Source organism: Manis javanica, chromosome 4 (genome assembly GCF_040802235.1).
Source record: "Manis javanica isolate MJ-LG chromosome 4, MJ_LKY, whole genome shotgun sequence".
In the NCBI taxonomy this organism is placed as follows: Eukaryota; Metazoa; Chordata; class Mammalia; order Pholidota; family Manidae; genus Manis; species Manis javanica.
Genome location: NC_133159.1, coordinates 123,690,011 through 123,817,135, shown reverse-complemented (window position 1 = coordinate 123,817,135; position 127,125 = coordinate 123,690,011). Strand labels below are relative to the sequence as shown.

General features: G+C 39.5%; 3 protein-coding genes and 1 long non-coding RNA gene across 6 annotated transcripts; 1 reads left to right on the top strand and 3 right to left on the bottom strand.

The window, feature by feature from the left end:
- Positions 1-27,105: 27,105 nt before the first annotated feature.
- MYH4 (myosin heavy chain 4) lies at positions 27,106-52,726 on the bottom strand. The gene is made up of 40 exons (XM_037026968.2): positions 52,632-52,726; positions 52,353-52,401; positions 49,715-49,958; positions 49,491-49,634; positions 48,970-49,126; positions 48,179-48,206; positions 47,969-48,083; positions 47,156-47,248; positions 46,941-47,004; positions 46,695-46,793; positions 46,473-46,576; positions 44,584-44,722; positions 43,864-43,982; positions 43,571-43,720; positions 42,852-43,022; positions 40,406-40,715; positions 39,476-39,546; positions 38,471-38,558; positions 38,270-38,387; positions 37,826-37,949; positions 37,601-37,737; positions 37,218-37,473; positions 36,331-36,573; positions 35,847-36,023; positions 35,618-35,763; positions 35,443-35,533; positions 34,962-35,351; positions 34,337-34,463; positions 33,876-33,994; positions 33,552-33,748; positions 32,151-32,334; positions 31,905-32,070; positions 31,679-31,803; positions 31,118-31,426; positions 30,305-30,508; positions 28,812-28,937; positions 28,555-28,725; positions 28,365-28,469; positions 28,167-28,262; positions 27,106-27,376 (listed from the first exon to the last, which is right to left on the bottom strand). The coding sequence occupies exons 3-40, from the start codon at positions 49,916-49,918 to the stop codon at positions 27,224-27,226; spliced, it is 5,820 nt and encodes a 1,939-aa protein (XP_036882863.2). The 5' UTR covers positions 49,919-49,958; positions 52,353-52,401; positions 52,632-52,726; the 3' UTR covers positions 27,106-27,223.
- Positions 52,727-52,853: 127 nt separating this feature from the next.
- On the top strand, positions 52,854-85,179 carry LOC118974017 (uncharacterized). The gene is made up of 2 exons (XR_005063609.2): positions 52,854-53,448; positions 84,974-85,179. It is a non-coding gene; the product is annotated as an uncharacterized lncRNA (long non-coding RNA).
- MYH1 (myosin heavy chain 1) lies at positions 66,942-93,778 on the bottom strand. Its single transcript, XM_037026967.2, has 40 exons — positions 93,684-93,778; positions 93,403-93,433; positions 91,674-91,921; positions 91,428-91,571; positions 91,151-91,307; positions 90,094-90,121; positions 89,205-89,313; positions 89,025-89,117; positions 88,825-88,888; positions 88,056-88,154; positions 87,861-87,964; positions 87,570-87,708; positions 87,240-87,358; positions 87,000-87,149; positions 85,009-85,179; positions 83,916-84,228; positions 83,758-83,834; positions 82,563-82,650; positions 82,363-82,480; positions 81,943-82,066; positions 81,718-81,854; positions 81,374-81,629; positions 79,053-79,295; positions 78,786-78,962; positions 77,811-77,956; positions 77,643-77,733; positions 77,168-77,557; positions 76,457-76,583; positions 74,823-74,941; positions 74,474-74,670; positions 71,820-72,003; positions 71,370-71,535; positions 71,150-71,274; positions 70,489-70,797; positions 70,198-70,401; positions 69,757-69,882; positions 69,500-69,670; positions 69,131-69,235; positions 68,913-69,008; positions 66,942-67,197 (listed from the first exon to the last, which is right to left on the bottom strand). Exons 3-40 carry the CDS (start codon positions 91,875-91,877, stop codon positions 67,045-67,047), a joined length of 5,823 nt encoding a protein of 1,940 aa, XP_036882862.2. The 5' UTR covers positions 91,878-91,921; positions 93,403-93,433; positions 93,684-93,778; the 3' UTR covers positions 66,942-67,044.
- Positions 93,779-96,362: 2,584 nt separating this feature from the next.
- Positions 96,363-121,185, bottom strand: LOC108401436 (myosin-2). 3 transcript variants are annotated; one of them, XM_073234783.1, is made up of 40 exons: positions 121,165-121,185; positions 120,879-120,921; positions 119,214-119,441; positions 118,980-119,123; positions 117,378-117,534; positions 116,224-116,251; positions 116,032-116,140; positions 115,852-115,944; positions 115,390-115,453; positions 115,173-115,271; positions 114,422-114,525; positions 113,753-113,891; positions 113,285-113,403; positions 113,046-113,195; positions 111,800-111,970; positions 111,326-111,635; positions 110,615-110,682; positions 109,709-109,796; positions 109,502-109,619; positions 108,319-108,442; positions 108,096-108,232; positions 106,449-106,704; positions 104,619-104,861; positions 104,331-104,507; positions 104,103-104,248; positions 103,929-104,019; positions 103,452-103,841; positions 102,705-102,831; positions 101,897-102,015; positions 101,561-101,757; positions 100,688-100,871; positions 100,445-100,610; positions 100,218-100,342; positions 99,736-100,044; positions 99,445-99,648; positions 99,002-99,127; positions 98,746-98,916; positions 98,559-98,663; positions 98,344-98,439; positions 96,363-96,648 (listed from the first exon to the last, which is right to left on the bottom strand). In XM_073234783.1, exons 3-40 carry the CDS (start codon positions 119,415-119,417, stop codon positions 96,496-96,498), a joined length of 5,811 nt encoding a protein of 1,936 aa, XP_073090884.1. In that variant the 5' UTR covers positions 119,418-119,441; positions 120,879-120,921; positions 121,165-121,185; the 3' UTR covers positions 96,363-96,495. The 3 variants fall into 3 exon arrangements, with proteins under 3 accessions (XP_073090884.1, XP_073090883.1, XP_073090882.1); XM_073234782.1 differs by lacking the exon at positions 121,165-121,185 and adding an exon at positions 121,087-121,156; XM_073234781.1 differs by lacking the exon at positions 121,165-121,185 and adding an exon at positions 121,019-121,141.
- Between the last annotated feature and the right edge of the window lie 5,940 nt (positions 121,186-127,125).

Here is a 127,125-nt window from a genome sequence, read left to right as displayed (position 1 = left end):
TATCATTTTGAGTATGTGAACCAATCTCCTATAAATAATTTGACAGGGACCGGTCTGCTGACAGAGAATACTTTCTAGTACGCTGGGAAGGTAATCTTTGACAGTGCCTTGTGGGGCCTCAGAGTAAGTTTCTAGGAGCTACTATATTCAACTTGGCAAACTCTTTCATGCATAACTGTGGTAACCCAATGATCAGATAGTTAGCCACACATTGCCGTCAGGGTCCTAAACACTTTCTTCGTTTGTTGCCACAGGAACCCCCCACTTCATTCCCTTGGCCACGGCCAAGGCTCGCCCTTGGAGTCTGGGCTTGGGCAACAGCCAAGGCGAGAGGAGAATCTACACTGAGTCTCCGCTGTTGGGCCAGTGGCCACTCACCCAACACTGAAAAATACTATTTCATTAGAAAATAATGTGTATTCATTGTAGGAAAAAATACAGAGAAGTAAAGAGAAAAAAATCTCTATAATCCCAGTATGCAGAGATAAAATAAGATATAGACATAAAAGTGGGATTATACTCTATATATGTAACTAGTACATCTGTATCTTAAAATCTTTAACAATTATAGTACATTTAACAAATGTAGTACATCTATATCTTATAAACTTTAACAATTGTAACATAAGTAATTTTCATACCATTGATATAAGTTACACCCTTATTCTTTAAACAAATTATATTATGATCATTCTTCTTAAATCTTTCCTTTTTTAAAGGTCAGATATACTGAAGGATTGTTTGTATTCAATCTTTTTAGGTGACAGTTGTATGAGCTTTATTTTTTGCTGCTGCTATTTAAAAACTTTTTAAATTTGCAATAAATTCATTTCTTTTGTTGTGTAGTTCCATGAATTTTTACATGTGCCTTGGTTATTGTAACCGTCACCAAAGATGGGATACAGAATAATTCCATTTCTTTGAGTTTTGATAAATATGTACAGTTGTGTAACCTCTTACATTCTAATTACTTGAGAACTTAAAGTCTTGTAGATGAGGCTAAAATTCCCCTTTGGTGAGCACTCACAATGGACTAGGTAGTTTACTTCTCTTTAGAGGTAACCGTCAGGTGTGTAATAGTCCAGATCTCTTCTGTGTGTACTTACTAACTTATAGTTAGAAAAATATTTGTTTAAAATATAGATATGATCATAGTTTATGTATTTACCAACTTACTTTTTTTCTATATACCTGCACCATCTTGCATGTTAGTACATAAATTAAAATATGGAAAAATTTTCAAGCACATACAAAGTAGAGAAAATGGGTATAATGAACCAATTATATTCATCAACCATTAGTAGTTATCAGTTGATGATCAATCTCATTTCATATATACCTCTACCCAGTCCCTTCGTCCCTGGATTTTTTTGATACTACTCACTTAAGCATTTTTTGTGTTGCATTCTCTGTCTTCTAGATTATGAGCATTTTATTTTTACACAAGTTGTAAAAGGTTTCTCCTGTTCTAATAATGATCTTTATTATGGTATCTTAGTCAGTTTTATAGAAATTTTAAATTTTTATGTACTCAAAGTCACAAAAACTTTTCATTTATATACCTTTCATTTATAGTTTTGCTTTTTTTGTGTATGCCATAAAAGAAGGCCTTTTCTAACTCAGGGACACAGGGCTGTTAATATGTTCTGTATGTCAACATAATGCTTTAAAAAATACTGAGATTTGTAATCTAGCTGTATTAGTGTGGATGTGGGTGAGAGAAGGAGAATGTAATTGGTTTCTGGATTCCATATTTTGTACCATATTGCTGTGCCAATAGCACAAATGTTTTGATGTCTAGTAGGGCAAATTTTCCAATTATTCATTTATTTCAAAGCTGTCTTGACAATTCTTGTGTATGTATAAATTTTAGAATCAGTTTTTCAGATTATATGGAAAATCATGTTGGGATTTTTATTTGAATTAAACTGAATTAATAGGTTAGTTTGATGAGATTTGATATCTTTGCAATAGCGAGCTTTTCAATCCATGCATTGATGCACTTTTCTGTTTATTCCAAGTGTATTTAAAAAATATTCTTCAGTCATTTTTTTCTGAGTTTATTTTTCCTCATAAAGGTCTTAACATATTTCTTATTAGGTTTATCCCTAGGAATTCTATAGGTTTTTGTTGCTCTGGAGAATGGGATTATTTTTCCTATTATACTTTCTGCTTGGTTATTACTTTGCATGTGGCAGGTGAGTTTGCCTACTCAGTACTTCAGTTTTGTTAGTGGTAGCATTGTGCCAACTCAGCTTCATTTCCCAGACTCCTCTGCAGCATAGGGTAACCATGATACACTGCTTTGGCTAATGAAATTCAAGCAGGAGTTACTGGGTAGTGCTTGCAGAAAAGCTCTTTTACAAGAGAGAGCCAACTCCACTGGTACTACCTTTCCCTATCCCTTCCTACCCTTTTTCCTGTGTAGAACACAGAGGTAATGGCTGGAGCTATAGCCTTGAAAGAAAGAGCAAGAGAATTTCAGAGACAGCTGTGACATCTGGGAGCTGAATTTTATTATCTGAAGAAAAGCATAGACCACTAGTATTAATAAGACACTGTTTACTCAGGTTTTCTGTTACATACAAACACAATCCCTAATAGATACACAGTGGCTCAGAAAGTTATTGATTTTTCTGTTATTTTTTATCTGGCCTCTTGTTGAACTTCCTGTCACTTGTGATAATTTATTTGATTCTCTTAGATTTTTGATATAATGTGCACAGATAATCACAATTTTGTTTCTTCTTTCTTTTGTAATTGATATGCTTTCCCCCCTTCTCTTACTGCATTTTGTAAGACATTTAGGACAGTGTGGAATAATAATACAAGGATACTTGTATACTTATACAAGATAAGTTATCTTTATTTTGTTCCTGGCTTTAATTGTATTGCATCTAATGTTTTATCAAGTATAATATTTTTTGTATATTTTATATCTAGTTTGCCAATAATTTTAATCATAACAATGAATTAAATTGTTCCATTCCTAAGTATATGACCAAGAGAATTAAAAACATGCTTATACAAACACTTGTACATAAATGGTCATAACAACTTTGCTCATAATAGCCAGAAAGTGGAAACAACCCAGTGTTGATCAACAGACAAATGGATAAAGAGTGGTATATCCATACAATGGGATATTATTGAGCCCTAAAAAGGAATGAAGTTCTGATACATGATACAATAGATGAACCTTGAAAACACTACACTGAGTGAAAGAAGCCAGACATAATGCACTCATACTTGATGATTCCATTTATCTAATGTCAAGAATAGGCAAATCCACAGAGACAGAAAATAGATTAGTGGTTGTCAGAGAATATTCTGGAGAAGGGAAATTAGGGAATGACTGCTAATGGGGTTCCTTTTTAAGGTGATGAAAATGTTCTGGAATTAGATAGCAGTTATGGTTGCATAACTGTGAATCTACTAAAACCACTGAATTGTACATTTAAATGGTGCATTTTGTGGTGTTTGAATTACATCTAAAGAATGCAATGGATTTTATCAGTGTTTTTTCTGCATCTATTGAGATTTTTATTTATCTCCTTGAGTTTGTTAATATAGTGAATTATGTGGTAGCTTTTCTTACTTTAAGCATTCTAGAATGCATGATATAAAATCTATTGTATAATATTGTTTAATTCCCTACTACTTTAAGCTTATTAATATTTTTTATGTTGGATTTCTGCATCTGAGTTCATTATGGGAGTAGGTCATAGTTTTCTTTTCTTTCATGCTCTCCTTTTCTTTATTTTGGTATCAGGATCATGCTAGCCTTGTAAAATAAGTAGCTATCCGTTTGTTTCTATTTTCTGCAACAGTTTGTTTAGGTTATGAATAATCTGTTCCATGAACATTTAGTAGTGTTCTTTCATGGAACTCTTTTGGCCAGTAGCCCCTTTGGAGGAGAAATCTCTTACTCTTATTTAAGTCTTTTAATGGCTATTGATTAGCCTTCTCAGAGTTTCTTTTTATTTTTTTTTGCCTATTGGAAATTTTATATTTTCCTAGAAAATTGCCCATTTCATGTGAGTTTTTAGACTTTTTTTTGACATTTCTGAGCATATCCTTTTATAATTAAAAATTCCTGTGTAGTCCATTTATTCTTAATTTTGTTCTTATTTTAAATAATATTTGCCGAAGATTTTTATTCTGTATTGGCCTTTTAAATTTAGCTTTACCAAATAATTTTTTTCTATGTTATTATATTCTTTTCTTATTCATTCTTTTCTTTTATTTCTTAAGGTTTATTTCATTGGTCTGCATCTAACGTATTGAATTGAAAGTTTACTTCATTTATTTTCATTTTTTCCTATGATCTTACAAATTCCTTGTAGTTATACATTTTTCTTTGGCTGCTACTTTGGCTGAACTGCATAGGTTGGTATGTAGTACTGTGATTGTTCTTCAATTAGAATTATTTAAAGATTTCTATTTGCATTTCAACCCCCTTATCTAAAGCATGTTTGTTCTTAAAATTTCCAGAATTTGAGCATTTGGGGAGCGTTCTCTTTTAGCTGTTAATTCTTTTTATCTTGTTTATGTGTGTGTGTGTGTGTGCAGTTCATTTCCTAGTAGGCCCAAAAGGAATGAGGGATGTGGTTCATGTGTCTGCGTTTGTGCCTGTAAGTAATAAAACAATTCAGATACCATCCAGTTAAGAATATTACCAGCACCCCATAAGTCTCTCATCATTCTTGTTATTACAACTCTTATTTCCCTACCATAAATGTAACTATGATTTTTACTTTTATGATAATTATTTCTCTGTTTTTCTTTATAGTTTGTTATTATACAACTTTATTTAATCTTTAGTATCTTACTTCTTTTGCCCCACATTACTGTTGTGAGATTTTTTCCATGAAGTTACATGTGATTGTATTTTATTTTCATTACAGTATTACATTTTATATTAATATGACAATTTTATTTATTTTACTGTAGACAAAATTTGGGGCTGTTTCCAGTCTTTTTGCTGTAGGTTTTAAATTTTATTTATTTTTTTCCAAGATGAATAGTGGCTGTCACCTCTGCAATATCTTGTTCTAGAAATAGTTGATAATTCTGTGGCTTTGTACATGGGTCAGTTGTTCCTCTTTCTCCTCCTCCCTCTCCTCTCTTTTCTCCTTGTCCTTTTCTTCTCTTAGTGGCTTTTATGAATTCATGTAGAATTTTATATGCCCTTAAGTCATCCATTTTAAGTATACAGTTCAGTGGGCTTTAGTAAATGTATGCAATTTTGCAACTATCACCACAATCCAGTTGCACACATTTGTTAACTCAAAAATTTCCCTTATTGTCCATTTGTAATCAATTCCTATTCCAACTCCAAACCCAGACAACCATTGATCTGCTTTCTGTCTATAGTTTTGCCTTTTCTAGAAATTTTATATAAATGGACTATAATGTGTAGTCTTTTGTGTATGGCTTCTTTACACAAATGTGTGTCTTTTGCCTCTTTTAGGGTGAGCTCATCCATGTTGATGCATATGTCAGTAGTTCATTCTTTTTTTTTTTTTACCCGCTGGCTGCTGCTTTAGTTGAGTGGCTGGGAGCTGACCAGTAGTATATTCGTTTTTATTGCTGAGTAGTGGTAGTATATCTTTGTATAGATGTGCCACATTTTGTTTATCCATTCACCAGTTGATGGACATTTGTATTGTTTCTAGTATTTGGCTCTTGTGAATAATGCCATTAATAATACTCATTCGAGTCATTATGTGGACATTTGTTTTCATTTCTTTTGGGTAGATAACAAGGAGTTGAACTGCTAAGGTTGTACATGTTTAACTTTTTAAGAAATTGCTAAATTATTTTCCTTACTGACTATACCATTTTACATTTCCACCAATAATATAAGGGTTCCAGCTTCTTTGCATTCTCACTTACACTTGTCCTTATTTTATTGTAGTGTGATAATGAGTGTAAAGTGGTATCTCATTGTGATTTTTTTTTTGAGAGGGCATCTCTCATATTTATTGATCAAATGGTTGTTAACAACAATAAAATTCTGTATAGGGGAGTCAATGCTCAATGCACAATCATTAATCTACCCCCAGCTTAATTCTCGTTAGTCTCCAATCTTCTGAAGCATAACGAACAAGTTCTTACATGGTGAACAAATTCTTACATAGTGAATAAGTTCTTACATGGTGAACAGTACAAGGGCAGTCATCACAAAAACTTTCGGTTTTGATCACTCATTCTGAACTATAAACAATCAGGTCAAATATGAATATTCGTTTGATTTTTATACTTGATTTATATGTGAATCCCACATTTCTCCCTTTATTATTATGATTATTATTATTATTTTTAAATAAAATTCTGAAGTGGTAGGTAGATGCAAGATAAAGGTAGAAAACATAGTTTAGTGTTGTAAGAGAGCAAATGTAGATAATCAGGTGTGTGCCTGTAGACTATGTGTTAATCCAAGCTAGACAAGGGCAATAAAACATCCACAGATGCAGAAGATTTCTCTCAAAACAGGGGGGGTGAGGTTCTAAGCCTCACCTCTGTTGATCCCCAATTTCTCACCTGATGGCCCCCCTGCGACTGTGCCTGTCTTAGATTGTTCCTCCCTTGAGGAATCTTACCCATCTCTGGCTAACCAGTCATCTTCCGGGGCCATACAGGGAAATGTAAAGTTGGTAAGTGAGAGAGAAGCCATATTGTTTGAGAAGGTTAGCTTTTTACTTCTTTGCAGATTTATGCCCTGTGGCTTCTATGCCCAGCATTTGTCTTGAGGTATCTTTACCACTTGGAGGAATTATGATACTCGGTGAATTAGATATGAGGCACGAATTCTATTTAAGTGTTGTAATTAGGAAGGAAGAAGAAAAGCTATAGAGGTAGCAGATGGAAGAAAACATTGGAAGATTGATTATTTCCTTGACATATCTTCTTGTAGAGTAACTTAAGCATGTATAGGTTTTAAACTACTAATTAAATTGCCCACACACATTAACATAATAGGAATACAGTTACATAACCAAAGCAGATCTATAATTACCAGACATCTCCAGTGAAGCCAAGAAAACCAGTTAGGCACCCTAGGCATTTGTGAAAATTTGTCTATGATATAATGGATATTGTCCAACTGTACTTAAACAGTCTGAGAGAAATCAGACAAATTAAAACAACCCATTTCTGGGAACTGTTCACATCCCATATGTTCTTTTAACAGTAGATAGTCTGTAGTTGTAAGATTTTGGAGCACTACAACTTGCATTTCCCCTAATTCTTGGTTGAGTTCCAACAGTATAGATCCAGTCAAATTTGTTGTTTTACTGTATGCACAGGCCAGCTTAGATATCTCCTTCTTCATTCCAATGGCAAGTCCAGGAAATGGTGGAATGAATGCAGCTACATCTGCAGCATCGCCTGGATCTTTGTTGAGGTTTTTTGATGATCATCTTCTGGTATGACTCTTCCAGAGAGTGCTGATGTTGGAAGTTCTTCATATCATATCTTAGTTCATTTTCTGGGTAGCCAAATTAGGCTTTGATCCTCTGTATAAACACAAACAGACCCTTTGCCCACACTTTGATATGCCCTTTATACCATTGTGTAGAACTCATTGGAGGTCACCAAACAGGAATTGCTTTATTTTTTATTTTTTTTTAAGAGAAAGGAATATTATCAGAAAAGTGTACCTCCATAGCCAATCATCTGACACCCTTTAAGTGATCAAAATTAAGGATATTTAAAGCATGCATTAATCGTTGATTTATAGTTAGTTTTATCCTATCAGGGAGTAATCCCCCCTCTCTTTCATTCTTTCTTTTTTGTTATATTTAATCTACACTTACATGAAGAATATTATGTTTACTAGGCTCTCCCCTATACTAGGTCCCCCCTATAAACCCCTTTACAGTCACTGTCCATCAGCATAGCAAAATGTGGTAGAAACACTACTTGTCTTCTCTGTCTTGTACAGCCCTCCCCTTTCTCCCAACCCCTCCATGCATACTAATCTTAATACCCCTCTTCTTCTACCCCCCCTTATCCCTCCCTCCCCACCCATCCTCCCCAGTCCCTTTTCCTTTGGTACTTGTTAGTCCATTCTTGGGTTCTGTGATTCCGCTGCTGTTTTGTTCCTTCAGTTTTTCCTTTGTTCTTATACTCCACAGATGAGTGAAATCATTTGGTACTTGTCTTTCTCTGCTTGGCTTATTTCACTGAGCATAATACCCTCCAGGTCCATCCATGTTGCTGCAAATGGTAGGATTTGCCCTCTTCTTATGGCTGAGTAGTATTCCATTGTGTATATGTACCACATCTTGTTTATTCATTCATCTACTGATGGACATTTAGGTTGCTTCCAATTCTTGGCTATTGTAAATAGTGCTGCAATAAACATAGGGGTGCATCTGTCTTTCTCAAACTTGATTGCTGCATTCTTAGGGTAAATTCCTAGGAGTGGAATTCCTGGGTCAAATGGTAAGTCTGTTTTGAGCATTTTGATGAACCTCCATACTGCTTTCCACAATGGTTGAACTAATTTACATTCCCACCAGCAGTGTAGGAGGGTTCCCCTTTCTCCACACCCTCACCAACATTTGTTGTTGTTTGTCTTTTGGATGGCAGCCATCCTTACTGGTGTGAGGTGATACCTCATTGTAGTTTTAATTTGCATTTCTCTGATAATTAGTGATGTGGAGCATCTTTTCATGTGTTTATTGGCCATCTGTATTTCTTTTTTTGGAGAACTGTCTGTTCAGTTCCTCTGCCCATTTTTTAATTGGATTATTTGATTTTTGTTTGTTGAGGCGTGTGAGCTCTTTATATATTTTGGACGTCAAGCCTTTATCGGATCTGTCATTTTCAAATATATTCTCCCATACTGTAGGGTTCCTCTTTGTTCTATTGATGGTGTCTTCTGCTGTACAGAAGCTTTTCAGCTTAATATAGTCCCACTTGTTCATTTTTTCTGTTGCTTTCCTTGCCTGGGGAGATATGTTCAAGAAGAGGTCACTCAGGTTTATGTCCATGAGATTTTTGCCTATGTTTTTTTCTACGAGTTTAATGGTTTCATGACTTACATTCAGGTCTTTGATCCATTTTGAATTTACTTTTGTATATGGGGTTAGACAATGGTCCAGTTTCATTCTCCTACATGTAGCTGTCCAGTTTTGCCAGCACCATCTGTTGAAGAGACTGTCATTTCGCCCATTGTATGTGCATGGCTCCTTTATCAAATATTAATTGACCATATATGTTTGGGTTAATTTCTGGGGTCTCTAATCTGTTCCACTGGTCTGTGGCTCTGTTCTTGTACCAGTACCAAATTGACTTGATTACTATGGCTTTGTAGTAGAGCTTGAAGTTGGGGAGTGTGATCCCCCCTACTTTATTCTTCTTTCTCAGGATTGCTTTGGCTATTCGGGGTCTTTGGTGTTTCCATATGAATTTTTGAATTATTTGTTCCAGTTCATTGAAGAATGTTGCCGGTAATTTGATAAGGATTGCATCAAATGTGTATATTGCTTTGGGCAGGATGGCCATTTTGACGATATTGATTCTTCCTAGCCATGAGCATGGGATGAGTTTCCATTTGTTAGTGTCCCCTTTAATTTCTCTTAAGAGTGACTTGTAGTTTTCAGAGTATAGGTCATTCACTTCTTTGGTTAGATTTATTCCTAGGTATTTTATTCTTTTTGATGCAATTGTGAATGGAATTGTTTTCTTGATTTCTCTTTCTATTGGTTCATTGTTAGTATATAGGAAAGCTACAGATTTCTGTGTGTTAATTTTGTATCCTGCAACTTTGCTGTATTCCGATATCAGTTCTAGTAGTTTTGGGGTGGAGTCTTTAGGGTTTTTTATGTACAATATCATATCATCTGCATATAGTTACAGTTTAACTTCTTCTTTACCAATCTGGATTCCTTGTATTTCTTTGTTTTGTCTGATTGCCATGGCTAGGACCTCCAGTACTATGTTAAATAGCAGTGGGGAGAGTGGGCATCCCTGTCTAGTTCCTGATCTCAGAGGAAAAGCTTTCAGCTTCTCACTGTGCAGTATAATGTTGGCTGTGGGTTTATCATATATGGCCTTTATTATGTTGAGGTACTTGCCCTCTATTCCCATTTTGCTGAGAGTTTTTATCATGAATGGATGTTGAATTTTGTCAAATGCTTTTTCAGCATCTATGGAGATGATCATGTGGTTTTTGTCCTTCTTTTTGTTGATGTGGTGGATGATGTTGATGGATTTTCGAATGTCGTACCATCCTTGCATCCCTGGGATGAATCCCACTTGGTCATGGTGTATGATCCTTTCGATATACTTTTGAATTTGGTTTGCTAATATTTTAATAAGTATTTTTGCATCTACATTCATCAGGGATATTGGTTTGTAATTTTCTTTTTTGGTGGGGTCTTTGCCTGGTTTTGGTATTAGGGTGATGTTGGCTTCAGAGAATGAGTTTGGGAGTATTCCCTCCTCTTTTATTTTTTGGAAAACTTTAAGGAGAATGGGTATTATGTCTTCTCTGTGTGTCTGATAAAATTCCGAGGTAAATCCATCCGGCCTGGGTGCTTTGTTCTTGGGTAGTTTTTTGATTACCAATTCAATTTCTTTGCTGGTAATTGGTTTGTTTAACTTTTGTGTTTCTTCCTTGGTCAGTCTTGGAAGGTTGTATTTTTCTAGGAAGTTGTCCATTTCTTCTAGGTTTTCCAGCTTGTTGGCATATAGGTTTTCATAGTAGTCTTTAATAATTCTTTGTATTTCTGTGGAGTCTGTCGTGATTTTTCCATTCTCATTTCTGATTCTGTTGATTTGTGTTGATTCTCTTTTTCTCTTAATAAGTTTGGCTAGAGGCTTATCTATTTTGTTTATTTTCTCAAAGAACCAGCTCTTGGTTTCATTGATTTTTGCTATTGTTTTATTCTTCTCAATTTTGTTTATTTCTTCTCTGATCTTTATTATGTCCCTCCTTCTGCTGACTTTAGGCCTCATTTGTTGTTCTTTTTCCAATTTAGATAATTGTGATGTTAGACTATTCGTTTGGAATTGTTCTTCCTTCTTCAAGTATGCCTGGATTGCTATATACTTGCCTCTTAAGACTGCTTTCGCTGCATCCCAGAGAAGTTGGGGCTTTGTGTTGTAGTTGTCGTTTGTTTCTATATATTCCTTGATCTCTATTTTAATTTGTTCGTTGATCCATTAATTATTTAGGAGCATGCTGTTAAGCCTCCATGTGTTTGTGAGCCTTTTTGTTTTCTTTGTAGAATTTATTTCTACTTTTATACCTTTGTGGTCTGAAAAATTGGTTGGTAGAATTTCAATATTTTGGATTTTGCTGAGGCTCTTTTTGTGGGCTAGTATGTGGTCTATTCTGGAGAATGTTCGATGTGCACTTGAGAAGAATGTATATCCTGTTGCTTTTGGATGTAGAGTTCTCCAGATGTCTATTAGGTCCATCTGCTCTACTGTGTTGTTCAGTGCCTCCGTGTCCTTACTTATTTTCTGCCTGGTGGATCTATCCTTTGTGGTGAGTGGTGTGTTGAAGTCTCCTAAAATGAATGCATTGCAGTCTATTTCCCCCTTTAGTTCTGTTAGTATTTGTTTCACATATGCTGGTGCTCCTGTGTCGGGTGCCAATGTTTTAGAATGGTTATATCCTCTTGTTGTATGAGCCCTTTATCATTATGTAGTGTCCTTCTTTATCTCTTGTTACTTTCTTTGTTTTGAAGTCTATTTTGTCTGATATTAGTACTGCAACCCCTGCTTTCTTCTCACTGTTGTTTGCCTGAAATATGTTTTTCCATCCCTTGACTTTTAGTCTGTACATGTCTTTGGGTTTGAGGTGAGTTTCTTGTAAACAGCATATAGATGGGTCTTACTTTTTTATCCGTTCTATTACTCTGTGTCTTTTGATTGGTGCACTATGTCCATTTACATTTAGGGTGACTATTGAAAGATATGTACTTATTGCCATTGCAGGCTTTAAATTCGTGGTTACCAAAGGTTCAAGGTTAGCCTCTTTAGTATCTTACTGCCTAACTTAGCTCGCTTATTGAGCTGTTATATACACTGTCTGGAGATTCTTTTCTTCTCTCCCTTCTTATTCCTCCTCCTCCATTGTTCATATGTTGGGTGTTTTGTTCTGTGCTCTTTCTAGGAGTGCTCCCATCTAGAGCAGTCCCTGTAAGATGCCCTGTAGAGGTGGTTTGTGGGAGGCAAATTCCCTCAGCTTTTGCTTGTCTGGGAATTGTTTAATCCCACCATCATATTTAAATGATAGTCGTGCTGGATACAGTATCCTTGGTTCGAGGCCCTTCTGTTTCATTGCATTAAATATATCATGCCATTCTCTTCTGGCCTGTAGGGTTTCTGTCGAGAAGTCTGATGTTAGCCTGATGGGTTTTCCTTTATAGGTAACCTTTTTCTCTCTAGCTGCCTTTAAAACTCTTTCCTTGTCCTTGATCTTTGCCATTTTAATTATTATGTGTCTTGGTGTTGTCCTCCTTGGATCCTTTCTGTTGGGGGTTCTGTGTATTTCTGTGGTCTGTTCGATTATTTCCTCCCCCAGTTTGGGGAAGTTTTCAGCAATTATTTCTTCCAAGATACTTTCCATCCCTTTTCCTCTCTCTTCTTCTTCTGGTACCCCTATAATACGGATATTGTTCCTTTTGGATTGGTCACACCATTCTCTTAATATTGTTTCATTCCTGGAGATCCTTTTATCTCTCTCTATGTCAGCTTCTATGCGTTTCTGTTCTCTGGTTTCAATTCCATCAATGGCCTCTTGTATCTTATCCATTCTGCTTATAAATCCTTCCAGAGTTTGTTTCACTTCTGTGATCTCCTTTCTGGCATCTGTGATCTCCCTCCGGACTTCATCCCATTTTTCTTGCATATTTCTCTACATCTCTGTCAGCATGTTTATGATTTTTATTTTGAATTCTTTGTCAGGAAGATTGGTTAGGTCTGTCTCCTTCTCTGGTGTCTCTGTGGTCTTGGTTTGCCTGTAATTTTGTCTTTTCATGGTGATAGGAATAGTTTGCAGAGCTGGGACTAGTGACAGCTGGAAGAACTTTCCTTCTTGTTGGTTTGTGGCCTTCCTCTCCTCAGAGAATAGCGACCTCTAGTGGCTTGTGCTGGGTAGCTGCGCACAGACAGGGCTTTTGCTTCCTGCCTGGCTGCTATGGAGTTTATCTCTGCTGTTGTGTGGGCGTGACCTGGCTCGGGTTGCTACTCCAAAGTGGTGGAGTTGCATTGGAGGGGGAGTGGCCAGGAGGCTGTTTATCTCCATAAGGGGCCTCCGTGCTCCCTGCAGCCGAGGGGATTAGAGTGCCCAGAGATCCCGGATTCCCTACCTCTGGACTAAGTGTCCCGCCCTGCTTCCAAAAAGCACCCGCCAAAACAAAACAACAACCACACACACACACACACACACACACACAAAAAAAAAAAAAAAAAAATGGCCGCTCTTTTTTCTTTATTCTCCGGTGCCAGCCTCAGGCAGCTGCTCATTGGTATTGCTGCCCTGTTTCCCTTGTATTGGGGTCCCTATCCCTTTAAGACTTCCAAAAAGCGCTCGCCAAAACAAAACAACAACAAGAACAATAACAACAAAAAAATTGGCCACTCGCTTTTCTTTTGTTCTCTGGCACCAGCCTCCGATACCTGCTCACCAGTCTTGCTGCCCTGTTTCCCTAGTATTGGGGTCCCTGTCCATTTAAGACTTCCAAAAAGCACTCACCACAACAAAACAACAACAACAACAAAATAAAGGGTGGCCACTTGCTTTTCTTTTGTTCTCTGGCGCCAGTCTCCAATACCCACTCGCCGGTCTTGTTGCCCTGTGTCCCTAGTACTGGGGGTCCCTGTCCCTTGAAGACTTCCAAAAAGCACTCACCACAACAAAACAACAACAACAATAACAACAACAAAAAAGATGGCCACTCGCTTTTCTTTTGTCCTCTGGCGCCGGCCTCCGTTACCTGCTCACTATTATTGCTGCCCTGTTTCCCTAGTATCCAGGGCCCTGCGCATGCACTGTGTCTGCGCTCTGGTCCAGATGGCTGGGGCTGGGTGTTCAGCAGTCCTGGGCTCCTTCTCCCTCCCGCTCAGACCTCTCTCCTCCCACCTGGAGCTGGGGGGAGGGGTGCTCGGGACCCCCTGGGCCGGGGTTTGTATCTTACCCCCTTTGCGAGGCACTGGGTTCTCGCAGGTGTGGATGTGGTCTGGATGTTGTCCTGTGTCCTCTGGTCTTTATTCTAGGAAGAGTTGTCTTTGTTATATTTTCATAGATATATGTGGTTTTGGGAGGAGATTTCCGCTGCTCTACTCACGCTGCCATCTTGGCTCCACCCTCATTGTGATTTTAATTTGTTTCTTTAGTGAATAATGATTTTGATTACTTTTTGTGTTTATTTGCCATTCATATATTTTCTTTAGATGAAGTATTTATCCAAATCAAATCTTCAGCTCATTGTAAAAAATTGGATCATTTTCTTATTAATTTATTATGTCTTTATGTGTATATGTTTTTGATACAAGTTCTTTATCAGATATGATTACCAAATATCTTCTTCCATTCTGTAGCTTGTCTTGTCATTTTCTTAATGTCTTTTTAAGGGAAAAGTTATAAATTTTGATGAAGCCCAATTTATCAATATTTTCTTCTATGGATTGTATTTTTGCTGTGATATCTTACAAATATTTCCTAATGTAAAGTGGTAAATACTTTTCTTCTATATATTCGATATTTATAGCTCTTTAAGTCTATATACCATTTCAAGTTAATTTTGTGTATTGTGTGAAGGGTCTAGGTTCATTTGTTTTTAAATGTAGATATCCAGTTGTTTCAGTGCCATTTGTTTAAAAGATTTCCCTAATTAATTACCTTGGTACCTTTGCTGAAGATCTTCAGTGATTTTTTCTTATTTTAAAATAGAAATGATATCCTTTTATGTGTTTTGTTCATTTACATGCTTCAAAATTTCAGAAGCACCAAAGACTATACAATGAAAATTATTTAGTTTTCCTCCCCAGAGTCAACAACAGTTATCACATTCATGTATGCCTCTGTATACTAAGAGGTATTTTATACATGTGTTAGCCAATATACATATATTCTTTTTGACCCACTACATGGCTCAATTTTTGTGAATGTTTTTGATCAGTGGTCTTTTTAAACCTTTTTTCCATTACTGTCCACTGAAGAAAAAAATTAATTAAATGAAATTAAATTCATTAATAAGGTTTAATTTCTTTGTAAGAAATGAAATATTAAGCAATGAGATTTTAATTATGTAAATTTAAATTTAAATTTAAATTTCTTTCTAACAAGAGAAATTAAGCAATAAGATTTTCAGGTAGTGTTGAGTTTAAGGTAGAGGGAAGCACAAACTGTTATAATATCTAAGATAATGTTTGCTCCCCTGAGAACTAATTTTCATCCCCTAAGGAATGATACCACCTCCATTGAAATTGCATATATTAGGTGTTTGAAAAGCATTTATATTCCCTCTCTGTTGGCCACAAAATTTTATATTTATCTTTACTGTTGAACTTGTTATTTGTGTTATTGAGTTCATCCGTGTTTTTAGTTGTATCTACTTGATGTATAATTTTTCTAGTAGATGCAAGTTAAAATCCTCCTCTGTAATTGTTCTCAGATCTTTCAGGGTTATGTTTGTATAAGTCGAAGACAGTTGCTAACTCCATAGAAATTTGTGATCATTTCATCTTTCTGGTAGATGTAACTTTTAAAAATAAAATATGAGCTATCCCTACTACTTTCAGTATTATTTTCCTTGAATTCTGTTTTTGCTAATATTGTGCTATATTTGCTTTTACTTTTTGGTGGCATATATCTTTTCCCATACCTTTAATTTCAACGTTTCTGAGTTATTTTATTTTACATTTAACTTTTTAAAAACAAGTAGCTATTTTTAAAATCATTAGGAGAGCCTTTTTTAATAGGTAAGTTTAAGAAGCAACAAAATGGTTGGCATGCTTTTATGGTGAGCACCATATTTTAGATATCAGTGCGACTAGCCAGATGTTACTTCATGTGATTTTAAGCAAGTCACCTAACTTCTGTCTCAATTTTTTCATCTGTTAAAGGAAAATAATGTAATTTTCCACCACTTCACAGGACAAATAAGAATATTCAGTGAGAAATATATGTAAAGCTTCTAGCATAGCATCTGGCAACACAGAAAGTATTTAATAAGTGCTGGCAATATCATCCTATTTAAAATAATATAAAAGATCAGCCCTATCTCTGAGCCACAGGATTTCACTGGAGTCTTTTAAACAAGGAGCTAACTTCATAAGATTTGTGATTTAAACACAATTATGGTAGCAACATGGAAGATGGATTACAGGAGTGAAACAGAGATAAAAAATCCACTTAATGAAGTTGTACTATTTTAGAAGAGTTGAGAACCTGAACTAAGCCAATAGCTCTCAGAAAAGAAAAGAAGGGTATGAAATCAAGAGTAGTGAGATTGTAGACTTGACTGGTGAAGTAGAAATAATCTTAGATGTTCAGGAATCATTTAAATTTATTCTACCCTAGGAGAACTAAAAATAAACTAAATTTTCCTGAGATTGAGGGCAATATTTCTCATGGAAAGGGAACAGACTTGGAAGTAATAGATAAAGGGTAGAGATTATAACTTGATGGAGAATTGAAATATTAAAAGTTTGTAGTAAAAGAACACAAGTTTCCAGGACTAATAAGTTTTTACCAGATAACAGAGTAACAAGCCACCTCATCTGATATCAAACATATTTTAGCAATATGGTGATTAAAACAGTTTAAAATTAGTGTAGACAAAGACAAGTAGATCAAAAGAACATAATATAGTCCCAAAATGGACTTTGCATGTATGGAAATTTAATATATAATAAAGATGGCCTTTCTAATTACTGAAGGGAAAAAAGAGAATTCAATGCAGGGAGTTGAGTCTTAGTATTTAAAATAAAATAACATTAGGTCCTTTCCTGACACCACTTATAAAAAAGTTCTAGGTGAATTGAAGTCTTAAGCATTAAAACAAAGCAAAACTATAAAAGTAATAGAAGATTTCTTTATGTATTTCAAATAAAGAAGGAAGTAAATTGAAAAAATGGCCATAAGATATATATAGATGTTTTAAGGAAGAGGCAATAGAAATATCCATTAAACTTGAAAACATACTCAACCTTAGGGGGTATGAGATAACAGCTAGTGTAATTCACAGCTAGTATAGTTGACAAAAGTATAAAAAACTGATAGTAGCATATGGTGGTGTGGGGGACTGGATGCTATCATTTGCCATGGATAAGGATGCACAATTCCTAGGCAGCTTGTTACATCATTCGAAATTTAAAATTGCAGTAATTTCTCCTCATATTCTTTCCTATAGAAGCACAGGGGAAAAGGGAGATAAATAAAGGCTGTGCATTTAGCATTTCTTCTAATAGCAAAACTTTGGAAACAACTTAGATATCTATTCAGTTACTTTGTTTGTAGTTTAACTAGGTGGCCATCTGTTAAGTGGTAGTGCTCTGATCATATGGCCAGTGGCTGAAACCTGACACTTTAATCTGAGATTTGGATCAACATAAGGCATTTTCCACTTGCTTTCTTTGAGATTCAACCTTATAAATGAAAAACCTTATTTAAAATAATAATAAATAATTAAGGAAACTCATTTCTTTTAACTTAGAGTAAAAGCTCTTCCAAGGTCTGGCTTATATCCCTTGTCCTTGCTCTTCTTGAGAGTATCTGCTTACAATTAAGTCCAGGGCTAGCATTAAGTTACAGTACCTAATGATCTTTTTGCTCCAAGAGTACTTGCCAGAAATTAGCTTACAATTCCTAAGATTCCCTTTGCCCTAAGAATTTCTCTTTCCTTTTCTCCAGCAAGAAAAAGCAGAATTACATCCACTTAAGACATCTGTACCTTTTCTAATGTGAAACTCAGCAATTTTTCATCTTCAAAAGAAGCCGCTTATTTTTCATAAGACATGCCAAATGTGGATGCTACTTAGATTCATCTATATTCTGGATATCGTTCATTTCTTTTTATTGGTGAGTAGTATTTCATTGTGAGGATAAAGCATATTTTGTTCATATAGTCTTTTGTTGATGGATATTCTTCTTATCTTTTTGTGGGCACATCTTTCATTTATTTTGGTTAAAACCCAAGGAATGGAATAGCTAGATCAAAAAGTGTATAGGTGTGTATATAACTTACAAGAAATGGCCAATTTTTGAAAAACAGTTGAACCATTTTACATCCCCACTAGAAAAATATGAGTGATGTATTTGCCCAACATCCTTGTCAACATTTGTCATTGTCAGTCTTTATAATTTTAGCCATTTTATGGATATAGATATGTGTGGAATCTTCTTCTGGTTTTAATCTGTATCCTCTAGACCAGTGATACTGAGAATCTTTTAATGTGGTTATTGGGTCTTCACATATCTTCTCTTTGAAAGTGTCTGTCAAAGTCTTTGCTTATTTTTATTTTCTTTTTATTATTGTTTTGTTTGTGCTCTTTATATACAATAAGGTTATTTGTTGCATATGTATATTGCAAATATTTTCTCCAATCCTGTGGTTTGCCTTTTTATGTTTTAAACAGTATCTTGGTGTACAGAAGTTTTAATTTTGAAGAGGGTAAGTTTATAGTTTCTTTTGTATATAGCATTTCTTACGTTCTACTTAAAATTTTTGTACAAGATCACAAAGGTATTCTACATTTTCTTTTAGACTTATTATTTTAGGATTTACATTTAGGTTTGTTATCCATATTGAGTTAATTATTGTGTGTATCATGAGTTTTTGTTTTTTTCCATACAGATATCTAATTGATCCAGTATCATTTGTTACAAAAGACTTCTCTTTCCACATTGAATTGCATTGACAGCCTAGTAAAAAGTAATTTGACTATATATATAGTGGGTTTATTTCCAAGTTCTCTATTCTGTTTCATTGATTGATATTTTTTCTACCCTTATGTTAATACCACACTGTTTTAATTACTATAGCTTTATAATAGGTTAAAAAATCCATTAAGTCCTCTGGCTTCATTCTTTTTCTTTTTCAGGATTGTTTTGGCTATTCTAGGTCTTTTGTATTTCCTTATACATTTAATATTAGTTTGCCAATTTCTTAAAAACAAATACCTGGTAGAATATTGATGTGGATTACATTAAATATTTAGATCAATTTGGTGAGAAGTGACAGATTTATAATATTGAGTCCTCCAATACAAGAAAATCATCTCTGTCTTCCTCTCTCTCTCTCTCTTCATGTATATATATTATATTATATATATATCTGTATATATATAATATAATATATATGTGCGTGTGTATGTTATATAGAAACATTTATATGCATAGATAGTATGTATATATGTGTGTAAAACTTATTTAGATATTCTTTACTTTTAGCAATGATTTATAGTTTTCAATATAGAGGTTATTTTTTACATTTTTTTGTTAAGTTTATTCCTAGAATATTTTGTGGTTTCTTTTATTTTGTTTGCTCTCAATATAATTTATTTTTAAAATGCAGTTTACTTTTATGTACTGACCTTCTAATTCTATACATGCTCAATTAACTTCTTAGATTTAGTAGTTTTTTATGGACTTATTTAAATATTCTATATGTACAGTTTTGTCATCTGGAAATAAAGACAATTTCATTTATTTATTTATCTATTTATCAGCCTTTACACCTTTTATTTTTTTTCTTTCCTTATTGCATTAGCTAGGATTGCCAGTGTAGTTAGACAGAAATGATAAAAGTGGATATCCTTTCCTTAGTCCCAATATTAAGCAGAAAGAGTTCACTATTTCATCATTAACTTTGGTTATGCTTTCTTTATAGTTACCTCTTATTAAATTGAGAGAATCTTTTTTTATTGCCAGTTTGTTGAGAAACTTTTTATAAAAATGAATGGGTACAGGATATTGTTTGATACTTTTACTACATCTGTTGAGATGATCATATAATTTTCACTTTTATTCTGTGAATGTGATGAATTGCATTGAGTTTTGAATGTTAAACCAGCATTGCATTCCTGTGATAAACCACAGTCATGATTTATTATTATTGTTGTTATTATTGTCATCATCACTGTCATCATCATCACCAAATGTTGTTAGCTATTGTTAAATTTGATTTATCAATATTTTGTTAAGGATTTTTGCATCCCTCAGGGATATTGGACTATAATTTTCTATATTATTTTTCTATTCTCCATTTCATTAATTTCCATTCTATCCTTTCTTCTGCTTGCTTTAGATTTAGTTTGCTATTCTTTTTCCAGTGACTTAGGGTGGAAGGTTAGGTTGTTTTTTGAAATATTTCTTTCTTAATATAGGCATTTACAGCTATAAAATTCTAAGCACTGCTTTGGCTGCATCCCTTAAGTTCTAGTGTGTTGTGTCTTCATTTTCATTTGTCTCAAAAGCTTCTGGTGTCTCTTTATCTTTCTTTGACCCATTGCTTGCTTAGGAGTGTGTTATTTACTTTCCACATATTTGTGAGCTTCCCAATTTTTTTCCTATTGCTCATTTCTAATTTCATTCCACTGTGACCAGAGAACATACTTTGGATCATTTCTGTGCTTCTAAATTTACTAAGATTTGTTTTATAGCTTACCGTTTAGCCTGTATCTTGAATCTCTCCCAATTTCCTTTCACAACTTCTACTCTACTGTCTCTGAGAGTGAACTTAGGCTTTAATTTCTTTGCCCTCTGCTGCAAATGAAATCAGTTCCTTTGGGCAAAGTTTAGGATCTGTCTGTTTTATGGACTGTTTTTACCCACAAGCAAGATGTCTGAGCCAGTGCTCAGAGCTGAAGTTTACGATTGTAAACTTATCTCTGAATGACACCATTGGTTATTCTAGAAACCAAACACTTGGTGGTAGGGGAGAGATGTGTAAGGTCCTCTTGGCTTGTTCCTCCTGGTGTGGAAACTACCACCTCACAATCCAAGTGAAGGTTTGATCAGGGCTCCAATATTCTAAGCACACTATACCAGGATGGAGCCTCTATTCCATGAGTGGTGACTTGACCCTGTCTTGACCACACTTGCTGAGGACTTAGCCTCAGAAACAGGTAGCTGGGAGCAGAATTAGAAATACTTATTTGTTGTTCTTCTCTTGGCTTGAAGTAGGGGGAAGAGGAAGCCCTGTGTTCTTTGCTATAGTAATCTGGAGTAGAGTCCCTGGTTTTCTGAGTGGTGAGGGTATGAGAGAGGCAGTTATGTTGATTCAAATACCACAGAATTTTTTCTTATAGAATTTTCATAGATTTTCATTTATAGAGGCTTTAAATGTTTTTAAAATAATTTTTACTAGTTTCACTGGACAGAAGGGCAATGTAGTTCCTCAGGCTGTCTTGCTAGAAGTCAGTCCTTCCTATAGTATTTGTGTGTGTGTGTGTGTATATGTATTTATTTGTGTGTTGTTTTTTGTAACTGCTCTAGGTATGTATATAAAACTTACTGTTGTCTTCTTTTGTTATCATGTTACCAGTTTAAGTGAAGCATAGAAACTTTACCTCTTTTTAATTATCTTTACTCTCCCGTGCTTATACTTGTCTAAAATATTTTCTCTATATACATTTAGAACCACATCAGACAGTGATATAATTTTTGCTTCAATCATCAGACATGATTTAGAAAATCCAAGAAGAGAAAGCCTGTTGAATCTATTCATATTTTAGATTATTGTACTTTTACCTTATTGATATTCTAAGATTCTTTCTTTTATTATTTCAGGTCTGTTTATAGAACTTCCTTTAGCCATTCTTTTAGGACAGGTCTGCTGATTATAATTTTCTTACTTTTCATTCATCTGAGAATGTTGTGATTTCCCTTTCATTCCTGAAGCATATCTTTCCTGGGTGTGAGATTCCAGGCTGAAAGTTTCTTTCAGCACCTGAAAAACATCCCACCTCTTTTTGGCCTCCATGGTTTTTGGTGGGAAATTCTCTGTCATTAGAATAATTTTTCTCCTATATGTAAGTTGTCATTTTTCTCTGGCTGTTTCAAGATATTTTTCTTTGCCTTTAATATTCAGAAATTTAAGTTATGTCTTATGGTGGTTTTTTTTGGGTTTATCCTTTTAGAATGAACTCCTCGAATCTCTGGGTTATGTCTCACCAAATTTAGAACTTTTCAGTCATTATATCTATGAGTACTTTTTAAGCCCCACTCTCTTCTCCCAGGATTCTGATAACATGAATGTTAGATTTTTTTTGTTAGTAGAGCCACAGAGCCCTCAGCTCTCTACATTTCCCTCCATCCATTTTCTTTCAGTTGTTCAGATTGGGTTATTTCTGTTGTTACCTTCCAGTTCACTGATTCTTTTCTGTCTCCTCCATTTTTCCACTGAGGTCATCCACTGAGGTTTTCATTTCAGTTATTGTATTTTTCATTTCTAAGATATCCATTTGTTATTTTTTTATATCTTCTGTTTCTTCACTGAGATTTCATATTTTTTCTTATCTGTTTCAAGCATGTTCATGTTTATTATGGGTGTTTTAAAATCTTTGTCAGATAATTCTAATATCTCTATTCATCTTGGCTTTGCTTTTTCACATTCATTTATCTCTTTTCATTCAATATGAGATCTTCTTGATATGACTATTGTCATTTGAAGGATGTACATTTTTGTATTATGTTCAAAGACTCTGGGTCTAATTTGAACCTTTAAGCTGACTTTCTGTGGCACTGCTCTGTCAAGGGGAGGGGTGGTAGTGCCACTTCATTACTGCCAGGTAGAAGTACAAGTCCAGGGTTCCTTCTTTTGGCACCTGAGAGGGAGGTCTCCTCATTCCTTCTGGTGGGGGGATGGAAGTTCTGGCTCCTCTGGGGTCTCCTCTGACACCACAGTTGGAGAAGGGTGGCCTTATTGCCACTGGACAATGATGGAAGTGTTGACTTTCCATTAGGCTTCTTTTGACAGTGGGAAGGACAAGAAGTGCCTTCTTCCTGCTAGGTGGTTGAGCATCCAAGGTCACTGTGTCATCTGCACTGACATGGTCGTTGGGTCCTCTTATGGTTCAACAGGCATGGAAGGCTCATCCTTCTGCTTGGTCTCTCCTGATACCATGCCAGTGGAGGCATTGAGGCACCTCATTACAACTTCACAAGGGTAGAAGTATAGACTTCCCACTAGTCTTTTGGTGGTGATAGGGTGGGGCCATAGTTTTTTCTTTGTTATTTGAGTAGAGGAGAGCAGTTTTTATCTACAAGTTTCCTGTTTTCCTAGGCTTCTCTTTGGCTAGAGAGAACAGACTTTTTGTTTACATGCATTGGTGTTTCTGGGTTGTCAGCTTCTTTAGCTCCAAGTCTGGGGCATATGAGGCAAAAAGATAATGCAGGGAACTTACCTAGCTCATCCATATTCCTCTCTTCACCTTTCAGAGTCTCTTATGTTAGTTGTTTATGTAATGCCCAGGGGTTTTCATTGTACTTAGTGGGAGGAATAGGGAAAAGTGGGTCAGTACTGCCTTCTGGAAACAGAGGTCTCCTTATTGATTTTTTTTTTAGTTCTATCAATTATTGAGAAAAGGATATTAAAATGTCCTACACTTTTGAATAATATGTGTAAAGTATCTAGCACAATTCATGGCACGTTAGACTCTTATTTAATTATTATTCATCCCACAAATATTTCTCCAGCACTTGTTACATGCCAGGTAATGTTCAACTCATTGGGCATTCAACAGTGAATAAAACAAAGTCCTGCCCTTGTGGGGCTTGCATTTTAGCAGAGGGAGCCAGATATTAAACAATTGAATTAGTAGTAAGGTGATGATTAGTTGCATAGTCAAATTTAAAGCAAGTCAAGGGGATAAGTATAATTGGCAGGATAAGGAGGAAGGGTTGCTTTTTGATACTGAGTAGCAAGGGAAGTCCATTCTATTAAGAGGTAATATGATATGACCAGAATCCTGCAGCTATGAAGGAGCAAACCATGTGAATATCCTGATGAAGAGCAGAGACCCTTTGTCTCCTCCAGTGAGATTATAAATTACTGACCATATTTCAAGCCTCAGAACGTTTCACTGGTCAGGCTAGGTTGAAAGTCTAGGACAGTGCATTACTTCCAGCATGAAAAGTTAGAAGATCTTGGTCTGCTTATAGCTCTGGCTCTATCATTTATTAGTTACACAACTGTAAACATTTAAACTACTATCCTCTTTGTACCTCAGTTTCCCAAAGGATTCTATTGCACATTGTTGTGAGTATCCGTAACTGACAAATTGTATGTGGAAGTATTTTACAAATAAAACAAAGTGTTCTATAGATGGATGATATTACAACCTTTCCATTATTACTGGCAGTGCTGTCCAGCATTTAGATCAGATTTTAGTGATTGTTTAGCTCAACTTCCTCATTTCATAGATGAAGAAACTGAGGCCCAGAGAGGTCTAGCAGAATTTGTAGGTGTCAGTGTGGGGCTGTTAGAATGTTGTATGCAATTCCTTTGTGAAAGAGTTGGTGATAATGTAGGGCTGTGGTTTTGTAGTGTGGCCCTGGACTAGAAGCATCAGCATCAACTGGAAACTTGTTAGAAATTCAAATTCTCAGGTCCCAACCTAGAGTTACTGAATCAGCAACTCTGAAAGTGGGCCCCACAATCTGTGTTTTAACAAGCCTTCCAGATGATCCTGATGCATGCCAAATTTGAGAGCTGCTGATGTGGAGGTTCACATAATCCCTAGAGTCATGAGGAAAGATACTAGAGGTCTTAATAACCAGAGTCAGCCTTCAACAAAATTGCGAGTAAAGGACCTTTGTAGAGGCATTTTCTTTTCTCCTTTTCTTTCCTCAGGGTTGCCTTTCCTTCAGTGCACCTTAAGAGACCTTTCTTTAGATGCTTTCTTAGTTGGTTAGTCAATAATACTCTCAAGGTGTTAGTTGAAATCAGTATATTTTCAATTTAATAAGAGATTAAATAAAGTGAAATCTTCCAGAATGTTTCGATGATTCAGTCTCTAATAGGAGGAAATTCAGATGTAAGATAGATAGGAGATAGATAAGAGCGGGAGTAATGTTTTATAATAGAGGGATCTTGAGATTTCTTCTGTTCTTGATATCTGTTTAGTTATTTGAAGACTTATGAATTGAGGGGAAAAGATACAGGATATTTCCAAGTATCAATGTGCCAGTGCTCCCAGAATTTGTTTTCGGTAAGTATTGTCGTTAAGCCCTTAGATCATAAGGAAGTACAGAAACTTATTACAGATTCTTAGGAGCTTTTATTGGTGTAATGCTGCCTGGTTGGATACCAGAAACACTAGGACATGGTCATCTCTGTTTAGTTCCTTACATATTTAATAAGTTTATTCTATAGGTTAGAGAAAAAGTCCTTTGTTCTTTGTAACAGTTCACAATCTTCCAGTCTCAGTTTCCCTCCATCACAGTAAGTCTTAATGCTAATATCAGGGTGAAATCAGACTTAAACTACCTCCATGATTCCTAATTCAAAGTTGTACTTGGATACAGCCTCCCGCCTTCTCTTTGCACACATCCTGTTTGGGTTCTTATATCCAGCATCAATAGGTCAAACACTGTTCCCAAATCTCAATGATCCCTCCCATCAATTAAAGAAAAGAGAGTATTATAAACATTTCTAGATTATTGTGCATGGTTTTGTTGTAAGAGATAAGGAAATAAGTCTATAAATCACCTAAGCTGTAAGGAGAATGAGGAAGGATAGTAACTGGAATAGCTGCAACTCTGAATCTTTGCTGCTTTGATCAGGGACCCCAGAATAATTGACCCATATGTAATGAAACCCACTCTCAACTCTCTACATAAGCAATTATTTAAATAGTTAGGAGACAGAATAATAAAGCAATTGCCCTGTGCTTTTGAGGTCCATAGGTTAACTCTACAGAGTTTAATTAAAATTTGATAATAAGTGTCTACTCTAGGCAGGGAATTTCATTAATCTTCATTCTGGCCTATGCTAAATATGCCTTATAATTATCTTCTCCCCTTTTAAATCCTCTTCACATGAAGCAGCCTTTTCATTACCAATTAGGATTCCCACGTTGAGGAAGGAGATTCCCTATGCAGCCTCCTAAGTAGAAGGAGCTGTCCACACTGTACAAGAATACATTTGTATTCTACCAATTATCTTATTTTCTAAATAACTACATAATGAAGCCAAATTGTAAGCATGAAAAAAGATTCAAAGGAAAACTACTCTGGCAATGGGAACGATATGATTTCAGTCCCATTCTATTTGATATGAAGAAATAAATTCCCTTTCTGTTTCCTCCTTAAAATATGTACGGTATTGAGAAAATGCAGGTTCCTTGGGAGGCAGAATTGTATGTAGAAATTAGGTCAACAGGAAGCTTTATCAAAAAGTTCTGTCCTTTTCCTTGGAAATGGCACTTTAATACCCTTAACAGGCTTTCCAGGCTCCGGTCTTCCTATTCAATCCCATCCTCCATAGTACTGCGAAATTGTGTCATCTCTCCTTGTGAAGTGTTCTAACTCCTCAGCACTGCCTATGAGGCTGTTCCCTTCACCGTCGGAGCTTAACTTCCCTCTCTGGCTTCATCTGAGGCTCCTTGCTCATGGAGCCTATGCTTAAACTACTCTGAAGTCTCCTGCTTGTTTTCTCTTCTTAGAATGATCATCTCCTATTCTCTTTCCCCAGTAACTATCTGCTCATTTGTAAGCAGCTAGATCACAATCACCTTTGAGAAGCCTTTCTGGATTCCCCAGGTTAGCAGTTTACTCAGTGATCTTGCTGCACTGTTTGCATTCTTCCATCAGTGTGTGCACGTTGTAGCATAATCTGAATCACTGTGTCTCCCGCAGGCCCATGCTCCTCAAAGGCAGCGATGGTTGTCATACCTTTGGTGCTATTTCTGTATAGACTCATACTTGGTGGTCAGTAAAATTGGTCGAATGGAATTAAGCGTATAGTCACCACCCTCACAGAGCGCGGAATTTCGTTTGCCTTTTATTAAAGTTGATGGTTCATGGACCACATTGGTTTTTGTCATAGTCTCCAGTTGCATACAGCTTAACAAATGTCAAATAAATGAATTAGTTTTAATAATACTATAGAGCTTGTAATTAAGAGACACATGTTTTCAGACTGCAAAATTGTCTGCAGATTTTATTGCCTTGATGTTATAGAGATGTGTGAAGTGACAAAGAACTTCACATTTTGTGCATTTCTTTGGTCACCTTTTACATTAGAATGAATCACTCTTCACTTATGACTTTCGTGTGAACCTCACGGCTCTTCACCCTCAGCTTGTTGACCTGGGACTCGGCAATGTCGGCCCGCTCCTCGGCCTCCTCCAGCTCATGCTGGAGCTTGCGGAACTTAGCAAGGTTGACGTTGGATTGTTCCTCCTGAGGAAAGAGATGCATTTGAGAGAACAAGCAAACTTGACATTGACATTTGCTGATTCTTTCTGCCTTTGTTAATAGAAACAGGACAAGATGTGCTTCATAAATGAGATTCAAAAGTTTCTGTTGGTGACATACTTATGTGGGGGCAGGACATCCCACATACTTGCCTCTATGAATGAATGTGCTTACAACCCTCCTGCTCAGTCTCTCTCACTTGACTTTTCCTGGCAAACTAAAGACACTACAGTGACAACAGGGAGATCAAAGTAGCAGGAATCTGAATCAATCTTGTTTCTGTGAAATAAACTTTAAAAAAATAGGCACAGTGGGAATATTGGATGCAGAGAACCTTAAAGAAGCTTTTAGAGTTAACAGGATGAGAAAGATAACTGCAGCCACATGAAAAAGAAATGTTCTGAGATGGATTTATCATGAAGTTAAATAAGGCTTGGACTTCAGAGCCCTCATTTGCACATCCCCAGTGAGTGCTGGGAATAGCTGGGAGCTGTGGAATGTTTTGGATAGGGAAGGAAGTAGGTTGAAACTAGAAGCATATCTACACTAACATGTCTGGAAATTGCTTAATGAGGTCTCAGAAGAAATGAACCTGAATGGCTCCAGTAATTAGTGGTAAAAATGTTTATTCTAAATAAATACTCATTTTCCTACCTACTTATATATTCCCAGTTTTATATTCTTCACCTTAAACAAAGCCTCTTAAGTTCTGTGAACTTCAGGCTCCACCAAAGCTGGCTCCTGAACCTTTCTGTCTCAGCGTGAAAATACTCACAGCCTCTTCAGCTTGTCTCTTGTAAGCTTTAACTTTGGTTTGTAATTTGTCCACCAAATCCTGCAGCCTCAGAACATTCTTGCGGTCCTCCTCAGTCTGAAATGAAAGGGGTAGCAAATGATGTCATTACTTGAAAACAACTCATTGTTTCATTTTCTTGAAAGCTATTGGCCTGGAAAATATGGAAAGCCTTGTCACCTGGTAAGTGAGTTCCTTCACTCTTCTCTCATGTTTGCGAAGACCCTTCACAGTCTCAACATTGCGCTTCTGTTCATTTTCAACCTCATTTTCAAGCTCCCTCACCTGGAAGACAACAGAGGTGTTCGGTAATTTGGCTGTAACTAGCTCATGAACAGGCTGGGAATCAAATGAAGTGACCGGGACCCACCCTGGCCTCCAATTTCTGGATCTGCTTCTTCCCGCCCTTCAGGGCCAGCTGCTCAGCCTCATCCAGGCGGTGCTGCAGGTCCTTCACCGTCTGCTCCAGGTTCTTCTTCATCCGCTCCAGGTGGGCGCTGGTGTCCTGCTCCTTCTTCAGCTCCTCGGCCATCATGGCCGCCTAAGCAGCAGTAAAACAAAGCCAGTTGAGGGAGCTGCGAAAGCACGCCGAGATCCACGTTGACCATGGCGTCGCCCTCTGCTCACATCAGTGATGGCCTTCTTGGCCTTCTCTTCTGCATTGCGGGCTTCCTGGATGATGTCCTCCATCTCTCCCTGGATTTGAGAAATGTCTGTCTCCAGCTTCTTCTTGGTGTTGATCAGGCTGGTGTTCTGTTTCAAACGAATAAAAAAGAAGGGCAGCATATTTAATTATAACTATATACACTGTCATTTTTACTGCTGTACACAGGTATTAGTTATTTATCTAAGAAATATTCATAATAAAGACAAAAACAAAAGTTGATTCTAAGCTTATGCTTTTTCTTCTTTATACTCATATTTCTATTAATAAAAGTTCTCTTAAATTCTTCCAAGTAAAATTTAATTTTTGATGTCAAAGATAATTGACAATAGTCATTGGCTACTGTAACCATAAAGCACAACTCTAAGCCCAAGAAAAAATTTAAGGGATATTCTTAATATGTACACATAGCACTATACAGCTTATAATAAGTGGGTTATTAATTTTTAGCTGTTCATTCATGTTTGTTGGCTCCATATTTTAAAGCACATAAATGGCATCATTATTCATACACAAATGAACCAAGAATCCCTTATGTATTGGAAAGTTGACGGTGTTTAAAATATTTAGTCAAGTCAAGGATACTGAGTAAGAAAAATTTGCATTTAATTTGAATTTAAAATTATTTGTAGTAGATGGTAACATTTCCATGATGACTATTGCCTTATATTGCAACTTTTAAAAGGTATATAATAACATATGTATATTGTACAAATTAGTAGAACATACAAATTAACAAAAAAGACACAAAGAATAATTATTGGGTTCTCACTACCTGAGATAACTACTGATAACACTTTTGTTTATCCTTGTAGATGTTTCCTGTATATTTTCAACAGAAAGATCATGCTTTATATATTCTTTTTAAGTTGCTTTCTTCACTAACTACATTGAGAACATCTTTCCATGGCAGTAAATGCATACATACTGCAAGGCTGTGTATTAGCTGTTGTGAGGAGGTACCACCAGTTCTTTGACAAGTCCATTATAGACAACAGTGCTGACCAGCTGTAAGGATGGCCTCCATGAATTTGAACTTAAGGGCTTCTTTTTATATCCCATGAAGTTAACTTTATGTGCATACATGCTATGTAAGTATTACTTGGTGGCTTATTCTTTCTCCTCTGTTTTATTTGCTTATCTATTTGCAGTTTAGAGTTGCAAAAGACAAGGTGACCACTAATGTACATATGGTTATTAGTAGGTGATCTTCTGTGCTTTTGTACAAAAGTTTCTAGAACACTAAATTGTTTCAAACCAACATGATTATGCCAATCCATAAATGTACCTGTGGACCAGCTAGGACTCAATACATACTGACTGATGTACATTTTCCAGAACTTGAAAAAGGGACAAGATTGCCAAGATTACCTCTTCCTTTATAAATGAGCTTATCCTCTCAAATTATCTTTACCTTCAGGGAATGCATCTGGTCAGCCATAGTCCTGAACCTCACCTGGGTGTGCAAGAGTTGCACACGCTCACTAGCATCCAGAAGCTCTTGCTCTGCCACCTTCCTGCTCCTCTCAGTCTGTTCCAGGCATGCCCTTAGCTCTTCAGTCTCAGCCTGCATCAGGTTCGCTCTGCGCTCCACCATGGCCAGCTGTTCTTTAAGGTCATCTTGGCCTCTGATGGCATCATCCAAGTGTAGCTGAGTGTCCTGCACAGGAGACAAAGACTCTTACTCATGTTTCAATTAAAAAAATATAAATTTAGGGTCAAAATATACATACTTTGATCTTAGTACTTAGAGTATGATTAGATAGGAAAAATCTGCATGCCCCTTTAGTGACAAATTCTTTGTAACCTAGGGTAGTGGTTCTACTCAAAAGAATATGATGTTATATTATCTTAGATCCTGAATCATAAAAAAAAAAATCTATGGCTAAAGCTACAAAATTTTGGCTCGGGAGAGGATCCTTAAAGATGAGCCAGTCTAATGGTGCTATTTTATGTGTATTAAATATATATATAAACAAATATATGTATATCTATGTACATTAAACAAATGAAGTCTACATAAATGAAGTGATTTGTGTGGTGACATGTGGTAAAACGCTCATCCCTTCCTCTTTCTCCCCACCCCTCACCACTTATCTTTCTCATCAGGTCAGCTCTGTCCTGGGCTTTCCTGATTTAAACTGTTTTCAGCTGTGAACATAAACTTGGCAGCTAGTTACCATATAATTTAGATTTATGCATATAGTACTAAAATGTTAAACTTTGAATTCCACAACTATGCCCAGACTGTGTGTTTATCCCAATATACCTTCAGGATGCCTTGTGTATTTCTAAGGTTCCTTATCGCCTCGGCAGCCTGGCGGTTAGCGTGGTTCAGCTGGATTTCCATTTCATTGAGGTCTCCCTCCATCTTCTTCTTGATCCTCAGGGCATCATTTCTGCTCCTGATCTCAGCATCTAGGGTGCTTTGCATCGAATCCACAACTCTGAGATGGTTCCTTTTTAGCTGATCGATTTCTTCATCTTTTTCAGCAATTTTCCGGTCAATCTCAGATTTAACCTGATTTAACTCAAGTTGGACGCGAAGGATTTTGCCTTCTTCATGCTCAAGAGATGCCTTTTCAAAATACAACGTTTAGGTTATCTAAAGAGTTATTTTTTTTTTCTTTGTACAGAAGGCATTAAAAAAACTCACAAACTTTCATACATCTTAATTTAGCCTGTTAGTTCTGTATTCCCAAGGTACAATTCAATATTTCTCACTGAATTACATGAGTTATCCCCTAAAGGTTTGCTACATGATAGATCTCAGTTGCTATTAATTTTTCAATTTATCTATAATGCATAGGTGAGCAAATGAAACATGTACCTCTGCTTCCTCTAGGGCAGCCTGTAGTTCACTCTTCTCTTGATCTATTTGTTTCTTTATTTTCTCCAATTCATGAATATGCTTTCCTCCTTCTGCAATTTGCTCAGTGAGGTCAGAAATCTCCTCTGTAGTTTAATAACAAAATACCAAATTCAGTTGAGAAAAATAAAAAATTGAAAAGATATCTCCCTACCATTTTTGAACCAAAATGATTACAGAGACGCACGCTGTAAGTTCTTATTTTCTCTCTTGAGCGTTTCAAGCTGATCCAGGGATTCCTCGTACGCATTCTTGACCTTGAACAGCTCAGTGCTGAGAGAACGGGACTCCTTCTGGGAGGCCTCAAGTTCAGCCTGAGTTTCCTCACACTTCTGTTTCCATTCTGATAGGACCTGGAAGTACATCAGAAGTAAGCCTCTGTAACCAAGAATCATGAGCATTTCTCCCTAGGAAGCCGGTTACTGTGGGCTACCTTGTCAAAGTTCCTTTGCTTCTTGTCCAGGGCTGCACAGGCTGCGTTTGTTCTCTCCACATCCAGCATGAGGTCCTCCACCTCATTCTGGAGCCGCTGCTTTGTCTTTTCTAGAGAAGCACATTTGGCGTTCACAGCTTCCACGTGTTCCTCTGCATCCTGCAGACGCTGGGCCAGCTTCTTCCTGGAAAGTTGGTCATTTGATTACATGGGATCAGAAAGTTACCACAGTAAACTTTATAAAGCTGCTGACTAGGAAAGCATATTTTCCTGAAGATTTTTTGCTCCTCTGTCCACAGTTGTTAAGGTTTTCTAAAGTATCTTCTCAGTACCCATTTTATCCCTGAAGAATTCTGTTTTCCCTAGTGAATTCTTGTATATTTATCTCAGGTGTTGTCAAACATAGTTATGAGGCCATTTTTTTTTTTGTATGTGTGTGTGAGAGAGAGAGAGATTATTAGTAAGCGCTTCAGTTGAGTGAGCCATGGCACGGGAGGGTGTGAGGGTGAGGAGGAAGGAATAGCCATGAACAGGAGGCAGACCTTCAAAGAATGTTAGCACTGAATAGAATCTTGAAACACTTTCTAATACGGTCTTCCTTACACATGAGGCAACTGGCCCAGAGTGACATGTCTAAGGTCTCACAATTATATTTTCTGGATTTGCAAGTTACAAAGTTATAAACTTGCTGACTGGATTTGTCCATCCCAGACAGTAAATCTTATTCCATTATTCCATTTCCCAAATAAACTCTAAAGTCTTATTCACCAGCCCACACTCTTACCTAGAATTCTCCTTCTGTAAATGCTTGCCAAACCCTCTCATTCTGTTTAATTCTAACTACTGCTGAGATCAATCAAAGTCAGGGGCACTTCCTTCACTGGGAATATAATGGTTATTTTCCTTCCATGTGTAGCTCCCATGAGTTTTATTTTACAAAAAATGTGTGTCGCTAGTGAATAAGTTCATTGATACTTGTTAGTTAAATGATGGCAGGGTATGATAGCCTTATTCTGAATTTAAATACTGCAGGCAGGGATAAACTGATTACTGTTAATTATAATATAATAATATGCCAGATAATTTCATTGTCTCCTTACATTAAAAGACATTAATTCTACTTGATTCATAAAGGTATGCTGTTAATAATAAATTCATTTTGGGTGGAAGAAATTTAAGATCCATTTGTAATAGACCAGAATGGGAAGAGGGCTCCCATCTTGGTCCATTCACCAGGGGACATACACTAGGTTGTAAGAAGAATATGGTGGAATCCACCACTCAGCAAATAGGCTGAAAGCCTTCACCTATCTCCATGCCTGGAATATTTTTTCTTTTATTTTACTTCTGCTGTTTTTTAACTTTTATTTCTACCCCCCACTCTGCACTAATTGTCTGTACTTGGCCTCCTCCAGCTCCTCTGTGCGCTGGATGGCGTCCGTCTCGTATTTGGTCCTCCACTGGGCCACCTCGCTGTTGGCCTTGGACAGCGCCCTCTGCAGCTCGGCCTTGGCTTCCTGCTCCTCCTCGTACTGTTCCCGCAGCAGGTCACAGTCGTGGCGGGCTGACTGCAGGGCGTGTGCCAGGGCGTTCTTGGCCTGGACCAACCAAAGCGTGTGCACTGTCAGCTTACGTTCTGATCATTGATATGCTCTATCTGAAGTTCCATAGCATGTCATGCTGCAAAGTTCACGTGACTGAAAGTATCAGCTGGGGAACTCTCACCTTAGACTCCTCTTCTAGCTGCCTCCTTAATTCCTCAATCTGTTGTGTAAAGGCTTGTTTGCCTCGGGATAGCTGAGACACCAGAGCTTCTTTCTCATCTAGCTGTCGTGAGAATTCACCTGCAAAGGACAAAACATGAGCAATTTAGTTCTGTTGTGTAGTGGAGAATAATTTAAAGAATGAAGTAACATTAGAACTTTCTTACTCCCTGATGAATAACTCAAGAGCTTTGATACTGTTGAAAAGGTTTTCATGCTTTTTCAAAAAGGGAGTTTAATTTTTTCTCAGTTACAACTTATAATCATTCTTTGTACCTTCTCACACTAAGAAGATGCAGGAATAACCAATCAATGATAAATGGGTACACATGACCTGAGAAATGGGTTGTGTTCCATTTCTTAGGTGGAGGTTTGCCTTTCATTCTTCATCTCTCCACAGGCTGGTCCTGTTCACATACTGACCTGATTCTGTGTGTAAACGTGCCTTTTGGGCTGACAATTCATTTATTAAGCGTTGTTGCTGCTCTTCCTTTGTTTTTACTTCACTAAGCTGGTCCTCTAGTGTGCGGCACATTTTCTCGAGGCTTCCCTGTGGTGGTTAAGCAGAAAACAGGAAAAGATTTCTATTTGTAAGTCAGGGATATGGGAATCTGTAACTAGTTGTTCAAAGGGCTGAGTTTTATTTACTTTCATATCTGTTTCAAAGCCCCGTGTGGTGCATTGGATAAAGAGGCATATTATTTTGGCTAAATGAATAAATAAATTTTTGTGAATAATAATTAGATTATTCTCTTTTGGAAAGCATCAACATCATTTAAATTTTGCATCATCTAGAGTATGGTTTTAGGTAAGCATTTTTTTTCTGTAATTGTGTTCTTTCACTGTAATAGAGACAAAGTTAAAGTGATTTCTACAAATAAGTCATGAAGACTGAAATAATTCAATATAGTGATGCCTCTTAGGAATAATTTTAAAATTTGACGTAGCATCTAAAGTTTGTACAGTTAGATTAGATAAAGTCATATATAAACTCTATCATTTTGAATCACTGCAAATAAAGATGAAAAGGAGACAAGTTAATAAAGACCTTGGCTTTAGCGACAGTCTCCATGTTGCTGGCCAGATCGTCGATCTCCATCTTCATCTCACTCTTCTCCTTCTCCAGCTTCTGCTTGACCCTCTGCAGGTTGTCAATCTGCTCCCCAAGCTCGGCCACGCTGTCTGCGTGCTTCTTCCTCAGCGTGGCCGCCGTGGCTTCATGCTGCAGGGTGGCCTCCTCCAGGTCCCTGCGCATTTTCTGGAACTCAGCCTCCCGCTTCTTGTTCATCTCAATCTGGGCCGTGGTCGCCCCTCCGGCTTCTTCCAGCCGCTCGCTGATCTCCTCCAGTTCCCGGGAGAGGTCAGAGCGCTGCTTCTCTGCTTTGGCCCGGGAGGCCCGCTCCGCCTCGATCTCCTCCTCCAGCTCCTCGGCGCGGGCCTGGGAGAAACCCAAGCACATTAGCAGAAACTCATCTCAATTTCAAGTATTTTGGGTGTGCAGAGAAAAAAATGGAGGTGAGATGACTCACCTGCAACTCTTTGATCTTCTTCTGTAGTTGAATTTCTACTGCCTGCTCATCTTCAATTTTGCTTAGCAGATTGCTGATTTCAAATTCTTTCCTTTCGACAGAAGAAAGAACAAGACACATTAATACTCATGAATTGAAAGGTGATACCATACAGAATTTTTTTTGAAGTCCCTACTTTTTGAGTTTCTCATCAAGTTGCTGTTTGTCATTCTCTGTATCCATCATGGATTCTTGAGCCAATTTTAGGTCACCCTCCAGTTTCCTCTTTGCTCTCTCTAGATCCATTCGAAGTTTCTTTTCTTGCTCCAGAGACCCTTCAAGCTAAGGAGAAAGTCACTGTGTTACACATGAAAGTTTACTTAAAACAGAAAAACCTTTCAAGTGGATATTAAAGACACACTTACATCATCCACTTGCTGCTCTAGCTTGATTTTAGCTTTGGTCAGGGTGTTGACCTTGTCCTCTTCCTCCTGCAGGTCATCCAGGGTCTGCTGGTGGGCCTCTTGGAGGGCCTTCTTCTCCTTGGTCAGCTTAGCTATGGTTTCGTCCAGGCCTGCCATCTCTTCTGTGAGGTTTTTCACCTTTTGATTTGAACAAATTATGGGAATGTTAATGACATCCTCTTGTCTTGATGAAAAATATGATTATATCTTAGGACAATGTCAGCCTGAGATGGAAAACTAGAAGCTAACCCAGGCTTATGTAGCTGAAAAATATAGGAGACGAAGGTCAAGGCAAATAGAAATGGTAAAGACTGAAGGTATGACATAATTTTGACAGTATTTTCCTTTCATGTTCAATAATTTTAAGATTACATAATTTTCAGTTAAAATACTTTAGTAACGAGCTAGCACTTAAAAGTACTTTAAAATGGATCATGATTTGTACCTTGTTCTCTGTGGCATGTTTCTCCTTCTCAACCTTGGCCAGTGTCAGCTCAAGGTCATCTATGTCCTTCTTCAGCTCTGAACATTCGTCCTCCAGCTTCCGCTTCTTGGCCGTCAGCTCGGCATTGATCTCCTCCTCATCCTCAGCCCTCTCAGTCAGCTCTTTGATTTTTGCCTCAAGTTGAATTTTGGTTTTAATCAGCTGGTCACATCTTTCCTCTGCATCAGCCAAGCCGTCTGCTTCCTAAAAGGGGAAATGAGACATTTTCATGTGTCTAAGCTTAATCTACAAACACATAATTTACTAAAGGGTGGAAACTTCCATGACTCACCCAGTTTGGTCAACACATGCCAGCTAACTTGCCAACTTTAAAATATGATAACAGATTTCTTCCAGATATCTATGCCCAGAAGGTCAAATAAGGAAAAATGGCCTTTTGGCAGAATCTGTACATTGGTTACTTTGGAAAATTCATTTATTCATTCGAGGACTAAGTTCTCTCACATTTGAGGGGTGATTAATCTAGCCCTTTTTTTTTTGTGCCTTGGTAAAAACAACATAACTTCTATTTCATGCACAAAATATTCACCAAGAATAATTTAAGAGAAGATCCTATAAAGGAAGGAAAATGTCTATGGATATTTTTGTGACTTTGCTCACTGATGACCAAACTATGTATGAATGCACATATGAATATATGTAGCATAATTTATGACTGCATCTATTGCTTCTTTAGGTCTGGGTCTTAGTGGTTTTGAAGGGCAAACAGCTACAACAAATGTTTCGGTAGAAATCATTTGTTTATAACCTTAAAAAGATTCTCATAGCCAGTCATATAGTGATTGGATGATAAGGTGAGGTTGAACTGTGCAATGTATAATACTCACAGATTGAACTTGGAGCTGTAAGTCATTTTTCTCTTGCATCAGAACTACCATTTTCTCTTCAAGTTCTTTCCTTTTTGCCTCTGACTTAGCCAGCTCTTCTTTGGTCTTCTCAAATTCTTCCTTCATGTTGGCCATCTCCTTCTCTGTCTCTGCACTCTTGAGGAGGGGCTTGATCTTGAAATACAGCTTCATCCAAGGCCAGTGCTTCACATTCATGAAGGCACGGACATTGTACTGGATGCAGAAGACAGACTCTCTGTAGGAAAGAAAAAAGATGCAAATGAAGAAGAATGTAGAAAGTGACCATCCCTCAACAAAGTACAGACCACACTGCATTCTGTTATGACCATGTGAAGGAGGAGGACCTGTACTTGGTCCCTCACCTCCTCTCCATCATCTTCTTGAACTCCACTCTCATCAGGTACCCTCTGCACACGGCTTGAGTGCGTGTGATAAGTTGAGCCAGCTTTTCATCTCGCATCTCTTCTAGAGTTCCCAGTAGGCCAGCTTTAAAGAAAACCTTGCCAAAGAACAAGTTAAATGTTATTTCTACTAATGAGAAAGTCCAGTGGTGATGAAATTATGGCAGAAATTTCAGTTGTTTGTACCTTGGTGTGACCAAATTTGTACTGGGTGTGGTCAATGTCAATGGACCCTAGAAGTTTCTCAGAAGCCTTCTTGCTGTCAATGAACTGACCCTCTGGGATAGCACTTGCATTTAGAACCTTGTATCTGTCAGAATAAAAAGTATAACAATGTGGGTTTTCTTCATTGAAAAAAAAAAGGTAGAACTCTTGATAGCTATCATTTGGGAAAAAAATAATAGATTGACTTTTGCAGAAAAAATTTCATCACAACAATCAAACCTGCTTTATGTAAAACTTGGGGAGATATGATGAAAAACTTACGGTAACATAAACCGAGTTGCCTTTCTTTCACGATCACTTTTCAAATCACTGCATTTCAGTTTTCAAGGAAAAGTTTAAAATGAACTATGTCACAATTTTGATACAGACTAACACATTGAAAGGGAGAAATGATGAAACAAAAACCTCTGTTTGAAGTCTGCATAGAGGATCCTGCTGGGGAAGCCCTTCCTGCAGATGCGGATGCCCTCCAGCACGCCGTTACACCGCAGCTGGTGCAGCACGAGCTCGTGCTCCATGGCCCCTAAAACACAGCAGAGTGCGCCTTCCTGAGAACTGACTTTTCACCCTGTGCCTGTTGGAGTATCTCATGCTCTTGTTTCTTACCAGGAGTTTTGGTCTCATTGGGGATGATGCACCGCACAAAGTGGGGGTGGGTGCTCCTCAGGTTCGTCATCAGCTTATTTAAATTCTCCTATAAAACATATAAAAAGCTTTAAAATAATTCCTAGTAACAAAACAGCAGCAGAATCACAGAACTCAAGAATGGACTAACAGTTACCAAAGGGAAAGGGACTGGGGAGGATGGGTGGGAAGGGAGGGATAAGGGCGGGGAAAAAGAAAGAGGACATTACGATTAGCATGTATAGTGCGTGGGGGGCACGGGGAGGGCTGTGCAACACAGAGAAGACAAGTAGTGATTTTACAGCATCTTACTACACAGATGGACAGTGACTGTGAAGGGGTATGTGGGGGGGACTTAGTAAAGGGGGGAGCCTAGTAAACATAATGTTCTTCATGTAATTGTAGATTAATGATACCAAAAAATAAATAATAACAATGAACAGTAAAAAAAAAAAAAATTCCTAGTTGCATCTACATGAAAGTCCCTATCTATAATCTGTAGTTAATGTGCCCCATTTCATGAGTTTTAATCAGCTGTCTCAGTGAAGAAAAAATCACAGTGGTCAAGAGAAATCATCCATATGGAGTATAGATAGGAAATTACAGATTACACAAAACCAGGCCATTTCAACTTATTTTTCTCAAGCTCTGCCAATCAGAGAAAATTTGCACTGAGACTTTGATCATGTGAAGTAGATGTAACTGAATACAGTGAAGGTTTGATTTCATGTGAAATTTGTTTGTGTATCTTTTAAATTGGGGGCCTAAAGGGGAAATGTTCCCATTTATTATAGGGTTTGGTGTGAAGAGACAGACTGTGGGTCTTCTTTTTTAAATTTTTTCCTAAGGCATTTTCCTGATTTTTTTTTAGTACATCACTACTTTTTTTAGTTTCATCATGGATCTTCAAAAACATTTTTTTTAAAGCTATGATAATTTGATTTTTCTTACAAAAATAAGCTTTTAGAATTTAAGAAAATACTGCACCCTGAAAAGAGCTGACACCGTCTGGAAAGAGGAACCCTTTTTCTTGCCACCTTTCTTTCCACCACCACTTTCTGAAAAATAAAATAGAAAAATTAAAATTATTTGCAAAAGCCTTCTAAGTACTCTCCATAGACATCAGGACTGCTGAAATTCCCTTTGGAATTTAAATTTGTGGTCATTCACTTGTATCATATCTATTCTTCTTTCTGTATCTTTCCTCCTTCAATTGTAGATTAAGAAAAAATAAACATTGACTCACGTTATAGGCATTGGGAAAACAATAAAATCAATAGCAAAAAGCAAGGACTGTGGATGAAAAGGGTGGTCGTGGGGAAGGGATGGGACTCCTCTACTCCAAATCAGCAAAGCCTGTCCCCTGAAGGAAGGGCCTGGGAGATGGAGCAGTCTTGCCTCCGTAACACACATCCCCCGGAGAACAGGCAAGGGTGCGTTCTTGGTCCCAGGTCTCAGGGAGTCTCTGGTAGCCTGCAGAGAAGTCCTCTTTCCTACTTGCTGGTGCCTCCATACCATTCCTTTTGCATCTGGTTCTTGGGAGACTTAAGGGAACAGAGCTCCAATTCCTCAAACATGAGTGCCCTGACAAAGGATTTCCTCCTCTCTAAATTAGCTGGGTCCTTGAAGGCTCCAGTACTGCTAAAATAGTAGAATTGAGCTGTCTGATCTGGAGCAAGTCTTCATCTCTCTGGGTCTCACTGGTGAAATGAGGCCGGTGACTAAATGATCTACAGTCAGCTTTAGCTCTGAAGGGCTGTCAGTATGAGACTGTGCCACACTTACTAAGCATCACTTGCTTTTCTGAGACCCAGATTGGCTAGTGTTTATGTTAGGCTTGGCTAAACTCTTGTGTTTGATAAACAGTATATTCCTGTCTTGTGCTTCTAGAAGTATAGTAATGATATTTAAAATGACCTGCTTCAGCAGTTTGAGCCCCAGAGAAGAGGTAAGCCAGAGTCTTCATTGCAGACTTCTGATACAGCCCGACCACTGTCTCGTTCAGTGGGTCCTTGTTCTTGTCCAGCCAGCCGGCGATGTTGTAGTCCACGGTGCCTGCATAGTGGACCAGCGAGAAGTGGGCCTCGGCCTTGCCTTTGACCACCTTGGGCTTCTGGAAGTTGTTGGACTTTCCAAGGTGCTGCTCATACAGCTTGTTCTTGAAGGAGGTGTCCGTGGCCTTGGGGAACATGCACTCCTCTTCCAGGATGGAGAAGATGCCCATCGGCTGAAAGTAGGAAAAAAGGGATGATAATGATGAGTCCCTCAGAAAAATATGCTACAGTAGTTTATGTACTTGGTAGAAGCCTGAAAATATAATGTTCTAAAGGAAACTTGGGATGATCAGAAATAAAATAAGTATGATCCTATGTTACTGCCTCTCTCTTTTGCTGAAATGTGAAATAATTGTGTATCCAGGACATATGGGAAATATGTTTCTTAGAAAGACTGAATTTAAAAAAGAAGCCCATCTGTGACATTTGGCAAACTTTATATGTTCACAATATAAAATAAAAATCCAAAGCTGAATTATTCATCCCCAAAATGTATATGTCTAAGTCTTTCTTCCCTGCCAACACTGTAATTTTACCTTAAGCTAGATGCTACCAAAGTATGAAGAGAAGAAAGATGTTGTATAATAACTAAAAATGATCCAGTCCCAGCAGAAAAGGGTTGTATTGTCAAAACTCTTTGTACGCTAAGCCGGGTTCTCCATCACTGTGGAGGCAAGTGATGATAATTTGGTTTAGCTTTGTAAGTAGACTGACTTCTCTCAGTGGTAAATTTGATCTGAAAGAGTGATAGAAGATTCAATACTGATAATTTTGCCTCAGTCACAAATTGTTTTCCCAAAGCTATTTTGATGTTCCAGAAACTGAAATATTAGGAAAAAAACTATATAGTTTTTATGAATAGTAGAGATACTATATTACCAGATGAAAATACCTTTTGCCCAAATTGGGAAGGCCTAGTCTGCTTTTACACTCTCATCTTTCATACTTGTATGAATTTTGACATGAGTATTTGAAATTTTCCTCCATGGCTGTTGCATTTGCTTTTCCCTTCCCACTGCTTAGGGTAGAGTTCACACATAACCATATACTTTATTGGTGTCAATAGGTCTGTGATGAATTCCCAATATGCTTTTTTTAAACTGAAGTATAGTTGACATATTAGTTTCCAGTGTACAGCATAGTGCTTTGGCATTTATATATATTATGAAATGCTCACCATGATAAGTATAGTTACCATCTGTCACCATACAAAGTTATTTCAAAATCCATGACTATATTCCCTATGCTGTACTTTTCATCCCCATGACTTATTTATTTCATAACTGAAAGGTTTTACCTCTTTATCCTCTTCACCTATTTCACCCATTTCCGCACTCCCTTTCCTATGGCAACCAATAGTTTATTCTCTGTTTTTATGAGTCTGTTCCTCATAAAACAGACTCATAAGTCTCACTTGCTTTCCTGAGACCCAGATTGGCTGGTGTTTATGTTAGGCTTGTTAAACTCTTGTCTTTGATAAACAGTATATTCCTGTCTCGTGCTTCTAGGAGTATAGTAACGATATTAAAAATGACCTGCTTCAGATCATTTTTATTTTTTTCTTCATTTACATTTTTAGACTCCACATGTGAGTGAAAACATATGGCATTTGTCTTTCTTGTTCTGACTTACTTAATTTAGCATAAGGCCTGCTAGGTCCAACCATATACTTTGTTGGTATCAGTAGTATATGATGAGTTCCCCAAACACTTTTGAAAGTGTTTAATGATTGCTTGATGAGTTTTAACATACTCAGAACTGATGTATCACCCCACTGATAATGAGGAATTCAGGACTTGTTTTCCAGGTAAACCGCAGAGAGGTTTGGTGTTTGTTCAGTAGTCATCATAGTTGCATGACTGCGACAGTGGACGAGCTAACCTTCCAACCTTGAACACATCTTGACACGTCCTGCCGTGATGCACATGAAGGATGGATGATGTATGCACAATACACCATCATGGGTTCACGGCAGTTAATTACTACTCTGCATCACAATACTAGCTATAATTTCATTCCTTTCTCCCATGCACATGAAATCATATGGGGATAAAAGTGAGGGAGAATGAGGCTATAAGAGGAAAAAATGGAATCCCTGTGTCTATGTTTGTGTGTGTGTGTGTTGCCACTATTTTTGTACAAAATACTTTATGCATTAACAACAGATCACTTGTGACACACCTCACAACTGATCAGAGTACAGAGGATGTGATAAAACACTGCTTGTTCTTGGAGAATTGTGATTGCAATTAAGCATAAGGAGGTGGATTTGTTTTTCAAGTTTGGAAGGCTTGAAAAGTCATACACACCTTCTCGATGAGCTCGATGCAGGCAGCCAGGTCCATCCCGAAGTCGATGAACTCCCACTCGATGCCCTCCTTCTTGTACTCCTCCTGCTCCAGCACGAACATGTGGTGGTTGAAAAACTGTTGCAGTTTCTCGTTGGTGAAGTTGATGCACAGCTGCTCCAGGCTGTTGAACTATGGGAAAAGATAAATATAGAAAGTTACTCCTGACTTAAGTATTTGGATCTACAGAGTAGCAACTGATATTTTCTTCTGAATTTAAGGCATTTTGGTTTATTACATTATAAACATCCAGAGTGTTTTCTTAATATATGACAGAATACTAAACAAAGGAGAACTGACTCTAAAATACTTTGCTTTCCAAGTAACTGCATGAACTCATGCATATTAGGCAAAATGCTGTTAAATGAGGTTGTCTTTTAAATATTCCCTTAGAATAACTTAAGGAAGTATTTCTGTGTTTATCTGCTTTGATCCCAGATAAATGTTGAATATTATAATCTTTCATGGACCATTCTTTCAGACTTCTAGACTGGAAAGAATAAAACTCCCTTTTCTTATTTATTCCTGTTTACTCGTTTCTGTAGACCCCTGTCAAAGACCTTTCTGTACCACAAATTCCATTTTGTACTTTTTGTAGAGATACCTTTACATGCTCTAACAAGATGGATCACCTGATTGGGGATTTCAGTTTGCTAATTTTCTGTCAGATCACTACTCACATCAAAGATCTCGAAACCAGCGATGTCCAAGACCCCGATGAAGTACTGCCTGGGCTGCTTGGTGTCCAGCTGCTGGTTGATGCGGGTGACCATCCACAGGAACATCTTCTCATAGATGGCTTTGGCCAGAGCGCCCACTGCATTGTACACCTTCAAGAACAGTGGTAGTATAGTTTTTATAATTGAAATGATGACCCTTGACTCTGCTTGTGGTAGTATAGTTTTTATAATTGAAATGATGACCCTTGAGTCTGCTTGTTGTTCAAAGAGCAGGGGGTTTAAGTCATGCTTACCTGCTGCACAGTCTGGCCTTTGGTGACGTACTCATTGCCGACTTTGACCCTGGGATAGCAGAGGGCTTTGAGCAGGTCAGCAGAGTTCAAGCTTGTCAGATAGGCTGCCTTGTCAGCAACTACATGAACAGGTGAGAGTGGTGAAGCTGGCCGTGGCTTACACAGTTTAAGGTTTCAATGACAATGACATAGGAAAAAAGTTCTACTCAAAGAATAATGTGCAAATGTGGTAAAACCTATTTCCTTGTTCATATTGCTTCAAATGCAGTGCCACCTTTCAAGCCAGTTTCAGTCTTTTATATTTTGTGATGATCATTTGGAACTTGGAGAATTGATGCTTTCTCTGTGTGATATTTAAAACACAGCAAAAGTAGACCACAGATAAAAAAAAGTATGGGAGACTTTCTACAGGAGTAGCAACAGGAAAATTCCGATTTTTTTTCCTTCCAGTGCTGCACGTGTGCACACAAAGTAGTCACTGGAATAAAATGTTTAAATCAAATGGCAAATACTAGCTAACCATCAGTCAGTGAAGAACGGAATGGGCAGAAATCACATCACCACAAATGTGCTCAGTCATGAAAGACCTCAGGCAGTGTGTCATGTATTTCCCCTAATACTTTCCCCTCGGTCAAACAGGTTAAAGGAAGGAAAACCATGGTCCCTGCATCAGAGGAGCTGATGGCATCTGTTCTGGCAATTGGTAACAGGGAGTGGTACCTTCCGTGCCATCTGGCTCTGCCTGCTCTTCCCTTTGCTTTTGCTTGAATTTCATGTTCCCATAATGCATCACAGCCCCCGTGAGCTTGTAGATGGCCACTTTTTCATCACTGCTGAAACCCAGGATATCCACGGCACTCTGTAGAAACAGTTGAATTTAACTCACCTCACAGTTATCACCATGGCAGACTCCCTGGGACATGGGGGCCTGCTTCCCCACTTTTCCCTCCTCGTGCCTTGCCTATATTTGGCTAGCACTTTGCCATCTTCCAAAAGCACTCATACATATCCTTTACCACTTTGGTCCACATAGCAACACCAAGAGGTATGCATTAGTCTTCCCATTGCATCGAGCGGACAGTAAAGATGTTGTGTGACTTGTTCACGCTCACTCAGCTAGGACTCAGAGCCACATCTTTGGATACCAAGACTGGAGGTTTTCCTATTTCTCCACATTAGCCTGGTCTTGTTCCACATGCTTCTCACTGTCTCACGGCTTTCCTTGCTGCTTTTCCCCAGTCTCACAAAACTCTGTTTTCTCCTTTTTCTCTTATGTCGTGGGAGCCTAATACATAATCAGAATCTACCTTCCTACTATTGGGCATGAAGGATGCAGCTGGGGAGAGGATGTGAAAACAGCGATGGCCCCGAGTTTTTCTCCACATGCCTCTCTGATATCAAGTCATAGCTCAGCTGGCCATGAGATGGCTGGCAGTGAACTCTACCTGGTCATTATTCATGTATCAAAGAGACATTCTTGAAAAGAACTTTTTTCTTTAATTGAAATATCTTTGTGTCTTTTTTCTCTATCAGAACCTTCTCAGTTGCCCATGCTAAGCTTTGAAACAGCTTACACGATGGGGGCAGGCATCCGGAAGGTAGAGGAAAGTATGTTTACTTACTACTCTAGTCTCCTAAGACCCATTTCCCAGATTAGTGCCTTCCAGGTTTAGCTCATTGACTCAACCTGTTTACAGAACTTAGACATTTTTTACAGAAGTCCTGGAACAAGGCTGCTCATTTTCCTTTTAACCTCTGACACCAGAGGGTCTTTCTCAGCTCCATATGACTTTTGAAATCTGAATTACAGAATGAGTTACAGAGAGTAAAAGCTAACTATTTGTAAGATAAAGGCACACAGTTTACAGACTTCTTGAAAATAATATTTTAAAAGAAATAATATTTTTGCAAGCAACTTTCAATCCTATTTTGGGAATGTTGAGATATTTCTGCTGGTATAAAGTGAAGAATAATCAAAGAAGGTTGCCTATTCAGAAATGCAAAAGAAAATATGAGATATATGAAGTATATGTATAAAGAAAATAAGCCAAAGAGCAATAATCCTTAAAAAAAAAAGAGGGAGACAATCAATAGTTTCAAAATGTAAAGTCTTGTATGGAGTGTTTTTGATGTAGACTATCTATTTCTTCTGATGCTGCATAGGGAGGAGCCGGCTGTGCTGTGAGCCCAGAGAGGTGCATTGCAAACAAAGTTTGTGTGTACATCTGACTATAGAGGAACTGTGGGAATTCCACATTCTGTCATAAAAAGTGTAAAAATATTGTAGCTCTTCTCTGGATTCTTGGAGGTAGGGGCTGACATAAAACAGAAGAGAAACATTCACTACTGGAGTATAAAAATTGACCTAGAATGACCAAAAAAAAAAAAAAAAGCCAACTAGCCAAGGAATATGAGACCTTTAAGGCATTCTAATACATGGGGATAGAGAACATTGAAATATCCCTTAACTCTATTCCAGGGAGTAAGAAAGCCTGAAAGTTAGTATGGCCTATTTATGGTCTTTCTGCTAATGCTGCCCACTCTCATGGGGGAGAGTACTGTATACTGGAAGAAGAATGTGTTTTTCCTGCCTTGCACCTGCTACTTACATCTGTGGCCATCAGCTCTTCTTGATCATCAATGCTGGGCACTGTGATTTCACCTTGACTTACAAAGGCAAAGTCATACGGGTTGGTGGTGATCAGAAGCATTTCTGTACACATGGGAAAGAACAAATACAGCCAGAAATACTTGGGTCATCAAAAATATTTCAGAGGGACTTCTTAGAAAGGCTGTTATTCTGCCTTGGTAGATATAAAGATACTTCTTACCAATAAGTTCTGGTTTTTTATTGGACATGATTTGATAGAATATGTGGTAGCTCCTTTCAGCCTTTAGCTGGAAAGTAACCCGGGACTTCTCCAGCAGATCTGGAAAGTCAGATTAAGCACATTTGAGAGGAAAGGCCACAGTAGAAAATTAAGCATTTGAAAAGTTCACACAACACAGGAAACAAGAATGTTCAATATATATCCCCAAAGACAACGATTCTCAATCACTAATATCTGTTAACTCACATGTTTCAATATCTGCCGAAGCCAGTTTGCCTGTGCCTCCAAAATGGATCCTGATGAATTTTCCCTTAAAAAGGCAAAGGATGACTTATTGTGCATATTAAATGGCAGGCATTATTTCTTTAGCTATGGACCAAATTGGTGGAAAAGATACTGATACCCCACGTACAGAGGGCCTGTGCCGACCCCCACATGAGAAGGAAGAGCAGGTGACTCACAAAGCGGGAGGAGTTGTCGTTCCTCACGGTCTTGGCGTTGCCGAAGGCCTCCAGCAGGGGGTTGGCGCTGATGATCTGATCTTCCAGGGTCCCCTTAAGATAAGTGAATAAGATAGGTAAAGAAACCCTGGAAAAGATGAATGGCAGTCTGCTAAAATAACTTCCAGTTGGCCCCCTCCCCTCCCCAGGATTCTGTGACTTCTGGGTGAGTCTTTCTGACACGAGGGAGAAGGAAGACAAATTGGTGAGTGAGGGGGAAGGATTTAGTCCCACTTAGTCACCTGGTTCATAGTTCAAAATCCTGTCATGTTATTGATGTCCAATCCAAAGTTTTATATAGTAATAATAACTTGTCATGAGATTTCCAGTTTTTTAGGAGAAATGACATAAAATATAAATACATAAAATCCTTGGTATTGTAAGACTTAACTGAGAAATGTTCATGAATTCATGTTTCAGGCAGCAATGCTTGTGATGCCTCAAGTGTGTTCAGAATCTTATTTTTCTGCTTCCTTTCCCTTTTCTACTCTCCCCCCTTTTAGACATTGCAATGACACAAAGTAATGGAAAGTGGGGCACTCCAGTGACATGACCTTGATTTCTATATCACCCTTTTTCCTTCTGATAAAACTGTTGTGATAACTTTTGCCTATTGAACCTAGCAGTACATCTCATCCTCAGAAGCCCTTCCAAGGGCTTATTTCCCAGACTCTGGCATAGCATGCAACTGGTAGCTATGATTCTGAAGTACCTTGGTCACATTTTTAAAGGTCTATTTAATCTCTTTCGTACTTGAATGAATTTCCTCCCCACCTGTATTTTGCCTGGAGTAGGTTCCTCTTTTTTCTTCTCTCCAGTAACTGCAATTGTTGCAAAATACTGGATGACACGCTTGGTGTTCACAGTCTTCCCTGCACCAGATTCTCCACTGTCAAGTCCACATGAAAGAAAAAGTAAGAATCTTAGGTCATAGTAACCACCACAATGATCAACACTCAACAGAAAGGTGTGAAATCTACATACGTGATAAGGATGGACTGGTTCTCACGATCTGTGAAAGAGAAACCAAAGAAATATTTTTAAAAAATAGCACATAGATTAACACAGTACCTGTGAACTCAAAGTTGTCTTTTAAACCTCCCTGCTCATAAAATAAAGAGCTGTATCAACTGGTGCTTTATTTGTTTCACAAGATTCTTTTTGAAATAAATGGGAAAAGATAATGCTGATTAATCAGTGTGTTAAACTCCTGTTACCTTTAATGTGATAGATATGTAGCACATTATTTCACCATCCCATCTATGAGAATGATCTTTCAATACCTGATGAGTAGTAATACTTGCATGTCTCATTTAGTCATCTGGTTCAGTTCAGAATCCTGTCATGTTACTAATGTACAATCCAAAGTATTACATGGTAATTGTGATAGCTTGTCACTATAAGATTTTTAAAGCTGCCTTTTTTAGGATGGGTGACATATTAGCTATAATTAAAGTGCAGAGTTGATGCCTAAATTTGGTTAGTTTTGAGTTGGATTTGGATTAATTAATTTGGAATTTAGCATGAAAACCTTATCTAAATTCCCTAGATTTTTGGAACTGGTCTATTCTAAATGTATTCCCCCCATTGTTGTTATTACTATACTATTAATTATTGTACTAACTATGTTAGCATCCTATTTTTTGCTATTATTATTACTGTTATTATATTTGTGCTGAACATTTTATTCTCAGTACTGTTACTGTCTCTTCCTGTTACTAGTATATAAGTATTTCACAAATGGCTATAGAAAGTGTAGTTATGGAGTCACTCACCAGTCAGCATGAACTGATAGGCGTTGTCGGAGATGGAGAAGATGTGGGGCGGGGCCTCCTGGCGCTTCTTGCCTCGGTAGGCAGCCACTACCTCGGGGTTGTACACTGGAAGCCACTTGTAGGGGTTGACAGTGACGCAGAAGAGGCCCGAGTAGGTCTGTGGGAAATGACAAGGTTGCTAGTTGGCAGTCACCTCATTAATCTGCCTTGGAAATACTGCTCTAAGAGCAAGGTGGGAGGGGTCTGAGAACTGCAGCAGTTCTCACAAGGCTACTTGATTCATTCATTTGCTGCCGCCCTCCAATACCCACAGCTGCGCAAAATGCTTCCGTTTTCCAAAAAAAAATCAGCATTAAGTAGATGGTTTTCACATGCACATTTTCAAATACACCAGAATTTATAACACTAACCAATGATTAGTCTTAAGACAGTATTGTAGCAGCCAATCTGAACATAAAGTCTTTGTTTCAACCAACATAGTACATGGCGTTAGGGAGAAGGAACTTGGAGGGGGCGCTCACGTAGATCATCCAGGCTGCGTAGCGCTCTTTGAGGTTGTACAGCACCGCGGGCTCGTGCAGGTGGGTCATCATGGCCATGTCCTCGATCTTGTCATATTTGGGAGGGTTCATGGGGAAGACTTGGTCGTCCTTCACGGTCAGAGTCTGGCAAGAGAAGACCAGCACGCATCAGCCAAGCAGTAGAAAAGGAGCAAGTACGCGTCCCATCCTTTGATGTTACTTACAGCCCCAGCATCCGTCTTCACTGTCACCTTCCCCCCTTCCCTGCTCTGAATTGTACTTTTCACGTAGGACTCCTTAGCTTCCACCACAAAGGCAGAAGTCTTGGCGTCAAAGGGCTTATTCTGGGCCTCAATGCGCTCCTTTTCAGACTTTCGGAGGTAAGGAGCAGCCTCCCCAAAAGCGGCCATGTCGGCGTCGGAACTCATGGCTGCGGGTTGTTGGCGGCAGTGCGGGCACCAGGCGTACCTAGAGGGAAGAAACGGCACGATGACCCGGGGTGGGCGTGGGTGGTGTCCTGTTGCTTTCTCCCTGATGTGCTTCAACCCCCATGCTGATCTCACTGCTGCTTCAGGGATCTTTCCTACGTGCTGCAGAAAGGTGCCCAGAGGTCAGATCTTTGATTTTTTTAAAAGCCTTATGTTGGTGGTTTAATTTTCATGATATTTTGAGCCTCCATTCCCTCCTCAGTATTGTAAACCTTAGTTGAGAAATGTGGGAAGAATTCACATTCTCAATCAGCAACGTTTGTGGTGCCCCAACTGTGTTCAGAATCTTCTCTTTATATGTCTCCTTTTCTTTCTTTTCCTTTTACCACTTCCCCTCTTCTGACATTGTGATGATACAAAGAAACGGAAAATAACTGTTGCCAGTGGCTTTATAATATAAATGAACCATTCAAAAACTCAAATATTTAGGCAAATTTCCCTCCTGCACCAAATTATTGAAACCGGATGTATAAATTGGATGTAAAAGTTATTAAAGTTGGATGTATGAAAAGGTACGTCTGTTCTTTCAGGACATACTCCGGATTGGAAACCTGTAAGCACAATAAACTCCTAGGTAACTGGCATATAGTAGGTAAGTAAAGGGGCGGTGAGCACAGTGCCACAGATGGTTTTGTCCTAGGTCAAAATTAGGTTCTTAAACTGTGTGAGAGTCAGCAGTATTATCAAAACAGAAGATAACTTTAAAAGGTTCTTGAAGAAAAACAACACCTGAACTAAAAAAGTTTGTAGTGATTGTATATTTTTAGTCTATGTTTTGAGCTGAATTTCAGCATACCAGATGTTTTTATCTGAGTCTTATTATTTTAGGTCTCTCTCTTTTCCCCTCCTCTTTTTTTTAAATACCAATTCTGTAAACATCTCTCATTTCAGAAGAAATTAAGTTTCAAGCCAAAACAAACTTAAAAAATTTTCCCACTGACAAATTAATGACAAGAAAATATGTCCTCTTGCCCTGATGGCAAGTACAGGGTGAGTGAGCAGCTAACAAGGGTGACTTTTGTGGGGCAGAGGAGAGGCTGGTTCCTGGGAAGCCCTGTCTTGGTTGCCAACCAATGACAACAGCCTCAACCTTTCGACAGTTTTCCAGAAGGCATATTGGTTTTTTGTCATCACATTAGACTTCCTCTCGACTTAGAGTGCTATACAGAGCATTTGCCACACACGCTCTCTCTAAAAGCAATCTAGCTCACACCTGTGAAAGTCTCTTGGTGAGACAGTGAAATTTAGACACATTTTCAGGGGATAATGTTGAACGTTTAAAGTCAGGGTATTTTTCTTTGAATGAGCAGTGTTATTCTGTTAGGTTATTTTTTTGTTTCTGTGTCTGTTTTTACACCAGGCAATTTTGAGTTAACAGCACACTACCATGGAGAGATTACTATAGTACAGTGTGTCCACAGACGCAGAATCTGAGCTCAGTGGTTTCCCAGCTTGTGGCTCACAAGTCCCCCAGGGGTCCTCAGAGTTGTTGCAGGGAGTCTTGGATCCCCCTGCACAGTGATAATTGCCTCAAGTTTAAATAACCAACATGACCAAGCAAACAATATGTTTTCTATAGTTTTCTAAGTGAATATGCCTGCTGAATAAACTGTAACTAATTTAAAATAATTATTAAATGCATAGTAGGTATTCATCACGATGCATATTCTTAATGTAATACTGAAAGGAAGGTCCCAACATGTGGGGTTGGAGGATGCTGTTAAAAGTTTGATTCTGTGGAGAACTACTTGGAAACCACTGACTTAGATCATAGACAGCAAGAGCCTGAGAGACGCTAACAGGCAACTAAAACCCAGACTCCTCATTTTATTCCTGAGGAAAGTAAGGCCCAGAAAGATGAAGGGTCATTCAGTGTCACAGAGGTGTAAGTGGTGGTGCTGGGACATGAGCCCTGTTCTCCTTAAGCCCAGGTTCAGCGCTAATTCCACAACACACTGTATTTCAAGATACGTAAAAGCCATCTGGCTTGACTCAGGCAACTAGAGTCAGTGAAAAGCTTCCATTGGCACCTAGAAATTTTGACTTCCAGATCAACACATTGCTGATTTTACCATTCAATTTCTACAATACATTCTTATTGGTTAAGTTGAAATGGTAGTTAACATTAAATATTACATGTGATCATTACATCTTTTATAAACTTTTTGAACAACATGTGAAAGACATGGCATTAAATTTTGTTTGGTTAAGTGGCCCAAAAAGTCAAAATTTCATGAGAAGCCATTGTTGAAGAACAGTTGCTCCTTGTATCCTATTCCCAATACTAAACTAGAAAATAAAATGGTAGGTCTTAAAGGCATAGCAATAAAGACTCATCTGTTCTTAGAGCATAACAATAAAAAATTACACTTACCTCCTGTGCTACCAGATGAAGAAGACGGCAGGCTCAAAGCAGATAACCCCTGTTGAAAGATAAACAGACGAGAATGCAGATTCTCTTTTTTTCTCATTTAATCACAAAGTACAATAAAATCACAGTGTAGTAATTACATTGTGTACAATGCCATCCTTAGGAATGTTGGAAAGAAAAATTAAAATTTGGTAAACAGCAGCCATCTCCTGTAAGTGAATAATTATCATCATTATCATAAGGAATGTAAGACTGGCCAAGTGTTCTATCACATATACATACCTTAAAGAACTTTGAGGAAGGACGGGACAGAGGCATCTCAACTCCACTTTTATAGAGACCATTCTGCAAACACAGCATCCATCTCAGCTGTCCTAGTTGGGAACCTACTTGGCAAGACCTTTTTTGGCAATCTGCACAATATTCGCTGACTGTGGCTGTGAATGGATATAATTAGAAATATTCCTTGTCACCTATAAATAATTTGAGGGAGGATAATCTAGGGTTCTTTATAGGCATTTGATAGGGGATGGGGATCCAAGGCTTCTAAGGCTGTTTCTCCAGCTTTGCTGTTGGATCATTCATCACAGACTTCAAAGCCAGGTTCCTACTCACTCTCCTGCCTATAAAATTGGCCTGACAGAATGAGCCTGACACCAGGAGCTGAGGACTAATTGATTTGTTAGTGCTTAGAGCCGTTACGGAGCTTGGATGAATTTTAGGTCTGACACTATGATTGGAAGCAGTGAGTGGTGGATATTAAGGCAGAAAATTCCTAGCCTGGATCCAGATTTTAGAAACACTGGTGATAGATTCTTTTAAAGTCTGAAAGTCTGCACATGAAGAAGAAAGTGAATTATCAGCTTAGGCAGTGGTGATGGACTAGTGGTGGAGACATGAGGGACTTAGAATAGATATAAACACTTCAGTTCCTTCTTTGGAGGCCTCCAAAGAAGATATCAGCTCATATGTTTGCACCAAGGGGACGACAGGATGCTGTGTGATGTTCCATGCCATGTTTCCACCACATAATGGAAGGAGACTCAAACATGCATTCCCAGTTCACTGGCAAATCCTCATGCCTAGCTGTAGCTCTGAGGTGGGTATTACTGTTTTTATTTAAGGTGGGAGGAAAGACATGGTACCCACAAGACTCTCTGCAGACTGAGAAGATGAGCGGGCCATCCCATGTGCCCCTGATACTTGGAAGTTGGGTTTAGGTGGTTTTGCCACATGCCCAGCTGTTGCTGAATATGACAGGAAATATTTCTACTTTAAGTGTGTCCCTAAGATATGGTGTGATATTTTTGACCATCATCTACTAGCTTAAATTGCTGATTATGTGATCACAGTTTTTATACATCCCATTGACTTAGAATTTCTCTGTAACACATTAACTATTGAATCTTACATATTTTTTACTTCTTCTGATACCATACAATGAAATAGATGGTCAGGCTTTTTTTTTTTTCCATGGAAACGACTCACAGAATTCTAATGACTTACACAGAATGTTAGGCTGTAAGCCAGAAAGAAGAAACATCTTCTGATTTTTCTCTAATATAAGATTTGTTTCTATATCTTTTGAAACTTATTATCTAAATTATAAGCATAGTAAATATTATCAAGCACATGCACTACTTTTGGGACTGAGAGATAAAGGAAGAAACTACGGAAGAAACCAAGGCTCATGGGCTGAGTCATACAATGCTAGTGATGAGGACTCGTCACCTCAAAGTGAGGGCTTTGACCAGCTGCAGATGGACTGATCACTCGGCCCTTGAGAGCTCTAAAACAAGACAGTGATATTTTGGTAGAGATGGGCATGGACCACCAGCAGGGGGTCCGAGAACTCTGCAGATCTTGGGGAAGGAGAGAAGAGCAGCAGTGCTGAATGAGGGAGAGACGTTTCCCCTACACCTGCTTCTCTAAGGACTGAATAGAAAATACGGGGCATTAATACCAACACTTCTTGTATTTGTGTGATTCTTAATGCCTACAGTTGGGTGGGAAGGATGGCTTCAATCCAAATTAGGACAGTGATTTTAGATGCGATATTTAAACAGTCTGGGTAAAAGCTTCTCCCTAACATTTCTCCTGAAGATTCGGAAATAATATAGGCTTTTGTGATCTTGTACTCTTTTATTTACTAAAAACATAAATTTTGTGAATACCGAATAGTTGCTTCCCTTATTGAGTTATATGAATTAAGTTAGATTATATAAGTAATCTATAGTATATAATATTTATATAAATACTACATTATTATAGATTATGATATTATACCATAAAAGGAGATTATACATAATTTCATTTAATTCACTTAGTTAATTAATTCTCATTAATGCATACACACATATACATACATATTTGTCAAATGCTTACAACAGTGTCACCAGGGGCTGCTGAAGCAGATATTTCTTTTTTATTTTATTTTATTTTGGTATTATTAATGTACAATTACATGAGCAACATTATGTTTACTAGACTCCTCCCATTATCAAGTCCCCACCCCATACCCCATTACAGTCACTGTCCATCAGCATCATAAGATGCTATAGAGTCACTACTTGTCTTCTCTGTGTTGTACTGCCTTCCCCGTGCCCTCCCCCCACTACATTATGTGTGCTAATCGTAGTGCCCCTTTTCCCCCCTTATCCCTCCCTTCCCACCCACCCTCCCCAGTCCCTTTCCCTTTGGTGACTGTTAGTCCATTCTTGGATTCTGTGAGTCTGCTGCTGTTTTGTTCCTTCAGTTTTTTCTTTGTTCTTATCCTCCACAGATGCATGAAATCATTTGATACTTGTCTTTCTCCGCCTGGCTTATTTCACTGAGCGTAATACCCTCTAGCTCCATCCATGTTGAAGCAGACATTTCTTAATACGAAGTAAAGGTCCCAATGACATGCTGACACTTCTCCCACATATACCCAGGGAGTCACAATGGTGGTAAAGGGCTAAAGATAGATGGTGGTTAGGAAATGTCAGTGAACATGATTATTTTTGTTGCTGCTGTGTTTTTATTAAATAAATTTTGTTCAAAAAATATGCAGCTGGGAACTAAGTTGGAGATTTTCATGTCTAGCATCTGTGTTGTCCAATCTGGCAACATGACTCAGGAAAACCCTTTAGATTGGCAAGTCAGATTGTGTTCAGTTTTCTTTTAAATTTCTGTGGGGCTCCAGTGGTTCATCACTACAAGCAGGAAGCTGTACATTCTTTTTTTTTTAAATTAAGGTATTATTGATATACACTCTTATGACTGTTTCACATGAAAAATAATGTGGTTACTACATTCACTCATATTATCAAGTCCCCCCACACCCTATTGCTGTCATTGTCCATCAGTGTAGTAAGATGCCACAGATCCACTATTTGCCTTCTCTGTGCTACACTGTCTCCCCCGTGACCTCTCACACCATGTGTACTAAACATAATACCCCTCCATCCCCTTCTCCCTCCCTCCCTCCCAACCCACCCTTCCACACCCCTCCCCTTTGGTAACCACTAGCCCCTTCTTGGAGTCCGTGGGTCTGTTGCTGTTTTGTTCTTCAGTTTTGCTTCATTGTTATATTCCACAAGTGAGAGAAATCATTTGGCACTTGTCTTCCTCTGCCTGACTTATTTCACTGAGCATAATGTCCTCCAGCTCCATCCATGTTATTGCAAATGGTAGGATTTCTTTCTTTCTTATGGCTGAATAGTATTCACTATATATTCATTTTTAAGCCAATTTTTTGTAACGGTCTGCAGAATTCTCCTTCTAACATGTGGATATAGTAATTCACTCACTTGTCTATTCTATATATATTTATTGAATGTCTCCTATGTGTCAGTCACTGGTCTAGCACTGTTACTACCAAAACTGGCCATGCCCATGCCCTCGTGGCAATTTCAGTTAATGGGTGGAAAGCAAACAGATAAACAAGTCAGCATGTAGTAGGCTAGGTGGGATTAGTGCTGAAGAGAACAAAAAGGCAGAGTAAGAAACAAAGGGAGTATCGCACCGAGCTGGGTGATCTGGGGGGGCTCTGCCTACCAAGGTGACAATCTGAGAAGTCTGAGCAAAATGAAGGAGCAAGTAATATGGGTGTCCAGGAGAAGAATATTTCAGACAGAGGGAACAGAAAGTGCAAAGATCTTAAAGTGTTCAAGGAGCAGTAAGGAAGCCTGTAACAGGAGCAACATGGGCATCAGTTAATGTAGGACCTCACAGGACAGTGTAGGGGCTTTAATTTTTAATCTGAATGGAACAGGAGTCAGAGGAGAATTTCAAGAAGAGGAGGAATGAAATCTGATCAAAGATTTTTAAAAAACTACTTTGGTTGCTGTGTTGACTGTAGATCGTAGGCAGCAAAAGGAGGCCATGGGTAGGCAGCAGGCCACTGCAACAGTATAGATGGCAGAGGGTAGTGGCTTGGGCCATGCTCCAGTTACTGTAGCTGCAGAACAAGCTACCCCAAACACAATGGCTTCAGACAACCATTTTGTTATGCCCATGGACTTTGTGGGTCAGGAATTTGGAATCTAGGACACAGCAGTCTCTTCTACAATATCTGGGGCCTCTGAGAATCCAAAGCCTGGGAGTGATTAAACAGCAAGGGGCAAATATTATGTCTCATAAAATAGTCTGGGGGAAGAAAGGACTGCTGGGAAGGGTAGTTAATAAATAAAGTGGTACCTGGAGGCAGACAGGGGGTGAAGGGACGGTTTGTTAAAAGAGGGGAGAGACTAAGCACATTTGTGTTAATGAGAAGAATTCTGTAGAGTCGGTAAATTGGCAATGCAAGAGAGGGAGGGCATTATTGTGGGAGACAAGGTGAGAAGGGCTGAGTCCAGAGGCCAAGCGGGAGGTTTGGACTCTGATGGGAGCAGGGACACCTCATATACTAGGAAAGAAGGCAGAGAGTGAGGGCAAGATGCTGGTTAGTTGGTAGATTTGATGGTGGGGGATGGAGTTCCTATGTGCTTGCTTCTGGTTTCTCATTGAAATATGAGGCAAGGTCATTGACTGAGAATGAGGCACTGGAGGAGGTACAGAGGGTCTGCAGAGAGAAGGGGCCAAATATTCATGTTAAAGAGTGGGAGGTGTCTTAGACATGCCTGGAAGTATTCAGGTACAATCATGAAGTTCAAGTGAGACCAGTTTAGCAGCTCTGTAGGTTTTTCTCCATCAACTTCAAGTGCTTGAATGTGGCCACAAAAAAGCTGAATTTAACCAAGGTGAGACTTTGTCAGGAAAATGAAATTTAGGGAGAGAAGGGCAAAGGAGTTAAGAATCTTTTCAAGTGAGTGATTATAATATTGGACCATGAAATTTAAGTTTGACTAGGAAGGAGGGGAGAATGTGTGGGGACATATCAGGACAGTGAAAAAGTGGTGGGAGCCAGTGGATATGGAGTCTTGACAATGTCAAAGAATTACTGGGATGAAATAGCTGGGGTAGGTGAGATGAGGAAGATGAGGTACTGGATAGAGACTGAGAATAAACCCTTTGTCGCCATGTGTGATAATTTTTATATGCTGTTGGATTTATTTGCTGGTATTTTGCTTGGGGTTTTTGCATCTACGTGCATGAGAGATACTGGTCTGTGGTCTTCCTTTTCTGTAACATCTTTATCTGATTTTGGTATTAAGGTCATGCTGGTCTCATAGAATGAGTTAGAAAACATTCCCTCTGCTTCTATTTTTTTAAAGACACTGTGGAGAATCAGTATCATTTCTCCCTGTGTGTTTGGTAGAACTCACTAGTGAAATCATCTGGACCTGGTACTGTCTTTTTGGAAGCTTATTAAGGATTGATTCTATTTATTTAATAGAGACCTACTCAGATGATCCCTTTTCTTTTTGTCTGCTTTGATAATTTGTGCAGAGATTGAAGGGGAGGCTTGGAAATGAGACCTCTGTGAAGGTACAGATATTGATAATGAGAATGTCAATGATGATTCTATGTTGATCTACTTCAAACTACTCCCCAGGGGTAATTTTCTATACATACAAACATTTTTATGCATATATATATATAAAATGTATCTATACTTGTACAAATGGGAACATTCTGTACTGATTGATGGTCTTGGACTTTTTTTCTCATCATTATGCATTTTGAGCTTCTTTTCATGCCAACATTGGTATTTATTGAACAGACATACAGCAGCTTAAAAACAAAGCCCTTGCTCTCATGGAATTGATGCTGTGGGAGATGGTGGAGGAAATAAATCCATTTTTAAAAGTTCAAAAGTATTTTCTTACTTTAAATGATATGCTATGGAACCCATAAATTAGTGAGTAGAGACTGATGAGGGAGTGATGGACAGGGGGCCATATTTGGTATGGCAACTGGGTAGGCTTCCTTGAGCTGCGACTTGAATAATGTACAAAAATGTGAATGAAGACCATTCTAAATGGGGAAAATTATGGGGAAATGAGAGAGTGAAAAATAGATCCGTATTTAGAATGTCTACTACACATGGCTTGTAGTAGACATTCTAAAAAGGTATATATATATATATATATATATATTCTAAAAATTTGATATACATTGCTTCATTTTATTCTCATGCAAACCTAAAGAGTAAAAAGTGTCATTATTGCCACATACTGAAAGGAATCAAGCAACAGTCTGGTTAAATAAATTTCTAGGACCACAGAGCTGGTGTGGTGTGTGACAGAGTCAAGACTCAGCTCAGGCAGGGTTGCCCTGGAGACCATTGCTTCTAGCTGTGCAGCCTCTAGTGTCTCTTTCATCTTGAAGATTCTGAATTTATCTAATGACTTTACTGAGACAATAAAAACTGTGGCAGAAGTAAAAGGCTAACAGAATAGTAAGTGAGAGACCATCTGCCAAAGTACTTACACTTGGTGAAAACCTATATTTATCTCACGTGGTGTTACAGTGCCCTGTTGTTGAACACGCCATAATGCTGTCCTACCAGAAGCCAGCATAATAAACTACCCCGAGGTGCACAGAACTATGGGAAGTACATGATACTGAAAAGACAGAGATATGAAGGGACTTAACATTTTCTGTGCTACATGATAGAGGTAGAGCCTTGAAAATGTTTTTCAGAAATTCTGTCTTGGTAACATAGCCATCATTTGTTGCTACATGTATGTATATTTTGCTCACTCACCACTTTCCCCTTCTAGCTGTCTGCACCTTTCCTCGTGCTTGAACAGAGTGAATAGAGAAGCATCTGCTAGATGTTATAATTAACTCAGAGGCACATTGATTCCTGTGAAAGTAAGTCTAAGTGGGAAACAAATAGGGAGACAGAATCATTCAAGTCTCCCCAGTTGTTCTATTTCATTATTTGGGGCTTCCCTGATTCCCAGGCATTGGTATTTATTTGTATGCCTTACTCTTATTTTCCCCTCTAGTTGTTATCTGATATTTCTACTTTAAGTGGTAAGAAATCATGTGCCGCCCGCACTGCTCAGGCAATATTAATTAGTTACTATTGAGAATCTAATTTCCTGTGTGCTGATGCACCATAATAAAAAAAATCAGTGGACAAATTTAATTTTAACTTAAGTCTCCTTAAATTCTCACTTCTTACTTCGAGTTGGACAGCAAGACACACTGGGCATCTTGCTCCAGAAGGAGGACTTTTACGTTTAATATCATGTTTACTTTTGGGATTTTTTTTTGTCAGTTCAAGTTTTAGGTATGCTACCAAAATACCTTTATCTTTATTAGAAAAGAAGTACCAGGAAAATCACTGCTGTCCCTGTTGACAGCTGGCGTCTTCTACAGAATTGCAAGTAGAGGTGGGAGGAAAATACACTGCTCCGAAGTGGAGGGATATCAGCGAGAGATAAGGGTCCAGGAGTAGGAGGCAGTTTGTAGGGAAACTGGAGTAAATGTTTCAGTTTGAGGATATTCTGGATTTCTATGAACTTTACCATGTAAAAGGTTACCTATTGATTTTGAATGTGTTGAAACTAAGAGAAAACATTTTAAAAACCAATTTTTTCTTAAGGATACGTTGTAGTTGGGGAAAAGTCAGAAGTAAAATGTGAGTAAGTGTAACTATTTTTCTTCAAATAAGCAAAGGAAATGAATCAATGCACAATCTGGACTTTCTTTGAATAACAGGAGAGATAAGACAGGATGCAATAATTGAAGAAGAGCAATAATATAGGAGGCGTTAACTGAGCAGGAGATTCAAGACGGGATGCAATAACTGAGCGTAAAAGATAAGACAGGATAGAATAGCTGAACAGAAGAATAAGACGAGACATAGTAAGTGAAGGGGAGCTATAAAGGATGCAATAAATGAGAGGAGGAAAGAGAAAGAAGACAGGATGCAGTTACTGAACCAGAAAGTTAAGAGGATGGGATAACTGAATAGGGGGACAGGACAGGTGACAATAACTGAAGGGAAGAGATAAGGAAGCATGTAATAAATGAGAGGGAGAGAAAAGACAGAGTACAACAAATGAGAGACAGGGAGAGGGAGAAAGAGAAGAAGAGATAGAAAGATGAAAAGAAGGAGAGAGAAGACAGGATGCAATAAATGAGCAGGAGAAATAAGACAGGATAGAATAACTGAATGAAAAGATAAGACAGGGTGGAACAACTGGACAGAGGAGGTAAGACTGAATGCAGTAAATGCAACTGAGAAATAAGATAGGATGCGATGAATGTGCAGGAGAAGTGAGAAAGGATGCAATAACTGCAATAATTCTCTTAAAGAGAATTAAGATAAGATACAGAAATTGAGCAGGAGACATAGACAGGTTGCAATAATGGACCGAAAGAGATAAGACAGGTTTGAATAACTCAGTGAGAGAAATAAGACAGGAAGCAATAATTTAACAGTGGAAAGTATTAGGCAATTGCTCTAGAGAGATTCTCCCTTCTATTAGGGAAAGTTTCCTGGAGACAGAGCCCCTGAAGGAGGAAAGCATTAAGGTCAGAGGCAATAGAAGCAAGAAGAATATGACAGTGATATTAAAGTATGGGAAAGGCATCATTAGGTCTACTTGGGTGTCATAGAACATGTAAGAGTGAATGCTTTTGAGTTCTCAAGAAGGCAGTAAAGGGGGTAATGTTCAAGCTGAGACTTAAACAATGGGTAACATTTGTCAAATGGACAAAAGTTGGAGGGCATGCAGGCAACAAATTCAAGGGTACAGAAACATTCATTCATTCATACTTTCAAAATATAATTACTGAGCATGTACTGTTTTCCAGGCACAATGCCAAGTGAAGCGATACAGGAATGAACAAGTAAGACCCCCAAACCTACATTCAGTGTGGCTTACATTTTAATGAGGGAGAAAGGCATGATTTATTTATAGTTTAGTAAGTGATAGGTGAAGAGAGCATATAACGCAGAACATCTGACTTATTCAGGAGGGTCTAGGAAAGTTTTCCTAAAGAAGTAAAATTTCGACTGATATTTAGAGGATAAGTAAGTCTTCGCTAAGCCAAGTACAGTGAGAAGTGAGAAAGAGTCCTTGAAGCTGAAGGAACAACATGTGCTCACAGTACATTCATGGAACGGAAAGGAGGTCAGTGTAGCTGAAACATAAAGGGAGGAAGAGAGTATCACCAGGTGGAGCTTGCAAGGTGGACAAGGACCATCTTCAGGACTTTAGTCTTTATGATAAGGTAAAAGGAGGATTTTAAGCCAGAGAAAAACATGATCGGTCTATGGTTTTTTAAAGAAAGATCTCTCTGGACACAGTTTAGATTCTGCCAGAATGGTTTAGATTTGGGAAGGAAGAATAGATGTGTGAGAGACCAGGCAGTAGGTGATGAGAGTTTGGGTGGGGAATATGGAAGAAAATACAGAGAGAAGTTGATGGTCTTGAAAGATATTTAGGAGTAATAAAGAAAAAACATGATGATTGATTGGGTAGATATCCAATCCATCATTTTGTGGTGCATTAAGGACAGGTAAATTTCAAGGCTGATTCCTAAACTGCGGGAGTCCAGCTCCAGCCTAGGGGTGGGATGCCCGAAGATGCAGGACGGAGTCGGCGCATGGAGAGGCAGGACATGGAGTCAGTTGGAGGAGGTCTCGCGACAAAGTGCTGATGACAGCTTTATTTATACCATTTTGCACAAGGATATGATTATTTTTTATTTGTTCTTTTGATTAACAAGCATAGGCAAGCTTTTTTCTTTCTGTTTCTTTCTAATCTATACATGGTTATCCAAGTGTTAGACAGGTGATCTTTCTTCTGTTCCTTGACCTAAACTTTTTCTAGCAACATGTACTCTATTGTGTCTCTCGTTTCTATGCAAAGTGGTTTCTGAGTAATGCATGTGACCACAGAAACATGCAGCATGTAGCCGCGACTATGGAGTCTATCAGCTCAGGGTGAAATACAGGTCACTCACTACTACAGTTAGCTAGGCAGGTATCGTCATCTATATTTCTAATGCGATGGGTACATTTTATCCCCTCATAATATTTATTCTATCGTAGGTAGATGCAAGGTGAAGATAGAAAGCATGATTTAGTGCTGTTAGAAGGCAAGTATAGATGATCAGGTCTGTGCTTATAGGCCAGGTATTGATCCAAGCTAGACAAGGGCAACAAAATATCCACGGGTGCAGACAATTTCTCTCAACATTGGGGTGGGGGGTGAGGTTCTAAGCCCCACCTCTGTTGGCCCCCATTTTCTCACCTGATGGCACCCCCTGCGACTGTGCCTGTCTTAGGTTGTTCCTCCCATGAGGAATCTTACCTGAGGAGTCTCTGGCTAACCAGCCATCTTCCAGGGCCATACAGGGAGATGTAAAGCTGGTAAGTGAGAGAGAAGCAATATTCTTTGAAAATGTGATCTTTTTACTTCTTTGCAAATTTATGCCCTGTAGCTTCCAGGGCCAGCACTTGTCTTGAAGTATCTTTACCTCTTGGAAAAATTATGGTACTTGGTAATTCCAAATATGAGGCACAGGTTCTAGTAAAAGGCTGTAATTAGGAAGAAAGAAGAAAAGCTATAGAAGTAGCAGATGGAAGGAAACACGAGAAGATGGATTAAGTGTCAGGGATATTCCATTCAGTATTCCCCTATAACTCTATTTCTCTAATTTTCGTATATAACTCTTCATCACTAATTTCACTAGCATTGCAAACAAAGGGGCATTCCCACTTAGGCGGAGATGGGGCAGTCAATGTCTGACTAGCTACCTGCAGGTTTCGGTATTCCATGCCAAGATTGCCATCTGGCCCCTGCGTGTTCTATTCTTCAGGAGCACTGTCCTGAAAAGCTTCTGGGAAGTTTATGTTCTCCTCCTTTCCATGCTGCTTAGCAAAGTTTAGCTTAGTCTTTGGCAAAAACGCAAGCAAAAGCAAAGCCAATAGTATAATGGATAGAAACAAAATCAAAGTGGGTAATAGGGGGAGCCAGCTGTGAAGGCCCCTGCTTTGTGGGGGTCTTCCTCCAGCCTGAGCTTTGCTACACAGCTTGAGTAGCATGGTTCCCAGCACTAAATATTTAGCTTGAGCCACTGAGTGATTACTGTTGCCACCCACTATGATGAGAAACAGCATAGGAACACAGGGGAGGCTGAAGGGAGAGGAGGCCAGGGTAATGGATTCGTCTTGACTGTGTTAAGTTGAAGTGCCTATTAGTAGAGATACCAAGTCTGGAGCTCAGAGTAGAGAACCAGAGTTGGGTTATAAATTTGGGATTCAGAGGTTATGGATGGTAATAGAAATTATAGGAGTGGATGAGATCATCCAGGAAGAAAATACAAAGTGAGACAAGAAGGAGCTAAGGTGGAAACTTGGGCCACATCACATAAAGTACACAAAAACACCTGATGGTTAGACAGAGAAAGATGAGCTATGAAGAAAAGCAGAACAGGGCAGAGTATTGGAACATTTTCAGTAAGAGAGAATGGTCAGATATATAACATGCAGTTAGAAGGTCGAGCTAATTACGAATTGAGAGGTGTCCATCTGATTTAGTAATGAAGATGTCACTGAGGGTCATGGGGAAGTCCATTTAGATCGAGTGGAGGGAGAAAATGCCAGATAAGAATGAGCTGAGTAAGGGGGAGGTGAGGAAAGGGGGGCTGTGGATATGCAACACTTCTGAGAAATTTTATCTTAAAGGAAATTAGAGAAATGAGACAATAACTGGAGAAAAGAAATAGGGTCAAGGGTGAGTTTGAGAAGGGATCCAGCAGAAAGGGAGATATTAGGAGTAAAAATGAAACATAAGGAGAGTCCACGGTATAAATATTCTAAAAAGGGAGGAGATAGGAGTCAGAGCCAAGCAGCAATGGTGGCACTGAACTGGAGGAGATAAGACGACTTGGCAGTAGAAAGGGGAGACCGTTTAATCTGATGGCTCCTATTTTTTCTTTTAAGGAGGATTTGAGATCATTTTCTGGGCCAAATGGGGGAATGGGGATTTGAAGAGAGTGGAGATTTGTAACAGAGAGAACTAGAATGGCTCAGTAAGTTGACTATATAATTCCAGCAGTGAAGGCCTAGTGAGATTAGTGATTGGGAATTTATTGTTGTATTGTTTTCTCCAGAGTGTGGAGTAGTGAATTTTTGGATTCATTCAGGTTTAGTGTTTTCCCACTCAAGTGCGATGACAGGTAAGTGATGACAAGGAGTGTACAGAAATATTATGAGCTGTTGCTTAGTTGGGAGAGAAATAAAGATAAAATAGGGGCTGATGAATATGGGAGAAGTAAAAGGTCAGAATACTGGAGGTGCCAGTGGGGTTGAAGAACTGTTATGTTGGAGAGTCCAACAAGAAGCTAGAAAATTAGAAAGGAGATGCTTGACTTGGTGACAGTGATAGTTGGGCATTTCCTAAGTGAGGCCGTGGAAGAGGTAGAGTGTAAGAGAAGGCAGTGGAGGTGGGGGTCAATGAATTGGGTGAATCATCCATGTGTACACTGAACTCTTCCAGAAATGTGTTATGAATCAGGGGGAGAGAGAAGAGGTGCCCAAAGTTTTCATGAATGAAAGTCAGTAGATGACCATAGTAGGTATGTGGAACAGCGAAATAGCATGAATCTCAAGGAAGAGCTTTCTGCAAGGGGATAAGCAACAGTGGGGATCAAGGCAGGATACTGTTTCTAGCTTAGGACTTAAGTTCTTAAAGCAAGAGAGAATAAGAGCGCTTCCAAGGTTGGGACAGATTTCAGTCTAAGCCAAGAGGTGGGGACTATGTTCAAGGGGCACAAGGTGTCTCATGTTTTCCAGGAGTGTCAGTATTAAGTGAGGGTACAACTAAGATTGGCTAACATGATCCGACCCTACCTTCCTTTCCTGCCTCTTTGCTTAACATTTGTCTGCTTATCTATTCATTTTTATCATTTAGTCAAAGACCAAATGAAATGGCAATGTGGACTTGGAATACTAGCTTGTAATCTTTGGCAGAAAATTGGATAATATATTAAGGATTGTTAAAAACTGCTTTCTAAATTATTTTAAAGTGCAGCTCAGAGTGTAGTGTTAGAATAAACAGTTTTCTCCAAGTATCAACAGGAAACCAGTGGAGGGGCAGAACAACCCAGTGAGAATCTTCTCCAGGAGGTGAGGTGCAGACATGTGCAGCTGGATGATTTAACCTACTAGATAATATAATTTAAAATATTTAATTTTGTATTGTTCCTTTTAAGTAGGTTGTGTGCTCTTCTTGTAAGAACTTTATTATATTCCTAAAAGGCAAGATACTTGCTATTTTAAGTAACTTGCTCCCTGTCTGTTAAGCATGAGATAAGCAGAAGGCACTTGCTACCCTCCACATGTGTAAATTTGTAGTAGTACCGATTCTAATCATGATGACACAGTGCCACGGTAGAAAGGCATGATGTGGCAATCTAAAGATACCATAGAGTGTGGGGAACTGACTTTAAAAGAAATATTAACTGGCCTTCTATTGCTATCAGAAATACAGAGAGAAAGCCTTGTAAAAGATACAAAAAGTTTCCAGAGAGACAGAAGAAAAATACTGAGAATACAGCCATTCTTAACTCCTGTTTATCATTCTAATGTGGTAACAAGGCAGGAGGCTCAGTAAAACAAAGAAGTAAGCATATTGCAGATACCAAAAAACTAAAAATCTCTTACATTTAAAAAGCACCAGAAAAATCTATGGAATGTATTTCCTTCTCTAAGGATCCTAATCTCAATTTAATAGTTCATGGAGTTATAGTGGAGAGTTTGCAGTTTGAATATCTTTGGGTGTCTAATCCAATTTTTTTTTACATTTTCTTTTATTCTCTGCAGGTAATTAGTGTCTTTATTTTTACTTAGTCTTGGGACCAAGGATTTCTTACTCTTTTATGAAGAAAATCAGTGCCTCAATTAACAGAAATCTGCTTTTCTGATAACTAACTGATGCTTTGCCAAGTTTGGTTTACCGAATAGTCTTATGTTCTGTATGCCTGGGATCTGCCCCAGGCCGTCACCTGCTTCCCACAGAGACAGGCATGGTTTAGGGCGTTCACTACCTGCGACGGGCCTGGCTGCTCCTGTCAGGTTTTATTCTTGGTGGCTAAACCCTTCTCCATAAGATATAAGCAAAATGTTTGTTTGTTTCTTTTCTTGGTGCATAAAAACATAATGGACCATGGGGGAAAAAAAGAGACTCACACGTTCCCTGCAGATAAATTTTTTATCTGCAAAAATCATTAAGTACAAAACAGAGTGACAAAGATATTCACATTTTGTGCATTTCTTTGGTCACTTAGCAACTGGCTGGAATCATTCTTCACTTATGATTTTCGTGTGAACCTCCCGGCTCTTCACCCGCAGCTTGTTGACCTGGGACTCGGCAATGTCGGCCCGCTCCTCGGCCTCCTCCAGCTCATGCTGGAGCTTGCGGAACCTGGAGAGGTTGACGTTGGATTGTTCCTCCTGATAATGAAGGAGAATGCATTTAGAAGGGAGAAAAGTTCAGAATTTCTAGCTTCTTAAGTCAATGGGTCTTGAATTTCTTTTTACTTAAAAATGATTCACTCTAGTAAACCTTTTTTAAGAACCTGGAGAAATACTCTTGAATAATTTTTTTTGGTATTAACTCCTCTCTTGCTTCTTGAACTCATGGATAACAAGGAGGGACCCATGACATTTGTCTCCAAGACGTTCTAAAAGGAGAACTTCTAAAAGTTCTAAAAAGTCCAAACATCTTGGAACTACTATTATGTAAGCCAGTGTCCAACTTGTTTTTTCAGAATCCTGAGAACGGAACCAGATCTCTTAAGAATGCAGGTATGCGGTCTATATTATACCAAATTAATAGACTTGGATATGAGTTATTGCCACTTGAGTATAAATTATGGCCACTTAATGCTGTTTAGAAATTAACTGACAAGTTGATTGTTTCCTAGAATAGTCTTAGTGGTCTCTGATTATGTTTGAATATATAACAGTGAATTGAGGAGACCAATTCTGGTTTAGTGTCTGGTTATCGTTCTTTTTTAAAGGCTCATTAAGAACTGTCCAAAATATGGCATTCAATTTAGAACACTGATAAAATTTAGAATCACTATACAATAGAGTTTGAAAAAAACCTCAGGACTTCCTGGTACAAATGAGGTAAGTAGGATCTAGAGAGAGGTTAATTCCCTCTCTCCCTCAGACTTTAGAGGTCAGGAGAAATGTAAAAGCTGTAAATGAACAAAGGAACTAATTGGTGATATGTAAGTATGTCTATCCATATTTTCATATTTAGGAAATCCATATTATTTGATAATTATTTCAGATTAATCACAGATTCGGGAAATGAGGTGGAGGCTGAAAAATCCAGTGATACGAATTAATATTTAACTGCTTACTTCACATGCTCACTTATGTATACAATGGCATTTCACACAACTTTTCCAAAACAGAATTCCTGTTTCCTTCTTGCCCTGTGCATCTGGTCTTTCCTTAATTCTCCTTAGTAGTTGTTACACCATCCACGAACTTGATGAGCTACCCTTGATTTCCTTTCTCTCACCTCTCAAGTGCGACCTGTTGGCACATCTTGTGGTTTCTGCCTCCAGAATACATCTTGACTCTCTCCACATCTTTCCATCTGCTCCACTACTGCCCTGATCCAAGCCACAGGATCACCCTAAAAGCCCCCAAATGTCTCCCTGAGCCTGCCTGTGTTACCTAACCATCCATTATCCACATAGTAGCCAAAATACTCTTTTTTAAGAAGTAGAAATCAGGGCATGACTGAACCAACTGAAAGCTCTCCTGTGGCTCCCCAGTGTCCTAGGAGGCCCCAGTGCCAGTGAACGTAGAAGACAATCCAGATTTCTTATCCTGGCCTGAATGATCCTGTGATCTGCCTCCTGCCTCACTCTCCAGCCCCATCCGTACTGCTCTCTCTCTCTTGTTCTTTCAGCATCTTGAACCAGACTCTCTTCCACTCAAAAGTTTGCAAGGCTGTTCCCCTTCCCTAGAACACTTTCCTCTGGCTCATCAAATGGTTGCTTTTTTCATTCTTCTGGACATCACTGGCTATTTTCCTTTGATCCTTCCTCACTTTACCCTTGTTTTCTTTCACGCTTTAACAAAATTGGCCTGGATATGTCTGAGACTGGAGGCTGTCCAGTCACCCCAAGGGGTTCTGAACTTACCGCTTCCTCGGCTTGTCTCTTGTAAGATTTCACCTTTGCTTGCAGTTTATCCACCAGATCCTGGAGCCTGAGCACATTCTTACGGTCTTCCTCAGTCTGAAATAATAATATAAAGAGTGACTTTCTTAAAAGAACAAATACCGTCACATATTGTTGTACATTTGGCTTTTGATCCCTTGCAGACTAGGGTGCAAACCGAGCCAGACCATTTTTCTTACCTGGTAAGTGAGTTCCTTTACTCTTCTCTCATGTTTGCGTAGACTCTTGACAGTTTCAACATTGCGCTTCTGTTCACTTTCAACTTCTCCTTCAAGTTCACGTACCTGCAAGAAGATGGGCATTTTAAAGACATTTGCTATGATTCATTCAGTCAGTGGATTTCTGTTTCGTCAAATGACCCATAATACTTCTTTTACTCTGTTTTATCTATAGTTTTGATCCCCAATTGTCCCTGTAAAAGCTATTGGGTAGCAAGGAATCATCTCTCATTCATCTCTGTATTCCCCACATCATCTAGCAGTGCTAGGTGTTCAAAACCATGCATTGGATTGGAGTAAAATGGGACATGTGTTGATCAGAGGACCCACCCTGGCCTCCAGTTTCTGGATCTGCTTCTTTCCGCCCTTCAGGGCCAGCTGCTCAGCCTCATCCAGACGGAGCTGCAGGTCCTTCACTGTCTGCTCCAGGTTCTTCTTCATTCGCTCCAGGTGGGCGCTGGTGTCCTGCTCCTTCTTCAGCTCCTCGGCCATCATGGCCGCCTAAGCAGCAGTAAAACAAAGCCAGTTGATGGAGCTGCGATAGCACGCCGAGATCCACATTGACCATGGCGTTGCCCTCTGCTCACATCAGTGATGGCCTTCTTGGCCTTCTCTTCTGCGTTGCGGGCTTCCTGGATGATGTCCTCCATCTCTCCCTGGATTTGAGAAATGTCTGTCTCCAGCTTCTTCTTGGTGTTGATCAGGCTGGTGTTCTGGTTAAAGTATTGAATTTAGAAATATTAAGTACATGGATGCCCAATGTTCTAATGAACTCACAAACTTGTTAATTAAGTTAACCTAGTATCCCTCCTTGTTTCATAGGTTATCTGAATTGACAATATTTTTAAAAGATAATCAACTGTGGATGTCACAACTCAAATACACAAAAATATTGTTAATCTAAAAATTGTTAAATGTAGACTTTATTCTCCATGGAACATTATGAATACCTTTTTAGATAGTGCTGAGATATGAGCAAGAATTTCACTTTCATTCCTTTGTGCTTTTCACTATTCTGTTTGACTCACCTGGGTGTGGAGGAGCTGGACGCGCTCACTGGCGTCCAGGAGCTCCTGTTCTGCGATTTTCCTGCTCCTCTCCGTCTGCTCCAGAGTGGCCCGCAGCTCCTCAATCTCGGCCTGCAGCAGGTTGGCTCTGCGCTCCACCATGGCCAGCTGCTCCTTGAGGTCCTCCTGGCCCCGGAGGGCATCATCCAGGTGCAGCTGGGTGTCCTGTAGAATGAATGATCATTGAGACACCTTGTCCTCGAGGCTGCAGTCACTCCAGCCATCCTGGGACCATCTCTTGCTCCCATTTACCTTGAGGATGCCTTGCGTGTTCCTGTAGTTCCTCAGGGCCTCAGCAGCCATGCGGTTGGCGTGGTTCAGCTGGATTTCCATTTCATTGAGGTCTCCCTCCATCTTCTTCTTGATCCTGATGGCATCATTCCTGCTCCTGATCTCAGCATCCAGGGTGCTCTGCATCGTCTCCACGACTCTAATGTGGTTTCTCTTCAGCTGGTCAATCTCCTCATCCTTTTCAGCAATTTTCCTATCAATTTCAGACTTGACTTGGTTCAGCTCCAGCTGGATGCGCAGGATCTTTCCCTCTTCGTGTTCAAGAGATGCCTTAATGGACAGCAAGGGGTGATGTTAGCAGGGAATGGAAGTGTATAATATCCTAGAAATGAGAATTATCTTCCTACCTTTGTGATGCCATAACATATTTTTATGCCATTGGTATAGAAATTTCTACAAGGTGTTGTTTGCTTTATATACTTTATATCCTTAATTTCTCATCTTTGTTTTCTCAGTGTCTTGCACAGTTCCTGACATACAGTTGTGTCAGTTGTATACATGGTCAATTCATACTTAGTACACAGAGTCAAAATTACTTTTTTCTCTTGATTCATCAGTTCTTGCATGCAGTACACCGTAACTGTTCTTGGAATTGTTTTAGAGTGTACAATAAAATGTCTACCTCTGCCTCCTCTAAGGCAGCCTGGAGTTCACACTTTTCTTGCTCAACTTGCTTCTTTATTTTTTCTAGTTCATGAATACGTTTCCCTCCTTCCGCAATCTGCTCAGTGAGATCAGAAATCTCCTCTGTTGGTCAACAAAAATATGAAAATAAAAATTTGATCAGTGAGGGAAAACATTCTTCCAAATCTTTTGTTAATGAAAAGGTAAAATGTACTCACGTTGCAAATTCTTATTTTCCCGCTTCAGGGTCTCAAGTTGGTCTAAGGATTCCTCATAAGCATTCTTAATCTTGAACAGCTCTGTGCTAAGGGAGCGAGATTCCTTCTGGGAGGCCTCAAGTTCAGCATGAGTTTCTTCATACTTCTGTTTCCATTCTGATAGGACCTGAGGGGCAAGGAATAGTCAAGACATTTAGTGGAGAAAGTTTGATGGAATGGACCATTTATTCTGGCAACTCTCAAACAGAGTTGAGATGATCTGGGACTGAAAAATAATTATGAGTGACCAGAGTAGGAACCACAACAGTCTCCCCTGCTTCTTTTTCCACCCACCATGGAGCAGGAGCTACTGAGAACAGCCCTCAGATGGTTGGAGTAAGGCACACTGATGGTGGCAGGCTATCTTTAATCACATGTTGAATGCTGAGCCACAAACTGGTGCAGAATTACCTTGTCAAAGTTCCTTTGCTTCTTGTCCAGGGCTGCACAGGCCGCGTTTGTTCTCTCCACATCAATCATGAGGTCCTCCACCTCATTCTGGAGCCGCTGCTTCGTCTTCTCGAGGGAAGCACATTTGGCATTCACGGCTTCCACATGTTCCTCGGCATCCTGCAGACGCTGGGCCAGCTTCTTTCTAGAAAGTGAAATAAGGACGAAAGAAGTGAATGACCACCAGCAGAACTGAGTGTTTCAAAGCGGGTACCAGAGAGGGATTTCTATAGTCAGATTCCTGATACTTTGCTTTTCAAGTTTATTTTGTAGATACAGTTATGTATTAACTCATTCCTGCTCTCCTACCAAGCAAATACTGAAAACAACCCAAATTTCAGTATCACCATACTTTAAAGGCTGGTTTTAAGGCCATCATGATCAGCCCAAGCTAATGTTTTACCCTTCAAGGTAACTGATATATTCATCTTTTATAGACTTTTAATATATACCTTTATACTGCTATTTACATCTTGTCTCCCCTGGAGTTTTAAAAAATGTATTTACATTTTTATTGAAATGTATTTCACATACCATATAATTCACCCTTTCAAAGTAGACAGATCACTGTTTTTTAGAATAGTCAGAGTTATTGAGCCATCAGCACAATCTGAATTTAGAACATTTGCAGCCTCCAAGAAGAAACTTTTTACACAATAACATTCACTTCCCATTCCTGCTACACATGCCTCGGCCCCAGCCCCTCTCCACCACTCATCTACTTTGTTTCTAATTACTTGCTATTCTGGAAATTTGACATAAATGAAATCATACATGTGGTCTTTTGTGACTGGATTTTTTTACTCAGCATGATGTTTTCTTTTTTTCCCCTCCTTTTTATATTGAATTATAGTTGATATACAATATTACATTGGTTTCAAGTATACAACACAGTGATTCATCAGTTGCTCCCATTATTAAATCCTCATCCCCAACTAGTGCAGTTACTATCTGTCAACATAGATGGAACCACTGACTGTATCCCCCATGCTGCACTTCCATCCCCATGACCAACTTACATTATGATTGAAATTTTGTGCCTTTTTATTCCCTTCACTCTCCCACCCACCCCAACCCCTACTGCATGGTAACCACCAGTCACTTCTCAGTGTCTGTGAATCTACTGCTGTTTGTTTAATTTGTTCTGTTTTGCTTTTAGATTCCAAATATAAGTGAAATCATATGGTATTTGTCTTTCTCTGGCTTATTTCACTTAGCATAATACCCTCTAGGTCCATCCACATTGTAACACATGGCAGGATTTCTTTTTTTTTTATGGCTGAATAACATTCCACTGTGTATATGTACCACATCTTCTTTATCCATTCATCTATTGATGGACACTTTGGTTGTTTCCATATCTCGGCTATTGTAAATAACACAGTGATAAACATATGGGTGCATGTATCTTTTGAATCAGAGATTTTGTTCTCTTTGGGTAAATTCCTAGAAGTGGAGTTATTGGGTGGTATAGTATTTCTATTTTTAGTGTTTTGAGGAACCTCCATACTGCTTTCTACCGTGGCTACATCAATTTACATTCTCACCAACAGTGTAGCAGGGTTCTCTTTTCTCTACATTCTCCCAACACTTGTTATTTCTTGTCTTGTAGATAGTGGCCATTCTGACTGATGTGAGGTGATAGCTCATTGTAATTTCGATTTTCATTTCCCTGATGATTTGTGATTCCACTGGATTTTGATCTTCAGATGGAAAAGTCTGTATCTTGCTAATCTTTGTATTCTTGTAGGCTGTCACATGTTAAATATTCAAATGTTGGATGAGTTGAATCCCAATGAAATGCACTTGGTTTTGGCCAATTGTGTCTCTTAATTTTTTCTTCTTTCTATCAGTCATTTAATAAAAAGTAGGTTTCCCAAACCAATATAATTTTCTTTGAGAGCTCCACTCTGAATCTCTTCTAAGGCATCCACCAAAATGTTATAATTCCAACTATATGGCTGTACACTCTTCACAGAATAAATGACTAAATCTTTCCTTAAACTTTCTGTAAGTAAGTAGGTCCCTTCTTGCCCACTTTGTCTTACAGTTCAGTCTTGGACTTTTGATTGCATTGAATATTTAATCCTTTATAAAAGAGTGTTTTTTATTTCTTATTAGAGAATTTTATGTTTGCTTTTTAGTCTTTAAGAATATATTTCTTTTTTCCCCCTACGTATAGCTATGTTTCCCCTCCACATAGCCACATCTCAAGAGGAAGAGCTATGCTCTACAGCCTGATTATTTTTCTCTTACATAACTATCATGCCTCAATTTTGCCATTAGTGAATAAGGGGGAGGAGAGACACAAAAGAGTATGAGTAACATATTATTCTCTCTACACCTGTATACACAGAGTGATGTCAAAAGCTCCCGTTTTCAAAACTAATCATTCAACTTCCTCTTGCCTTTCTCTTTATACTCTCTAGCATGATTTATTTCCCTAGACAACCTAGAATAGTAGTTTTCCTTGCTTAGACTTATGTCCACACATGTTTTCTCCCTAGGGTTTTGTTTATTTTGGGAACAATGGACATTTGCCTATATAGGCTTACAGCACATGCACTTTGATTGGCAACAGAGATATTTCCATTTTAACTAAGTCTAGAACATACTTGGCCTCCTCCAGCTCCTCAGTGCGCTGGATGGCATCCGTCTCGTACTTGGTCCTCCACTGGGCCACCTCGCTGTTGGCCTTGGACATTGCCCTCTGCAGCTCGGCTTTGCCTTCCTGCTCCTCCTCGTACTGTTCCCGCAGCAGGTCACAGTCGTGGCGGGCTGACTGCAGGGCGTGCGCCAGAGCACTCTTGGCCTGAGAACATAGAGATTGGAGACTTAATTTTATATTTTGAAGGTGATATTTAATCCTTAAGCTCCTGTACACTACCAAATGAAAATCTATAGAAATAGGCAAAAACAACCTCAAAAACAAAATGACAGCAGCAATATATATATAGGGCTTACCTTGATCTCCTCTTCAAGCTGCCTTTTCAGTTCCTCAATCTGCTGTGTGAATGCTTGTTTGCCCCTGGAGAGCTGAGACACCAGTGCATCCTTTTCATCTAGCTGTCGTGAATATTCACCTACAAAGACCAAGATCCTGAAAACTCCACCTTACTTTGGAAATTAAAGCTCTAAATTAAACACTGGATCAGGGAAAGGAAGCTGAGTCTGAAATATGATGGGGAGCACAGATCATAACAAACCACAACATCCACTGCAACCTATGTGATGAGCAAATCTGCATAACAATTAGAGGTGTGGAGAACTTTCAGGCAGATTATGTGCTTAAGAGCAATACAGAATATTTCAGGAGATATTTATGATTATTTGATCACAATAGAAATTGATGAAGTACGTGAGAAGAAACATAGATCAAACCAGCAAAACATTCCAGGGCTTTTTGTCTAGGGCAGTAGTGTTGTACTAGTGTCCCTGCCATTCAAAATTGATTGAAATGAGTTATTCTGTTGGAAAGAGAAGACTCTGAGCAATTCCCTCTGTAAGTGGAAATGATGCCCAAAAGAAAACCCTGGAAGCATTTTTATATTAATGAATGGTCATGTATCCTTCCATCCTCAGAATGAGTTGGTTTATGGACAGCTAATCAGTTCCTAAACTAAATGGCATTTAAATTTGTCTCCAAATCTTTAAGTACCATAATTCAGAAAATACACTATGTTATATTTAAAGGAGGAAACCTTTCAGCATCATTTCTGAACTGGTTAACTGGAAATCTCATCTATTTAGTCTTTAATAAGAAGCACAACTTTCTTTTCCCCACACAACTAGGAGCAACAGCACTGATGAAGAGAGACTCAAGGAGCATATTGATTCTTTGAGAATACAGCCTAATGAAGTGAACTGAACCACTGTATATCAATAATAAAAATCTTAGAGCTTTGTTCTAGAAAGAACTATTTGAATGAATATGAAACACTAAAGTGGTTCTCCAACACTTTGAACTGCTTATTCCTTTAATAGTCCAAATGACCCATAAAACAATTTCTATCTTGTTATCTCTCACTTAGGGAGGTAGAACTTTGGTAGAAAGTTGGATGAGTTAATAGGGGAGGAGCAAATGCATACTATGGACCTCACCTGGATGCTCCTATCCTGGACTGTCCTACTGAATATTTCCCTGCTTAACTGGTGAGCTGCTAGCAACTGGCAAGACTTCAGGAAGAAGACTGGAGTCAGCACTCGTGGGGTAGTCATTTCAGCACTACCATAATCTCACCTTTAAAATGTGGATAATAATACAGGCTATATGAGGATGAAAACTTAATGAATAACTTGTGCAAGCATTTTGAAAAGTGAAAGTAAATACTGGGAAAGGGACAGTTTTAACTTGGTAACTTTTTGATTTAAGTCAAATCTGCTTTAAGATGTTAAAAAACAAAAGGTCCTGAATCTCTTTATTAAAAACAACAAAAAGAAATGTCCATGCCAGTCAGCGGCCAGTAATGTGCTTATATGAGTGGGTGCCTCCCAGGGAGGTAATATGTGATCTCCAGTAAGTCAATGCAGAGCTTTTTGGCAAATTGAGCATCTAAGACAAACTTATCATTCAAGGTCAGGGCTAGCCCGTGGCCCACCTGCTTCTGTCTGCAGCCGCGCCCTCTGGGCCGACAGGTCATTGATCAGCCGCTGCTGCTCTTCTTCCTTGGTCTTCAGTTCACTTAATTGATCTTCTAGAGTGCGGCACATCTTTTCAAGGTTTCCCTGTATTCAAAAAAAGTGGTAGAAGGCATATGAAGAAATATTTAAATCATAGACATTTTCAGTAGTCCAAGCATTCATGCACAGTAGCTGGGGTACTCATTTATTTTGAGACTAAACTATCTTTATAAACAAACTAAAACGACAGAAGCCTTAGATTGTGATGGAGAGAGTAATGGGATACATAGTCTGAACACGCTGCCACTAAATTATTTTTTGAATTTATGTCTTCACTCAAATGGCTTAACTGTGATATGAGTATAATGATGCTTGATTTAGCCCATGAGCATTTTTTGAAAAGTGATTAATTTGTGCCTGAGGGAAAAACAAAAAGTCTAATCAAGGTAAGGTATTTTTAAAAATCTCAAAATGTACAGTTGAGTTATGTTTATTTGAAGGAGCCTAATTTTCACTATGCATATTCTTTGGGTGTGGCTATGTGGCTGTTTTCACCTAAAGAATGAGCACCCAAGCTGCCCCCAACCCCACCCCACTGCCTAGTCTCCTGCCAGTTACTAATTATTCTGGGAAAACTCACTCACGCCTGTCTTGCAGAAACCTCTTTAAGACTTAAACCGTGGTTGTACCTTGGCTTTGGCGACAGTCTCCATGTTGCTGGCCAGGTCGTCGATCTCCATCTTCATCTCACTCTTCTCCTTCTCCAGCTTCTGCTTGACCCTCTGCAGGTTGTCAATCTGCTCCCCCAGTTCGGCCATGCTGTCCGCGTGCTTCTTCCTCAGCGTGGCCGCCGTGGCTTCATGTTGCAGGGTGGCCTCCTCCAGGTCCCTGCGCATTTTCTGGAACTCAGCCTCCCGCTTCTTGTTCATCTCAATCTGGGCCGTGGTCGCCCCTCCGGCTTCTTCCAGCCGCTCGCTGATCTCCTCCAGTTCCCGGGAGAGGTCAGAGCGCTGCTTCTCTGCTTTGGCCCGGGAGGCCCGCTCCGCCTCGATCTCCTCCTCCAGCTCTTCGATGCGGGCCTGGGAGAGACATATCAATGTTAGTGTGAATTCATGGCAGTTTGGATATCTGGAAAGCCCAGAAAAGGTAGAGGTTATGACTTGCCTGTAACTCTTTGATCTTCTTCTGTAGCTGCATTGCAAGGGCCTGTTCATCTTCAATCTTGCTTTGCAGATTGTTCATTTCAAACTCTTTCCTTTTAGAAAAGCACTTTATGTCAGTCGCAGAAATATTAATGCAGTTTCCCCAAGAAACTTTGGTCTTATGTCTTACTTTTTAAGTTTCTCATCAAGTTGCTGTTTGTCATTTTCTATATCCATTGTGGATTCTTGAGCCAATTTTAGGTCTCCCTCCAGTTTCCTCTTTGCTCTCTCTAGATCCATTCGTATTTTCTTTTCTTGTTCCAAAGATCCTTCAAGCTAAAATTAATTATCCATGAATACAGTTCCTGGAATGTTACCACCTTTTGTCCCAGCTTGAATTTGTAAACGTTTAACTCATATAAGGAAATTATGCTGATTCTTCTATGAATTAGGCAAGTTTGCCCTATCTGTTCTGTTCTCATTACTATTTACCTAGTCTAAGCATTCATCATCATTGCAAAGGTGAAGTGTACCTCATCACCATATTATTAAAGTAAACTAGTAGGGAGATATGCCACCTATATGTCCCCACTGGAATCCACTGTGACTACCTCACCACCCTGGATGGACACCATAGCAAGATTTCCCAACCATGACCTTTCTCAATTTCTCCCTTACTTAGACATTTACAGTGAGTTCTCTGTTCAGTATCAGATCATGTTTAAAGCCAAATTTATCCTCCACATTCCGTATTCAGAATCCCATGTGTTCCTGTAGGAGAAACCTTTATGGATGATGAGTACCTCTTGGCTCTTGCCACACTCCCCGCTTAGAGCACCTCCCCTCTGCTATAGCTTCCCACAGCCCCTGGTGTTTCAGGCCCAGCCCAGACTCATTTTGGTCATACAGCTTTTTGTGGTGAACACACTAAACTACTCTTCCCCTAATTCTTTTTACCTGTATTGTTGGTTACTCATAGCTGACTTTATGGATGTTTTTGACTTCTTGGGTGTCCACCTCAGTCCTTATAGCAGGGATGAGGCCCTATACTACTTGTTCATTGGGAGCACGTGAAAGGTGCTCATTACATCCTAAGACTGCAAACCTATGCTTGCTTGGTTGGCTACAAAATCAAAAATTATTTTTGACAAGATGTTCAGCTTACATCATCCACTTGCTGCTCTAGCTTGATTTTAGCTTTGGTCAGGGTGTTGACTTTGTCCTCTTCCGCCTGCAGGTCATCCAGGGTCTGCTGGTGGGCCTCTTGGAGGGCCTTCTTCTCCTTGGTCAGCTTAGCTATGGTTTCGTCCAGGCCCGCCATCTCTTCGGTGAGGTTTTTCACCTAGAAGGTTAAGGAAGAGAGTATCTCTGCCACCAAGTAGCTTATTGGATGGCAGAACCTCCCCGTGGTAGTGCAGGATGTGTTTCGTACCTTATTTTCTGTAGCATGTTTCTCCTTCTCCACCTTGGCCAGTGTCAGCTCAAGGTCATCTATGTCCTTCTTGAGCTCCGAACATTCGTCCTCCAGCTTCCGCTTCTTGGCCGTCAGCTCGGCGTTGATCTCCTCCTCATCCTCAGCCCTCTCAACTGCCTCTTTGATTTTGGCCTCCAGCTGGATTTTGGTTTTGATCAGCTGGTCACATCTTTCCTCTGCATCAGCCAAGCTATCTGCTTCCTGAGAAGGGACAATAGATAGTTTTAGATTTTAATCCTCTGGACACTTTCAGATTTTATTAATATCTTGAAATCAAACAAATAAATTGTGTTTTAAAGCTTTTTCTTAAATTTTCTTAGCTTTCCATCATTTAGGAGATATTTATTGGGCTCCTATTGTGGCAATGAAGGATTTTAAAAGAAGGAATTTATGTCATGGTTCTTGGTGAAATGATGATACAATTATACTTGGGGTTCAGGACACACTATCCCAGAGCATGGCACCCTAGCAAAATGAGTATCTCAAGCTGAGAAGTTTGAAAAATGGCAGAAGTGGGAAGCCCATCCTGACCTTCTCCCCTTCCCGTTTTTCTCTGAAACAGGACATAAAACTCCTGAGTGAATGGCACCCTCTGTGTACTAGGAGGATAGAAGACTTTCATATCACCAGAGATGGGGAATTTAGGGCAAAGAAGACTGTATAAACAAACTTGTTAAACTCACCTTTATCTTCCTGGTTACTTCTTTACCATTTACTACCCTTATTCCAACCCCTTTGTCCTGTTAATTAATCACAAATGTATTGTTTCTTTGTCTAACAGATATAAGTCACTTCTTTGGTTCTTTATTCTCTTGTCAAGGCTCCAGTGTCCACGAAAAAATTGAATAAAATGTGTGTGCTTTTCTTCTGTTAATCTGTCTTTGTCAGTTTAATTTTCAGACCCAGGCCAGGGGACTCTAAGAGGGCTGAGGAAAACTTCTTCTGTTCCTACACAATAACCTATATTTAATGGGTTGGTATATAACTTCAGATCAGTTTTTTAATTTAATATTATTTCTGGAAAACTTTAGTGTATGAAAAACAAACGCAGTGGTTGGGTGTCTTGCAGGTTGCTAGGAGAGCAGAGTAATATCAGAAAGGTGACTTACAGGGAAGATAAGTCCTGCAGTGACAGAGTAGCTGGGAATTAAGGGGAGCACGTGGAAAAACTATGGGGAGCTGAAGTGTTGAAAGGTAGTGTGTAGACAAGCAGCTGGTATGTTTCTCAGGAGATGAAATGGGAGTTGGAATATAAACTGTGATGGCAGGGACTGTGTCTCTTGGTCTGAGTCATATTCTTAGTGCTTGAACCTTCATTAAGTATTTGTTAAATGGACAGTTGACAGACAAACACTAAAAAGGAGTCATAGCATATTCAAAGGAGAGGAGCATGAGTGGATCAAACTCTGATACCCTCTATGATTATCCCTTCATTTTTGAAGGTGTGATGAACATCTCTTCAGTTTGGAAAATGATGTTCTACATCAACTACAAGGAAAGTCACAATGCATCTGTCTTTAAATTTTCTAGTTGCGTGACCAAGACCTATGTGCTCAAGGGGACCAATGAAGATTCCCTTCTGAATTCAGAGAAGTAGAGGGTAATCTCCTATGTTTCTGTTGATTTTAGTAGCAGCAGCTGAAATTCTCTCCTCATTTGGGTCACAAAAGTGGGTTAGACAGTGTCATTTGATCAAATATTTCTCCCCAAGCCTCTGATATTTACTGGGACATCAGAACAAGAACATCAACCCTATTTCTCATGCCCTGTGTAAAAATCAACACTACCTTTAAAAAACATTGCCATTATCCTCGCAATGGTCCTGTCCTTTCAGATATTAGAGATTCTAAAGATAGAGTTAGAAGTTACCAGAGGGTCACAGAAGTAAAACTTCAGAATATTGATTCCAAGCTGATATATTTTTATCATAAAGTCTCTTTCCTTCCCTGTCAATATTGTTCTTTCTTCACTGCTCTTATTTGCATTTACAGTAGGGAGACTCTTAGAGAGCAAAGATCACCTTATTTCTTGCCAACATTCTGCTAGGAAAAACAATAGGGGGAAAATAAAAATGCCTTTGTTTTTCCCTCCAACAGCAAGGAGTCCTACCAAGTACTATTTAGTAATATTGTATGTGAAGTTTTATAGAACTTCTAAGGAGCTGTGAATGAGGAAAGGTTTATAATCACTCCCTCAGTAAGGTGGACTCTAGACCTTTCCCTAGCAAGTACTGAACTGCGGTTTTAGCATCAGGTGCAGGAAATGGGCCTGATACTCACTGACTGGACCTGGAGCTGCAGGTCATTTTTCTCTTGCATCAGAGCCACCATTTTTTCTTCCAGCTCTTTTCTTTTGGCCTCAGACTTTGCGAGGCTTTCTTTGGTCTTCTCAAATTCTTCCTTCATGTTGGCCATCTCCTTCTCTGTCTCAGCACTCTTGAGGAGGGGCTTGATCTTGAAATACAGCTTCATCCAGGGCCAGTGCTTCACATTCATGAAGGCACGGACATTGTACTGGATGCAGAAGATGGACTCCCTGTGATAGAAACAGAAGTGTTCAAAGCCAGGAGGCGGAATTAAAAGGCCTAGGCTCATGGGATTCAGTAAAGTATCTATAATAATACCTTCTCTCCACCATCTTCTGGTACTCCACTCTTGCCAGGAATCCTCTGCACCTGGCCTGGGTTCGTGTGATCAGCTGGGCCAGCTTGTCATCTCGCATCTCTTCTAGGAGCCCCAGAAGACCAGCTTTGAAAAAGACCTGTGTGGGGGCAGAACTGCAGCTCAGAAACTCTGCAAAAACTTTGAGAGGACAGGAATAGCATCTGGCAGGCTTTAGAGACTATTACCTTGGTGTGACCAAATTTATACTGGGTGTGGTCAATATCGATGGACCCAAGGAGCTTCTCAGAAGCCTTCTTGCTGTCAATGAATTGTCCTTCGGGGATAGCACTCGCGTTTAATACCTTGTATCTGTTTAAGTCAAGCAAATAAATAATAGAGGCGTGTTGCCAACAAGAAACCTTCCCCCTACCATGGAAGCCACAAAGCTCTCAGGTAGTCTAACAAACATACACAAGCAATCACATCTACCTCAATATCTATTCCCTTTATATTCAAAGAGTGTCAAACTTTTGGTATGTCAGTGCAGAGTCTGTTGCATTTCTCTTCTGCTTAGTTTTAATAAAAGGGATAAAGGATTCTTTAAGTGAAAAATTAAAGTAAATAACAAGAACCTCTTGAAATAATTCACAGTGAGAAAGCCTGACCTCTGTTTGAAGTCTGCATAGAGGATCCTGCTGGGGAAGCCCTTCCTGCAGATGCGGATGCCCTCCAGCACGCCGTTACACCGCAGCTGGTGCAGGACGAGCTCGTGCTCCATGGCCCCTAACAGGAAGAACACACGTGCCTTCTTTCACGGCCTTTAGCAAACACACTGGAGCCCGTCTGGGTATCAGAAGTGTCTTACCAGGAGTTTTGGTCTCATTGGGGATGATGCACCGCACAAAGTGGGGGTGGGTGCTCCTCAAGTTGGTCATCAGCTTATTCAAATTCTCCTGTGGAATATATTGAATATTTGGTTTACAAATGTGCTGTTGTCATCCATTCATATTTATGGACATTCTTCTGTTCCTCATGATCTATGACATTGGTTCGATTCTAATGAATAGTATCCAGATTTGAATTTGGACAGTTATCTCTGGAATTTCCACTTCCCAACATGTCCTTCTATTTCCTATTTTATGCATTAAAAACGTATTTTTGTCTAGCTGTGGAAGAGGTTATTCACTGCCATTGGATTTCCTAGCATGTGTTGTGAATTTAGCATGACATTCCGAACACACTCCTACTCTTTTGCCTAGTTATGTGGTCTGGTTTTACAAATAATTCAGTGTCTTCTTCCAAATCTCCCATTTCTTTCTTTATCTGGCTTTCATTTGTATCTGCTTCTCTATCACATGCTTATTCCTTATCATAGTTACAAAACTGTGTGTTCCATAGAAGTGGTCTTTTAATGCCTCCTTCTGGAAACTGGCAGAAAACTGACAGCCATGTTACCAAGTGTAAGAGGTTTTCCAACTTATGGAAGTCCTAGTTTTTCAGAATAACTAGAACATCAGATGTTACAGATGAAATTGTCAAAAGAAAAGTAAATTTCTTTAAAGAAAATTTTGTATCACTTCTGGTTTCTTATTTCCTCCTTAGAACTCAGGCTCCAGTTCCCACCACTGTTCTTCATCCTCCACTTTCAAAATCTACTCATTTCAGTTCTATGGCAATATACACCTGAGCACCTACATCATTTGGAGGCTTCCTCGGTTCAAGCAGATCTCATGTTTTACTCGGTCCTATCCCAACAGAACCTCTTAAGTATCAAATGACCTCATTTTCCAGCCGCAGAGTAGAATTTTACCATCTGATACCGACATCTGCAATTCACTCTCATTTCTCCTGGTGTCTGCATCTCCTATACACTGAGACATCCCTTCCAAACTACCCAAACTACTACCCTTTAAGACTCAGTTATACCACTACCAGCTGACCTGTCTCCTTGAGTCACACCCAGTTCTAATCCTTGCAAGCTTACTTACTCCCTCTTCCTCATAAATAAAGTCCAGCTTAATTTTCTGAATCTAATTAGACAGAGAAAATGAATTTTGTACCCTGAAGAGTGCAGACACTGTCTGGAAAGAAGAGCCCTTCTTCTTACCGCCTTTCTTTCCACCACCACCACCGGCTTCTACAGGGGGCAGAGAAAGCATAAACAATCAGAGTTTATGTTTTATACATTAAATAAAAGATTAATTCTGTTGAAAATTACCTGCTTCAGCAGCTGCTGCCGCCCCAGAGAAGAGGTAAGCCAGAGTCTTCATTGCAGACTTCTGGTACAGCCCGACGACTGTCTCGTTCAGGGGGTCCTTGTTCTTGTCCAGCCAGCCGGCAATGTTGTAGTCCACGGTGCCTGCATAGTGGATCAGCGAGAAGTGGGCCTCGGCCTTGCCTTTGACCACCTTGGGCTTCTGGAAGTTGTTGGACTTTCCAAGGTGCTGCTCATACAGCTTGTTCTTGAAGGAGGTGTCCGTGGCCTTGGGGAACATGCACTCCTCTTCCAGGATGGAGAAGATGCCCATCGGCTGAAAGAATGGAAAGAAAGAAATGCTATTTGAATTTTGTCTGCTTGTAGAAATATATGTAACATTATGATCCTATTTGAGTCGATTCATCCTTCAATTCCCATAGTTAATGAAAACTTACTTCTTTGGTCAGAGTTGATAATTTAGTAAATATTTATCAGGTGCCTATCAAGATCCAGGTGTTGTGTCAGGCTTTGGGATATGATGGACAGTGTGATAAATGAAAGGTGTGCTCTTGTGGGGTTTGTGTCTTTGCCCTAAATGCTTTTGGGCAATATTTTGCCAAATGTGATTTGCAAACTAGTCAGAATCACTTGGGGGAAAAAATGCAGATACCAAGGCTCTATCTAAGGTGAGATTAGGGAAATCTGCAATTTTATGAAATACTTGTGGTGAGTCTTTGGCACAACTGAAGTTTGACAGCTTATGCTGTAAAGTACCTGAAATCCATATTTTAATTGCCAGTAATAGTGAATGTAAGGATGACAAAGAAATAATACATAAAAAATAATTCTCATCAGTGCTTTCTCTTAAGGAATGATGACTTTAAGTATAAGACTTTGCATTGCAAATTATGGGGAAATGTATACTTCTGCAATCTACAGAGAATATCCAGTGCCCTTTTAACAGAACACCTGCCTCAAACTTGGCAAAAGAAGGACTTTTCCTGATTTTGTTTAAAATTAGAAACCTTGTACCATAGTATATATCAAGATTTTATGATTTTCTTTTAAATACTATTCAGCATTATAATCTGCGGTATGAACTACGCAAGCGAACCTTCTCGATGAGCTCGATGCAGGCAGCCAGGTCCATCCCGAAGTCGATGAACTCCCACTCGATGCCCTCCTTCTTGTACTCCTCCTGCTCCAGCACGAACATGTGGTGGTTGAAAAACTGTTGCAGTTTCTCGTTGGTGAAGTTGATGCACAGCTGCTCCAGGCTGTTGAACTAAGTGAGTAGAAAATACAAATTAACATTCATCTGATAATAAAAGCTTCTCTTTGAAAGGGCCCCTTCTTGGTTGGTTAGCCTAACTGCCCTATTAGGATGGTGTGGCTTTATCCTGCCTCTAGCAGGCCCTTTCTCTTTCTTTTCTGCGGCCGCCAGCCAGGAAGTGTCAGCAAGCTGTTGGAAGTCTCTCTTCAACAGGGGTAAACAGTTTCTGAGTGATGCTTTCCTGTGCAATAAAACAGTTGTTTGGTTTTGACAGTATCTATATTTGTTGATCAGAGGTTTCTTAGTAATTTATCTCTTTATGATTATATTATATAACTAGCTAAGTGTATATCTGAGCCATTGGGGTCTGTATGTTCTTATTAATAATGGTAGTAAAAATTCAACAGGTAACATTTGCTGAACATTTACCATATTCTATACACTGTGCTAAGTGCTTTGCATAAGTTACTGCATTTAATCCTCACAGCCACCTTGTATGGTGGTACTATTTGCCCACTTCATGGATGAGAAAACAGCTAGAGAGGTTAAATACCCAGTGCAAGAGGAGCATGCAAGCATGTGAGCAGCGAGGCTTGGCTCTAACAGCAGAGCCGGTGTTTTAGCTGTTCCTGAACTTGAGGAGACCAGCTCTGCTTCACTATTCAGGACACCTAGATGAAAACACACACTGGGAATGCTCTTGTGTCAGAGCAGCTTCACCATACACAGAAGTCAAAGAAGTTCTACAATATGGATGAGCTAAGTGAAGAAGCCAGTCATTCAAAGACCATATATTGTATAGCTACATGTATATGAGATGTCCAGGTATATGCATAGAGACAGAAATCAGACTAGTGGCTGCCAGGGACTGGGAGCGAGAGGGGAGGGGGAATGACTGCTTAATGGGGATGGGGCTTCTTATTGGGGTGATGAAAGTCTAAAATCTATTGCGGTGGTTGCACATGTCTGTAAATATACTAAAAACTATTGCCTTAAGTACTTTAAATAGGTGAATGTATGGTATGTGAATTATGTCTTAATAAAGCTGTTACTAAAAATATGCTAAGAGGTTGTAAATTGACACTGTCTTTGGTTTTCTAATTTGAGAAAAGGTGGATTGCTTTTCTGTTCTTGTGTGGTGCTAGATTATAACTCTCTTCCCATGTGGGCTTGGGAATCCCTGGAAATGCTCTTGTCTCTAAAGCACAGAAAATTTCCTCCAGCATCTATCAGTCACTCAGAAAAAGGTGCAGAAATGCAGCTTGTGGATCAGACACTGATTCTGCTGTCAGGTAGGCGACTTTGGTGACCTTGTTTCCTAAACCACCTGGGAGGTATTCTTGCTTAGGCAAATGAATTTGAGTTTCCTTACAATGCCATTTCCTTTCTTACACCTGGATATTGCAGGGCAGATAGGAATCTTAAAATCTTTCCTTGAATTTGTCACTGTCTTTCCCACTGGCATCTTGGCTACCAATGCTACCCTCACCACCTTCTTTATCATTTACCAAATGCCATCTACACACTTGAGGGTGGTGCTTAGGGCATTCAGAAATCTTGTAACTGGCAGAAAGATCTCAGAAGTGAGTGTGTTATTTGGAGTGCTAGGTGCTTTGCGTACATACAGTCTTAGTTCAGTTTGCCCAGTGACTGGTCGGATACCCTTTTTCCATTATGCAAGGTCACATAGGCAAGAACTGACAGGTGGAGTTTGAGTCCAGATCTGTCTCTTCCCAAGTTCATGCCCTTTCATGAACTTTTGGCTTCTTTATGTGTCAATTTAGCTTGTAATGAAGCTCTTTTTTCATGGACCTTATCTAATATTAACTCACATCGAAGATCTCAAAGCCAGCGATGTCCAAGACCCCGATGAAGTACTGCCTGGGCTGCTTGGTGTCCAGCTGCTGGTTGATGCGGGTGACCATCCACAGGAACATCTTCTCGTAGACGGCTTTGGCCAGAGCACCCACCGCGTTGTATACCTTCAGGGTCAGAGTAATGATTGTTGGTGTTATTAAAGACAGGCTGCAAAGGCCTGGGATGTGTGTGATTCATTGAGGTCACGCACTCACCTGCTGCACAGTCTGGCCTTTGGTGACATACTCATTGCCGACCTTGACCCTGGGGTAGCAGAGGGCTTTGAGCAGGTCAGCAGAGTTCAGATTCTGGAGATAGGCCGCCTTGTCAGCAACTGCAGAGACACAATTCAGGTACCCAACATGACCTACTGAGAGCTCCACAATTCACAGGGGCAGAGTAATGAATCACTTTTTAGAAAGACTGTGTGGGAGGTAAACTTGCACATTTTCATCAGAAGCTCAGCTGTAAAGGAGACATGAGTGTGGAATGGGATTTTTGGCCTATATTCTCTTATTAAAACTAGATGGAAGTTCATATGGTACCTTCCGTGCCATCTGGCTCAGCCTGCTCCTCACGCTGCTTTTGTTTGAATTTCATGTTCCCGTAATGCATCACGGCTCCTGTGAGCTTGTAGATAGAAACTCTCTCCTCAGGAGTGAAGCCCAGGATTTCAATGGCACTCTATCAGGGGGAATGAGAGGGCAAAAGTTAGGTCAGAAGACACTAACTTATTTAGGAGAATTTATGCTATACCTTAACCACACCTGCAGTAAGTTGTTACTGTCATTCCCACATATAGTGGATTTTTTAAAGAAACTACATGTGTAACTTACATCTGTGGCCATCAACTCTTCTTGGTCATCAATGCTGGGGACTGTGATCTCCCCTTGACTGACAAAGGCATAGTCATATGGGTTGGTGGTGATCAGAAGCATTTCTGGGAAATAGAATTCAGGGTATATGTTTTATATTAGAAGATGTTAATATAATGATTAACTTCTGGCTTTTAAATGTAAGCTCTTTCTTACCAATTAGGTCTGGCTTCTTGTTAGACATGATCTGATAAAAAATATGGTAGCTTCTTTCTGCCTTTAGCTGGAAAGTAACTCTAGACTTCTCTAGGAGATCTGCAGTGGAAAGTAGACATCGAATTATGCAGAAACATTATCAAGTTCCTGCAGTGATTTTGGAACTTGGGGTCATTAGCGAAATCTCACTGGCTCCTTGAGGTTTCAGCTGAATGTCCCCATGAGGTACCCCATACTACATCTCCACAAATACCATTCCAGTTACTTTCACCACCTCTAGAAAGAAACTTAAGCATGCCTGCCCCAAGACATATATATTTCTCACACTGAAGATCCTTGACATTTGGAATATAATTGATTTTGAAACCCCTCCCTCCCCAGGGTCTCTTCTCACTGTATAATAGAGGGGCTACTAAGGGCAACATTTATTTAGCAAGTCTCAGACTAGGAAGAAATCACATATACTCAATCTGTAGGTAGCTCATTTACTCCTAGTGTTAGTTTTTTCTTAGAAAAATTGGAAATTCATTCTGAGGCTGGAATACTTCAGACAAGCCCAGCGGCTCCTGGCAGTTCCTACAGAATCACTAATTCATGACTGAAGTGGATAAAGCACACTGTGGGCTATGGATAAGATTGGCATTAACCACGGGCATGTTTGGCAGCCACTAGTGTTTCACAGGCTCTGGGCTCGGCAGGAGCTTCAAAGTGTTCCTCCAAACCATCATTTGTCATTCTTGGACTCTGTTTGGAAGGTCCTGTTACTCACATGTTTCAATATCAGCGGAAGCCAGTTTCCCTGTGGTACCAAAGTGGATCCTGATGAATTTACCCTTGCAAGTGAAAAAAAGATGATGGTATATGCAAAACTTGAAGTACACAGAAATGATGAGATTGAAATAATAATTCAGACATGCTTTTTCTGGCGCTTAAAGGCTAAGAAAACCCTCCTGTGACCAAGAGACTCACAAAGCGGGAGGAGTTGTCGTTCCTCACAGTCTTGGCGTTGCCAAAGGCCTCCAGCAGGGGGTTGGCGCTGATGATTTGATCTTCAAGCGTCCCCTGCAAGAGCAAGAGCAGTCCTCACATGTGGGGCTCAGGAACTTCTTACCCAAGAGCCCAGATTCTGACCTTGGCGATCAGACCCACCTGCATTTTGCCAGATTCCTCCTTCTTCTTCTCTCCAGTAACTGCAATTGTTGCAAAGTACTGGATGACACGCTTGGTGTTCACGGTCTTCCCTGCACCAGATTCTCCGCTGCCAAACAGTGACCAGACATAAGTTAAGGTTTGTGACAAATGAAATTATTTCTACAATCAGCATTTACTGCCTTAGGCATTTATCTTTCTATGTCTTTGTCAGAGTCTCCTAGATCTTTCTCTTGGTATTGCTCATATTCTGTTGCTTTGCACTGGCAAGAAGTAGAGAAATTCATTCATTATTCACATAGCACATAGTTCTTAAGTGTTTAAAATGTGCCAGACTCTCTTCTAGGTGCTGAGGCCTAGGCTTGAGGGGTCCAAAGAGCAGCCCACTCAACAACTTTGTAGTAAATGAAACAAGTAACAAAAAACAAAACAAAATAAAACTTCTACGAAGCAATGCATGTGTTCCTCAGCTTCCTTAGAATAAAGACATGGCCCAAGGTAGGTCTTTGAGGGAATAGACATTCTTCAAGTAGACATTAAAATTAAGCCACTGGTGACATTCCCAAACTGTTCAACGTTCAGAAGGTTGTATGTTTTTCACTGCCCTGTACGGGGCTCTGATCATGTGCAGAAAAGGGATTTTACATCTCCTGTTCTCAAGAAAGTTCTGTGGAAACTCCAAGATTGAAGCAGGAAATGACATAACTTAGGACATTGTTATTTTATATTCTGGTGCATTGAAACCCTATAGTAAAGTGAAAGCAATATCTAGTTCCAGCCTGATCGTGCCATTGCTTTAATATGGGGGAGTTAACTAATTTCTTGGTGTGGTTTGTCATTTTCCCAGGGAGAATATAATACTAGTAAGTCTCAGAATAGTAATACATACGTGATTAAGATAGACTGATTCTCCCGATCTAGAAGAAAAACAGTGGACAATCAGCATGTATGCCAGCTAAACAAACAGAACTTTCTATAGGGAAATACTTAGGGTATTGAGTATAAGTGTCATTTTCAATGGAGTTTTTCAGTAGCTTATTGTAAAGTTATTTATGGTATTATTATTAAGTTGGGGAAGAGAAACATAAAATGTGTTTTTCTGGATTGAAAGCAGTACTTTCCAAAGGGAGATACGTTATTTAGTTGTCATCTGAAGATTTCAGTGACATACTGTCTGCTGGCTAGTGCATATAACAGGAAAATACATAATATGCTAAGGATTTGAAATGTAGTGTAATAGGTTAAAATAATAGTAATCAAACCAAGGTTGAGATTTAGTTTCTCAGTGAATCAACTGACCTCACCTGACCTCACAAAGAAAAAAAATTTTTTGTCTCATGACCACAGACTGGAGCCTTCGCTCTGATCAGCCTTCCCCAAAGGATGCCACTAGCTAAAGAAAGACCAGGTGACGAGGATTCCTCAGTCAGAACAAAATCCTTTTAAGGGAAGCAAACAAACAACTTGTTTATATTCATGTAGCCTCCAAATACCACTTTCATCAAAGAGAGGATATCGTCTCTGAGATGGTTGCTGATGACTGTAAAGGGATAACAATAATTCTAAAGTATCAAATGTATAATCAACAAGAAACTTAGGCACAAAAGGATTGAATACTTATTTTTCATTTCTCTTCAGGCAATACGATTCAGTTGTTAATCTCCTCTCCTTACCTAAATATATACAATAAATGATGTATTTACCAGAAGGAGACTATAAACAAATTAATAGGGATGGAGCGGTAGGATGGTCAGGTAAAATCCCAGAGGTGGAATCAGGAGAACTGGGTTTTAGTTCCAGCTTAGACAGCAGGTACCCCTCTGTGCTTCAATCACTTCTTCTGTCTAACCAGGGGGTTGCATTAGATTATTTCTAAATTTTTAGCTCTAACATTTTGTGATTGTAGGTGGTAAAATGATTTGCATGAAAAACTGTCGAGCCCTCACCAGTCAGCATGAACTGATAGGCATTGTCAGAGATGGAGAAGATGTGGGGTGGGGCCTCCTGGCGCTTCTTGCCTCGGTAGGCCGTCACCACCTCGGGGTTGTACACCGGCAGCCACTTGTAGGGGTTGACGGTGACACAGAACAGGCCTGAGTAGGTCTGCACCAAAAAGAAAAAAAAACAGGAATATGATTACTTTATGAGGACCTTCACAATCCACTACCTTTCAAAAAATATTGACTGCCTGGATGAACAAAAAGGCCATGAGAACGAACTCACATAGATCATCCAGGCTGCGTAGCGCTCTTTGAGGTTGTACAGCACCGCGGGCTCATGCAGGTGGGTCATCATGGCCATGTCCTCGATCTTGTCGTATTTGGGAGGGTTCATGGGGAACACCTGGTCATCCTTCACCGTCAGAGTCTGGTAAACAGGAAAGGTGACTGTTATGTCAACTGAGTGACCAAACCAAAAAAAAAAAAAAAGAATCAATCAAATGTTGCTGGGTCCTGGGACTTCACTCACTGCCCCCGCTTCAGTCTTGACGGTCACTTTCCCTGATTCTCTGCTCTGGACCGTCCCTTTGACGAAGGATTCCTTGGGCTCCACCACAAAGACAGATGTCTTGGCATCAAAGGGCCTGTTCTGGGCCTCAATGCGCTCCTTTTCAGATTTTCGGAGGTACGGAGCAGCCTCCCCAAATACAGCCATTTCCTGGTCTGAACTCATGGCTGCAGGTTATTTACTGATGGCAGCCCAGTTGAAAACCCTGCCTGGCAGAGGAAGAAAAGATATTACTGAAATTCAGAAACTGGATGATTAGATTCACATTTTAAGAAAACAAAACATTCTTTTTCCACTGACCCAGTGAGCACTCAGCATTGAATTGCACATGACCACCTCCGTGACTAGGTTAGAGGTGAAATGTCAAGTCTCTGGTGCTGGGTCGGTGGTGATAGGTATTTGATCTTGCATTTGGAAAGGCACTGTTGTTCCTAGCCCAGCTGATGGATGATTGTAGCCCCTTTCTCTGTCTCCTTTTTTATGTATATTAGTCTTTATATGCTGCCTATCACAGGCTTATACAGAACACAAAGCTATGATGATGGCAGGGTGTTCTACACCTTTCTTGCTTTTAGTTCTTATCTTCCAGTTGGATTTATAAGCACCTTGTAGGCAGGGACTATGTTTCCATTTGGGGCATCCTTCACACCTGTTGCAACACCTGATGGATACCAGGAAGAGCTCAAAGCTGGCTTTGGGAATTGAAAGAACAATAGAAAAATGTTGCTAAAATTCTAGGGACTATTCTGTACATGGTGAAAATCTTTTCATTATAGATTTGGTATTTACAAAGACTGTCTGATCTAGGAAAGCAGAAATGTGAGGAGCTTTGTTTTGGATTGTTTTGTTAAAAAATATTCTATCGTATGTCAATTTCTCTGATTCCTATATCATAATTTTGATGAAGTCAGCTTCTTCACTTCAGTATTTCTCAAACACTTATTATACCATGTTATTATCTTTGTTTTCTTGCCTTATTTATTAAGATTCTCATTAATATTTCATAAAACTTTTTTTAAGATCTGTCTCTTGCCACTTTAACTGACATTCATTAAACCTGTCCATAATGATCATAGGTTACCTATTTTATAACAATAATCTTATCTTTTCCAGGAAAACTCAAAGCACTTGGATAAACTGTTCTACATTTTCCCATTCACACTACAGTGATTCAGAGAACACAAAATGTTTGTCCTGATGAAAACACTCACAATTGCTTTCCATATCATGTTTTTCAAAGTTTCCATTTTACAGATTGTGAAACAACATGCAGATTTAAGCTACTTTTGCCAAGCAAGCATTCAGTCTATTCAGACAGCATCTCAAGGTTTTTCATATTATATGGTTCTGTAGTATAGGACATTTACATTTTCTCTATAAATGAATAATAAGACCCTGAAATGTATTGCATGTTGTAATTCAATTATTTAAAGACAAACTGCAGTGAAAAATGGGAAAAACTGTGTATAAAACACATATAAAGCCTCTGAGAAAATATTTTCATATATTACAAAGGATACAAATGAATGAGAACAAGTTTTTAAAGTCCCCCTCAGCATTCTTCAAGGGAAGGATGATCAGCCATGAAATTGAAATGCTTTCATTTGATAACCCCCTGAGCACTCTCTAAACCACTGCAGAAGATTTTTTGTACCCTGCAAGGAATGAGGAAAAAACGTCAGAATCTTACCTTAGAGATGCAACCTTGAAGTGGGTCTGAACTGTAAGAAAAAAGAGCAGATTTCTTCTGATTAACTTCTAACAATTCCCAATAATAGCTTAATTCTTCATTAAGAACCAGGAAATGCCTGAGAACACTAAAACATCTAATTAAGATTGCTACAGAGTCAGTCGGTGCCTCACTGGCAGGGCTGCCAGGGGCAGTGGGAGCCAGGATGTGTGGCATGTGTGTGGGCAGCCAGATATCCCTTACCACCTTCCAGACAGAGCCCTGTCCTTACACACACTTACCTTGAGACTTTATGAGGAAAGACAAGCCATCCTCATTCCAAGGGTACTTTTATAGGATCAAATATGGAAAACGCATAGTCTCCTCCTCTTTCTTAAAAAACGTTTGGCAAAACATGTTTTTGGCAATGAAGGTCTCCAAGCATAATTCCCTTCATATTAAAGATGTTTGGATATAATTAGAAATATTTTCTCGCACATTGGGTTAAGTATATGAATCAATCTCCTATAAATAATTTGTGATGTTGGCAACTTGAAAGGGATCTGCCTTTGGAATAATGTAAGGTGTTGTTTCAGAGACAGCTATGTTCTGCAATCTCTGGACTTTGTTGCCTGCTGCCCTTCTGTTGCACTGACTCGCCCATGTGAAATCTTTTCAACTGCCCACACAATTGCAGAGACTCTGGTAGGGAGGGAAGTTTCTGCTTTTTACCAGAGTGTTATAAAAAGATTGTTAGTTCCTCCCAAGAAGGCATTACTTTTTTTCTCTTGCCATTTATTGTGCTTTTCCAAGGATGCTTAGAAATTCAACTTTAAAACTTGCCTTGTGAAAAACAACCAAAGGTAGACAGGGTCTTTTGTTTCTCCCAGTGAGTTGTCTGCCTCATCGTCAGATCACACCACTCCCACTTCAGAGCTGCTCCAACATTGTATTGCCTTACTGGGCTGAGCTGTCCTGCTCTCTCTCTCTCTCTCTCTCCCTCTCTCTCTCTTTTTTTGTTAATGCAAGTTGCTTGTGAAATCCTGTTTCCTCTATGAAATTCAACATAGGAAAATAGTAGAAAACAGGCCATTTCTCTGTCTAAATATGCAGTGTCTCTGACTTTTCCTTCATCAGCTACCCATGGCATATATTTCACATTTTGCTTACAAACAATACCTGAACATTTTTTCTATCTATTCTGATTTTTTTTAATAAAAAAAATATTCAGGTGTTATCTCTATAGCTTTGCATCTCTCTCTGTCAGCACTGTCTTTCTGGGACTGAGACCAAATTTGCTTCATATGCCCTGTTTTGCTACCACCCCTGTATTACTGTACTTGCACTTCAATTGATTCAATGAAATAAGTTGCCTTATGAAAGCAGATGTCTGGAGGTACTGTTTTAATGGTCATGATTTATTATTGTAAGGGACCATCTAATCCATATTCTTCATTTGACTAAGAAAACAAGTGAGATGCAAAGAATAGAAGAGTCTCCACAAATTGCACAGCAGTCTAGACCCTGGTCACCTGATTTGCAGTCCAGCCTGATTGTTGATAACACTCTTCTGCCAGGAGTGGATTAAAGCCGTCAGGAAGGGTCTTAAGGGAGACGTGCATCTCAGAGGGGCTTTCCTCGCCAACTCTTAACCCACTTGGCTACTACAGGTGCAGCATTTTACTTTCTTTCATGTCTGTTTTATCAGGCATCTGAAAAATGTGGACAATGATTCTCAGGAAGAGAGAACATTTTACTAATGCTCTCAATAGGATTTGATGGGAATTTTAAGGCAGCCTTTTGACCTACACTGGATAGATTTTTCAATATATAGAAATAAGTCGTTTTTGGTCATTGCTGCCAAGTTAGGAGGCACTGAAACATTTAAGGGTGATTCGGGAACAAAGTGGAAGAGGAGCCAACGCAGTGAGAAGGGCGGTCCCACAAGCCTTCCTGGGGCCGGTGCGGCCACGTGAGTACGAGTTACCTGTAAGCCAGGACCACGTGCCTCATACTTTCACGGGACCATTTAAACTAATCTGCTCTTGCTTTCTATTCAGAGGGTCAGCTACCGTTTAGCTTCTCCTTTATGCTGTCCAGGAAGGTTATATTTTTGGATATGCATCTCAAAGAAATCCAGCTTAAAAAAATCTTGATCCTCTAGGGAAGCTTCTTTAAGTAAATCAGATTGCTACTATATGTGGTTTTTGCAACAAATTCGTACTTATCATGTATGTTGAATATACATTTAAATTATCTATTTTAGGGTTCATATTTTACTGACCCTTTTTTAACCTTTTATTTTGACTTTTCACATGATTATACAGGGGCCCATCAAGTCAGGAAACATAGGCTAATAAATACCTTATTGATATTAGATTATAATATCTAGAATAAAATTCTTTTTGTCTCCAGACTTTATAGTCACCGTGTAGCTTTCATAGAGTGAGAAAGGTCACATCTCACTCTTTCATGTCATCCCCATTACCCACTGCACATAATGTGAATATACAGCATATTGGCATTAATGATGAAAATCTTCATATGCTAATAATAATACTGTGGATTTGTATCCTTGATAACAGTATTAAGCAAAGAGAATTACTGATGCAGTTCAGCCTGAATCCCCTGTGTGAGAATGTCACTGGTGCCATTCTTTGCACAGACCTGAAAAATAAGGTTCACATTAGGGGAATCGGGAGTTTTCTAAAATCCTATTATGTCCCAATATTAAGGAGAGGTTAAAAAGAAGGAAAAATGACTTCCAGATTTCTGTTCATGAGAACAGGATTCTCTGATAAGCCACAACTTTATAGTCTTAAAATACTGTTATAGACCTCAAAGAAAAGGGAATATGTAATTACTTCTTAGTGGCAGGTTGAATGTAATTGTTTGATAGCCTTGTGATTATTTCTAGCTTTTTGTTGTTGTTAATGCAAGTTAACTGCTTCAGGAGGATAAAGAAAAGACCAGTCTAATGATACTGTTTACAAAGTCCCCTATGCTCTTTATTTCCTTCGCAATAGGGTAGAATAGACAATAATTACAGAGAGAAACGACCGAAGGCCCACATTGTGTGGGTCTCTTCAGTCATTCCGTAGCACCAGGATGTGATCACTCTTCACTTATGATTTTCGTGTGAACCTCCCGGCTCTTCACCCGCAGCTTGTTGACCTGGGACTCGGCAATGTCGGCCCGCTCCTCGGCCTCCTCCAGCTCATGCTGGAGCTTGCGGAACTTAGAAAGATTTGTGTTGGATTGTTCCTCCTGAGAATAAAAATGGAATCATCAGGAACCCATAATGTGCATCTCGCTAGGCTACATAGACCTAAAGGAAGAAAAGACTTGGCATCTATGGAAAACTTACAGTACTCCACAGGGAACACTCTTGTCTATCTTACCACCTCCTGGATTTTGCTTATCACTGAGATGAGCTTTATGATTCATTTGGGGCACGGTGTCTCATAAATAATGGCATCCCTCTCATAAATAATGGCAACCAAACATGTTAAAAAATAGTATGTATCACCAGTAGAGCAAGAACCAAATAGAAGAGCAGAGAAGAAGGCAAGAAAACCGGAGCCTGCTTGTTAATGCTCACTGTAAGATGGCTGTTGGTTCCAGTTAGAAATTCTTTATCATATTAAAGATGAAATCTCAAAAGTTGCCTTAAAGAAATGTTGAGTTTTATCGTATATCATTTCGGTACATTTCAAAACACTCTTTTTCTCCTGCTTTGGATATAATGATTCTATAGATAGATACCCTAATATTAAGTGATCCTTAGAATTAACCCTATTTAATCACCAATGGACTGTTGATGGACAATTCCCTCAATAAAGTAAGGTTTTCAGGGACTTAAATTATTTTTGCTATAACTATGCTTATGAGTAAACCTGCCTTTACTCACCCTCCCCTCCCCATTCTCTTGGGGACAGGTTTCAGTACAAGATTATATGAGCTTCCTAAAATGATTTGGAAAGTTTTCCGTATCTTCCCATGCTCTGGGATGTCTTATGTAGCTTGGGGATTATCTGTTCCTTGAAATTTTGAAAGATCTACCTGGACCTGAATTCATTTCCAGAAGTAATTCTGAAGTAACTAACTCAGCCAACATAGTAATTTATATTCTCCCATAAAAAGCATCAGTTTATTCAAGGTTTCACCTTCATTGACAGGTTTATATTTTACATTAAAAAAAAATCCTCTACTTACATGGTCTGTCCCCTTCCTCACCCCTAATGTTATAAGTTTGTATTTTCTTTCTTCCTTTTCTTGATTAAACTTGTTTTAAGTCTATTTATTTTATTAACTCCCCAGAAATTATCACATATTACTGAAATTATCAAGTTAGCAGACAGTATGCTCTGATTCATCCATTTCTATCTCTAACAGTACTTTTTACTTATATTAATTTATTATTTTTAAAATTTCTTCATTGGACTGTCAGTTTATTCAATTATTATTTTTTCGATTCATAATGAAACAAATAAAGCAGTGAATTGTCCTCCAAGGAGAGCTTTCACTAGATTAAATGGAGTTGTAAAAGTAGAACTCCCTTGAAATTTTATTTATAATTAATAGTAATTATATTTTTTATTTCTAATTTAACCCAACACTTATTAAAGAAGGTTAGTTTTTTAACATTTAAGCATTTGGGAATTTGGTTATATTTTTTCATTGCCTTGCAATTTTATCCTTCTGTGGCCAGAGAATGTGGCCTGTATTTCTGCTTTGAAATTTTTTGATGTCTCTTTCTGAATCAAAATTTAATTTGAAAGTCAAGCTATGACTATTACAACTAATAAGCAGTAAGCACAAAAATGCACAAATGTTTTTAAGAAGTAAACAGTGTTCTAAAAAGCAAACAGCTTATTTACTACAAGGAGTAGTTAATCTAATTATTTATTTATTAGCTTTACTTAACAAAGGATTTCTCCCTTGTGTCTTAAGGATACTTACAGACTCCTCAGCTTGTCTCTTGTAGGATTTCACTTTAGCCTGAAGTTTATCTACCAAATCCTGAAGCCTGAGAATATTTTTCCGATCTTCTTCCGTCTGAAAAATTACAAAAACCATAGACTTTACTTCAAAAGCACATGACTACTGTATCATTGCATATGGATGTTTCACATATATTTGGAGCTGCACTTTTCTGACAGAAACTATTGCTGTACCTGGTAAGTGAGTTCCTTCACTCTCCTCTCATGTTTGCGTAGACCTTTGACAGCTTCAACATTACGCTTTTGCTCGCTCTCAACCTCTCCTTCCAGCTCGCGCACCTATGAATAAACAGGCCCTTAAGAATTTTGATCCAATAAAGCATTGGGAACAAACGGAAATAGTAGAGACTGAGACACCCACCCTGGCCTCCAGTTTCTGGATCTGCTTCTTCCCGCCCTTCAGGGCCAGCTGCTCAGCCTCATCCAGACGGAGCTGCAGGTCCTTCACCGTCTGGTCCAGGTTCTTCTTCATCCGCTCCAGGTGGGCGCTGGTGTCCTGCTCCTTCTTCAGCTCCTCGGCCATCATGGCCGCCTAAGCAGCAGTAAAACAAAGCCAGTAAAACAGCTGCAATAGCAGGCCGAGATTCATGTTAACCATGGTGTCGCCCTCTGCTCACATCAGTGATGGCCTTCTTGGCCTTCTCTTCTGCGTTGCGGGCTTCCTGGACGATGTCCTCCATCTCTCCTTGCATTTGGGAAATATCTGTTTCCAATTTCTTCTTGGTATTGATCAGGCTGGTGTTCTGATAAAAAATAAGTTATAAAACTTTTCATCATGTTACCAAAGTACTTAGTGGTACCCATTTAAAAACATTTTCAGATAATAATTTGTAAGTCAAATGCCCTTCAATATTATTTTGTTAAGAATATGGACAACTTTAAAATATTTTAGGAAATGAATCAGCAGTAATTTATGCAAAATAAAACAAGTGATTTCTCCAAAATAGAGTTAAAATTTGGTAAAAATATAAAAACCTAGCTGTCATATAAAACATTTGTCTTATATTTTTGGGGACACATAAGCATTTACTAAAGGTGTGTTCTTTGTGCTGAATCTCACCTGGGTGTGGAGGAGCTGGACGCGCTCACTGGCGTCCAGGAGCTCCTGTTCTGCGATTTTCCTGCTCCTCTCTGTCTGCTCCAGAGTGGCCCGCAGCTCCTCAATCTCGGCCTGCAGCAGGTTGGCTCTGCGCTCCACCATGGCCAGCTGCTCCTTGAGGTCCTCCTGGCTTCTGAGGGCATCATCCAGGTGCAGCTGGGTGTCCTATAGAATGAATGATCATTGAGACACCTTGTCCTCGGGGCTGCAGTCACTCCAGCCATCCTGGGACCATCTCTTGCTCCCATTTACCTTGAGGATGCCTTGCGTGTTCCTGTAGTTCCTCAGGGCCTCAGCAGCCATGCGGTTGGCGTGGTTCAGCTGGATTTCCATTTCATTGAGGTCTCCCTCCATCTTCTTCTTGATCCTGATGGCATCATTCCTGCTCCTGATCTCAGCATCCAGCATGGTCTGCATCGACTCCACGACTCTAATGTGGTTTCTCTTCAGCTGGTCAATCTCCTCATCCTTTTCAGCAATTTTCCTATCAATTTCAGACTTGACTTGGTTCAGCTCCAGCTGGATGCGCAGGATCTTTCCCTCTTCGTGTTCAAGAGATGCCTTAATGGACATCAAGGGGTGATGTTAGCAGGGAATGGAAGCATTCACAAGTTTCTCTGCATACTCACCCTTTCATTGATTTTTGTGCCACTTATTTTTTTTTTTCAATCTCGGCAGGTGGGCCTAATTCTTTTTTGGCCTTATTTGTTTATAGTGTATGATATGTCCTGTACCTCTGCCTCCTCTAAAGCAGCCTGAAGTTCAGATTTTTCTTGTTCCACTTGTTTCTTTATTTTTTCCAGTTCATGGATACGTTTCCCTCCTTCTGCAATCTGCTCAGTGAGGTCAGAGATCTCCTCTGTTGTTTGGGTAAAAGACAGGTAGAGACTTGGTCAGACAGAAGATATTAGAGAACTGGTCCTCCAAGGCAGGAATATTATTGAAAGTGAAAGGGACTCACGCTGCAAGTTCTTGTTCTCTCGTTTCAAAGTTTCTAGCTGATCCAGGGATTCCTCATAGGCATTCTTCATCTTGAACAGCTCAGTGCCAAGAGAGCGGGCCTCTTTCTGGGAGGCCTCGAGCTCAGCATGGGTTTCCTCATACTTCTGTTTCCATTCTGCAAGGACCTGAAACACCGAGAGTGGTCACCTTCTGTAAAGGATCGGGGGAGATAGGAGAGAGCAGAGGCTGGTGCAGAAATTACCTTATCGAAGTTCCTTTGCTTCTTGTCCAGGGCTGCACAGGCCGCGTTTGTTCTCTCCACATCCAGCATGAGGTCCTCCACCTCATTCTGGAGCCGCTGCTTTGTCTTTTCAAGGGAAGCACATTTGGCATTCACAGCTTCCACATGTTCCTCAGCAGCCTGCAACCGCTGGGCCAGCTTCTTCCTTGAAGGTTATATAGGTTTGTAGAGAGGGAAGCAAACCAAAACAAGAATTATGAATGATCACCACATTGAAAATTTTGGGAACTTTACATTAAAAATATCTATGAATTCATTCAACAGTTACTGATGAGCTCGATTCATGAGCCAGACCCTGGATACACAGCAGTGAAGAGGGCAAAAAAATGTCTGAATGTGTGAGAGAAACAATAAGCAAATGAGAAAATGCAGAACACATCACACATAAAACTGCAATGAAGAAACATAAAACAGAGTTAAGGGGTGGGCAACTGTGCTAGATACTTAGGAAAGGCCTCTATCAGGAGGCAACACTTGGGTCAAGATCTAAATGACATCAGAGAGTGAGCCAGAGGGAGGTCTGGGGGAGGATATGGCGGACAGGACCAGCAAGCGAATTCTTTATCTCGGCAGTGAGCTTGGTGTGCTTGACAAATGGCAGGAAGGCCTATTATCTGTATAATGTTTTGTTATTTTTTGTTTCCTTGACTGGATTTTAGGCTAGGAGGGCAGGGATCATGTTTGCTTTATTCCTGATAGTGCTTGGGGCCTGATAGTGCCTTAAATAGGAGATAATTAATGAACATTTGCAGGCAAAGTCACTCATCAGAGGCTGTATCTTTCTGATTCAATGTGCAAAGCCTTTTGTGCGTGCTCTCACGTCTGCACACGTACTTGGCCTCCTCCAGCTCCTCAGTGCGCTGGATGGCGTCCGTCTCGTACTTGGTCCTCCACTGGGCCACCTCGCTGTTGGCCTTGGACAGCGCCCTCTGCAGCTCGGCCTTGGATTCCTGCTCCTCCTCGTACTGTTCCCGCAGCAGGTCACAGTCGTGGCGGGCTGACTGCAGGGCGTGCGCCAGGGCGTTCTTGGCCTGAGGAGATAGTCACACCTTCATTTTACAGGATGCTTAAATGTTGAACTCTTAAGTTTCAAAACCCTTTAAAAGCTGGTGTAATGGACTCCAGTTAGGACCAGGTCGTGGGGGAAGGGTGAGTCATAATAATAGTTACTTTTATCTCCTCTTCAAGTTGCCTCTTCAGTTCCTCAATCTGTTGAGTAAAAGCTTGTTTGCCCCTTGATAACTGAGACACCAGAGCTTCTTTCTCATCTAGCTGTCGTGAAAATTCACCTGAGAGTCAAAAGAAATGGTACCATTTTTTTCAGTGGATAAAAAAATTTGCAAGCTCTTATAAGAAATAAATTTTATCTCTTAACACCCCACCCCTCAGTTGAGTTGTCAGAGAACTGGATTCTCTGTTGACATCTTCTTGGTTAAGGTCAAATTTCTGATTTTTATGGCGAAACGCAATCTGAATGAATAAATTGCAGCTTAAATTCTTCTTGTTCTCTCCATAACTAATGTTTCTGGGTGATATGATATTATGTAAAACCTTATGATCCTGTCAAGAAAGGGAACTAAAGTATTTAATTCTGCGTAGTCCCAGTTTCATAAGACTTTTGAGAGACTGGGTCATCCACTGCCCTATAGAGGAATTCGGTTCATTCTGATACAGATAAAAAGAAGCTTGGTCTAAAACAGAAGCCCTGGACCCACGCTGGAGTGACTTCTAATCCCAAACACCCCTGCAACATGGCCAAATACTCAAGGCCTTTCGGGAACAGAGCTTCATCCAGTCCTATTGAATTCTTTATCTCAGTGTTGTCCCCAAGTGACCTTGCAAGCAGGTTGAAAGTCTGAGCTGTTCAGTAAATCACACATGCTCTCAGTTGCTTTTATTAGGCTCTCACATCACCAAATCAGTTCCTTTTAACGGCATCATCTCTACTTTTAGGCACCATCGGAGAGGAGGCAGTTACCAGATTCAGTTTGCAAGCGTCCCCTCTGGGTTGTCAGGTCATTGATGAGCCTCTGCTGCTCTTCTTCCTTTGATTTCAGTTCACTCAGTTGGTCCTCTAGAGTGCGGCACATTTTCTCCAGGTTTCCCTAGGTGAGAAAAAGCGTAAGAAGTAGGACATTTTAATATAATTTTGCGATAGCTACAGTTTCCTCTAAAACAAAAAAATATTTATTTTGACATACAAAATAAACCAGATTCTCTTACATGTAATCTGATATATAGGAAATGTTTTTGTATTTTATGATTGCTGTCCTAACTTGGGAATTTAGGGATTTAAAAAAAAGTAAACCATGAAGCCTTATTCAATATTGATGTAAGACATTTATGGATTATGTTCTCAATTTAAGATTTTGTAAGAATTCTAGGGCATATTTCCTAAAACATGTTCATAAATACTTCATTGCCTTTAGGTAAATGGAACTTCGGATAACTGACAATATTGGAGACAGAGAGAGCACAGATGTCCTGCGTGCAAAACCTGGTGCTGTCATTTATTAATGGTGTGATGGGGCTGATGCATTTATTCGAATTTCAGCTTCTTCATGTGTTAAGTGGAAATAATACAAATGCCAATATCTTTCCTGCTTACCTCCTAGATTACTACTAAGAACAAATGGCATAATGTGTGTCAAATGGCCTGTGCAAACTATGATGTGTATGTAAAGGGTTATCGTTGTTAATAACAATTTCCCAGAGTCTGTAGTACCTTGGCTTTAGAGACTGTTTCTACATTACTGGCCAGGTCATCGATCTCCATCTTCATCTCACTCTTCTCCTTCTCCAGCTTCTGCTTGACCCTCTGCAGGTTGTCAATCTGCTCCCCCAGCTCGGCCACGCTGTCCGCGTGCTTCTTCCTCAGCGTGGCCGCCGTGGCTTCATGCTGCAGGGTGGCCTCCTCCAGGTCCCTGCGCATTTTCTGGAACTCGGCCTCCCGCTTCTTGTTCATCTCAATCTGGGCCGTGGTCGCCCCTCCGGCTTCTTCCAGCCGCTCGCTGATCTCCTCCAGTTCCCGGGAGAGGTCAGAGCGCTGCTTCTCTGCTTTGGCCCGGGAGGCCCGCTCCGCCTCGATCTCCTCCTCCAGCTCCTCGATGCGGGCCTGGAAGTGGTGAAAAGGACAAACTTAGCTTATTTTTGGTAGTAATTTTGTCTTGTTGAATTAGTCTGATAGAAATCATGGACTTACCTGTAGCTCCTTGATCTTCTTCTGCAGTTGAATGCCAAGAGCTTGTTCATCTTCAATCTTGCTCTGCAGATTGCTAATTTCAAACTCTTTCCTTTTTGAAAAGTAGAAAAGGAGACCAACTGAGTCCAAGTCCATCATTAGGAGCAAGTTTACAAGCAATTCTTCCTTACTTACTTTTTGAGCTTTTCATCAAGCTGTTGTTTTTCATTTTCAATGTCCATTATGGACTCTTGGGCCAATTTGAGGTCACCTTCAAGTTTCCTCTTAGCCCTTTCTAGGTCCATGCGTAGTTTCTTTTCTTGCTCCAAGGAGCCTTCAAGCTAAATATAAATACTGTTGAGTCAAAAAGAATGCTTAGCTTCCTTTTAAAGGAAATAATTTCCTTCTTAATCCTAGACTTACATCATCCACTTGCTGCTCTAGCTTGATTTTAGCTTTGGTCAGGGTGTTGACCTTGTCCTCTTCCGCCTGCAGGTCATCCAGGGTCTGCTGGTGGGCCTCTTGGAGGGCCTTCTTCTCCTTGGTCAGCTTAGCTATGGTTTCGTCCAGGCCCGCCATCTCTTCTGTGAGGTTTTTCACCTTGGGAAGTAAAAATATTTTGCATTACATATTATATTTTGGTGGATTCAAATTTATGCTTGTCCTCCATAATAATAATGAAAACATACATGTTCTTCTATATTTTCACACCTTGTTCTCTGTGGCATGCTTTTCCTTTTCAACCTTGGCCAGTGTGAGCTCAAGGTCATCTATGTCTTTCTTGAGCTCCGAACATTCGTCCTCCAGTTTCCGCTTCTTGGCCGTCAGCTCGGCGTTGATCTCCTCCTCATCCTCAGCCCTCTCAACTGCCTCTTTGATTTTGGCCTCCAGCTGGATTTTGGTTTTGATCAGCTGGTCACATCTTTCTTCTGCATCCGCCAAACCTTCAGCTTCCTTGAGTTGGAATCAAAATCAAAATTGGGAAGAACAAATGAAATATTTCACAATGAAAACAGTGTAAGTCTCTGCTGCTGGTTCTTTAGATTTAAACTTTTATGAGTCACCTTCTATGTGCAGTGCAGGATTCTCCATGACATGGGAAGATGCAAATATATCAGATACTGTACCATTTCTTTAGAGGAGTATATTCTGCAGTAGGTTAGAAAGCCTACCCCACAACACACACAGCTACAATCAATACAGAAAGCAACTAGTGACATAAGAGATCAGAAAAGTTGTATCAGAGATGGTTTCATGAATGAAGTGGCATTTAACTTGGGCCTTGAAAGATGGGTAGGATTTGGTTTTGCAGAAATCAATTTACTGGGGTATGGAGCTGGAGGAGAGAAGGCATTCCAGCAGAAGAAATTCAAAATGTTACTTCTACTAAGCTGTGTCTCTTCGTAGGACAGGTGGATGGTCCTGGTGATGATGCTCTAAGTTCAAGTTGAGGCTAAAGTAATCCAGAGAGTCCTGGCAACCTACTCTGTTCCCAATTAAGAAGGTTAGGGATGGACAGGAAATGAGAGCGATATTGATATATGCATTCACCATTGAGCCTTCATATCCTATCAGCCTTTGAATACACAAAAAGAGTAAAATGTGTTGAATATAGCCATGTGGTGAATATAGTAGTGGAGAACAGATTCTGAGTATTTCTCTAGGGACAATAGAAGAGGATTCAGGATAGATTTGAGGGGGGTGGGAGCAGTAAAACACCTTTTTTTTCCATCTGTAGTTATTACTTCCTACTGTAGTTATTTCCTTTTGTAGAAGAAGTGATTATACCACCCAAACTTGAAAGAAAAGACTACTTAATCAACAGGAAAAAACATGATTTTGTGATGGGTAAATTATACCAGACCAATTCAGTTCACTCCAAATGAAAGACAGTCTTAAAAATTACATTTCAGAGTTGATGGAAGCAATTTTAAAATGATTGGTTCAGGAGCAGGGAGCAGGGTGGGTGGAAGAAGAGAGAGCTGGGGCCAGGCAGAGCAGTTAGGTGCTAAAGCAGCAATCGGGTGTGGCACTGTGGGGCTCTGACCACAGAGATGGATCCGAAAGAGCAAATCTGAGTTTTGGAGATCAATAACTAACAACCATTCAGTAAAATCTGACGTAGAAATACTGCCATTTGTCAGCTGTACATTTTGTGATTTAAGACCCACAGACATCTAGAAGTTCAAGGAAATTTCAGAGAAAAAAAATCACTTCTTGCTATCCTCCCCTTAATTTTTATTTGGGATAGTTTCCCATTAAAATCACTTTTAAGAATCTGTCTTCAAAGAGAAAAAAGTCATAAGCCCTGTAATTTGATGAAATTGCATAGAATGGAAGACAATGGTCAGTTGTACCTCACTGCCCTGGTCCTGGCTGGGGAGGGGCTCTTGGGGGATGACGGAGTATGTGGACTTGACGGTACCAGCAGAGTGCCGCAACCTTCTCCCTCTGGTGCCTGCCCAGCTCCCGGCCGCGGGCGGCCGGGGTTCCTGCTCTTGCAGCCTGAGTAGCAGCACCCAGGATGAGAGCACTACTTACAGACTGAACCTGGAGCTGCAAGTCGTTTTTTTCTTTCAACAGTGACACCATCTTTTCTTCCAGTTCCTTCCTTTTTGCCTCTGACTTGGCCAGTTCATCTTTGGTTTTCTGAAACTCTTCCTTCATGTTGGCCATCTCCTTCTCGGTCTCTGCACTCTTGAGGAGGGGCTTGATCCTGAAGAACAGCTTCATCCAGGGCCAATGCTTGACGTTCATGAATGCACGGATGTTGTACTGGATGCAGAAGACGGACTCCCTGAAATTTAATTGATGCAGATTAGATGTTGTAGGGATGATGAAATGAGATGAAATCATGGCAGTGAGAGTTGGAGGTTCTGTCCCCACCATGTTCCTCACTTACTTTCAAAAGCACAGATGAAAGAAATTATATTTAGGGGTGCTGGTCAAAGTCTTGTGAATCACTCATTTCTCTGCATGAGTGTTTCTCAGACTTTGGCATGCATTAAGAATCATCTGAAGGCTTGTTAAAATACGGGTTCCTGGACACTACAGTCAGAGATTCAGATTTGGAAGAACTGAGGTGGGATTTAAAAATTTGCATTTTTAACAAGTTTGCAGGAGATGCTGATGATATGGGTCCAAGGGCCACCCTTGGAGAACTACTGCTCTACATCAGTGCTTCTCAAACTTCTCAGAGCAGTGAAGGGAGAAAACTAGACTCCTGAGGGATATGGGGCATGAGATAAATGGACTCATTAAAAACTCAAGAATTTCTTTGCAAGCATCTGGTTTTGTGTTTTAATGTGTGAATTTTGCATTCTGTTCTGTAATATCATGCTTGTTTTAATCTTAATTATTTTAAAAATTAATTACCCTCACATAAAAGCAATGAACTGCCCAAAGATATGTATAGTGGGTCATAACCAAACTTCTTATTTTTAATGAAATAGAGTTTGGTAGAAAATATTAGCATAACCACAGGTGATAGAAATAAAATTTGTTTCATGTAAATGATTTATATTTATTTAAACATATATACAAAAATGGATGGATGCACAGGTGGCAATATAAAATGCATTTCTCATGAATTCTGTGCATATGCACCTTGCAGTTTGAGGTGACTGGATCTTTAATCTTAGAACTCTGTCTTGCAGTCACATTAGAATGTTAGAAAGCTATGTGCCTTGGGTACATTGTATCAGCTTACTAAACATAATCTTTTACAGATAAATGGCCTCAACATCTTAAATCATAATAGTTTGATATTAGAAATGATGAAACGAAAGTTGCTTCTGTATCCTGTATAAAACCACTGTTGAAAATACTGTCTGATATACAGTTTAATGTCACTTATTTAATTTTCCACCCATTAAATTCATATTAGAACCAAGTGATAGGGCAAAATTTGTCTCTGCTTACTCACTGATACATTTTTTTCTTGTTGGATAAGAACTACACGCACTTAATGCTTTTCTTTTTTTCACTGAACACTCAGAATGTATTCCATGGTGATGATCTCCACCTTAAGTATTCTGGTACATGTAGATCCCACTTCAGTATGGAACTCATCCATTCTTTCTTACATTGGTGGCCTTATCATATCTAAGTCTTAACTGTAAGCTAAGCTACCTCAAATGTGTTTCTGAAGAAGGAAGATGTGACTAAATAAACAATATGTTTTTATACCTTCTCTCCACCATCTTCTGGTACTCCACTCTTGCCAGGTACCCTCTGCACCTGGCCTGGGTTCGCGTGATCAGCTGGGCCAGCTTGTCATCTCGCATCTCCTCTAGGAGCCCCAGAAGACCAGCTTTGAAAAAGACCTGTGTGGGGGCAGAACTGCAGCTCAGAAACTGCAAAAACTTTGAGGGGACAGGAATAGCATCTGGCGGGCTTTAGAGACTATTACCTTGGTGTGACCAAATTTATACTGGGTGTGGTCAATATCAATGGATGCAAGGAGCTTCTCAGAAGCCTTCTTGCTGTCAATGAATTGTCCGTCGGGGATAGCACTCGCGTTTAATACCTTGTATCTGTTAAAATAAATATAGTTTTTTGAAACTTGGTTTATTGATGACACTAAGAATAGCTCAACATGAAATGATCCACTTAGAAATTCAGAGCTTTTAAAAAATTATTCTTTGTTCTCAGTAAGTGCATTGCATGTATGGTCAATCTATTATTGACTATTTTTACTCCATTTTACCTTCCTGCACAGTTGCAACTCTCTGGCCCATCAGACCTTGTTCTCAGGAAAGGATTCTGTAATACTGTTAGCATTATGACGTAGGTGATCAATAAAATGTAACATGTTAGCCTTGCTGGATGCATTTGCTTTTCAAGATCCTGAGTCCAAGAAAGTAAATTTTTATTGAGAAGTCTAGTAGAGGGTACACTATAGGTAGCAGTTCTCAGGCACTGAGTTTTCTGTCAACTCTGCCAGACCCAGACTGAGGAAAGACCAGTTCCCTGTGCTGCCAGCCATCCCCTTGTCCCCTCTTCCTCTTATTTGATTCTCAAGATGGACTTTACTAGGGAGGAAAAAGAAGAGTTGAGGGTCTGAAATTGTGACCTGGTTCTGGGAAACTTGCATAAGAGAGAAAAAATGGTGGTACCAAAGAGGAGACAGAAAATGACTCACTGGCAGCTCTCCATGCATGAAAGAGTTCCTGACTCAGCCACTTAATAACTGTGTAGCTTTGGACAAGTAGCTTAATCTCTTTGAGCCTCAGTTTATTCATCTATAAAATCAGGTACTGATATTACTTCCCTTCACTGAATTTTTGTAGGGATTAAGTGAGGTAATCCATACATATGAAGCACTCAAAAATGGTAGTTCTCAAAATTATTGAAGTTGAGGTTATACATCTATGAGCTAAGCCAAGAACTTGGTGCATCCAAAGAAAGGCCTCAGAGTGCTTGATATGTGGCGTATATATATTTTAAAGGTGTTTAGAGGCTTATAATTTTCTACTTTTTTTGTGGTAGATTAAAAATAACACAGAGAAACATATTTTTCACTAACTTGTTTTGCTTGCACGAAATACATTTATTCTGAACTTTAAGACATACCATAATTAGGGGAGCCTGACCTCTGTTTGAAGTCTGCATAGAGGATCCTGCTGGGGAAGCCCTTCCTGCAGATGCGGATGCCCTCCAGCACACCGTTACACCGCAGCTGGTGCAGCACGAGCTCGTGCTCCATGGCCCCTAAAATAATACATGTTTATTCACTACAGAGATTTTTAAAAAGTGGCTGTGGCAGCCGTGCTTTGTGCTTTCACTCTAAAACTGCTCACCAGGCGTTTTGGTCTCATTGGGGATGATGCAGCGCACAAAGTGGGGGTGGGTGCTCCTCAGGTTGGTCATCAGCTTGTTCAAATTTTCCTGTAAAATCAGGAAAAATCTTGTTGCTTCAGACTTCAGACATGGGTCTGTGCATTTGGTGATGCCTATCAAATCAGTGTTGATGGCTGAGCTGAATGACCAGTTTGGACCATTTTCGCTTAAGATTACACTTTATTATGCCTCTACTGGGATGCAGTTTTCTCCTCTCTCTCCACTGAGTTGGCAGGAGTGACACAGGAAAAGCAGCCTGATACATGATTCTTTTCAGTGTATATAAGCACTGTCCTTCCTCCTGCCTTGGTCCGTGGCCCCCCGACGCATTTACAAGGCCATTGCCTTCCTGTGTACTAGATGGTCACCCTTTCTCCTCCAGAACTGAATTTGGACATTTTCTCATAAATGTAACTCTTCCTTTCCAACCCTCTCAAATTCTAAGGCATAAAAATATCTATAAGGGAAGCAATTCTGCCTGTTATAACTGAACTGGACTGGATTAAAAACAAGGATACCTAAGGTTCCTCATTGGTTAGCTGCTAGATTTTCATTAGTCTTTCTGATGCCTTAGTGGCTCTGAGTACGTGTCACTGCTTACTTTCACAAGTCACCTAAATTATGAATGGCAGAGGAGGATTATGTTTTATAAAATAGCCTATAAAATATTCTTCATTGTGTGGGTTGGCATGAAAGATGAACTAAGAACAATGAATAATTTAAAGTTCTGCTCTCCAAAGCTAGATTAACAACTCATTAGTTAGAGTCCATCTTTTCCTAAAAGACTTCTGGAAAGAAGACCCTGTGCTTTTAAAAACAAATTTCCCAGAGCAATCAGGGACTGTCAAAACCAGTTTTTTCCTTACTCTGAAAAGGGCAGACACCGTCTGGAAAGAAGAGCCCTTCTTCTTGCCACCTTTCTTGGCACCTGCCTCTGGAGAAAAAATAAGAAAAGATGTCACTCAAATACAGTTTCAAATCAACTGTATTTCTTGGACTGTTTCTTGCCAATTTCTTTTCTCATTGAGTGAAGCATTTTCGACACTACTGGCCTCTCTGAACTTGAATGACTTTTACCCCTCAATTTAAGTCTGCATCCATTTTGCTGTGATTTCTTTCTTCATTAGGAAATGCAGTGAAGGGCATTCGCTTCACTGTATAGAGAGAGCCTCCTCAATATTAGGATATTTGGGGACACAGAGTAACTTCAAAAATCACCAATAGAAGCTCAGATTGAGAAGAAGAAATTAGTTGATCTGTTGCTTTACATATCCCCACACATTCAATCAGATGTGAAAATATTCATCAGATGTGAAAGAAGCAGCAGCAGACGATCAAAGAAGCCGAGACTTTTCACTAGTTGAGATCCTGATAGTTCCTCTCTGGCCTTTTGCAGGAGGGCCTCTGTCAATACTGGAGTGAGACTCAAGTGTATGATCTCAATGCAGCCTGCTTACTCAAAACTTGGAAGAACAATGGGCTTGGCCCTTTAAGCCTTCTGCCAGCGCTATCAGCAGCCTTAACCTAACATCACATTTTGTAACACCTAGAGAAAGTATGAGAGGCTTCAGTGTTACCTGCTTCAGCAGTTTGAGCCCCAGAGAAGAGGTGAGCTAGAGTTTTCAATGAAGACTTCTGGTACAGCCCAACCACTGTCTCGTTCAGGGGGTCCTTGTTCTTGTCCAACCAGCCCGTGATGTTGTAGTCCACAGTGCCCGCGTAGTGGATCAGCGAGAAGTGGGCCTCAGTCTTGCCTTTGACCATCTTGGGCTTCTGGAAGTTGGCAGACTTTCCAAGATGCTGCTCATACAGCTTGTTCTTGAAGGAGGTGTCTGTGGCCTTGGGGAACATGCACTCCTCTTCCAGGATGGAGAAGATGCCCATCGGCTGAAAAGCAGACCACATCACAAAATTTTAATCTATTTAAACTTTTTCTCTGTCTATAGAATTAAAATAATTTTAATTCTTATTAGATTAAATAATCTAATTAAATTATTAGAATCGAATAATTTAGTTGTCACAAAAAATGGTTTCTGAAAAGCCAAACAGACCTTCTCGATGAGCTCGATGCAGGCAGCCAGGTCCATCCCAAAGTCGATGAACGTCCACTCGATGCCCTCCTTCTTGTACTCCTCCTGCTCCAGCACGAACATGTGGTGGTTGAAAAACTGTTGCAGTTTCTCGTTGGTGAAGTTGATGCACAGCTGCTCCAGACTGTTGTACTAAATAAATAGGTGTGTTTTCTATTTAGCAAATTGAACATTCTAAAATATAAGACCTTTTAATTTAAAAATATATATTAAGTAGCCCTTGGATTGCAGATATCAAAGTCAGTGAGGGGGGACTGTGAAATCTATTATTTGCTGCCCTTTTATACAAAATCTTAAATCATACATACAAATACTCTTTTCCTGCACTTGCTTAAGTTTACTTGGGTATTTTTCTGAGTTCCTATTTAATCATTCCATGTGCATTCCCATTGTTTCTGTTGACTCCATTAAGAGCTCATTTGCAATCCATTAGAAGCTGGCTGGGAGGAATCTCTGTTGTATAGAAGTCTTCATTGCATGTGAACACTAATTACCACCCTGGTTCTTTAATGTGGAGTGAAAAAAAAATCAAGATACCTAATATGATGTACAGCTAATAAAACTTGAACATGTTTTTTTAAAAAGCCAAAATGTTAGCATTAGCTAGCTATAAATAGTGGAATTAATGTGGAATCTTTTTCTTGATTTTCCCTATTTTCTGCAATGCCCAAGTTTTGCTTTTATAATTGGAAAGAGAAAGACCTTAGAAACTGTAAGCAGGAAAAAAATATATTTCAACATCAAATATGAATTGTTATGCTATGCTATCACATTAATAAGAATTAATGCTGACTCTAAATTACTCAGCTGACAGAATTTTCTTAGCTCTTATTATCTTGCCTCAGCACTTCCGAATGCTTTTTCCACTGTGTATTCAGACATAGTGTATGTTGCACAGGTTTACTTTGATGTTTTCATGTTAACTTCATTTTGCACAGTGGGATTTTCAGAGCCCCCCATTACACTAAGCTAATTCCTCACTCCCTTTGGATCACATAGCAAGTTAGAGTCCTATTTAGTGCACTGTTTCTTATAGAGAGGGAATTGCCACTACAATAAATGATTAGTAGCTGCCCAGTCACACTCTTTTAAGCCTAAGCATGACTTTTTGACAGTGGTAAGAAATGGTCGTAATCACAAAATTCTTCTTAATAATATTGTCATTGCCTCACTGTAACATCCCCTTACCAACCAGTTGCCTACTCACATCAAAGATCTCAAAGCCAGCGATGTCCAAGACCCCGATGAAGTACTGCCTGGGCTGCTTGGTGTCCAGTTGCTGGTTGATGCGGGCGACCATCCACAGGAACATCTTGTCGTAGACGGCTTTGGCCAGAGCACCCACCGCATTGGTCACCTTGATAGGTAAAAATATATCTCTTGAGGTTATTAAAGAACCTTAAAAATGCTTGCATTCCTGGCAATGAATTTGAATTATGCACCTACCTGCTCTACAGTCTGGCCTTTGGTGACAAACTCATTGCCGACCTTGACCCTGGGGTAGCAGAGGGCTTTGAGCAGGTCAGCAGAGTTCAGACCCTGGAGATAGGCTGCCTTGTCAGCAACTGAAAGGACGAGAGGATAGAATGATGTTTACTTCGCCCAAAGCAACCCACTTCCTTAGAAAGAAATCTTTTAAGCTACAGGTTTTTGTGTTTTCAGAATATTTTTTTGAGCATTTCTGACCATTTTTTTCACTAAACTCATGACCATCATTATGAGTAGTGTGCCCTAAAGAACTCAGAAATTACAGGGAACATCTAATAGCCATGCTTCATACAGTATATTATCTAGGTATACTTTAAAACTCAATTCTTAAAAATAAATTTGTCTTCCTAGGAAAACTCAAGAATAGCAAGTTAAGAATGTGATTGTCAAACAAACATGAGGTCAGGCGAATGACTTGGTTGATACCTTCGGTGCCATCTGGCTCTGCCTGCTCTTCACGCTGCTTTTGCTTGAATTTCAGGTTCCCATAATGCATCACTGCCCCTGTGAGCTTGTAGATGGAGACCTTTTCTTCATTGGTAAAGCCCAGAATATCAATAGCACTCTGTCAGTATAACCGATAGGATACTGTTAGGTTATGATCTCCACACACTTACTATGAAGAGTTCACTTTCCGATTCCTAACTTGCTGATCAAACCAAGGAAACTACCAGTATTGATAAGGGACAAGACACATCTTAGATTGGTGTATAGGGAGCTAGTAAACCAAAAGCCAGACTGAGCATTAGAGTTATAGGTACATACCCTCTGAGGATTCAAAAGTAAACTTAAGACAGAGAACAAGATAGTAAACTTAAGGAACTTGCTATTCTGAGATGTGGTATGTACTTAATGCAATAGATTACAATGGTCTAGATGAATTCAGAAATGAAAGACCTTTAAAAGACTATTAAGGAAAGTAAAAGGTTGTAGGGGAACATCCTAATCTTATCAGTTAACTCCAGTGGTACATCCACTCCAGTGGCTAATCTTAAATTCTCTTTTGCTATTTCTGCTAGAAATTGCACATTTACCTAGAAGGGACCATTGCTCTAATACAGCGTATTCATTCTAATTTTCTTTTGTTGTACTTACATCTGTGGCTATCAGTTCTTCCTGATCATCAATGCTAGCCACACTAATCTCCCCTTGACTGACGAATGGGTAATCATATGGGTTGGTGGTAATCAGAAGCATTTCTAAGTACAAGGAACAGAGCAAAAGCAAGCAGAATTACCGTCTTCATTAAAACAAGAGATTTCTAGGATAAATTCTTAGGTACTACATGATGCCAAAAAAGATAATTACATATTGGAAAATGTTATATCTGTAGGGATAATCAGTGCAGTGTTGACTATTTAAAATCCAGAATTGGAAACAACCTAAATATTCTTAAAATGATATAGTTAAGTAAATTATACTATCTCTAGTATGTGACACTGTATAATCCTCAGAAATAATAATGTAGAGGGAACATCTAATAGCCATGCTTCATATAGTATATTAATCAATGAAAAAAGTAGATTACAGAAGAACATCAAACTATATTCCAGTTATTTTATGTATGTACCTATATGTAAAGATATATGTACAGAAAATAACTGGAATGATATTGATCTAGGTACTTATCATGGTTATTTCATAGTGATAGGATTTGGAAGTGTTATTTTCAGTTTTCTTTTCAAATTTTTATAATAAGCGCATATAAATTTCTACCAACCTTATAAAGCTATTTTCAAAATCAAGGTTATGTATCAACTTGACAAAATTCTGTGGAATACTAGTTTGGAGCAGGCATTGATAAGTGCTGGGTGCAATACTGAAAAGAAGTCATGAAGTTTCTTACCAATTAGTTCTGGTTTCTTGTTTGATGTGATTTGATAAAAAATATGATAGCTCCTTTCAGCCTTAAGCTGGAAAGTAACTCTAGACTTCTCTAACAGATCTGGAGGTAAACAAATAACAAAGAGGAAAAATGCACAATTTATGTGAGATGCAAATATGGGCTAACTTTATAGGCCATAAGAAACAGAAACAATGGTAAAGGCTATCCAAGAACTTACAAGTTTCAATATCAGCGGAAGCCAGCTTTCCTGTAGTGCCAAAGTGGATTCTGATGAATTTACCCTTGAAAGGAAAACCAATATTACTGCTTTGTGTTTAAGTCATATCAAATCTTTGAGAAACTCAAAACACTTGAACTGCTAGTTCATTAATATTAAATCAAGTCAGAGACTGTGTTTATCAGGTAGAAAAGGTGCATCCCCTATTTTGTAGGCAAAATGAAAATTATCTTTAGTTTAGAAACTGTGAACATTTGTAGGTAATGACACATAAGGAAGAACCAAGTAGGGTCGCCTATCTTTTTAGATGGGACATGGATCCAGGTCATTATATGCTCAGAGGAAAAGGAAAGAACCGGATACAATGTAATGTGAATGGAAAAGATTCTCAGAATGTGTTCACCAGCATCCCATCGTTTATAACCAGCAGGCAATGTCTGCAGCAGTGGCCAAGTGACTCACAAAGCGAGAGGAGTTGTCGTTCCTCACAGTCTTGGCGTTGCCAAAGGCCTCCAGCAGGGGGTTGGCACTGATGATCTGATCCTCAAGTGTCCCCTGCAAAGGCAAGAGCAGGCCTCACATGTGGGGCTCAGGAACTTCTTACCCAAGAGCCCAGATTCTGACTGTGGCGATCAGACCCACCTGCATTTTGCCACTTTCCTCCTTCTTCTTGTCTCCAGTAACTGCAATTGTTGCAAAGTACTGGATGACACGCTTGGTGTTCACGGTCTTCCCTGCACCAGATTCTCCACTGTCAAATAAAAACTAAGTCAGATGAGGTCCCAAAAGTGGCAGCTATTGCAGCCATGGAAAGAAGGCATAAAATCTACTTACGTGATCAGGATTGACTGATTCTCTCGGTCTATGAAAGAGAAATTACAGACATTTAACACTGTTTTCCTGTATATTTGTAAATTGTAGGTAACCTGGACTGAACTTAGTATTTTTCAGACTGGGCTTTGCAATCCCCAGGGCTTCTTGGGCTCTGGGCCTACTACCTTTCCTAGTATGCTCTTTGCCTGCTCTTCATCCCACCGCTCCCCACATTAGCATGGGTACAACCATCTAAAAGGGAACACTACAACAAAGCACCAGCCCTTTTCTTTTTAATACTCTGCCACTAAATAAATGTCAAAAGTGGACTTGAGTCTTTAGTTGGATTTAGATGACAGCTTAGGTAGTGACATATTTGTATCAGGTGCAGGAAGTAATGAAAAATAGGCATTGGAGAAATTTTAACATGTGTAAAGGAGTAAATAGAGTAAAGGTGGTACTTTGGAAGTGATCATGGCTTTAGTCATATTTCTGGGGAAAGGTAAGCATTCATTTTCCATTTTGCTCTCTCTAAAGAGAAGTTCTTTAAGCCCTTTCCCCAAGGTGGGACAAGTACCTTAGATTGGCCTACTGAGACAATATTCCAGGAAGAAGATTCATTGTGTAACTGTTTTAATACCAGATGCGCCTTAAAATCTAGAGTGATGTCAGGTCAGTTCCGCACAAAGGACAATAGTATTTACATCATCCTTAATAGAGAGAGACTGTTCATCGGTCATAATTTCTGATATTGAGGATAAGGCCACATAAGCAACTTTTATTCTGTTTTTCGGCTCTTGGTAATGGAAACACAGTTTGTATGTGTGATTGTGTATGTGTGTGTGTGTGTGTGTGTGTGTGTGTTTGTGCATACGTACATGTAGACATTTATATTTTTGTTCAAGCTTTTTTGTTTTTGTGTCATTTGAAAGAAAATTATCTAATTATTAACTATGGCCAACCTCTGTTGACTTTTAAAAGTTTAAGAGATAATTAGCAATTATATAATAGCAAGTCATCTTTTACACTCTCTCCTTCCTGGACCTTCTTCTTCACAAATTCATCAGCTTCAACTAAAGGAGACTATCTCAAAGATCATGTTGAAATGGTTAGAGTATCTTTCTCCTGTGGTTCTGCTCCAAAAAGATCATGTGCACATAAAGCATTTGACTCACCAGTCAGCATGAACTGATAGGCATTGTCGGAGATGGAGAAGATGTGGGGCGGGGCCTCCTGGCGCTTTTTGCCTCGGTAGGCAGCCACCACCTCAGGGTTGTACACTGGCAGCCACTTGTAGGGGTTGACGGTGACACAGAAGAGGCCCGAGTAGGTCTGTGCCAGAAAAAAAAAGAATAACTACCCAAAGGCCCTTTCTGTTAGTTGAGCAATTCACTTATTAATGTTCTAACTACAAGGAGCACTTTAAGTAAGTATTCTACATTTGTTCAGGCATCAGCCTGAAAACTAATTGGAAGGTTCAACAATGAGACAGCAAAACCCGCAAAGGAAGGGACCACAATTTAGACCTTTTATTGTACTTCTTGGGCCTTGTCACAGCAAGAGTTCTAAAAGTTTTTTTTTTAATATGTAGTATGAGACATTTTACTGTGTTCAATGGGTAGTGTGAGACATTTTTACTGTGTTTTAGGATATAGGCAGATATTTCCTTTTCAGCATTAAGATAGTTCAAATCCATGAAAACAAATTGGGGCACAACCTAAGAGCACAACGATATGGAAATGGTTAGGTGACATGTGGTAAATCTTCTTAAGACACTATGATGCAGGCATTGAAATAGGTGAATTTGAAAGTAGGCTGCAATGTTGGAAAATATTTGCAACATACTGTTAAGTTAGGAAGAAATAAAACACAGAATGATGGAAATACACTGTGATTACAACAGGGGGATTTTCCAGATCTTGACAATTGGTGTAAGACAGGCACCCACCAATGCTGACCAGGTCCACCTGTATAGGTGTGGCCCTGCTGAATATCAGCACTGGCTAAATTATACAAAAATGCTGATGTCACCTAATAAATTCAACTATACAATATCTACTGAGAGCATTTTATGTACCGGGCCTCTGCAAGGCATTGGAACAAAACACAAATGCGATGCTGTTCCTTCAAGGTCTCCCAGCCTACACAGGAGACAGACAGGTAATGAATGATGGCAGAAAAATGTGGTCAGTGTTATTATTGTAGGGACAGAAACAATAGGACATAACATCCAATTTGCCTGAGGAATTTGGACGGTTTCCTCAAGGAGGTGACATTCGTAGAAGGGACCAGAACACACAGCTACAAATGCTGTTATTTGGGAGGAATGGAAATGAGTGAAATCTAGTCTGTAAAACATTTTCTTCATGTGTTAAAACGTATTATCTTTTCTCTCTGGATGATTTTGTAGCTGGGATGAGGGGATGGTAAAAGATGAAAGCATGTAGTGGAGATATAAGCAGTAGCCGCTCCAATGTTTGTCTGTGGGATCTGTGGCAAACCCAGTCCACGTGGACAATGGCCTTGCCCAGCTTTTAATGAGAAGACAGTTCCAGCTCTTCGGTTGTGTTTTACAATAGCAGTAGTGAATATTTTAACTAGTCAACTAACTAGCATACTAGTTAATTAACTAGTTACCTTTTATACTAACTGGTTACACTACTAATGAAAGTAAAATGAGTCTCTACTCTGACCCACTGATGCTCTGGAAGAAGCAGTGGGCTGGTGGGGGCCATGGCGATGAGGGTGAAGCCTCCTCTGGGTGGGGAGGCACTCACGTAGATCATCCAGGCTGAGTAGCGCTCTTTGAGGTTGTACAGCACCGCGGGCTCGTGCAGGTGGGTCATCATGGCCATGTCCTCGATCTTGTCGAATTTGGGAGGGTTCATGGGGAAGACTTGGTCATCCTTCACTGTCAGAGTCTGGTAAACAGAAAAGGTAACTGTTATGTTAACACTAAACCAAAAAAAAAGGATCAATCAAATGTTGCCGGGCCCTGGGACTTCACTCACTGCCCCCGCGTCAGTCTTGACAGTCACTTTCCCAGCTTCTTTGCTTTGCATCGTCCCTTTGACGAAGGATTCCTTGGGCTCCGCCACAAAGACAGCTGTCTTGGCATCGAAGGGCCTATTCTGGGCCTCAATGCGCTCCTTTTCAGATTTTCGGAGGTATGGAGCAGCCTCCCCAAATACGGCCATTTCCTGATCCGAACTCATGGCTGCTGAACTCAGTCAGAGGTCCTAAAGGAGATGAAACCACTTCACACTAGAGATCATGGACTGTCATGAGCATCAATAAATCTCTATACTGATGATATTTCATGGAAAACTCATTAGTTATAAATTCCAACAGGCATGTCCTCTGTCCACTGCGCTATAGTTACTACAAACATGACCATAAAGACTCAGATACATCAGGGGATGCTGTGTACCCAACACTGTACTGGGGGCTTTATGTCCATTATCTTCTTTTATCCTCTAAGACTGGCAGCTAATCAGAGAGCTGGGCTGTGGACTCAGCATGCTCCTAAGGAGCTTGTGACCTTGGGTAAGACCCTTGATCTCTTTGAGCCTCGGTGTCTCCATCTTAAGAATAGGGATTACAGTATTTGCCTTTCTTAATTCACAACCCATGAAGTATTGTAAAAATACTTTGAAAAAAAAAGTTAAAATGATGACTGAAAAAGCAGTTTGAAATCGTTCAGGCTACCATTATATATAAAATGTCACTTATGATAATGTAATAAATTCCATTTCTTGACATATAATGGAAGAGAACTCTATTTCCTGCTTTTGATATTCCACCATAAGTGCTCAAATTCAGTGGTTTTGAGGATTGTAATTTTGTTTGTTTGCTTAGTAGAAGGTGCCAAACATAATTTCTTTGCTTATTAAATCCAGTTAATTCAGTTTAACCTGGTTAAACTAATTGAGGATCAAAGCCATGGCAAACATTAACTCATTCTTCAAACATTGAAGGGCTCCCTCTGCTATCCCAGATTTCCTTCTGAAGAGTGCAGGCTGGCGGTGCTCCGTGTGGGTTTTCTGCAGGTTGCCAATGGCATCAACAGAACGAAAGGTTTGGCAAAGAATGCTACCACAGTCATTACGGGAGCAATTACTTGAACTTGTTTTAATCAGCTATCTGCCAGACTCTCTCTTTAGAAATTCAGTGGGTCTTAGGGCAAAGTAACACCTTCGTCATATATGTAACAAGTTTCACAGTGTTTTGTTTTCATGTAAAATTCAGTATTGGGTAAGGTAACCTTTTAAAAGTTTTTAAAGGAGTTTAAAGGAAGCATTTTCCTAGGTACCTCCTTTCTTATTTGTTAAGATAGCTTGTTTACTAAATGAATCCTAATAACAGGATACATTTGTATCTAATTTGAGACTATTAGCCAGGGTATTCTGGTGCAGATTTTCTCCCCCTATGGAAAAAAAAAATTCTATTGAGTGACTCTCCTGCTAAAATGTGATCCCACCGATATTTGAGTCCTCAATGAGTATATATACCCTGTTCTAAAAGACAAGTTCTCCCTCTCTCCCTCTCCAGCTCCCTTACCAAAGTACAGTTGTTAAGGTATTTACTGAGACAAGCAGTTTCTCAAAGGTTGCTAAGTGACACAAGTCCATCCTAGAGGCTCTTCTCCTTCAGGGACTGGTTAGTCCAAATCTTACCTTGTTAGCAAGTGAGAAGATCTACACTGGAAGTGAGACAGTTCTGCAAAAAAAAAAAAACAGAAAAGGGAAAAACACTTTATTAACCAAAAGCAGAAAAATAAAACAAAAACAAAAACCAAACCCATTTGCTGCATTACTTGCTATTGTAAACAGAAGACAACGGAAGTCATGGATGTAAAACATGCAGTATCAGGAGGAGCAGTACCAGAACAAGCAGCTGCAGGGACACACGGGGCGGTGTGGCCAGTGTCCCTCCTGAAAGCCCAGTCCTGTTCCCACTTACCTTGGAGCTTTTTAAAGCAGGACGAGTCAGTGTCATTCCAAGGGCTCTTTTATATGGATAGCTATGGAAACAATGCAGCTGCCTCTTCTTTCTTAAGTCAAAAGGAATTGTTTGGCAAAAAAAGTCTTGGCAATCTTGCGTCCCTGCATGATTCTCATTCATATGAAGAATGGTTGGATATAATTAGAAATATTTTTCTTATTGAGTATGTGAATAAATCTCCTATGGATAATTTGAGAAGATGATCTGAAAGGAAGGTTCAGGCTGGTGGATAAAGGCAGTGACAGGGCAGCCAGAATAACTGGCGTCTGCCATAAATTCTTCCTGGCCTTTCTGGACATGCCACGCAGGCTTGCCTGGCATCACTTTTCATATTTAACATATTAAATGATAGGAATAAAATACAAATACCAGTTTAATTTCATGAGGGTTAATTTTCACCTACTGATCCTTTCCTTCCAGCCCTGCAAAATTAAAGTACGTGCCTTCAACAATTTAAAAAGGTCTTCTCTTCGTTCCGGTGTTCTGGTAGTTTGGGGGATATCCTTACGTTCTCAGTGTTTCGCTTTTGCCTGGACTGGTCCTCGACACAGCATACCATTCCCTGTCTACCTACTCACCTGTCTTGCATGCAATAAGAAAAGGATGACTATTTTCTAGTGGTAAAAGATGCATTTAGGGAATGTGTCCCAACATTTTTCATGTCAGCACATTGAGAAAAAAAAAAGATATATTAGTGTAGTAGGCTAGAGTAATGTGGAAGTGATTTGGCTATATCTATAAAGGGTTTGATGAGAACATTTCTTTATGTTTTTATATTTCTTTATGTGATATAAATATATATACAGGATTAAGGAAAATATGAAATATTTAATGTGTCTAGTTTCTAAATAATATCTTTTTTAAACTTCTAAGGAGAAATTTCAGCTGGATTCCAATAACAAAATGTGTTAATATCTGGCTTTACCTTTGAAATAACATGCAGTTCCTGATCAAAATTTTTTAAATGATGGCATACAGTATTTGAATTCCCAATAATTACCATCATGGGGAATCTTTACATAAGAAGGTGATGAAAGGTAAAGCCATATATATATTTTTTACAACTGTTGAAATTATATATTTAAAATTTACCAGCTCCTTTTCCCTTCATTGATGAATACACTGTCGAAATTTCTAGGATGAGAATAAATTTTGAATGCACTTGAACTCTTTTTCATATCAAATATTTCAAAAGATGATGAAACTCCCATCTGCAAAAAGTCTATGTGTTTATGAAAGGAGTTGCCCTGCTGCTAGGTTGGTCACTACTAAAAAGGCACATCAGCCACACACACACACACACATATATATATATATATAAGTGCCTGATACATTCGAAGTCCAAGATTTGGAGCCATCACTCTGAGCCGCCCCCACCAGGGCAACCTACTTGGCCTACCAGTACCGCTCCTCTGGCTGGCCACTCTCTGGGCCACCTGCCCTGTTCCAGGCATCCTGGAATGCCAGCCTTCCCAGCAACTCCAGGGGTCTCCTGGCTGCAGCCAGCACCATCACACTCCCAGCTGGCTGCTAAAGCAAATGCCCTTCTTGGTTCCACTCAGCACATGGCAAATGCCACCATTATGCTTGCTTCCTCTGGGGACTTTAGGGAACACCTTCAAACTCTAACTCATCCCAGGCTACCCTCTGAGCTGGAGACCACCTCCCAAGGATCTGGCTTGCCTTCCCACCCAGCCACCCCAAGACTCAAGGGATCCATATTTCATGGCACGTATGTAGCCTTTTTGATGCCAAGACACACTGATTGGGCAGCTCTGCTTTAAGGTGAGCTATGGTTCTATTTCCCTGTACTAAGCAGCCATATTTAGGGCCCAAGTCAAAGTTCTGATATTCTCTTCTTCCATTCCTGCTGCCCATAGGCATTTTCTTTATACTTTATTAAGTATTTCTTGGTTTATATTCTCTACAAAATGTCCTTCACTCTTCAGTCACCTCATGATAATATACTCTGCTTTCTCAGTTTGCAAACTCCTTTGGTGAAAAGCATATTTATAAGTAGAATCTAATGTATTATTTTTGAATGTAAAGAAGAAAATGCAAAGTTTCATTCCCAGTTGAGAGATACACCTTCCTAGTTCCCTGTGCCACTTGGCCCACGATTTGTGATGGCTAAATGTTCTCTGAGAACTAGGGCTTAAGGAGGATGTCAGTCAGGATAATCTGCTTTTCTACTCTGCAAACAAGTCAAAGATATACATTCACTTCAAGCATTTTTTTTTCAAATTTCTCCAATCTTTTGACCACTTCTCTCATGAGTCAGGGGCTCTCTACTTTCCACTGCTTACCCCGTAGGCTTTCTGTCACATTTAGGTCTAGCGACCACTCAGGAATGGAAGGAATTCAAGAGTGAATACTGGTCTGTGCAGTGCAAGGAGGTTCCAGGGGAAGAGTAGCCACTGATGCTGTCATCAGGCGGTTGTTATCTAACTGAGAAACCAAGAGAGCAGTAATGAAGAAGCTCAGGTCACCTTCAAAACAATGTGATAGCAGATGAAAAACAAAAATACAGTGTGTAAATTTTTACAGAGAAGGAGCCATATTTTATGCAGCTGTGTGATCCTTATCAGCACCTAGAATGGTGAGAACATACAGAAAGTGTCTCTGAATTCTAGTTTACAAATTCCAAATGCTCCAGGTTTCTTTATCCTAGTCATTGTGGTCCCCATCAACTGAAACTGTATCTTGGATTTGACTTTTCACTACACACCACCTAGGTATTCTTGGAAATATACTAAACTTTTTCAAGACTCCGTTTCCTGATCAATAAAATCATAAGGATTTTTGAGGAATAAATAAGACAATAGAATGCTTAGAAGCTTAGAACAGTGTATGGCACCCATTACTAATTCGAAAAATATTAACTATTGTGATTACAATGGCCCGGTCTTTGGTTAGTTCTTATTCTGAATTCTCTACTGCACTTATTCTGAACTCTAGTTTCCTTTCTGACTCCTCCAACAAAACATGCTTGCTTCACCCATCATTCCAATCACCCAGAACACATTTCCAGAGCATTACCATGTACCAGGCTCTTAGGTAAGTGCCTCACTGCCACCATGCAATGCCCTCCTCTCTCTTGAATCATTTATATGTCGTATGTATATTAAAATCCAGGTCAGCCTTTGGACATTTTTTGTGGCTATTCTACCTGATGCAGAAAGGGTAGTTTGGCCAAGAAAGAGACAAACTTGTGTAAGCTGTTACATTAAGATGGATATGAAGAAATGAGAGTCCAGTCTAGGTGTTAGAAATGAAGAAGAAAGGATGCTCAGGGAAGTAGTTAACTGGTGATCTCCAGGGAGGGGAGCTGAATGTTTGAGGGTCGAAGGGAGACTGGTGTTTCATACTACACCCTTTTGTACCTTTTGAATGTTATGCTGGGTGCATCTATTACTGCTTGAAAAATTCAAAGTGATTATTTGTCAGAAGAAGATCCTCTCAAATAGGAAAGTTTTCATATTGAAATCCAAAGTAGTATGACCACAAAATTAGAGATGAGACATTAAGTCCTAGAGGAGTTGGGGTCCAAGAGGAAAGTTTTCAGTGGCCCCCTTCTTTCTCTTTTCCATGGACTAGGTTCTAGGTCCATCAGCCTACATGTTGAAAACTGACGGTGTTGATGTTGTTTTCAGAATGTGTTTGTTTTCTGGTCCCAATTTGGTAGCTTTGCACCATATACCCACATGTATAAAAGTCCCGTCAGTAGAAAGCTGCACTTCCAAATGTCCAGCCATGGAATTTCCTGAGAATGTGCTTATAAAGAAGAAAAGATATTGCAAGCAAGATAAGCAAGAGACATATGGGAGTTCTCATGAAGTTATTGAGAGAGATGGTGAGGGTCATTCAAAAGCCATTTATAATTTGATTTTTTCATGTATTACGTGGCTCTTCTTAGTAGTCGCAGATTCAGCTTTCAGAGAATACATACATTATATAGTCCTAATTTGAATGTGGGAGAGCGAAGGTTTTTATCTGTGAGCACTCATCGGTAGAACTGTCCAGGAAGTTGCGGGAACTGTGCTGTGCTACAAGAATCCAGAGGCTTATTGTATGTAAAACAGCTTATTAAGCACTTAGGAGAAAAGGAGGATGGACTTGTGGTGACTTACCTCAGCACAGAGCACAGAATCTGTTCAGAGATAAGGGAATTGGGTGACCCTTCATGGAGAAACTTGGGAGAAGCAAAACTAACTTCCTTAAAACTAAACCAATGTTTTGTTTTGTTTCCCCAACCACAAAAGTAATATATATATATGGTTATTCTAGAAATTTGGAAAAAGAACTAAAGTCTAGAGAAATTATTTCATAATGTTGGATGCAGAGAAAAATGGATTCATTTCTGCACATATCAACATTCAATTGCTTATTTGTATCAGGTTCATTTGATCATGCAATAAAGAGGTATAATCCATATATACATGGTCTCAATTACCCTCCTGCTTATTAAATAGTAGGCATCAATACATGTTAGTTGAATCACCAATGAATAAATGAACATAATTTTGGTAATGCCACTATTTACATAACATTTTATAGCCTGTAAATATAACCTGTAACATTTAAGGGCATTAGCTCTTTTTTTTCTTTCAAACTCTGGGATCCAGAGTGTGTGGATAAATTCTCCACAGTTTATATCTGAGGAAACTGTGAATCAGAGCAGTGAGAAATGGCTTACTTAATCAGAACGAAACTCAAAGATTTCCTCTTCCACACTCCATTGCTTTTAATGCCTAATATATGTAACTGGCTACTTTCATTCCAGAATTGCCCTAGCTCCTTTGGGTTGACTATCAGGATGTAAGTTAGTAAACTGCTAGCCTTAACTAGGCATCTAACAATATTGTGGGGAAGGTAAGATGACAGACCAATATAAATATATCAGTGGTTATTCCAAAATGCAGAAAATTTCAAGTAAAGAGCCCCAGAAGAGATGGGATGGAATGGTTGCTCCCCCTCTCTCTGTCCTTTGCTACCCTGTTTTCTCAGTTACGTCCGAATCAGTGTACTGACTGTGACAGTGTAGACAAATTTCTTTAATGATGAGATGGCATCTGGTTGAGGATTAGGGAAGGCCAGATACAGGTGACATCTGAGATGATCCTTGAAGGAATGGGTTGAGTTTGACAGGCAAAGGTCTAGGAAGAAAGAAGTTCTAGGTGCAAGAATGGAAACACAAGTAACAAAGGTGGGAAGAGCGAAAGTCTGAAGTCTGAGGAAGTGGGAGCTGTCTTGTCTGGCTAGAGCTGACCGTATGTGTAAGGCAGTAAGTCTAGGGAGACGAGACCAGATGTACCACAGGCTGTTTCTGTGACTGACTTATTACACAAGAAATGTCCTGTTCCCAGACTGCAAGTGAGGCTGAACAAGGAACCTGCTGCAGGAGGTTTCTGCTTTTCTCTCCAAACCGTAGACACCACCCTGCCCCCTGCTTTCCTTGTTTTTCAGTCGGTTCTGCACACGGTATTTGTACCCACCATATCCGCATTTGGCACCTGGCCACTTCACTGCTGGGCTCCCCTTCTGCCCTTGACTCTTCTTCACCTGACCACACTTGATCCTGCTGTCATGGCCCCTGACCCCTTGCCCTCTTCTTTGACCATTGTCCTTCCTCCACTGACACCTCCTGAAGGTGCAGACAGCTGACTTCTGCCCAGCTCCTGCACTGCCCTCCTGAGCCCACTCACAGCATGTGATCGCAAAGGGCTTTGAATGCTGGGCACAAGGGATAACGATTTGAATAAAGTAAATATTTAACACACCCCACCCCCAGATATGGGGCTATTAACCAAAACAACACTGCCATGAATGTAGAATGCTGTATCACCAAGCACTAAAATCATCTCACCTACAGCTTAAAATAAAATCTACCCAATATCTACCCAATATTTATCTGAGAAA

Coding starts and splice junctions, on each gene's coding strand:
- LOC108401436 (XM_073234783.1), bottom strand. CDS start 119,417: ATGAGTTCGGATCAGGAAATGGCCGTATTTGGGGAGGCTGCTCCATAC. Junction 114,526..115,172: donor CAAGAAACCAGAACTAATTG/GTAAGAAACTTC, acceptor CCTTGTACTTAG/AAATGCTTCTGATTACCACC. Junction 109,620..109,708: donor CAATGAGACCAAAACGCCTG/GTGAGCAGTTTT, acceptor GTATTATTTTAG/GGGCCATGGAGCACGAGCTC.
- MYH1 (XM_037026967.2), bottom strand. CDS start 91,877: ATGAGTTCAGACCAGGAAATGGCTGTATTTGGGGAGGCTGCTCCGTAC. Junction 72,004..74,473: donor GAGGAGCTGGAGGAGGCCAA/GTATGTTCTAGA, acceptor TTCACTTTCTAG/AAAGAAGCTGGCCCAGCGTC. Junction 69,883..70,197: donor TCCAGCTCCTCCACACCCAG/GTGAGTCAAACA, acceptor TACTTTAACCAG/AACACCAGCCTGATCAACAC.
- MYH4 (XM_037026968.2), bottom strand. CDS start 49,918: ATGAGTTCCGACGCCGACATGGCCGCTTTTGGGGAGGCTGCTCCTTAC. Junction 35,534..35,617: donor CTTGATGAGAAACTCAAAAA/GTAGGGACTTCA, acceptor TTCTGTCGAAAG/GAAAGAATTTGAAATCAGCA. Junction 32,071..32,150: donor AGCAAAGGAACTTTGACAAG/GTAGCCCACAGT, acceptor ATGTACTTCCAG/GTCCTATCAGAATGGAAACA.